This window comes from Nyctibius grandis, chromosome 9 (assembly GCF_013368605.1).
Source record: "Nyctibius grandis isolate bNycGra1 chromosome 9, bNycGra1.pri, whole genome shotgun sequence".
Classification (NCBI taxonomy): domain Eukaryota; kingdom Metazoa; phylum Chordata; class Aves; order Nyctibiiformes; family Nyctibiidae; genus Nyctibius; species Nyctibius grandis.
This window is the reverse complement of record NC_090666.1, coordinates 30,434,596-30,548,455: the sequence shown is the minus strand read 5'-3', so window position 1 is coordinate 30,548,455 and position 113,860 is coordinate 30,434,596. Positions and strand designations below refer to the sequence as shown.

Here is a 113,860-nt window from a genome sequence, read left to right as displayed (position 1 = left end):
ATTTCCTACACTTTATGAAGCCACTTGCACACTCATACCTGTTTCTTTTGCACAACAGGCTGTCCAGAGAAGCTGTGGATGCCCCCTCCCTGGCAGTGTTCAAGGCCAGGTTGGGTGGGGCTTTGAGCAACCTGGTCTAGTGGAAGGTGTCCCTGCCCATGGCAGGGGGGTTGGAACTAGATGATCTTTACGGTCCCTTCCAACCCAAACCATTCTGCGATTCTATGATTTATCTGCAGCACAGGTACATCTGAAACCAACCCAAGATGGGTTCCTGCAGATGTAGCAGGAGCAGCTGCAGGGAACCTGAGGGAATCCAATCACATGTGAATTTGAGCCGCTTGATACTTTTGGAAGCAGATGAGATTGGCACCAGCAACTCCTCCTTTCATCCACATATTGCACAAGAGAGGGGTGAGGTGAATCACCTGATCAAGCCTCTGTCTCAGAGCACAAAGCCATGTGTCCTTGCCCTGAAGCATAGATTTCACCATAGCCTTTTTGTGGCAGCCTTTGTTGCTTTCACTGCCCTTGGTGACCATCCTGCCTGGCCGTGTCATCACCTTGCTGTGTCCTGGCCTTTTCCAGGGCGCTCAGGGAGGTGCAGAACGGGTCAGACCCTCAGGGGCTCCACCAGTGCCCTACCCTGAGAGATGCAGTCCTGCTCCTGCTCTTTACTTCCTGATCTTTAGCCAGTTACTAATCCCAGGAGGTCTCTACCTCTTATCCCATGGCAGCTCCATTTCTTTAAGAGCTTTTGGGCATTCTTTAAGTGCTTAAGAGCATTGCCACATGCCGTTTTGGAAATCCACGTAAAGCCTGGTTAATTGGATCACCCTTATCTCCATACCTACCGTTTCCTTGCAAGGGAAAATCCTCCCCTGCAATGCTAACTCTTCCCCAACATGATAATTATCTGGGCGTCTGCTGATGCCGCTCTGAACTGTGGCTTGCTTCAGTGTGAGGCCTTAAACCTGGCTTTGTATTTTCATTTTGATGAGAAGTTTAATCTTGTTCAGCCATTTTCTCTGCCAAGCAGCGTTGCCCCCTGGGAGCTGCGGAGCTGCAATCCAGGGTGGAAGCAGCACTGAGGTGGGGTGGCACCTGGGGACCTGGCCTGGCACACCAGCAGCTCGGCCACAGGGCAGAGGTGGATCCCTGACCTGCAAATCCCAACTCCTCCGGTTTCTTGAAGCTGCTGGGATGTCTCCCCTGCCTCACGCGCAGCAGCGAAGGGAGGGCATGTGAACAGTGCTGGGCAAGCCACCAGTTCTGCCATGTATCAGTTGTCAGGGCTTCTCGGAGTGTGTGAAAAAGCATTGCCTCCATCCACGAAAAAAAATAAAAGAAGAAAACCCATGTTGAATACGTTACAGTTCCTAAGCACAAATTTATGTAACAAAGTTAGACTTGTGGTAAAAAACCTAAATATTTGAGGGCGATAAGATACACAGACGGGAGAAACATGCATTATACGCTAAAGGAAGTGTTTCCAAAAACATGCAAAAATAAACGGTTGCCTTCAGTGCCCTGAGGCCGGTCCCTTCCTGGCGCCTGAGCAGCCGGAGTTGCAGCGTACGGCTCTGTGGTTTCTCCCCGCCCGGTCCAGACGCCTCGCTGGGCGCAGGAGCTCCAGCAACCCAAACTGGGACCAGCGTCAAGAGCGACGTTGCTGACGGAGCTCTATCGGCTGCACAGCGGGGCGAGGATTTTTGTGGTGGCTTTTTTCCTTAACTAAGTCAATTGTTTCCTTATGAAGAAGCCGTTAAATAGCACAAACAAAACACAGAGCCTTGCCAGGGGCGTCGTTAAGGTTTAGACCTTTGCATCCGAATGCTCTGAGATTTTCCAGAACACTTGGTTTCAAGTAGGCTGCATAAAAACATAATCTAAGGGTTTCTCTCTGCTTTAACGATCGGTGTTTTGTGCCAGATGGGGTGTGTTGGTGACCCTGTTTGAACTCGCTGTGATTTGTACATGAATTGCTCCCATTACCATACAGGTCCGCCTGTATCTGCTCGGTGTGGCTCATCATCCCTGCGTGTGCCGGGAGCTGCGGTCGTCCCGATGGTACCGAAGGGGCTGCTGGGCTGCCCTGGGGCGATGAGGGTGGGATCTGAACCTTGTGCTCCATGTTCATAAAGTGAGGATTTCTGTGGTGTCTTCTAGAGCAGGTTCTCTTTGCAACCGAGTGAGCCGTGGCCCGGGAGGCAGGGAGCAAGGTGTTGGCATGGCTGGTGGGAACCACAGCCACGTGGTGGGGTTGAGGCTGCTGAAGTGGGTTTGCTGTGCGGCGTGGCGAGGCAGCAGGTCTGCTGAAGGAGCGCGTGGGATGCAGTTTGCCGTGGAGGATGTTGAAAGCACAGAACGTGGCGTGCAACACTTCATTCACTTGATGCTCCTGGGACAGTCGCCTTGGTTTCAGTGGCACAAGTAGGAGAGGAAGCCGAGACAAAGGAATATCCCAAACAGGAAGCTGCTGGGAAGGGAACAAATGTCAGGGCCCGGGTAGGTGAAGGCAGATGATGCCAGGATATCCTCCCAGGGGAAGGAGATGGAGGAAGAGAGAATCGCCTCGGCGCATGCACCCCTTTGTCCCACACTCAGCCAGCCCGGGAGGACGGACAGACAGACAGCAGAAGGGGCCGTGAGGACAGACTGTTCTCGTGCCTGAAAACTCGATCTGTATTTAAACGTGTGGTTGGTCTGGCTTTAGCAGGCACCTTTTGAGGTATTGAGGGATAGAGACCAACACGTGCAAGGGGGAAGGCAAGGAGAGCTGCTTCCTTGGGGGATGCTGCTGCTCCCAACCCTCCGTTCTCCGCAGGCTCTGCCGGCTCGGCAGGGAGGAGGGGGCTGCTCAGGCCCCCGCACCGGGACGGGGCCACGGAAGGGACCGATGTCGCCCACAGCTTGCGAGGGCTGCAAGCTCGACCACTGTTTGTTGGGCTTATGAGTGCATCCGCGGCGCCACGGCCCGGAGGGGTAGCCGGCGGCTGCTTGCTGGAAGCAGCATTGGTGCTCCAGGCCGAGGGGACGTGACTGTGTTTACAGCTATTTTGGATACGTTTAATCCAAGTGTGTTTACAGCCACCCTGGATACGTTTAATCACTGCTCACCAATGTGAAGTTTAATCTAAACACCTTCCACTTCACTCGGTCAAACAACCACCGCCTGTCTCATGAGCCCATTTGCTGGGGGTTTGGGAGCGGGGAGGTATTTCTATGGGAAGAACACTTAACTCTTACAAAGCTGTTGATGTTCCTCCACCTGCCTTTTGGTCCTCTGTGTAAAGGTGGAGCTTGTGCTCCTTTAGGGGGTCCCATGCCCGCAGTGCCTGGCGATGGCGGTGGGCTCCAGGTGAGCATTCGGGGTGCTCTGCGTTGCTTAGTGTGCCATGCATGCTGCTTCAGCCAGGCAGGGGATGCTGCAGGGACCTGGGGCGAGCCCTGGATGCTGTTGCCGATGGTGGCCAGCCTAAGGGAAGTGGCAAACCAGTTCAAGCAATGCTTTTTCATACACTTTTCCAACCTCCCACAGTCCATGTCTTGGGATTTTTGAGCCAGAGATGTAGTTCTTGTACCTAATAACCCTTGCTGGAGCTTCCTACGAATTTTTCCTCCTCCTAATTCCCGACATTAACTTTGCTTTCTTTATTTTTTTGACCTCTCCTTGGCACAGCTCCACAAAAGGTCAGCTCAGTCTGTCACAGTGCCAAGGCCTCGAGGCTGAGTGGTAACAGCCAGCCCAGGACTGCTGGACTGGGTTCTCCCAGGGCATAGCGCTGCGATTACCTACACTGCATTTCATATGCCTCTTTTCTTCGGGCCCCCTCAGTCAGCCTTGGAAAATCTTCCTGCGGTTCTTTGCGTTCAGCCTTGTCTTTGCTTCCTCGATGTGAGTATTGGTGACAAACGGTGCCACCTCGCTGCGCTCTCCTTCTCTAGATCGTTTATGACTATGTTGAAGAATGCAGTTGCCATCACAGATCCCTGTGGGGTTCCCCGACAAAAACTGCCTGTTGCTCGTACCCTCCATTCCCTATCTTTGTAACCAGAGATTTACCCCGGCAAAGACCTTCCTGCTTATCCCGCTGCACCTTGGCATCCTTAGACCTGCTGGTGGGTAACCCTGTTGAATGCCTGTAGATGTCCAAGCAGCCACCGTCAGTTGATCTCCCTTGCCTGCATGTACAGACATCCAGTAGCTTTGTCCCCTGTGTCCCCTGGCTTCCCGTGCGTCGTGTTATTCCTTGCATCCACTGTTTCTGCTCTTTAGGGTGGTTTGTGCAGATCTGCCTTGTGCAGGCCTTGGCCTTGGATCAGGACTTCCCTAGATCTTCATGATGTAAAAATTGGCCTTGTGTTGGTCACCTAGCAGGTTGGTTCATGACCTGCTTCACAGTTGGACGCTGCTGAGACAGCCCCCAAGGGAGTCCTGCACTTTGGCTTCTGGTCCTGTCTGCCCACCGTGACCCACAGGGGACACTTTGCCATGGGTGGCACCATGCAGCCCCGTACCCACAGCCACTCAGCCTGGGGGTGTGAGCCCATGCAGAGGGTGAGAGGGAGCCGGAGCCAGCCCTCTCCATACCGGTCCGGCATCACCATCCTGCCTGCAGACCCAGCGCAGGGCATCATGTAAGCACAGGTACGTGTCTCAGTGTCGTTCAAGAGTCTGCACAAGGAGGTTATTGCAAGTGGAGCTGCCAGACTGTGTTGAATCATGCGCTGGCCTCAGAAATTCATGTTACAGACCGTCTACAAAGCAGCTTTATTGTGTACTGGCATCTGCACACATGTCCAATCAATCATGTATAAACAAGGTGGAAGGAATACAGGTACACGCGTGTTATGAAGTAGGAGCCGGGTCTTGGCAACAAACACCAACTATACAACAAACAATTTGATATCTCAACTGCATGGAAACATCAGCAAGTGAGCCTGGGCAGTGAGGCGAGTGTGCTGAATAATTCAGGCAGTGATGATTTTTATGAAAGAGTTAAGTTACGTGCTCCATAGCGATTTCTGCTCAGAAATACACAGCTAATGCCTGTGAGCTTGCCTGGCGTGGGGTGAGGGTCAGCACCGTGGTGGGGAAGGGTCTGGGAGCGTGGGAGGCTCCGCACGGGCAGACGGACAGGCAAATAGGTGGGCGCTTTGCAAGGCGCCCAGGGCCCTGGGCAGGAGGGGTGGGACGTGGTGGGGGTCGAGGCTGCTGGGCAACGTGCCTGGAGCACTCCAGGGAGGAGCAGCAGAGCACAGTGTTTCCACCAGCCCTGTCTCCTTTCTAAGAAGGATTGCTGTTGGCAAGCAGCTAAATCTTGGAGGAGGCAACTGCTCTTCCCAGGTGTCCTCCAGCAGGCAGCCACCGCCCGGTGAGGATGCTGTTGTCCTTCCATAGGACAGCCAGCTTGCCACTCTCTGAAAGGTCAGGGTTAAACACCCCCCCTCCTTCTTTTTGCAGCATCGCTTTGGAAGCAGGTTCCCTGGGCTTGGCTGCTGCTCCACCAAGGATCATATGGCAACAGCAACAGGAAACTACCAAGCCTGGATCTGCTGCTAGGGCTTTCCAGGGATGCAGTTTCTGTTGGGTTGGTGGCATGGGATGCAGGAGGTGACGGGTCTGGCAGTACATCCACCATGTCCCTCAGGTGGGGACAAGACTCTAAAAGCAGGTCTGGGTGAACCAGCACACTGGGCACAAGGTGTAGCTCCAGCGCGGTGGATGTGGGATGGAAACTGCGCTGCAAGAGTGATGCGCCGGGATGGCAGGACCAGCACGCAGGACTGTATTCGGTGCCTGCCCCGAAGACCGTTGGAATGCTGAAACATGGGTCCTTCACCTTGGACTCCGCTCTCTAGGTCAGAGCTTGCGGGGAAGTCACCTGCAGAAGATTGCAGCGCAGTGACATGGAGGGCACACGCAGACAGAGCCATTAAAAAGCAGCAGGAGGTTTCAGCTGCTGGTCAGGCATGGCAGCGAGGCAAGATTTCAAGACAAAATTCCCTGAAATCACAGGCGACACTTCGGGGAAGAGTCGGTCATTTCTGAAATCTGTGGCTCTGGCAAGGCCACAGTCATCTCAGCTCTTGAAACCCCACATCCCACAGGGACCTCCAACGCTGCACAAGCCTCACTGGTGACACTGGCTGGCAAATTAGCCGTGGCTGGGGAAAGCTGGGGGAGCACCAGCACGTGCAGAAGCCTTGTGCCAGGCACAGCCCCACTTCCACCAGTGCTGAGTGTGCCCTGAGACGTGTCCTGGGGTGTGGGGACCCCAAGGAGCGAGGCCAGCTTGCAAATCAAGCTGCCCCGGGGTGGAAAACCATTTCAGAGCATAGAAATTGTAAAGCTTCTTTTGGCTCATGGGGTTTGAAACACGCTGTGCTCAGTTTTACAAACAACAGCCTAATATTTCCAGTCTCCCAGGACTTTGATGAAAAAACCATTGTTAAAAAGCCATTCATTTATTAAAGTTAGTTTATGGAAAACAAACCAAGCAAAAAAAAACCAAAACAAAACAAGATTTGGATGAAAATTAGGAAGAAAAAGAGCGAATGATTTGGCAAAATGTGTTTCACAAGCACCAGCAACTGTGCTATAGTGGCGCAGCTCGGCAAGGCCAGCGCTGTTCGGGGAGGGAGCCCTCTTTATCCTCACAGTGGCAGGGAACCAAGCTGATCCGCGGTGGACTTGGCACAGCCATCGAGCATGAGGAGGAGCCCAGGAGGACGCTGTGCCTCCCATCCTGCCTCTGCCCAATGTGAGCCCTCGTGGGGGCCCCAGCGGTGACTTTCCTCTCGCTGATGCAGGGCCAGAGCTGGCAGAGACCCCCTCCTTGTCCCTTGCACTCCGGAGAGCCCAAAGGGGATGTCCCTGGGTGCTTTTCTGGCTGTTCTGGGGGGCGGCATCCAGATGTCCTTGGGGAGAACAGCTGTCCCGGAGGCCAGCACCTCTGCAGCCTCTTCCAGCCCAGTGGCGGGAGCGCTCGCTCCGCTCAGTGCTGTGATCTTCATCATCGTCAGTAGCGCCAGTCACGGTAATTAATTGTTAGCCTCATCCCCCCACTGCTGCCCTGGTAGTGGTTTCCCCAGCATCCTGGTGGGACACAACCACTTTGGCCCATGACAAAGAGGTGGAATTGAGGAACGCGGTTTCGTTCTTGCCAGCTTCACTGCTGATCCCAAGGGGGAAAAAAGAGCAGTAGCTAGTGTTAAATTCCTTGAGCTGAAAATAAAATACGATAAGGAAAGGCAGACAGGCGTTCCCGGAGGTGAAGGCTTTGCCGGCCAAGAGCTACCCGCCTGCGGGTGCTGCTGCTCCCAAGCAGAGCAGAGGCGGAGGATTGTCTCTGCGAGGGAGGAAGTATAAAAATAGGCTGTTGTTTCCAGCACGAGCCTTCGTGCTGGTTCTTTTCACCCTTCCTGTGAACGTGCGTATGGATCCTTACCCCACCAGGAACAAACAGGGAGAGGGAAGAAGCCAGGCACAACCAGAGCAGCTGCTTGGTGCTGAACCTGGAGCCTGCGCTGGGCATTGAAGGTAGCGTGGTGCAACACGGTAATACAGGTGCCACCACCAAAGTGCTCTAGAGAAACGTGTGAGAAAGCACATGAAGCTCTTTTAGCATGAGGTTTGAATAATACCGAGGTGGCTGATGCAGCAGCACCTATCATTTTTGTCTGATAGATTTCTACACAAGGCTCCTGTGATGGCACACCTCACAATGGGACAGGGCCGGCTTCCCATGGGGGAAGCCAGATGGGAGATGCCAGAGGCTCTTCCCACCGGAGGATCTTCCCACCAGCATGTCCGTGGGTCAAAGCCTTAGAAAATCATATAGTTTCTTTTAAATATCCCCTTTAAATGTCTTATATTTAAATGTTCCTTCCTTTTGGATGCTCATTACTTTAAGGGGCAGTTTCTTTTTCTGGTGGCCAGCAAGCTGGGTGACACCCATGGGTCAGTGGGCAGCCGCAGGAGGATGGACGTCAGGAGTGGTCTTCCAGGAGGGGCCCTGCAGGCAAGGTCCCACCTCGCTTCATGGCACCTTGTTTTCAGTGTTGGTTGTTGCAGTTCTGGATATTCCTCTCCTCCGTGCAAAGGTTGGTGGTTCCTGGGTTCTGCTTGTGTCTTGGTGTCAGCAGCAGCTGGGGGCTTTGAGTTCCATCCATGGTCAGACTTTTTGGGTGAGGAAACCCAGCTCTGCTTCGGCAGGGAGGCAGGCTCGGGGGAGCGCTCCAGCTCCTCTCGGTTTCTCTGGTACTTTCTGTACCTTTGCTCTGCTTTGACCCATTGCAGAGAGTCCTGGGGCTGGTGCACCCCATGGCCACGTGTCCTATTGCTCCCCAGGAGGAGGCTTCTTCTGAAGATGTTTCCAGCACATATTCTGCATTTCACTGACTTTACGCTTAACACCTTGCTCTTCTCACCAGAAATACCCAAGTGCAGAACAGCCGTTACCTTTTTACCATGAAGAGGACAGCTTTGCTGCCTGGACGTCCTAGAAGTGCCCCAGGACATGAGTTGCAGGGCTGGATGCGTGCTCATGGTGGTGCAGCTGAATCTGCCAGCTTGCCCTTTGCTTCTGGGCGGCTTCTGGGCACGGAGCTGATGCTTTTGCAAATGGCTCCACCTCTGCCCTGAGCTCTCCCATCATGTGCAGCTGGGACTGGGGGTGTCCGCTGTGCCCCCTCTACGTGTGATGGATGATTGCTCCGTCACTTGTCTCTGGAAACTGTGCTCCAGGAAAAAAGGCTGCAGTATATAATGTTGAACATGGCTTCTTAGATGGAAAAATATTACCTGAGGGCAAATTAAATAAGCTGATGGCCATCAGCTTATTTAATAACTTTTTGTGTTCATTCAGTAACCTCAAAGGGACAGAAAGCTGGGGAAGTAAGATTTCTGCTTGACCAGTCAATGTCTGTGGTCAGCTGTGGCCAGGAATGAGATTTTGGGACATGATGAAGTGCTCTGAAGGACAGAGGAGAGTTGCGATACTGGGCTGCAAGTGTGAAAAGCCACGAAAGCGGGGAAGAGCGAGGCCAGCGCTGTCCTGCTGTGTCCCGCTGCATCCCACGGGCCAAGCTTGTTTTGAGACCTGCAGATGTCAAGAGCAAAATGCAAGTCCTTGCTCAGAAACCTGCTCCCCAAAGTGACCGCGTGCTTTTGCTCTAAGCCTGCTATCACAGGTGGACCGTGTGAGAGACAGGTTTTAAAGTAATTATTTAAACCTTTTCAGATCCCCTGTTCTGTGAGAGATTGAAGCCGTAATTTACATAACGAGCCATGAGATACACATGGTAGAAGCACTGATGAACTTTGCTGCTGGTGCTTAAGTAGAGATCACTCGCTGTTTGCCGGAAAACACTGGCCTTGTCATCTTGGCATGGTGGGATGCAGTTGGATACGGACATCCCATCTGAGATGATTTTGGAAATGCAGAGGCTCAGTCCTTGGGCCCTGCTGGCTCTCAGGCCAGTCACAAGTCGCTGGGGTTAAGCATGGAGGACATGAGGGCTTGTTCTATTTTTTTCCCCCTCTTTTGAACCAACGTTGGCATTTCTGAGCCTCTTGATGAAAAGTCACTTTGTTGAAAAATAAAATGAAGGTGTTTGGGTGTAAAAGGCCAATGAGGTCAAAGGGAGAGGAGCTACTCAGTGGCTTACATGCGCCTGGTGATGATGAACATGTCAGTGGGTCTCCGAACAGCATCTGGGTGTCCTCAGCCACAGGTGCTGTCACAGGCTGGGTGTCACGTGCGTGTCACAGAGGGTCCTTGTATGACTGTTCTAACACCACAAAGTCCTTCTCCACGTGCTAAAGGCACTTCAATGACTTGAACTGTATTTTGATTTCTGCTTTCCTTAAAGTATTTGTTGTAGGCCTCTCACCCGCAGCTGCTCCCGCACACTCGGTGCAAGTCTGCTTTATCCCTGTGGGCTGCCCTGCCCACCTGTGGAGTGCTGGGTGGCCCCAGCCTGTCCGAGGAGTCATCCCCAGCACCCCAGCACCCATCACGCTGCACGGGGTGATGCGGGTGCCCAGCCCAGCACACCCCGCGGAGCTGCCAGGGCCACCCTGCTGTCACCTGCCTGCTGAGGCCTGGCACGGGGCTTGGCCGGGAGCAGCGGCCCTGGCTTAGCCCAGCTGGCCAGGCCCATGGCTACTTGCCGGCTGGGGACCGGTGGGGTGTGGGCAGTGCTGGTGAAAGCAGCGATGTCCTGGGGGACAGTGGGCTGCAATGGGCACAGCCCTGCCCCTGCCCCTGCCCCTGCCCCTGCCCAGGCCCCGCCCCAGCCCGGCGCTGGCCCCACCCCTCGCTCCCGCCCCGCCCCTGCCCACTGTGCGCCGCAGCGCCCCCCCGCCCCTCGCGCCACCGCCGGCCCTGCCCCGCCGCGCTCGCCCAATCAGCGCCGTGTCCCCAAGCAGCCGGCCCCGCCTCGCTCCCCTTCCCGCCCCCGCCCCCTACTCTTTCCCCCGCCCCGCCCCGGGCCCGCCAATGGGAATGACGGCACCGCCCCCGGACCCGCCCCGCTCGCGGCCGCGGGGCTCGCGCCGCGGGCGGGCCGGGCGGGGCCTGCACGTCGGCGGGGGCGCGCGCGGCCGGTCTCCGCGGCCGCGCGCAGGCGCGCACGGCAGCCGGTGTCGGCGGCGGCGGCGGCGGCGGCACAGCGGGGGCCGCCGCTCGGCTCGGCCGGGGCTGCGGATGGCGGAGCGGCGACGGCGGCGGCGGGGCCCGGGCAGCGGCGCGGCGCCGGGGGAGGTGAGGTTCGGGCGCGGCGGCGGGAGCGGAGCGCCCCGCGGGACCTGTCCAGGTCCTGACGCGGCGGCAGGTGCCGGCAGCGGAGGGCCCGGCCGACCCGCACCTGTTGAGCGCGGCGCGGCGGGGCGGGTCGGGGCGGGGGACCGGCCGGCGGTGTGGCGGGGCGCAGTGGGGCGCGGGGCCCGGCCGTGCCCGGCGGCGGGGCGGGGGCGGGCTCCTGGGCGGCCTTACCCGGCCAGGGGCCGCGGCGGCGGCGGTGGCGAAGCCATTTTGAGGGGGTGGCGGCGCGGCGGGAAGTTTGGCCCCGGTCACTCGCCCCCCGGGGAGGCGGCAGCCGCTGGGACCGCGGTCCCTGCTCTGCCCGGCGCGCTGCCGCCCGGGATCCCGCTGCGGGCGGGGACGGGGAGCGCGGCTGTCGCGGTGGCCTGGCCGCCCTCCCCTCCCCTTCCCCCGGCTGCCGCCCGGCCCCCGGGGCCGGCGTGCTCCCTCCGGCGGAGTCGGGGCTGGCCGCCTCCCCCCGGCACCGCCGCCGCCCTCTGCAGCGGGGAAGGCGGGCGCGTCCTTGCGAGAGGAGCTCGGGCGTGAAATGCGGGTTCGCCTCGCAGCGTCTCCCTTTCCTGGCTGGTTAAAATACCCTAAAAGCCCTTTTTTTTTAGCGTGCTGTCTGGGCTTTGGCACCCGCTGGGTTTGAGTTTCGTGGTTCCTCCTGGATTCGGTCGGATTTAGGCTGTGCTGGACCCAAACTGTGGTTGCAGTATCTGTTATTGTGCAAAAACTGTGGTTTGCTTAAAAAATATTCACACACGGTTTTAGAAATGGAGGCGCGTTGGGTTCCCCCGAAGGCTGCCTGGCTGGACTGTGTCTGAGGGGCGGCTGCTGGCGCGGTCCAGCCCTGCTCTCTGCCTGCATCTTCGCCTCGATCTCTCCAAACTCAGGGTGAGGGAGCGCTGGCGGCGCTGGGCTGGAGGGGAGGCTGTGAAGCAGTCGGGACACTGGGCTTGGTCTGGTGAAACCACAGAATAATAGATCAGCGAGCGACGTAGCCGACAGCAGCCAGGCTGGTCCTTGGAAACGTGCTTAGCCTGGGCTTTTAGTTCTTCGGGCAGATACGTCAGCATGCAGGAGCCTCACCTCTCCTTTTTTCTCGTCTCCAGTAGGTTCTTCCAAGCAAACCACAATTGATGTTTCTACCTTGTGCCGTATCGTATTTGAGCCTTAGGGCTCTGGACGTGGTGCTGCTGCTCAAGGGCTTTCGCCACTGTTTGTAGCACGTTTGTTCCTCAGGGAATCTTTGTTGGTGGTAAATTAAAACTTCCTGTTTTTTTGTAGCATAAACAAGATTGTGGTCTCAGTTTTGGGTTTGTTTTTTTTTTTTTTTGGCGTGCAGAAGCGGTGACGAGCTCGCCCCGGCTGTTGGACTCGTACGGACACGCCGCTCGCACTGTGAGTTATCTGTCACGGCCATTCAAGCATCGTGTGAGCGAGGTCGTAGCATCGCTCTCTGAACTGTTGTGCTTGGGAGTGGCAGTGGGCCAACCTACGGAGCGCGGAAGATGTTTAGAATAATTAGTGATGGAATACCCTTTTAAAATAATTGTTTGGGTTTATCTAGCACTCAATTGTAGTGATATCTACCTCTAAAAATAGGCAGGCCTCCTGGGTAATGAGTCTCGTAGTGTAAACAGTCATGTCTTGAATGACTGTTGTTACTTTTAGGATGTCTAAGATAGATGCTTTTGGGGGTTTTGCCAAATCCTCTGTTTGACTTTTTTTTTCTGCAGTGAATAATGTGGTTCTTGGCCCTTACGGTGTGTAGTAGTGTGATGACCAGAGGAAAAGCTTAGTAACCCTCACGGTTCGGGGCTGGCCCAGCAGAGCGGAAAGCTTCCCACTGCTCCTCTGGCAGCCCAAGATCGAGCAGTCCTGTCTCTTCCATGATATTCCTGCTCTGTACACTGCCACGGTCGCAGAAATGTGGCCAGCAGTTAGCTTGGGCAGGTGACTGTGCATCCCTTTTGCTTTGAGGCGCTGTCCCCAGTTAATGAAGCGCAGAGCTCCCTCGGCTAGCATTTGTCCCGGCTGGTAAGTCCACGGTTTCCGTGCGAAAAGAAGAGAGCAGCTCAGGTGTGATTGTGCCAGTGTGCTCACCCGGTGCCGGGCTCTCGGTCGCAGCGCTCGGCTTCGCAAGGCTGCCCTCCCGGGATGCCCTCCCCCGTTGGCTGAGGCACAGCTGCATGAAAACTCAATTCTTGCTTTCAGGAATTAAGAAAAAGGGTCGCACGAGGCATTTTCTCATGTTTTGCCATATGGTTTATCAGAGCATAACAGATGAGCTGTGACCCCTCACGCACGCCTGCTTTTTAAAGTTTCTTTTCAGCAGCCAGTGTGCTGGCTGAGGCTTCTCCGGCGTGGCCTGTGTGCGAAAGCTCCGGCTCCTCAGCTCAAGGGAGAGCAGCCCAGCTTTTTCAGCAGGAGGGGAATTTGCTTTTTGGAGACTTGTTTTCTGAGAAGATACTGTAGAGGACATTGTGCTTAGTGTTTGAAGTGGGAGGTGTCTCGTAGCTTTGCTCACCTCAGGCCGTGTTTATATTTGTCCCTGGCTTCTTCAGATTTATCTGCTCTGAGGAAAGTTTAGTGCCCTTTCATGGGCTGTATGTGGCTCGGGAATGGAAATGCGGTGCCATAGGCCTTCAGTGGCAGCCCTTGTGCTTGCTGTGAGCACGTAGGCTTCTAGAGTACTTTTATCTTGTTTGTTATAAGCAAATGGGGCTTTTTTAAAAGCCAACTGTGTTTTGACTTGAGTGAGTAAAACCTTCTAAACGGCTGGGCTTATTAGCTCAGACGGGGCATCATTGCAGTTTGGGACTGCAACCAGGTCAGGCTCAGCTGCCCTCCAGCAAACTTACCTCTGCGCTTGCCGTACCCCGCACCGGTGCGTTGGGTTGTTCGCAGTCACCTGGTCAGAGATCCTGCATGGGAACGAAGGGTTCCTGCTGAGCAGGATGATGGCAAACACCTGTGTTGGAGTGCCGTGGGACAGAGCAGAAATACAGCATGCCCTCTAAGGAACTTGGCGTTGATGTTTTTGGGATGTCGTCTGTGACCCGAGGAACTTTTGGGGATGGCAGTGTGGATGTGTCCCTGGTGAGGAGCGTTTCACCGGCTGCAGGGGCTGAATGAGGACGTTAGTGTTTCTCTGTGCCAGGGCGATTTTAGGCGAGGCTGAAACAGTCTGGCTCCAGGTGCTGGCAGTGAGCATGGCTTGTCAGGTTGATGTCTCGTGCATTTGGAGTTCGTTCAGTGGGTGCGGGACCCTGACACATTAGATGAGGATCTTTGTTTGAACGTCTGCGGACGTGGTCTGATCAAGAGACGCGTAGCACTTGCTGTTTCTGCAAATTCTGAAACCAGTAAGTGCTTGGCACCTTTGAGACTCAGGCCATCCAGCTGCCGGGCTATGGATTTCAGTTTAAGTTTAAGTACCAAAGATTAAAACTGTGGTTTTGGCCTGTATTTATCAGGAGAAGCTGTTATTTACGTACTTTGGTTTTAAAGGAAATACCTTTAGAGTATAAATGTTGTGTGACCAAAAAAAAGAAATAAAGCTTGGTGAATTGATTATGTAAGCAAATGAAAAGACATTTTAAAGCAAGTTTCTTCCCTGTTTGCATACAGTGTGGCTGTTTTTTTGCTCTTTCCTACCATTTAACAACAGAGTGCATTTTTACAGTCCTTCTAGTGAATGTCTTTTGTATGGTAGGTATGAGAAATATTTGTTTTCGCAATGTGAATCCATGAAGAGGCCGTCAGTAGGCTCTGGGAGCTGGCAGGAGCCAGCTGTATCGGGGTCTGTAGCTGACCAAAACAGCAGCACATCTGTGCATTTAAAAAATAAAAAAATAAAATTAAAAAAAAAAAAAGAAGAAACCCACGTAAGTGATATGACTCTGGGAGCTGAGCTTGTCTCGGAGCGATGCCCCAGACAGCCGTCCTCTCAAGGATATCTGGTTGCAAAGGGAATTGGGATCATTTTTATGTTCTCAGCCACGGCGTTTGTCTGTGTCCCCGTGCAAAGGGAATTTGGCACCTCCACAGAAGCTTACCCGGGTTACCTTGAGCCTCCTTTGCTGGCGGGGAGCGCGGGGCTGAGTCAGTGCTGGCCGCCGAGGGCTGTGACTCAGTGCTGTCCCCTCGGCTCCACGGCCAGCCCGCTGCCAACAGAGCCGGGGAATAACCTGGTTGCAGAAGTGTCCTCTGTGGGTATCTGCTGGTTGGAGGGATCTGGGAACATCGGGCTGCTTTTGGTAGTGATGTGTGTTAGTTGGTTATTACTGAGCTTTTATATGTCATACCAAGCATCTGTGGAAGTGCCAGGAACCTCAGAGGCCAGAAGCTTCTTTCCTTTCGTACTTGAACGCACAGCGTTATGTTTTTATATCTTTGTGGATTATATTTGTTTTTAAATTTTATTTTAATTTATTTAATATTAATTTTTTTTCAATTTATGTGCTTGAAGAGGAATGGTGCTTTGTTTTCCCTGGGGAGAAATTTCTTCCCTGCTGCTGTAGGATTAGGTCTCTTTGTGTTTCTCTCTCTTGAAGTGAGGATGCTCTCCATCAGGAGATGCTTTTACATCAGGATTGCCTCATGAACGAATCTTTTTATCAGGAACTCCTGCCACCCCTGTACATTTCTGAGCTCCGTTTCCCATTGCATAAGCATCGCACAGTCAGTCAATTGTTCAACACATTGAAAAGTCCATCAAATTCGACAAGAGGGTAGAGATGTCAAAGGTTAAGTGCCGAGATGTTGTATGAGGACAAGAACCTGCGTGGAGGAAATACTCAGGTTAGTGCTCCGCTGGAAGAAAAGCTGTTGGCTGAGTGCAAATATATTGTTAGACATCAGAGGATCTTTGTGGTAGGGAGACAGACAGGAAATCGACTTTCGTAAGTAGTTCCGGTAGAAGCTGAGGATCCTTATTGTCCTTCATGACCACGGTGAGGAGTGCTCTGATGAGCGATCTTGCGTTGTCATAGGTGAGAGGAGAAAACAAAAGGTTTTGGGTACTGTCCTTCACCCTGCCCCTTGGGGCTGGCAGGGGAGGGAGATGAGTGAAGTTTTTAAATTTCACTGTAAAGGCTTTTGCAGTTCTCCAGGAAAATGTCCTTTTACAGGTGCCATGTAACCACTCGGGTCAGGATTTTTCTGTGCAGAGTGTTTTTGACAGAGATGCAAAAGGAAGGTTTGCTCGGGGGATTGAAGGATATCGCCTTTATCCTGTTTGCAGCAGTACGAATTTAAGGTATTTATACTGATGTTCTTTTCCATTTTGGTTTCTGAGGCTTTTCCTTTGCAAGGCATACTGGAACAGGAAAATTTTTTTTAATTTATTTTTTAATTTCAAGAGATTCTAAGAGAATGGAGCTCTTGGACCCGTATCTTCTGTCTTGCGGGTAAGATGCCGAGTATCCCGAGTGTTCTTATTCAGAGAAAACGTGGGAGGAATATACTGTATTGTGAATTTAAAGGAAAGTCGAAATCTTCCTCCTTCAGTGATGAGTTTGGCGTTGCGTGTCAGCGTGTACTCTCTGATAACTTGCTTTCTGTTGCTTTCGTTACTGTACTACTTTAAAATCGCATAAACAATTTTGTGACGGGCCTGTGGTAATATGAGGCCTGAGGACTATACCGACGCCAGTTCATCATTGTTCCAACTCTGCATGTGCTACCACTCTTCATTTCCCAATGGCTCTCCCTCCTCCTTTCTGCTATTAGTGTTGTCGTATCAGCTCTGGGAAGAGATGAACTGTTTAAAATGTGATCAAAAGAGAACAAGCGAGTACGGAAAACGTTAGTTTCTTTCATTTGTCAGATGTAGCATGTGAAAATGAAGTTTTTACATAGGGGTTGTGAGGCAGCCTCAACAAGAATTATTTTTTCCCAATTTAATCTGTTTAAGTTTTGAGTTTTGCAGAGATAGTTAGTACCTGCCTCTTCCATTCTGAAAGGCTTCTGGCAAAAGTGTTCAATGTGTCTAAAAGGAGGTTCATTTTTATTTAGCTCCTCAACTTTTTTAGCAAATGAGTCTTTGAGTTTAAACTTTCACTGCCTTTTTCCTTGCTTAATTATACTCTGGTATTTTGGCACAGTCTGCTGGGAAACTACTAGAGGGGAAGTATCTTTGACTTCTTTAGATGCAGATTTTATAAAACTTTTTTTACAAAGCCCATTCTGAATCAGAATGAGTTTTTGTTTTTCGTCTCAAATATTGAGCACAGGTACTGAGTACTTAATAATAATAAAAAAGACTTTATATGACTCCCAGTAAGGGCATAATAGGATCTTTAATTCAAAAGCATCATCAGCCCTATGTTTTCATTAATAAATTTTGCACATGCATGCAGATTAGCTGGAAAATAAATGTGGACAGCCCTAGCAGAAGACTCTATCGAGGGATAATATAAATACCAAGGTATGGACCATAGGTCGGGGAATTTGTGCAGCAGAAATTACTGGGGACTTGGGAGAGTATTGAAGGAAAATATCTCTACAGGTTTGCCCTGTTCTTGCAGCAGCTGCTGAGGGAAGAGTGAAGCCCTCAAGACGATGAAGCCTTGATGTGGTCCACCCTGGATGCTATTAGGAGGATAGTAGGGAAAAAATGTATACTGATCAAAACCAGACTAGGATAACACATTTCAAGGCTGCTTTTGTCCTTAGACTTGCCTTGCTTTTCACATATAAAGACAGAGGATCAGCACTGGTATATTTAAGTCTCTGAAAAAATGAGAAGAATGAACATAAGCCGATGGCTGAACTGTGCTTCGTTTGTGAGAAACTTGTAATAAAGCTGGCTCTATGGGGGAACCGGGTTTATACCCTTCCTCCCCTGCCCAGGTTTTACAGCTTGCTCTTGACACACACACATAGCTCACATGGGGAGACCAAAGGAGGAGGTGGTAACTTCTATTTTGTCAGGTGCTTACCCACTTTTTTTAGTTCTGATAGCCTTTGGTCAAGCTTAAACCCTGGAAAGAACTTTGTAGCACATGTGTTTTATGTGTTTCCCACACTACAGAAATTAAGGGGTTTTATGTAGGGAGAGATCTCCTTTGCGATAGCTGCTTAAGCTCTATGAGAAATAGCATTGTTTTCTCACTTAAATTTTGGTAGTTTTGGTAGCGGAAGCTTTAATCTGGTTGAACATCCCCTTTTGACACTGACTCTGTGTAGGTCTGCAGCTTCTTGAACCTGTTGCCTGTGGAGTCTGCAGAAAGCCTGGGTGCCATCTCGAGGGTGTGGAGCCACAGGCAACTGTGATTTATGGTCATATTCCACGTTAAACCAGAATCATCTGTTCCAGCTAGGCTAAAACAAGTTCCCATTTTTTTTGTCCTTAAGCTTTTCAGAGCAGCCCTGTGGCACCACACTTCCATTTTCTCAGCTGCCGTTGGCTTTGATGTCTTCTCTGGAGGTGCAGCCCCTCTCTTGGTTAGAAGCGCTCTTACAGCCAGCGAAGTCGTCATTCCCGTGCTGAGAGCAGATGTGCTTTCCTGGGATTTAATGGGTATTATACAGACATTCTTGTAGTCGTATTTTTACAGACGCTTTTTTATCTCCTGCTGCTTACCAGTGCCAAGTGGTATTCTGCAGGTTGATGTCGTATGATGGTGTGTTTTGATAACAAAGCGAAGCTGGAAATTAATGGTTAACTGGAACCAGTGATCCTGGCAGCCATGTGTCGGGTGTGTACGCTAGCGTTTTGGGAACGTGCTTTTTACAGTCTCCTGCTTGTCTCCACGTACTGTGCTTCAGCTCGCGTGGAGGAGCGAGGTGGGAGTGAGCCTGGGCTCCCTTTGGAGGACGGCAAGCACAGAGCTGAGCTCTGGGGGCACGTCCGCTGCCTGTGAGGTTGTGATTGGCTTGTGCCTCAGTTGCTAATGAGCATTCAGCCTTTGATTAATCAGAAGCTAAATTGGGACCCTTGGCTGAGTGAGCAGCTCTTAAGAATGTGAAACGGAAAAGTACAGCTGATGTGAGTGAAAGCGTGGAGGTCTGGTTGGACGCATGTGTGCCTATGCTTTTGACAAAGTACACGCGAGGGAGCAAAGTCTCCCAGACTCAAGAGCTTTCAAGAAAGTGCAGAAAATCCTGTCTTAACTCTGTAACCTACCTTACATGCTTGGACCGGTGGGAGCTTGAGGCCGGCAGCCTCCCCTCTATTTCATGACGACTGTCAGGTCCTTCCATCATAGGTTGGGGGTTGACCTGCTGGAAAGCAGCTCTGCAGAGAAGGACCTGGGAGTTCTGGTGGACAAGTTCCCCATGAGCCAACAGTGTGCCCTTGAGTCCAAGAAGGCCAATGGTGTCCTGGGGTGCATTAGGAAGAGTGTGGCCAGCAGGTAGAGGGAGGTTCTCCTCTCCCTCTACACTGTCCTAGTGAGGCCACACCTGGAGTAACTGTGTGCAGGTCTGGCCCCCCCAGTTCAAGAAAGACAAGGAACTACTGGACAGAGTCCAGTGGAGGGCTACAGAGATGATCAGAGGACTGGAGCATCTCTTCTACGAGAAGAGGCTGAGGGAGCTGGGTCTGTTCAGCCTGGAGAAGAGAAGAGAAGACTGAGGGGGGATCTTATCAATGCTTACAAATACCTTAAGGGTGGGTGTCAAGAGGATGGGGCCAGGCTCTTCTCAGTGGTGTCCAGTGACAGGACAAGGGGCAACTGGCACAAACTGAAACATGGGGAGTTCCATCTAAATATGGGGAAAAACTTCTTTCCTTTGAGGGTGCCAGAGCACTGGAACAGGCTGCCCAGGGAGGGTGTGGAGTGTCCTTCTCTGGAGATATTCAAAACCCGCCTGGACACGACCCTGTGCAACGTGCTCTGGGTGACCCTGCTTTGGCAGGGGGTTGGACTAGATGATCACCAGAGGTCCCTTCCAACCCCAACCAGTCTGTGATTCTGTAAAGTCTACAAAGTCTGATTTTCCCCATGTCTTTGAGCCTCTTTGCAAAAATCTGTGAAGTTATGTTAAACCCAGCTCTGCCGTTTTCCGTGATGATGATAACGAGTCTGTGCAAAGGGTGCATTAATCTGAAAGTCTTTGGGTAGTTTATCCCTGTTGATGCTTTTATATCGAAGTTGATTTCCGTAGACCTCAGCTCTGATGAATGCGGATAATGAGGGATAGCGAGTACTACTGAAGCTGTGTCTTTTTTTTTTTTCTGGTGCAGCCTAGTTTCTCTTCTCTTATCCCCTGAAATCTATTCTTAGTAAGTGGTTGGGTTATTTTTTCTGAATTAAGTGAGTGAATAATCAGTATTTCATTCACCATCCTTACATATGCTTAAATATAGTATTAACATAATCTTCTTATGCTTTTCCTCCTGCTGCTCCTGAGTTCATAAAGGAACCAGGTTCACTATTAATAAGATCTATGAATGAACTTGCTTGGAAGTAAAATAGTCCTTTCAGGCTTTGGCTCGTATTTATTGCCAAGATGATAATTTATTTATATTTTTGGAAGATAGCGTAATTCTTCACTCATATAACTTATTGTTTTCTTCGGTGATGTCAAGAGTAATTTTTCTGTGTCCAAATTCCCTAGATACAGTCTGTGAAACGTTTTTTTTCCTACTTTGAAAGTGGTGGTGAACTTTATAATATGTTAATAATATTTATAATTTTCCCTTTTTGGAGGGGTGATCGACTTGAGAAGACCGAGGCGGTGATTGACACCTGTCAGTCTCCTGCAGGAGCTTCGCACGCCTGCCCTCAGGGCTGAAGCCCCGCTGAGGGGGGGTCCGGGGGGGCGGTGGGAGGGTGGTCCCGCAGCTCCACGGGCCCAGCCGCTGCGGTGAGGGGCGCGGGCGGCTTTGGGTCCCCCCGCTGCCGGGAGGGACGGCGGGAGCTCTCCGTGGTGCCGAGCGGGGCCGGGGCCGCCCCGTCCCTCAGCCGAAGGGCGGGCGCGGGGGCGGCGGTGTCGCCGCACAGAGGGTTCCGCCCGCCCCGCTGGTTCCGGGGTGTCCCGGTGCTGGGCCTGTCGCACGGGAGCAGCTCTGGTGTCTCGGCTGGGGCCCGGGCTGCGCACCCGGGGCTGCCGGAGCCGCAGGGTTCGTGTGGCCGGCTCCGCGCCTCGCGCTGCTGGGGACCTCCGCTCGCTGGCGATGTAAACGCTGAACGCTGGGCCGTGGTCACGTTTCCTGGAGACCGAGCGCCTGCTCCCCTTAAATAAATACAGCTCGTGTTCCTGTAACTCCCTGTGTTTTTTCTGAGCAACCCCTTCTCCCGTCACTGCATTACAGGGCGTGATGGCTCGCTCTTTCGTAGCCCAGGTAGTACTCAGCACTACTAGACAGTATTCCCAGCTCTGCTCTTCCTTTGCCATTTCCTTTGGCCTCCTCATGCATTCTTTCTCAGGCAAACCCGCCTGCTTTTCATGTAGGGTTCAGTCGGGTTTAGCAGCCAGCAGGTGAGATCCCCATCGAAGGTGACCCCCAACACTTCTAAAGCCCATTTTGCCAGCCCTGTTATGAACGTCTGCGGCCTCTCTCAGCATCAGTGTCCTTGCTGGCTCTTTCAGCATAAGCCCACTTCAGGTTCAGAGTTGTCCTTTGTTCTGCTTTCAGTTTGCTTTTTCCTCAGCAACTTGTTCAAGACATTTTATTTGATAGAAAGGTGGCTTTCCAGTCTTAAGCAAGCCTCCCTGATAGCTGTGAGGACATTTTCTAAATAGCTGCTCTGGATTGCTTTAAGTGAAGGTGGCAGGGACTAGAAATACAACATTTGATTCTTGCAGTAAAAGCTCCGTGGAGGAATATGGCTATTGACTGTTATTTTCTTGCCAGAGTATCACCTGATGTATAGGACAGCTTGGATGAAACAGGCTGCTTTGAATCCTAAAGAAAAAAACAGACAATATTTTGAAGGTCATACCTTTTATAGTGCGGTGGTAGAAAGTAAGGAAAGGAATTGTACTCCTGGTAGCTTTCAGTGTAACGAAACACCTCAGCATTAGCTAAGGTTTTGGTTTTCGTATTTGTGCTGCTCCTTTGCTTGCATACCTTCCTTGCCTCCTTTTGGTGGTTTCTTGCCTAGGTTTGGTACATTGCTGTAGTCCAAATGGGACATAAAGTGTAAAACAAGCCTATTAATCAGGACAGGAGAGTCCCTTTGCCCAGGAAGAGGTAGGAAGCACTAACACTGTCCATTTAGCTGCAGGCTGGCTCTGGTTAGGAGACCCAGAAGAACAACTAGGCAGTGGACTGCCCTGACAAAATGTGAGGGAATTGTTTAAAATGGCGTACTGCACTGCCACTGTGAAGTATTTGCTGCTCTTGCTGTTGAGCCATAATCATCATCGTGTGTAAGTCTTAACTATACCCATAACCAGCTCTTCGCCTGCAGAGCATTGGGACAGGTTGATAGTTTTGAGATGCGTATAGGTCCCTCTGATATGGAGGTATGGCGGTTGTCCCATGAAACATGGAAACAGCACAGCCCTCTGAGCGGTCTGAAAACAGCAGCCCCCCACCAAAATGTGCAGAAGTCTGGGAAAGTGAGTATAAATGTGTATTTTTACATCCACTGGTACTTAAAATGCATACAAACTCCTCTTGCTGCAGCAGTTTGCTGGGCTTCAGGTGTACATTGGTCTGGCAGCATTGGTAGTGAATAATACTTTAATGTGTGTGCAGTGGGATAGTTTTGAATAAATGACTTTGGGATGTGTGTTAGGAGGCTGCTGACATTCTTATTAGAGGTTTTCACCTCACAGAGCTAAAGTCTTGGTTTCTTGTTTAGTGCATTTTCACATTGTTTAGGTTATCCTTTAGAGAACAACTAACTCCCTATATTTCTGAATGAATAGCTTCCTCTTTACTGCACAGAAAATGGCCAGAATAAAGATTTCAGTTTAAAAATAATTTAGATACAGTAAAAGGTCACTAAAGTAAGTGTATAATCTAAATTCCACTCAATACCATGGTTTCTTCACATATGAACTGATGTGCTTCTTGCTTTGGTGGCTGAGATCGCTTAGGTAGTCTTGATTGCATTAAATGACTCTTTCACTCTGTAGCTCTGTTGAAGTGAACCTGAAGCAAATTTTACGTCTTGAGTTACTTACTCCCTTGTGTCAGTGTGCCAGGGGAATGGAGAATTTCCACCCTGTTCCAAGAGCAGATGCAGCATAGTGTGTAGAGAAGCAGTGCTCGTCCCTCTGTTAATCTCTTGCTGGTTTTAAATTCTTGGGGACCTATGATGGGGTGATCTTTAGACCTTACGTGCCTGCTGGTGTATGTGTGGGAGGTGGCAGAGATGGAGGAGGGATGATGTGGTGGTACAGGTATGTACATGCCCTGTGGGGTGGGGAGGATGGCAGTAGCATCCCGTACCACAGCAGGCAGCTTGCATGGCACCGTGGTTTTAGCTGGACTGGAAATGCAACCAAGCAGGGGGAAAAAAGAGACACGGCTCTCTGGTTTCCAGCAAAATCATGGGCAGGTGCCCCTTCGTGCCCCAGGTGAAGGCTGGCTTCCCTCAGCTTTTCCATCCTTCCTTCCGTGGGGGCTCAGGGCTGGCTGGCAGCTGGGTGCTCCTCAGCTGCTGCACTCCCGCAGCACACGTGGGATGCTGGCAGCTCTCTCCTCCTCCTGGGGCCACCTGGAAATGCTTTCTGAAAGGCTGCAGAAAAATGAAGGCGCTCCTGGCTAATCCAGTGTAGTCCTTGCACTGCCATCATTTGCGGCGTGAATCAGTTCTGCATGAAAAGCACCAATTATTTCTTGCCTTCATACAAAAAGCCTTGTTTGGTTCTGTACAGCGCTCCCTTCCAGGGCAGGTAATTGCTTCCCTTTTTTCCTCTCCACGCTGTATTTGGCACAGTCATACTCTGATTTGTCCTGTTAGACTGAGCAGCTCTTGGGACACTTCACTCAAACACCCTATGCCACATATCACCCTATAGTCCTCCCCTATTTGCCTTCTGCTTTGAAATGATATCGATTTGCAAGAGATGGCAAAGATGGGCAGGGTCCTGGATGCAGTTTTGCAATGCCTCATGCAATGACAAATTTCTGATGTAAGTAATTCTCTTGTGTTGGTAAATTTTCCCCAATGAAATGTCCCCTCTGGCAGGACTCTGGCCTCTCTGTTTTTAAGCCCTCTCTTTCTGGAAGTCACCATCATCTCTGCAGCACTAGTTAATTATTATGATGTTCTATCAAATATGGTATTGATTTATTTTTATTGATACGAGTGGTATTAGCTCCAACTCTGTGACTTCCCCATCTGACTGATGATGGTGACTATTACGAAAGATGTGCAGGTTCTTGAGAGGGGGAGGCTGGCAAAAGCCATTTGAAAATCTAAGCGAGGTGAGTACACCTGCTTCTAACCCATGCTTCACTGATGCACTCGCGATCTCTAGTAAATGATAACGCACTGTTTGATTGCTGGGGTCCCATGGGGTGCATGGTCCTCTCTGAAGCTTCTCCTTCTGCTGTTGCTCAGCAAGGCTTTCTTTTGGCCAGTCTTACTCCACAGTTGGCTCAACTAATATGTAGAGGAATTAATTCCCATTCAAAGTGGCTTTTTTTTTCTTCTAAAAATAATTTTTGCATCTTCCACCATAAATATTTCTCCAGCTTTCCCAGTTATCACAGTTATAAGGCTGCATTGCTTATGAACCAGGAAAACGCTTTCATAGATTCAAAATGAAGTCCCATCCCAGCAAATGGCAGTAGCAGCGGTATAGATTTTACATGAAATGCAGATATTGACAGCAGCACAGATGAAGGCAAGCACAGAAGTACTGATGTTGAGGAACTGATGTGGGAACAACAAAAAATCCCCACCAAGATGTTGCAATTACTCTAAATTACTCTAAATTATATTAAAAATAATATCTGAAGCTCAACATGTGTAACTGAAATACCATTTCTCTCACCCATTGATTAACTCATGGAGGTAAAAAACCATGGGACTTATATTTTTGTCCCTTTTTTTTAAGACCAAAATTTCTTCACCCCTCTTTTCTGACATGTCTACTAGTAGTTGTTACTACCATAGTATAGTTTTGTGAGCAACCACCGTTTGAGTAACTCTAATCCCCTACTTTCAAGGAAAACTAATGAATTTGGAAAGGACTCTTGTCTATAAATGCACAAAAGGTGGAGAAACCACCGTCCCAAAAAATAAATGGAAGGGGGCAGCTTTTGGCATACGAACCAAGAGATTAACTAGCTAGGAACCGATTTACAGTGGAAAATGGCATTTGCTGTGAGCTGTGGTAGTTAAGTCAGAGAAGTGTTATTTTCTCTGTTCATCAAGGGGAGTCAACCCTAAAGTTCCCATGAGGTTATAAGAGACTTGTACTTTGGATAAGCAAATCACCCAGCTTTTTGTGGAGGAATACTTATGTTCATGCCCTGCCATTTCATCGTTTTGATTTTTGGGTTCATCTGGATCCTGTATTCGGGGTTTTTGCTGAACATTGTAGGCACAAAATCTGCTAGCCATGAATTGTAACTTCAGCTTCAGTTTGTGCTGAGCTCTGCGTTCAGTCTTAAACACTGTATTTTATGTTTCCCTCTGTTTTTATTGGAATGACCTGAATATTGGTAGTTTGAAATAAAAGCCAGCTTTCGCCCTTCCAGGAAGGGGGAAAAACAGCCTGATGGTTAAGGACTCTGCATCGCCACATCTGCCAGCTCAGTAAGTGTTCACTGAGTGCCTGTCCGGCTGTGGCTGCACCAAGAGCTGCAGCCGCTCAGGACGCAGGGTAGCTCCTGGTGTGTAGCTCTAGCAGGCGTCGCAGCTGGGTAAAGCTGAGCGGGTTGGGATGCTCCTGGAAAAAAGCACAAGCAGTATTGGAATCCCCATGCTCTGGGAAGCCACATGGCACCAGACATCAGCTCAACAGCCCACAAACACAGGGCAAGGTGGGTTTTTGGGTGTAAGTTCAGAGAAGCGTTTTGTATTTCATATGGACCAGTGAAGTGAATTATTTCAGCTCGCTGCATTTTGAACATCTGTGTTTCTATTCAAGATTACACTCCTGTAACCAAATTTTTTCGGCCCTAGTATTTAATTTTTTTTTTAATGGAACTTTTTAAACACACAAAAGTGAAGAAAAAATTTGCTCTGTATCTGGCACTTTCATCACTGACTGAGTAGTTCTTCTCTTAAATATATGTAGTTTCAGATTTGCTAGGAGATTCTTTGGGGCCACTTTGTATAATTTCTTTAGTAGATAAAGTAGGTATAAGTATTTCTGCTCTCATTAGCCTCATTTTCTTTGGCTATCAGGAACACCTTTTAATGCTCAGCAAGAGACATTATCTGAAAATGTATTTATCAAACTTTATCTGAACTCAAAAAGACTTCTGAAAATGAGCATATGAGTTACGTACTGACAACTTGGCCTATGGGGGTAATACCTCGAAATTGTCTTCTGTAGTCTCGGGTCTCCATCTTGATACACTCGCAAGTTTTGGTCCAGTTGCCCTCAGCTGTGTTTTCTGCTCCAGAATCACAACATACAAGATTTTTCAAATCTTTTCCTATATGCAAGTAATGTAAGCCAAGGGTCTGTTCTGGACATACCATCCTGACCTGTGCCTGGGTCATCATCCTCCCTCTCTCTCACTCTTCTCCTGCCCTATCCAAACTCTACCTGGCGTTTCCCTTGCTGATCTTGTCAAGCTTGAGGATGTATTACAATTTCTCGAGTAAGAAGGTGGTAAGTACCATTTCTGCACAACGTGGCTGTAAAATGTCTAATGTTCTGTGATGGCAAACACTCTGCCCACACACCAGAGTAGTGATGGAAGTCAGATTTTGCACCATAAGTGTGGTTGGTGGTGTTTTTTTTTTTAACATACAGATATTTAATATTGAATAACACAAGGAACTACTCTGGAAGGGACAGTTTGAGTCAGCCATGTGTTAGAGAGATCCCCGACAGCCAGCTCCAACTGCCGGGTCCTGAGGAAGGCTTCCAGAAACTCAGAAGACTGACTGGGAGTTGAGCCCTCTCAAAAGTTAGCTTGAAGTTCTTAAAATTTGCTCATATTTGTGGTGGGGGAAAAGCAGAAATGTGATTTTAGAAGTGAAAGGTAACACTTTCATGTTTTTAGAAGCCCAGCAACTGGTTCTTCCAGAAACATTGCAGTGATGAGACACACTCAAAAATCCTGGAAGCCACCACAGTGGAAATGCAGACTGTTGGTAAGACTTGAGTTACAGACACAGGGTGCTTTGATTTCAGCTTGCCAAGGCTGCTGCCGCACGCTCTCTCTGCGTGCTGTGATGGCCTGGGAGCGGGCCTCTGCGGGGAAGAAAACCCAATTTAAGGAACAGGTGCTGTTTTTTTTGGCTCCCCGCTGCATTGAGGCAGTTTGCGTGATCCCCCTTTCCTCTCCTTGTGTGGCAGGGCAAAGGCCACTGGGTGCCCACAAGTAGGTCAGAGTCCTTGCTCATGGTCCATCCCCAAGGCTGGGCTGTAAGAGCAGCTGCAGCCAGACTGGGACAGTGGGGGAGTGCAGTGTCCACCGGTTGTGAGCGATCCTGTGTGCAAGGGAAGGGCAAAAGTTGTGGCTCAGTGCAGCCTTTGGCAACTCTTCCCCTTCCAGTTCCCTTGGAGCTCAGCCCCTCTCCTGTCCCTGCATCGCTCTCCCGCAGTGCCCAGCTCTGCCCAGAGCACGAAATGGGTACATATGCATAAACAGGGAAGCGGCGAGAAAACAACTGACCTGGAAACATGATTTCCAGCTAATCACGCCCCAGTCCTTTGTTAGGGAAAACAGCGTGATTCAGGTTTCTTCTGCGGTCTTTTAACTTCCCTGTGTGTGGAGTTCCTGTAATATGCAAGTTAATGCCAAAGGATTAAAGAACTCTGAAATCCTCCCACGTTAAATGAATAACATTTAAAAAATAATAATAAAGCATGCACTGGCAGTGACCCCAACCTGTCTGCTCGAGTAGGGCGATTGCTGTGACGGCAGAGTACTCGCTGCTGCTCTTGGGTGCCCTGGCTTTTGGTACACACGTGCAATCCATGATTTTTGTTTCCCCAGTTTAGTTCGTGCTTCCTGGCTTTTTGTGCACAGCAGATGTGGTTCATGCTGTTTCTCCCGGTGCTGGAAGCTGTTGGTGAGCTGCAGGCTGAAGGAGAACGGTTAACATCGTGATTCATATCAAAGGCTAAGCCCAAAACGTGCATAAACAATCTGTGTTAAGCCCTGTTTCCAGCCTGTACATTTTATCTTGGTGTACTCTTTTTTTACTGAAGCTGCAGCACCCTTTTCCGCTCGTTTATCTTCATATAGGCGCTATGAACTGTGATCAAGTTGCCTTCTAATCTGCTCACTGATAAAATTAATGAAATCCTTTGGCTGGGCTGCAGATGTTTTTTCATGCAGTCGTGTGTGTGTGTAGGTGTGCCTGTGCCCCTTGGATCTCGTCGACCAGAGGGATTTTTAATCTCCTTCATGTCACTTGTCCTCTGTCAGGTGCGGATGGGTAACCCTAATCTCACTCAATGCTCTGCTTTTAAATCCAGCTATAAATGATGTTGGTTCTTCAGGCTGCAGAAGTGGTCTGGGAGCTCCTAGCAAGGTGTGTCTCATTACCAGGCGCTGCCTGTCCTGGGCATACTGCACCCCACCTTTGCTAATCGCTGCTCTGTCTCCCAGCTTCATTAGCAGACACTTGATAGACCGGGTGGCTGGAAGCAGCTGATGGCAGCGGTTTGCTTTTCTGCCTGGCAGCGGCTCGGTCATCCCGTCCCGTGTTTAAAAGTAGAAGTCTCTGAATAAGGTGCGTTGTTTCAGAGGTCCTGAAGCAGTAAACTTAATATTTAAGGGCTGTGGGGAGTGACTTCCCAAGGTAAAGGCTAGAGAAGATATTCATACGTCCTTAGTGCAGGACATCATAATCTCATGGTTTTGAACACTGCTAAACTGAGTGAGAAGTATTTTGCATCTTTTTACTAAACATTGATTTCTGAGGCATTTTTCTGAAGTCTAATGTTAAGGTACAAAATGTCCGTGTAGCTTATGTGCGTCTTATCTTTGCCCTAGGAAGGAAGGAAGAACAAAAATAATCAGCCTGCCTTGTTCTGAAGTCTTAAAAATATTGTCGTTGTTCAAATGAAGAAAGATTTACACTCCTCTGGTATATGCAGAACAAGCATGCAGGAGGTTTTACAGGGATTTTTTTCAAGGTGTATGAAGCAGAAACCCCCGGTCGCTCACCATAGCAGAGACAACAGCTTTCAGTGGCTTTCTTGGTCGGAGCAGGAACATCCGTCTCTTAGTGGAGCATCTTCCAGCATCAGAAAGGGTCGGTGCAGCTGGGGTGGGTGGGTTGTCCCATCCCCAGCGGTCCTCTAGCCTAAATTCTTGTCCACAGTCTGTCTGTAGTCTAGACTAATCTTTTTTTCTTGTAGCTGTTGTCTAAAAAGTACTAGTACGGAACAGAAATTACTTTCAACTGATTTCTTAAATTCCTCTGTGTTTCAAAAGTTGCTGCTTAGTTTCAAGATTGCACTGTCGTACTGTTTCAATTTGACTACTGTTTAAAACAGCTAAATGAGTAATGTGAATGTTTGAACATAAGCTATAGTGACATCATGAAAAAACAAGATTAAAGCTTAGATTCCCCTGAAGACATTTATGGTAATTTTGCTCATATGAATAATTCCTTTGGCTTCAGTCGCATTCTCTTCTAAGGTAACTGCTTTTATACGTGGGATGTTGTGATCCTGTAGAAAGGAGGAGTGGCATTAAAATCTTTGATTTTGAAATAACGTTGTTTCAGTATTGAAATTTTATATTGAGGCTTTAGGCTGTCATAAATAACCAGTACATCAACACATTGTTAATATAATTTTTCAAACGTAGGGATCACAAAACTAAAAATCAGAAATGAAAAGTTCCTTGCTGATATTATGTGAATATGTGAAATCAGTTTTTGGTGAGAGAATATTTGAAAAAATAACTTACATCTGTATTTTTTCCTGAATAGGTTTGAATCTGAGTGTTCCAGAATAAATGATAAATGTAATCTTATTTGATACCTGCAGCAAAATAGCTTGGATATTACTTCGTGGAGCAGCATACTTTTTTTTTCCCCGTGGATACTAACCTGGTTCCCGTTGCTTAATAGCTGATGAATTTTCATAGCTTTTGAAGTGTCAGTGAGCTTGGTTGCAGTGTCTTACAAACAGATACTTTCTATATGTAAGTTCAAAAAAAGAGTTTGTTTCATGCCAAGGGAAGGAGGCACATTTGACAACTTTGTATTGGGTATAAACTGCACTTACTGCTTTTCCCAATTGCAGCATGTATGTCTTTTTTTCCTAAACTATTTTTTTCATTATGATGATCGTTTGCTAGTCTTTCATAATTTATTTTAGAATTCTAAATGAGCAATTCAAAAGGGATATAGGGATCATGGTGTGGATTTGGGCTATTATTAATTCAATATGATAAATTAAGATAGGTAGGTACCATCATAGATGTCAAATTGTTTCTTCATATTTAGATGGAAAAACTTATTTCCAGAGGAAAACACAGTTCTGTAGCTGTGCTCTTGAACTGAGTTTCTAGTTTATGGCAGAGACTCGTCCCCTTTGTGTCTGAAAAGACGTGTCATGTCTTCTATTGCAGGCTAACGCTATAATTTTCTGGGGTCAGGAGCAAAATCTGCCATGAAGGAGTCTCTTCCCCATGTTCCCTGGGGGAACGGGAGAAGAGGAAGAGTGGGACCAAAGCCCTGGTAGCTGTTCACAGCTGGACTCAAACTGGAGGCACCCTTCCCATTGGAAACTGGTGGTGGCAGTTTGAAGTGGGAAAGATTCCTAGTTGAAGGGGGAGAAGATGGTATAGAAAAATACCTGGAGAGAAATATTCTAAAAATTAAATACAACCGACCAAAAAAATCACAATCTGCTGCATTTGCTTTGCAGCTGGAGCGTGTTGGCACTCGCCTGTGTCCCAGCACAGGACTGGGTGGATAGTTCAGGCTGGAGTAAGGGTTTCCTCCAGCTGCTCGCCTTAATCTGGGGTTGAGAGGCTGAAGCAAGTCTATTTTAATTAATAAAACCCTATCTCCTCTGGTGCCTAGGGAGGTCGTAAATCGGTTAGTAAAATCGGTGGCTGTGTCTGCATGAAAAATACACCGTCTTTTGAGTTTCTTATTTGACCTCACTGTGAAATGTCTTGCTACAGTCTGTGTCAGGATGTGAACTGAGCAAAAATGAGCTGAGCGATGCAGCTGACTTTCCACCTCTAAGCAGTGCTATTTCCTGAGCTAGCGTTAAAGTTGGATGGGCAGAAGATGCCGGATTTAACATACCTGTGGTTTTTGTCACATGGATGTGTGCAGTTGAGATGCCTCGACAGCTTACCTGTGTTTTTCAACACCGGAAAAGTAAAATAATAGGAAAGTAAATATGTAAAGATTGGAATTAGTGTTTTTGTCCTGTCCACATGGCTGGTGGTGAGTGCCTCCAGACAGTTACCTTGCATTTGGGTGGTTCTTGCAGGTTTCCGTCTTGAGGTGGGACCTCCTGTCCCTTGTGGGTGGGTGTTTTGGAGGTCTCTCTGGTTGGCCATACTTTTTTCCCCAAAATCTTACAGAACTGAATCGACGCATCTACCGTCTTGCAAATCTAAATTACGTTGAAAAATCACTGTCAGTTACCGGAGGGAAACATGGACGCATTTGTGCACATGCCCAACGTGAGGTTGCCTTCTCCCCATGCCTCCTTTGCTGGTGTCATGCCTGGGACCCGGGCTGTGGCTCCCTGTGGAGGAGCCTGCACGGGGCATCCCATCCTCTGAGCCCGTAACGTGGGTCTCCGCCTGGTGGTGTGACTCTGCGCCTCTCGGCTGGAGGAGATGGGCCTGCGATGGGGTGATGGATCCTGGGATAGGACAGGGGGTTGTTCGGACAAGGTGACAGTGGTAGCTGTAGAGTTGGAGTCACAGGACCCCAGCTACCTGCTCAGCCAAGGAGGCCTTCATTGCCTTCGAGGAAGGAGATCTTCATTGCTTAAGGAGAAACTGGAAATCTTTCTCCTTTCTCAAACATTTTAGGACTATTTGTTGACCAATGAAGACCTCAAAATTTTAGCTGGATGCACTTCTCAGTGCCTTTCTCCTAAGGAAGTTTTCAAAGAGCTGGCAGATTACCTCTGAGAAACTGGAGATGCTGTTTCATAGATGTGAGATGCAGTCTGTGTAATGAAGTTAGTTATCAGATGTCTAATTTGATTCTCATTGCCTTGAAATGTTTTCAGCTGAGCTTTAAAAAGTTAGTATTTTTAGAAAGTCCTAAATGTCCAGGATGACCTGTTCTTCAAATGGATTTCAAGTATCCTTCGCTGACCTGGGAGAAATCACATTGGGTGTGTTTCCAGACTTTTTTGGGTGAGTAAACTCACTAGTCATTTTTAGAAATGAAGCTGTTGGGAAGTCGCTCAATTTCCATCTCCATGTCCTTTTTTCAGTGACTGGAGCCGTTGGCATCCAGGATTGAAGTTGCTGAAGTCAACTGGGCAGAGGAGGTGGTGGGAAGGCAGGTTGGCCAAAGCTTTTCTCCCAGCTCTTTCTGTTGTGTGGCTCCTCTGAAAGCCCATTTCTCTGTGAGAAACTGGATGTGGCAGCACATATAACATGTATAGCATGTGTATACGTATATAGCATCTATATCTTGGGTGTAATAGAGTTGTGATAGCCAAATGGAGACCTGTGACGAGTGCTGCTGAGTGTTGTCTGTATTTGCTTTGCTTTTCAGTTGTTATTCTAGCCACGGTGAAAAAGAACAACTCTTGCGTTTGAACTCTCTTATTTTACTCCTGTCTGTGGCAGAAGGATAGACCTGTATTAAAATGACAATTGTAGTTCCACAAGGGAAGCAAATGCCAATGAGGCGACGTGCGCATCTGTCTTGGGGGCCTGTGTCCTGACGTTTGTAAAGGACTAAGAAATAGTTTACTGATTTGTTTTGAGGTTTTTTTACGTAATGATGTGGAGATGCTGTGGGGATGTGCTGAGCTCCTAGAGGAGCCCCTTACACCAGTCTCCGTGCAAAAGGTGGTGGGGAAGCACATTATGGCTTGAGTATCCATCCACCTGAAGTATCCATCTACCACCAGGCAGAGCCAGGTAGGAAATATTGGGAGATGAGAGGTTTGTTCCTGTTTTTTATAACATGCTGACATTGGTGCAGGAGCCACAAAACCTCAGGGCAGGGTGATCCTCTGCTGAGCAAACGCCCTCAGAGCCCCGAGCAGGTGTCTGCACACGTGGCTCTGCCCACTGCGAAAACCCCACGCGAATGGCATGGAGTGCCCAGTTTGATTAAGATTAAAATATAAGTGGGTTTTTTTTCAACAAAAAAAAATAAAATAAACATTTCTGCTGGTGTTGAGCAGATGAATGTAGTGTCTTGGGGGTGGGCAAAGGTGCTGTGGTGCTGCCACAGCCGTGCCCTGCAGGCCAGCCCTGTCTGGGCAAGCTAGCAGTGCCCGTCCTGCCTGCTGCTGTCACCTCCTTCAGTGTGGACTGGGACTGCTGCAGCTTCACAGCTAGAAAACTAAGAGTTAGAAAAGAAATGTCTGGATTTTCACTGCAGATATGTTTTTAAGTAGTCCTGTAAGACTGTTTCTTATGCATCGTGCCTGTGGGCTGGTTCTTACCCTGTAAAACTGTCTGCAGCTGTCAATGTATGAGGATTTTTTGTACTTAGTGATAAACTTAAGTCCCGAGTTTCATGAATTGTGTTTTTTTGGTTTGTTCGAAGCTCAGGGAATTACCAACTGGGATGACATGGCGTATAAGGAATACAATTTCTAAAACAACTCGAGTTTATACTAACGTGAAAACTTAGTTAAAAATTACTAGCAGTGTGTTGTCTCAGGTTTAATTATAACTTTATTTAAAGTGATGCTCATGTAGAATGAGAATTATCAAAAACTCATTTTAAGAAAAATCTGTGGTTTTTTGGTGGATCTTGCCACAAGTACTGGAATTTCATGTCACACATAGTTTATAGATTGTATTCCAAGGGTTTGGAAGAGTTTTGTTGTGGATATGGGGCTACTGGGTTGGGAAGATGATCTTAAAGGTCCTTTCCAACCAAAACGATTCTATGATTCTAAGATATTAAAGGAAATGGTAAACCATCGTGCTGTAAATACTGCATCCCCATTTGGTGGGTTTGAATATAGTCCATTGCAGCGTGGGAAGCTGACCTCAGTTGACGCTGTGTTGAGCTTTCTTGGCATTTCTACTACTTCATGCTAAGACCAATATATTATTGGCGTATTTTTCTGGATTATTGGAAAATGCCACCATGAAGTGTTGGGAAATTGAAATGCCTTTGAAAAAAAACAAGATTGAATTAATGCAGTCTTCTAGTACATGGACTTTAAATGTTGTGTCACCTCCCTTCTTGTCTAACTTGACCAAAACAGATACGATACATGCATCCGTCAGTTCGTATTGTCCAAAGCTGTGCTGTGCACGCTGTATAACTTAAATTTAATGAGAGTTTTTGTAGGGTGCCAGCACCCTCTTGTGGGCAGTGTCACAGCAGAGAATTTTTGCCTTTTCAAGGTGCAAATATCAACATCTTTACAGGTACAGACCGTGTCCCCACTCTGATCAGCTGCTGGACTGCATGTGTGTTTTTGCAGCCTCTTGACTGAAATACTCTGTTGCTCTGGAAATAGCTTCTGGGATTTGCTGAACCATTTTGGAATAGTGTGTCTTTACATTGATGAAGTCATGTAAATATTTTCTTATAACTAGGAGGCTATCTGTAAAAATAAAGCCATCTGTTCCTCCTTGAACAGACGTGCAGTTTATATGTATTTATGGAAATAAAAGGAAATTTCTTGTAGCATTAATCCCTCCCATTATCCTGTATCCCTCTTACCCTACATCTGCCATTTCTTTCCCACCCCGCTGGTGGTAGTTGAGGGATTTTCTGGTTTTGCAGACATCTCAGGAGAATGCAAGCTGATGTCAGTAGTATCAAGAAAGTGGTGTTTGAAAAGGGGGTTGTAGTGTGAGATGTTGTTCATACGGATTAAAATCAACCACTAAAAATTAAAATTTAAAATCTAAATTTTTAAAAAAAAAACTTTCAACAAGAAGACAACTTTAGATTAGCTTGCAGGATAAGTTGGCTGTGATAACGCAGAAGCTGATTCTAGTTTTAAGCCATTATTGGCCAAAGTTTTTGCTGACCCTTTCTGCTAGAAGGTGCAGAGATTGCAGGTTGGGTTCTGCTAAATAGCTGGTTGTGCTCCTGGAGTGTTTCTCCTGGCCCCAAGTACTAAGCAGCTTCAGTCTTGATTAATTTTTTAATATTTATTTTTTTTAATTTTTATTATTATTATTATTATTATTTTATTTTTACTGCCCAACCAGGAATGTCCAGAATGGTTTCTCCCCCTCCCTTTGCTGGGATTACAAGGGAGTTGGCTCTGTGACTGTGTATATGCAATATGTATTATTTATTCTTACAGAATCAGAAATTCGTCCCTTTGAAGACCAGGAGTTGCCATTTGTAATGCACTTACTATTTTTTTTCATTTACAAATCTAACTATGTTTCCTCTCTTTGCAGGTTGCAGAACCAGCATGTGTCTCTAATAGTTAAAAAGGTAAGCAAGCAGACCATATTTGCAAATATATAGCGAGATTCTTTGTTTTCTGATTGATGTATTCAGAACATAACTTGGAGTAGAGAATTCATCTTAAAGTATTTAAAGAGTTATTTAAAACTTTATTATTTTATATATAACTTTTATTTGTGGTTGTACACTAAACCCCTTCAGAGATATTGGATCAATACAGTTTGAAAATAGAGAAAATATTGTTAAGAAGTATCTAGCTGTATCCAGTCAATGTGTATGTTACAAAATGTTACTTACCCTTCTGACTGCAAGTTTGTATCCCTATTAATAAAATACATATGCAAAGCTGGCATGTAGGACTTGAGAGCTGGCTGAGTGTTTGAGCCAAGCTTGATAAGTGATTGTGGTGGGAAGGGAGGAGATATGTCCAATGTATAAGTCTCTCCTAACGCCAGACATCACCCTACCTGTATGACTTTTTTTTTTTTTTTTTAATAAAATAACTTCAAGATCCTTGAGACATTTTTAACCTCCTTTAACACTATTTTAGATTTTTCTTTCGATTAGCTATTATTTTCGTTAGGACCACTAGGTAACTGCATCTATTATCTTTTAAATGATGATGAAAATACTGATGTTACTTGCTGGGAGATCTAGGCTGCTCAGTTTTCATCTCGGAACGGTTATCACTTTTTCCTTGGAAGCACATCTTAAATATATCTCTGACAGTCATGGGTATTTGAGGAGTCTTTCAGAAATAATGTATGTTAAAAATTAGATGTTCAGTCCTCAAAGTAAGCCAGTAAGAAAGATAAGTGGTGGTACCTAAAACAAAACTTCATAATAAATACATGTTCCAAAATAGTTTACTGTACAATAAATCAGCAAGTGTCACAGAACCACAGAATGTTAGGGAGTGGAAGGGACCTCGAAAGATCATCTAGTCCAATCCCCCTACCAGAGCAGGATTACCTAGATCATGTCACACAGCAACGCGTCCAGACGGGTTTTGAATGTCTCCAGAGAAGGAGACTCCACAACCTCTCTGGGCAGCCTGTTCCAGTGTTCAGTCACCCTCACTGTAAAGAAGTTTTTCCTCATATTTCTGTGGAACCTCCTGTGTTCCAGCTTGCACCCATTGCCCCTTGTCCTGTCAAGGGATGTCACTGAGAAGAGCCTGGCTCCATCCTCATGACACTTGCCCTGTCCATATTTATAAACATTAATGAGGTCACCCCTCAGTCTCCTCTTCTCCAAGCTAAAGAGACCCAGCTCCCTCAGCCTCTCCTCATAAGGAAAATGTTCCACTCCCTTAATCATCTTCGTGGCTCTGCGCTGGACTCTCTCTAGCAGTTCCCTGTCCTTCTTGAACTGAGGGGCCCAGAACTGGACACTGTATTCCAGATGTGGCCTCACCAGGGCAGAGTAGAGGGGGAGAAGAACCTCTCTTGATCTACTAACCACACCCCTTCTAATACAGCCCAGGATGCCATTGGCCTTCTTGGCCACAAGGGCACATTGCTGGCTCATGGTCATCGTGCTGTCCACTAGGATCCCCAGGTCCCTTTCCCCTACGCCGCTCTCCAACAGGTCTGCCCCCAACTTGCACTCATACATGGGGTTGTTCTTGCCCAGATGCAGGACTCTACACTTGCCCTTGTTCTATTTCATTAAATTTCTCCCCGCCCAACTCTCCAGCCTGTCCAGGTCTCTCTGAATGGCAGCACAGCCTTCTGGTGTGTCAGCCACTCCTCCCAGTTTTGTGTCATCAGCGAACTTGCTGACAGTGCACTCTGTTCCCTCATCCAAGCCATTAATGAATATATTGAATAGTACTGGTCCCAGTACCGACCCCTGAGGGACTCCACTAGATACAGGCCTCCAACTAGACTCTGTCCCATTGACCACCACTCTCTGGCTTCTTTCCTTCAGCCAGTTCACACTCCACCTCACTACCCGATCATCCAGACCACACTTGCTCAGTTTAGCTGCGAGGATGCTGTGGGAGACTGTGTCAAAGGCTTTAGTGAAATCAAGATGCAGGAATGCAGGGCTGCAGGCTGCAAAGCACCTCCCCCTCGGTGGGGCAGGGGCGCAGGGCTGCAGGACTGGAAGGATGCAGAGCTGCAGGCTGCAAACCCCCTCGCCCTCCGCGGAGCAGGGGCTGAGGTGCGGCCAGGGTCCCTGTTTCGGGAGGCGATGGGATTTGCTCGGGGCTTTGGGAAAGGGTCAGCCCCGCACCCCCCCGCCCCGCCGCCGCTCGCACGCGTGCAGCTGGGCGCACTCTGCTGTGTCCCAGCGTGGCACCTGGGAGCCGGGCACCCCCACCGCCGCCCCAAAACCGCTCGCCACCTTCCCAGCAGCCCCTTTACAACAGGATGGTGGGCAAAGAAGCAGAGTCCCCCCCTCCCTCCACCGCAGCAACTGCTTGCAGAGGCTGGATCCCACTGAGCCCCCTCTTGCTCACCCCCAGTCCCCCATTCCCAACCAAGGATGCTGTGACAAGCCCCCACGAGTGTCCTGCTCCACGTGGGGTGCAGCACCCTGCCGTGGAGCGGGACCTTTCCCCCAGGGGAAGGAGGAGAAATGCATTTGTGCTCCCCGGCTTTTCCTCACAGGCTCTTTTCCAGCCGTGGCACCCAGCGAGGTGCTCTGCAGCATGGCTGGGCGAGTGAGTTTGGCTGCTGAGGCCTTTTCCGAGTGCTTTTTTCTCGTGTGGCTCCTTCCCTGAAGCCCCACCACCTCCCGACCCTCCGCGCACACCCCATCTCGCTCGAGCCCCTCCTCAGATGGAGCTGCGCATCCTCCTGAGCATCCCCAAGCCGCTTTATGTCCCTGCTTTGGCAAACCAGTTCCAGCAAAGCTGGCAGTGGGGAGCTGAGACATCACAGCGTCCAGCTGACTCCTCTCCCCCGCTGCCGGAGTGAGGAGAAGAAACTGGACTCCGCACAATCCAATGTGAATCAAAGTGAAGACGCTTTATTAAGCACAGGCTGTCCCTTTTATACATTTGTACTTTCCCTGGCTGCAAAGATGTGCATTGCTATTGGTTAATATTACTGTCCACGCTTTAAGCACACTCTTCTTTGATGTGTTGACTGGTTACTGCTCTGCCACTGGTCCTTTTTTGATTGGCTCCATCAGTTCCTGTTTCTTCTCCTCTGTGTTTGGCTCCCCTCGGTTGCTCCCTCAATTCTTGTTTCCTCAACTGCTGTTTTTCCTCATCTCTTCTCTCCAAGGTCAGCTTATTGACACTAACTACATGAGCCTTGTCACGGAGCTAGGCCCTCGCTCCATACTCTCATACATCCGGCTCATTACATGACCATTCTCCTCCAGAAACCCCTCTACAATTCCCCCTTTCTTTTCTTGAGCCAGAAAGGCCGTGTTTATCGTCCGCTGCAGGGCCCTTTGCAAGCAGGAGAATAAACACGGTAATACAAGCGTGATAATACAAATCATGAACAATCCCATTAATAGCATTTTAATCAATCCGACCAGCCACCCTCCAATTCCCAGATTACCCAACCAATCATCCAGAAACCTATGCTGTTCCTGTATTTTCTGTGTGGCATCCATGAGCTCTTTGATCTGCTTATGAATTGACTTGGAGTGATCGTTCAGATCCATGCAACATATCCCATTAAAATCCTGACATCCATGACCATGCGCTAATAATAAAAAGCCTATAGTAGCTCTATTTTGTAAGGTAGCATGTCAGATACTATCTACATCATTGGCTAATGTTTGTTAAATTCTAGAAGTTTGATCAGCTCTGTTTGCAACCCAGCAAGCTAAATTTCGCAGTTGTGTTAGCCCTTGGGCAGCAGCGACACCCGGGGCAAAAATAGAAGAACTACTTTGGTCCTGGACCATAGTTCTACCTCATCTTTGCATTCTTTCCCCAAGGTAGTGATACTTCTTTTGATCTTATGTAGGTTAGTGTGGTTTAATATGACCTTTTGTATAGGCATTAGTAAGCTTAATTTGCCTATGGTACACGGACCTCCCAGTTTCTTACTGGGCAACCCTGTCCAAGCCCTATCCCCACAAATTAGGAATAAACCTTTCGGTAATTTTCTAGGCATGGCCAAATCCGGTGCTGGCTCTATTCAACTGCGCCCTACGTTTGCACACCAGATCGATTCTTTTTGCCACAATGGATTAGTGGGTGTGACATTTTGTAATCCCTTTATGTTGTTCTGATAAATGTCTGATCCCTCTGTGTAATTAAAAAACACGCAGGATTCCGCCCCTAAAGTTCCTAGGATGTCAGGTTCCTGGGGCCCTAAGGGACTGACAGGCAAGCTATCGTCCCATAAATCCCAATGTTCGCCACATTTCATTGCATTCTTACAGAGGCTCTGTTTCAGCGCATTCAACCCTGCCACTATCTCTTTACTTTCAGATCTGTTTAAGGGGACCCCCACTAGACATGTATGAAAGGGTTGTTCAGGTTGAGCTAAGGAGGCACAAAACTGCGTCTGGTTCAAGCTCCGCATCAGAGTCACCCAAACGTTGTGACTCCCCTTCCACGGTGTCGGCGGAAGGACTATGGGTTGATGTCCTTTTGTCAGGTCCAGGATTCAAAGCAGGCTTAACACAGAAAAAACAACCCCTTGCTTCATCATGACTGCGCCTTTTGCTCCCTTTTCTATGCCTTCCATGCAAACCTTTTTTCATACTTCCCGCAGTCAGGGCACTGGATCTCTCGAGAGGTCAGTGTTCTGAGGTGGATCCGGAGTTGGCTCCCGTAGTTCGGGTTGTTTCTGTAACCACGGCTTCACCCACTTAGCTGGTACCCATTTGGCTCCTGTATCTGTAACGACACATGCATACCCTCGACCCAACGTTATTAATTTCATTGGACCTTCCCACACACCAGTCACCCCATTTTTTACCATCACTTTGCCTTGTTCTTGTTCTTTTTGAAAATTCTCCATACCTCCCTTTAACCCCGCACCATGTTTTACTGCTGGAGGTACAGAGTAGTCTTGCAGCAAGCATAAGAAGTTTAGTACATAAAGCGCTTTACACAACCTGGCAGGAGGAGACAGACCTGGCTCTCCCCCTTTTTGTTTTTGCAAAGGTGTTTCAGAGTTTGATTCATGCGCTCCACAATAGCTTGTCCCTTTGGTGAATGTGGGACACCCGTTACATGTGTTATACCCCACAGCTGGAAAAAGTCCTGTGTGGCACGTGCCACATAGCCTGGGCTGTTGTCCGTTTTAATCGTCTGTGGAGTGCCCAGGGCCGCAATGGCTGAATGCAGGTGTCGTTGAACGTGTTTACTGGATTCGCCTGTTTGTGCTGTAGCCCAGGTAGCAAGGGAGAAACAGTCAACACTCACGTGGACATATTTCAGCCATCCAAATTCGGGGATGTGTGTTACATCCATCTGCCATATCTCCAACGGTCCAGTACCGCGGGGGTTGACACCAGGTGCTAAGCCACCCCCAAGATGTTGACAGTCTGGACAGGACTGAACTATCCCACGTGCATCTGCACTGCGTAGCCCAAACTGACACCGCAATACCTTAGCGGGTTGATGGAAAAAGGCATTGGACCGTTGTGCTTGAGCGAAGCGATCAATTGAAGGCACAGCCTAGGCAGGTGTGACAAGTTTGTCTGCCCTAGCATTGCCTTCAGCTAAGCCTTACAGGAGTCCTCTGTGACTACGGATATGTGTGATGAAATATGGATGCCGTCGCTCTGCCAGCAAAAGCCATAATTCATAAAAAAGTTAGTATAGTTGTGCATTAGCTATCTCTTTGAGCAGACCACGCTCCATCCTCTGGACAATCCCTACGACATATAAAGAGTCACATACCACATTAACAGGCGCTGTTTTCCATCGCCGGAAGACCTCCACCACAGCTCACAATTCTAATTGTTGTGTAGACCCTTGAATGTCAGATAAAATTACATCATGCCACTTCCCATTGTCTAACCATGTTAGTGCTGCTTTTTGGGCTTTGCCTCCAGCATCTGTAAAAACGGTGACACCACTGACCGGACGTTCTGACCTTTTTGGTAATTCCTCCCATTGACCCAATTGCAGCAGAGAGAAGTATTTATGAGGGGGTAAATGTACCTTCAACTCACCCCTATAATCCAATAATGCAACTTGTAATGATATGGAATTTTGTAATGCCCATTGTAGATACTCCGCAGCCAGTGGAATAACGAAAAAAGCATGTTCGACGCCTGCTATCTCTACAGCCCTCTGCCTTCCTTTCATTACAAGTAGAGCTATGGCCTCTACTTTCCAAGTAATGGTACGTTTTGGTTGCATTGGCAAAAAGATCCATTCCAGCACACGTAGAGGATCCTTGTCAGTCACCCACTGCATAATTAACGACAAGCGGTAGCGATTGTGATTGATAACCAATAGTCCAAGACTGTAATCTGGGTCCCAGCGGTGAGTGTATGCCATAGCTATTTTGGTACTCAGGTGTTTCAATGCCTGCTCCACCTCCTGTGTCGATGTGCGGGGGGCATCTGCGCCGCCTCCTCCCTTTAGCAATTGCATCAAAGGTGCCAATTCAGCATTGGTGAGACCACACACGGTTTGTACCCAATTGAGGTCTCCCAACAGTTTTTGTACATCATTTAAATTAGTGATGTTCACTCGAATTTCTAATTTTTGGGGTCTAACAGTTGTTTTCGTAATTTCCCACCCAAGATACTTCCAATTTTCCTCCTGTTGTACCTTCTCAGGGGCTATTTGCAATCCACCTTTTGCTAGTTCAGTCTGCAGTGTATTAATCAGTTGTTTCTTAACCAATTGTTTCCCTGCTATTAGAATGTCATCCATATAATGGTATATGATCAAATTTTGAAAATTCCTTCGTACAGGAGCAAGTGCCCAGGCCACATACATTTGGCCCATTGCTGGTGAATTTTTTATACCCTGTGGTAACACAACCCAATGATATCTTTTCATAGGTGCAGCTTTGTTTACTGATGGCACTGAAAAAGCAAATTTCTGATAGTCATCAGGGTGCAAAGGGATGGTGAAGAAACAATCTTTTAAGTCAATGATTAAAATGTCCCCATCTTTAGGGATCATATTGGGGGATGGGAGCCCCGGTTGTAGGGTTCCCATATCGTTCATGACCTCATTGATTTTTCGAAGGTCATGTAACAAATGCCATTTGCCACTTTTTTTCGGAATAGTAAATATTGGGGTGTTCCATGGACTTGTTGTGTGTTCAATATTACCTTTTTCCAGTTGCTCCTGTACCAGGCTTTCAAGGTGGGCGATTTTTTCTGCAGACAGCGGCCACTGATCAACCCAAACTGGGTTTTCCGTTTTCCAGGTTAGTTTTAGGATTGGTCGCCCTTCATCAATGGCCGCCACTAAAAACCCTCGCTGTTAGTTACCAAACATGCCCCTAATTGACTTAATGCATCCCTCCCCAGTAAACAAATGGGGACAGGCATCACATATGGTCTTACTGCACAGGTACTCCCATCCTTCAATTTGCGACAAATCACATTTTTTACTGATTTTAGTGGTCTGTATTCCCCCGACCCCCATAATGGAATATTGGGGGTAATGGGCGTAAGGGGGATCTCCAATGGCCACGAATGAGGCCACACTTCTTGACTAACTATGGTGACGTCCGCTCCAGTATCAATTAACATAGTGACCACGCAAGTTTTCCCACCTGGTTCTTTTAGTGTTACCCGTTCCGTTGGTTTCGCCTTACTAATATCCATTGCCAGATAAATTTCAGCTTGGCCTGTTGATCCAAAACCCCCAACCCCTCTTATCCGATTCTCAGCTGTGGGCACAGCTGACTTAAAGGGGACCAGTTGTCCAATTTTTTCTCCTTTGGGTATATGAATTGGTGGCAGGGGCGTCCATACCATAATAGATACGACCCCCGTAAAATCGGCATCAATTACACCGGGTAAGACGAAAAGACCTTTTCGGGTCGTGGAGGATCGCCCGATAAGTAAGGCACTCAACCCGTGACCCAGTGGGCCTTTCATATCGGTGGGTATACATTGTACTCGCGGGTCTGTCAGAGTCACCTCTGCTGCTGTGGCAACGTCCACCCCAGCACTCCCTCTTGTGGCGGCGGCGACGCCATCAAGGCAGCCCGGGTTGAAGACCTGTTTTGTGTCATCGCGCTGAGTCTCCTCACGCTCGCCCCCCCGTTTCCCAACGGAGTTCCCTGCTTAGTGAACTTAGATCGGCATTCATCTGCACGGTGACCATATTTCTGGCAGCGATTGCAGGTCCCTGCAAACCCCTTACTTCTCCCCTCCGCCCCTTTGCTTTTTACTCGGCATTGAGCCTTAAGGTGTCCCCGTTTGCCGCAGTTGTAACATTTTGGTCCCTGATCGCCTCTCCCTGATTGTACTAGAGATTTCACTGCAGCAGCAAAGGCTGACGCTATATATCCTGCTGTTTCTTCTGCCGTTCCTACGCGCGCACACACATCCATCATTTCTACCAGGCTAGAATTTCTGGGTAAGGTCTGTAAGATGCGCTTACAAGTAGGATTAGCATTGTCGACTGCCAACGACATTAGCAACGCCTCTCGAGCTACATCGGTCAGCGATGCCCTTTCCAATGCTTCATGCAATCTTTCCAAAAATTTCATGTAAGGCTCAGATGGATCTTGCCTTATTTTTGTACAGGCAGGGATTACTTTCCCATCTTCTGGGAGGGTTTTAAAAGCCTCTCGGGCTAAGGCGGCAGTAAGTGACAAGGCCTCTGGTCTAAGTCGTGCTTGGCGTTGTGAATCGCTAAACTGACCTTCTCCCACCAGCTGGTCAAATGTTATCCCAAAAAGTGGATCATTATCTCCCCTCCCCAGGTTTTCCACCGCTGCAGCTTGTGCTGCGTCATGCCACCTCGTTCGCCACAAGAGTTCCTGCATCGGGGTTAAAATCATCGCCATCAATTGCTTACAATCAAAGGGTGTCAGGAGCATCGACATAAAGATATTATTTATAAACCATTGGGTATAAGGTGCATGCAACCCATTTTGTTGTACCGCTTTCCGTGCCTCCTTAACAATCTCCCACCTTAATCGCGGATCGTCTCCTCCCCCGTTCCCCATGACAGAGTGCATTCCAACATTCCCACCCATGTTTCTCATTCGGCTAGTTCCAGCTGCCTCGGCCCCCCCGCCTACACATTCCCTTTCTTCTTGTCTCCTCTGCTCCTCCCAATGTTGTTGTATCAACTTATCCACCTCCTCCTTATGTTGTTGCTCAGTTAAGGTCTTCTGTCTTTCCAGTTCTTGTAATTTTGCCAACAATTTTTCTGCCCAAACCACCGGATCCTTAACCTCCCCTGGACTGCCGGCAGGCGATGGGGGAGACGACAGGGGTAGAGGGGGATATTCGTATTCGGAGCAATTGGCAGCTTGCAGAGGCTTGAGCCGGGGGGGAGGCTCGGGCCAATGCTCATCAACCTCCATTTCCTCTGGTTTAGGGGGCTCCCTTGTTGGTTTAAGGGGTATTTCAACTTTCTCCTGCTCTTCTGGTAGTGTGGAGGGGGTTGAAAAAACCGGTATTGGTGGCTGACCAAAAACACGAAGACCTCTCGCCCCAGGGTTAACCTCTATTGGACGCAGAGCTGCAAAAGCCCCTGCTGCAACAGCCCTCTCTGCTTTCATTTCTTGAAGAGCGGTAAGAACAGCCCTCCATGCCGTTGCCAGTTCTATCGCCTCCTTTTCCCCACTGCTTATTGCGTCCCATAAAACCTTTCCAATAGCTTCCCAAGTGTCCACCTTAAAAGCGCTCTGGGGGTCCGGAGGGAACCCATGCTCTCGACACCAAATCAACAGTCTCCGGAGCAAATGCTCATCGTATTTCACCCCTCTCTTTGAGAGGATATGTAGGAGAAGCCTTACTATCGCACTTTCTTCTTTAGAGATATTTTGGCCCATCTCTGTTTCCCCGGCTGCTCACCTCACTGGGTGTCCCGTTGCAACGTACGTTTCTTTTTCTGTGGGTCGTCCTCCGCCCCGGTCTCAGTGCCACTGAGCCGTCCTCCAGATGGTGTATCTCCTTCTGGGCTGTTCCCCGAACTTGCCGTCGATTTACTACTAAATCAGTATCACGTCGGGGTCACCATCTGAGGAGAAGAAACTGGACTCCGCACAATCCAATGTGAATCAAAGTGAAGACGCTTTATTAAGCACAGGCTGTCCCTTTTATACATTTGTGCTTTCCCTGGCTGCAAGAATGTGCATTGCTATTGGTTAATATTACTGTCCACACTTCAAGCACACTCTTCTTTGATGTGTTGACTGGTTACTGCTCTGCCACTGGTCCTTTTTTGATTGGCTCCATCAGTTCCTGTTTCTTCTCCTCTGTGTTCGGCTCCCCTCGGCTACTCCCTCAATTCTTGTTTCCTCAGCTGCTGTTTTTCCTCGTCTCTTCTCTCCAAGGTCAGCTTATTGACACTAACTACATGACTCTTGTCACGCAGCTCGATACTCTCATACATCCGGCTCATTACATGACCATTCTCCTCCAGAAACCCCTCTACACTGGAGGGACCCCCAGGTCCCTTTCCCCTATGCTGCTCTCCAACAGGTCTGTCCCCAAGTTGTACTGGTACATGGGGTTGTTCTTGCCCAGATGCAGGACTCTACACTTGCCCTTGTTCTATTTCATTAAATTTCTCCCTGCCCAACTCTCCAGCCTGTCTAGGTCTCTCTGAATGGCAGCACAGCCTTCTGGTGTGTCAGCCACTCCTCCCAGTTTTGTGTCATAGCGAACTTGCTGACAGTGCACTCTGTTCCCTCATCCAAGCCATTAATGAATATATTGAATAGTACTGGTCCCAGTACCGACCCCTGAGGGACTCCACTAGATACAGGCCTCCAACTAGACCCTGTCCCATTGACCACCACTCTCTGGCTTCTTTCCTTCAGCCAGTTCACACTCCACCTCACTACCCGATCATCCAGACCACACTTGCTCAGTTTAGCTGCGAGGATGCTGTGGGAGACTGTGTCAAAGGCTTTAGTGAAATCAAGATGCAGGAATGCAGGGCTGCAGGCTGCAAACCCCCTCGCCCTCCGCGGAGCAGGGGCTGAGGTGCGGCCAGGGTCCCTGTTTCGGGAGGCGATGGGATTTGCTCGGGGCTTTGGGAAAGGGTCAGCCCCGCACCCCCCCGCCCCGCCGCCGCTCGCACGCGTGCAGCTGGGCACCCTCTGCTGTGTCCCAGCGTGGCACCTGGGAGCCGGGCACCCCCACCGCCGCCCCAAAACCACTCGCCACCTTCCCAGCAGCCCCTTTACAACAGGATGGTGGGCAAAGAAGCAGAGCCCCCCCCTCCCTCCACCGCAGCAACTGCTTGCAGAGGCTGGATCCCACTGAGCCCCCTCTTGCTCACCCCCAGTCCCCCATTCCCAACCAAGGATGCTGTGACAAGCCCCCACGAGTGTCCTGCTCCACGTGGGGTGCAGCACCCTGCCGTGGAGCGGGACCTTTCCCCCAGGGGAAGGAGGAGAAATGCATTTGTGCTCCCCGGCTTTTCCTCACAGGCTCTTTTCCAGCCGTGGCACCCAGCGAGGTGCTCTGCAGCATGGCTGGGCGAGTGAGTTTGGCTGCTGAGGACTTTCCCGAGTGCTTTTTGTCTCGTGTGGCTCCTTCCCTGAAGCCCCACCACCTCCCGACCCTCCGCGCACACCCCATCTCGCTCGGGCCCCTCCTCAGAGGGAGCCGCGCATCCTCCCGAGCGTCCCCAAGCCGCTTTATGCCCCTGCTTTGGCAAACCAGCTCCAGCAAAGCTGGCAGTGGGGAGCTGAGACATCCAGCGTCCAGCTGGCTCCTCTCCCCTGAACGTGGCTGTGGATTTGTACTCAGGCCCTAAGCTGCAAACTCGGGCTTGAAGAAACATCCCCTGCAGCTGCCTCCGCTTCCCCATGGGAACATCTGGCAGAGCCCGACACCAGCCACGGGCTGATTTATGCCGCCGCCTGAAATCGAGCGTTGCCCGTCCTGCTCTTCATGCTGGGCGAGCCGAGCCCATTCAAAAACCAGTTTCAGGACCAGTTCAGGTCCTCTAGCATCTGGCCAGTGGCAGCACAGGGACATCGGAGCTTTTGTATCTAACAGACTTCCCTGGATTTTTCTTCCATGACTTTGTCTGCTTGTTTACTGGCCACGTGCAAACCTCTGAGCACCCAGGGCCTCCTGCAGTGGGGAGGCCTGTGGGGAGCCCTTGTGTGACCTGTGTCGCCTGTTTCGCATCTCCACCTTCAGTCTCTATTTGCTTCCCCAGTCGCTCTTCTGTTGGAGGTGGCAGGAACAGTCACCCCTTCTCGCCCTCTCCTTGCCACTTGGGATATTTTAACCTTCTATCCTTTCCCCTCAGTGTTTCTTCATCCATGTGGGCATTGCAGCCATTCCCTGTACAGAACATCCTTGAAGCGCCGCTCTGAGCCTCACCCAACTCTAGGGAATCCTTAGGAAACAGGAGGACCAGAGCAGCAGGGGCAGGACCTGCCATGGGCAGGGATGCAGGCTGCAAACCACCTCACCCTCCACGGGGCAGGGACGCAGGGATCACAGAATCACAGAATGTTAGGGAGTGGAAGGGACCTCGAAAGATCATCTAGTCCAATCCCCCTACCAGAGCAGGATTACCTAGATCATGTCACACATCAACGTGTCCAGGCGGGTTTTGAATGTCTCCAGAGAAGGAGACTCCACAACCTCTCTGGGCAGCCTGCTCCAGTGTTCAGTTACCCTCACTGTAAAGAAGTTTTTCCTCATATTTATGTGGAACCTCCTGTGTTCCAGCTTGCACCCATTGCCCCTTGTCCTGTCAATGGATGTCACTGAGAAGAGCCTGGCTCCATCCTCATGACACTTGCCCTTTACATATTTGTAAACATTAATTAAATTATTTTTGATTTGGAGCTGGGCTCTAGACTTCCTTGGTCAAGGGAGCAATAGATGTAAAATCAATTATTTATGTCAAGTATCAGTAGATGGTGCTGTTGGAGTGGATTTAATCACCTGAGGAGTTGAACTGCAAGCTGAGGCATATGGTATCAGAGCTCTTGGGGTCCTGGTGTGCAGCCAGCAGCTTTGTGTTCTGAGATGTGCTGTGCCAAGCAAATGCCCAGGCTCTAATTAGCATATACAAATTCTAGCAGTTGCGCCTAATTTATATTCACAGAATCACAGAATCACAGAATGTTAGGGATTGGAAGGGACCTCAAAAGATCATCTAGTCCAATCCCCCTGCCGGGGCAGGATTGCCTAGACCATATCACACAGGAACGCGTCCAGGCGGGTTTTGAATGTCTCCAGAGAAGGAGACTCCACAACCTCTCTGGGCAGCCTGTTCCAGTGTTCGGTCACCCTCACCGTAAAGAAGTTTTTCCTCATATTTAAGTGGAACCTCCTGTGTTCCAGCTTGCACCCATTGCCCCTTGTCCTGTCAAGGGATGTCGCTGAGAAGAGCCTGGCTCCATCCTCTTGACACTTGCCCTTTACATATTTATAAACATTAATGAGGTCACCCCTCAGTCTCCTCTTCTCTAAGCTAAAGAGACCCAGCTCCCTCAGCCTCTCCTCATAAGGGAGATGTTCCACCCCCTTAATCATCTTCGTGGCTCTGCGCTGGACTCTCTCTAGCAGTTCCCTGTCCTTCTTGAACTGAGGGGCCCAGAACTGGACACTGTATTCCAGATGTGGCCTCACCAGGGCAGAGTAGAGGGGGAGGAGAACCACTCTTGACCTGCTAACCACACCCCTTCTAATACAGCCCAGGATGCCATTGGCCTTCTTGGCCACAAGGGCACACTGCTGGCTTATGGTCATCGTGCTGTCCACTAGGACCCCCAGGTCCCTTTCCCCTACGCTGCTCTCCAACAGGTCTGCCCCCAACTTGCACTCATACATGGGGTTGTTCTTGCCCAGATGCAGGACTCTACACTTCATTTGTGCTGCAGTACACAGAACTTGAAGGAAAACTTACTGTTGGCCTGTAATGCCATCCTCGTGCTTGAAAAGTACATGAATTGCATGTGGGGAAAAAATGCACTAAGAGCACTTACAAAATATAGTGTGCGACTATTTCTTCAAAGAGTGTATAAAGTAAGCTGACAATAGTGGCCAAATCTGTAAGTAAATGAGATTTGCAAGGATGTTTTTGGTGCATAGAGGTTTTCATGCAATATATTAAAAAAAAAAGTAGTAGTGTGTTTCTTTTGTTTTCTGTGATCAAACTCTTTTTGTCCTCTTTCTTCTTTCCCCATCAGCTTTCCAACTTACCTGATTTGAAGTGAGTCTGGTGGGTACCTAAAGATACAATAGATGATTCCTGTGAGTTTTGTGAAGAGTGCCAGGTGAAGGAGACACGTGCTGTTTGGCAAAAAGGGCTGCAGCATGGCCTTGAGCCTCCTGGTGCTAGAGAACCTAGATGGGAAATATAACAAGGGCAAGTGTAGAGTCCTGCATCTGGGCAAGAACAACCCCATGTACCAGTACAAGATCACAAAGATGATTAAGGGGGTGGAACATCTCCCTTATGAGGAGAGGCTGAGGGAGCTGGGTCTCTTTAGCTTGGAGAAGAGGAGACTGAGGGGTGACCTCATTAATGTTTATAAATATGGAAAGGGCAAGTGTCATGAGGATGGAGCCAGGCTCTTCTCAGTGACATCCCTTGACAGGACAAGGGGCAATGGGTACAAGCTGGAACACAGGAGGTTCCGCATAAATATGAGGAAAAACTTCTTTACTGTAAGGGTGACCGAACACTGGAACAGGCTGCCCAGAGAGGTTGTGGAGTCTCCTTCTCTGGAGACATTCAAAACCCGCCTGGACGCGTTCCTGTGTGATATGGTCTAGGCAATCCTGCCCCGGCAGGGGGATTGGACTAGATGATCTTTCGAGGTCCCTTCCAATCCCTAACATTCTGTGATTCTGTGATTCTGTGCTTTGTTCTAATCATGCAGACTTTGCAATATATTTTTGGACAGTGAATATTGAATCTCATGCATATTACAGATTGCATATTTTTCATTTCCTAAAACTGTCATTAATGTGCCAACTGCAAATGAATGCAGTGGGTCACTCAGTTTCTCTCCCAAGTGCATTATGTACGTTCCTTAGTAGTCAGATTTTGAAGACTTTATTTCTCTACTGAAAGGTGTCATTCTTCAAGCTAAAATTATCTCAGATCTTCTTCCCGATTCTCATACTCCTGAGGCACTTTTTGCTCTGGGGAGCAGTGGTCAGTAGAGTAGGAGCTGCTTTGAGAGGAGAGCTACTGGGGTGAGCCAGAGGAGTCTTTTTTCAGTCTTTACACCAAGTCCTGTGAATGAAATCTCTGACAGGTTAGGGCAGATAAATTAATTGTTGAAGGCAAAATCACTTTTTTTCAATACCTAGTGCAGCAACTCTTCCCTGAAAGGGAAGGAGAAATGCACATTGTTACGTACATCTTTCTTACCAGTGGTGAGAACAACGTGGTGAGAGTTTCAACAGCTGGAATAATTATGGTAAAAAGCTCAGTGGTTTCACAAGCTGCTTTTTTTGCTTTTTGCAAAGTACGCTGTTCACTCAGAGGAGAAAAATGAATTCCCCTAAGGAGTTTTTTTCCCCTTTTTCTCTCTGTGTATCAGTGGTGCTTTTCCTTCAAGGCCGTGTAGATGTAGATACCTCACCCTCCTTGTCCTTTCTCCATCATGCGCAGCTTAATATGGATTGAAATGTCAAACTTGGCCTGAAACCGTTAATTAGTGAGGTGCAGAACTGCTAACTTTAGTCTTAAATTAGGTCTGGTCAGATGGGAAAATGCTCCGCCAACGCGCAGCCAGTGCCTATGCTGACACTGGAGCTGTGGGCTTCACTGGAGTTTCCTTGATGTCCACTTTAATTTTGCCGTGACCGTGCAGACCTGTCGGGATGTAGCATTGCAGGGCCAGATGTCAGATTATCATCACTTTTAAATGAGGCTATTTCTGGCTTCCATGAAGGGAGAGATGTTGCTATGTTAATCCAGAGCGTGCCTTTGGTCTGTGAGCCCGAGTGGGCAGTATTTAGTGAAGGAAGGAGAGATGCTGGAAGCATAAGAAAACACCTGACCTTATGTCTGCTGCAAAGGAAGATCACACCTTATTGCCCCAGGGAAGACTGGTTTGCGGAGTTGGTCTTAGATGATGATGGAACTCATTTCCTCCTGGGCTTCGTGATGGTGGTGAACACGTGGTAGCATGACCATGGCATTGGTGGCTTGTTCCACCATGGCAAGTTCTTCTCTTTAAATTATGTAAACTGGATATGAATGGTCCTGTTGATATTTCTTCATCCTCAGTGTAGTGTCCATTAACATAGATGCTGAAGTAGAACTTCAGCTCCTCTGAAGTGGGGAAGTTTGCAGCCCTTAGCACTTAGCCTTCCTGCAGAAATAACCAGTCAACATGTTAACTCAATCTCAGAAGCTTTCCATCACAGACTGGAGATGAAAAAGCTGGTACCTGGGATCTGGAGAACAAGTGCCAGCAGACAGAGCAGGAGGTGGAGACGTAGGGCTCCTTGTGAGCAGGTCAGCCCAGTCCCAGTGGTGAGCTTGAGTGTGTTGGTTTTGGTTAGTGAAGCACTGCTAATTTAAGATGCCAGTGGCAATGTTTTTCGAAAAATGCCAGCCTGGCTAGTTGTCAAAGTATGATGGTCCATGTAAGTCATCTAGGAGAGTTTATCCAGATTTGATCAGGTGCTGTCTTCCAAAGAGCCAAGGCCTGGGGTACTGAGGAATGGAGGTCTGAGAGCAGGTGGAGGTGACTTGTCAGAGAAGTCTCCTCACTCTAGCAACAGACTGAAGAAACTGATAGAGCTTGCACCTGCAAACATCCTCTGCTCAAAGATGTTTTCTGTCCTCCGAGGTTTAATCTACAGGCAGGATTAAAGGGTAGCAGCAACCCCCAATCTGTGCTGCTGATCCACAGGATGAACATGTATTCGGTTAGTTGATCAAATTGGGGAAACAGGATAACATCACAGTATCCCATAATGTCACATGTTGCCTTTTTTTTTTTATAAAAAGGCTGGAAAATACTACAATTAATGTTGACATTGAGAAGGCTCTCGGTAAGACCCGGCATACAAACCCTCATATGGAAAATGTGCGACTAAAACATTGCTCTCTGAGATTTGCATGTTTGTCTATTCCTGCTATTCACAAATATATTTTATGCATTTCTAGGCAGTGTATGAAATACATAACTAGGATCATGAGAAGCAGTTACAAAGGATGCTGAAGGCATCTTGGTTTCAGGTGCTAGGGTGTATAAACGTGTCCTTGCTTATGTCTGTCCTTGTTTCTGAGATATGTATAAGGCTGAAGCCACAGCAAAGAGTTGCCCTCCTCTTTTAATAACAAAATAAAAATAAATTTACCTTTCCACACCCAGTACCGAGGATGTCTTTGATGTTGTCCTTTTAAGAAAACTGTCCTTCCTTGCCCCCCTCACTTACCGAAGGGTTAATTGTCACATGTGCCTCTTGCGGTGGGTAGGGATGAGCTGCAGCGTTTGTTCATCTTTGTTCATCCGACTGTGCATCGGCGCATCCTGCGGATCGAGGAACGGCCCTCGGCTGGGCAAAGGGAGCGCAAGGCTGCGCAGGGGTAACCCTCCTGTCAGGAATACGTCGTGGCCTCGTTAGGAGGGGACGGGGGGTGCAGCAGGCTGGCGAGCTGGGCTGGTGGTGGTGGACCGTAGGTGTGTGCATGGCATCTCTTCTAGCCGTGGGTCTCAGCATGGGGACCCTCTTCAGCGTGGTCCGGCGGCGCTGTAAACGGAGGCGGAGGAAGCGATCGGAGCGGAAAGGTAGTGTTTTAATTGCTGTATTGTCGAAACAAAGTACCGGGAGGGGTCGTAAATGTAGAATTTTTCAGGTGAGGTTTGAACCTCCGTTGTTAAGTGCAACTTAAGTGTTTTCTGTTTGGATTTATAGAGTGGAAGAAATATTTTGAACAGAATCCTTCAACATCTCCCAACATTATATTTCACTTAGCTTTCAAAGTTTGGAAGGAGATTCCTTTTTAACAAAGGTGAGACTTCCCTAAAGCTGCAGCTTTCTGACTTCTACTCCCATCTAATAACAGTTTTATTTCATCTGTCAGGTTATGGGTTTTTGCATATATGCCATTCTCAACATAAAACATTAGGTAGCTGCTAAATTTTCTTTTCAAGATATATCTAGTTCTTCCTCAATGATAAGGATAAACCAAGAGAGCTATTAGAGTCCTTCACAACTTTTTTTCTGTGCAGTGAATACACAGAATATTCAAACAAAAGAAACACAATTTACATCTGTTTGGACTCCTGTAGTGTGTGCTTGCTGTAGCCATCATTTAGTTAAAAATCTTTCAAGTAGTCTCTTGGGAAATAAAAGCAAGTACTGTTGTGTTGGCTAGTACATTTTGAAGTGCTTCTGGTGTTCTTCCTGTTTGGAAATACTCTGTGGGAAATAGAGACTGCAAAACCAGGAGAGAGTGAAAAGTGCAAATTTACTGTACTTTCTCATTACTCCACTTAAATTAGAATACCTTTAGATGTCATTTTCCTCTTTGACATAGCTGACATGTAACGCTTTTAGAAAAGGAAAGCTTTTTGCAGTCCTGCTTGTAGTCTGAATATTGCAGGGTGTGCTGCTATGCAGTCACTTGGCTTCGGTGAGCGTATTTAGCAAACAGCTGGATTTTGGTTTGTCGCTCCGTGTTAAAAGCAAAAATCCCCTTTACTACACCAGCATAGTACAGTTGAAACCTGATTTTATTTTAGCAGTATACCTGAGAGAAAACAGTTCATGCAGCCAAGGAGTAGGCTTTCTGCATGGTCCTGTTCAACGTATAACATGCTGCATATGCACTGACTCAAATCAGTTAACTAATATTTTTGTCAATTATTCTTTATTGTTATTTTGGAAAGCTCTGTAAATCTCTGAGCAACAATTAAGCTTTTCCCTTTATTCTTACTTTTTTTTTCCAAACTTAAATTTTTTTCCAATGTTCTCGAAGAGTTTTACTCCAGTTGTGTCACTTATCCCAGAGCAGGTTTTTAGGAATAAAACTTAAGAGTTTACTCACACCTGCTGTCGGAGGCAAATGCACGGCTTCACTGGAGTCCTTTTGGAAGCTGTCCTTGCTCAGACGCCACCGATGTTTACCCAACCTCGATGATGAAGCAGTGCGGAGACTTTGCGCCTGTAGGATCTGAGAGGTTTCTGGACATCAGTTGCTAAATGGATTATGTACAGGCAGCGAACGAGTTTATTATTGCAGTTTTGCTGCATTATGAAAGTTGCTTGAATAAAAGTTTGGGGCGTCAAAGTAGTAAAAAATGCTGCTCCTTCTTCAAAGTGAAATGATAACTGAATTCTTAATGATTTCAGAAGTAATCAAGCATGCCTTGGCAAGAGAGGAAGCTCTTTTCTGTAGCGAGCAGCCTGGGTTCAGAGTCCTTTTTCTGAAAAACCCTACCCCTAATTTCTGAAAGTCCTATTTTATATGGAAGGGCTTTTAAAAATTATTTTTTTTTTTTTAATTGCCTAATCCTGTACCTCTCGAAGCCAGGTGAAAAAAAAAATAATCCATGGACTACAGTGGGAGCAAGTTTGGAAGATTAGTCAGTCTCCTGATTAATATGTGTACAAAAAGCACTGAGAAGTTCATTCTTTCTGCCCCAGCTAAGTACTGTCTCCTACACGTTACACAAACTGTTGGAATGTTATTTATTACTAAAAGTAGATGTTATTTGGACTTCATTAATAAGTACAACTAATTCATTCTCTTCAAAGTATTTTTGACTTTAAGGGGGGAGGTTGTTAGAAGTTAGTTGTAATGGAAATCGGTGATGTGTTACTTCTATAAAATGCACACAGTCTTCTTGCTGTAGTGATGTGCTTGGGATAGGAGAGTCGTAGTGAAAAATACACAGCAACCCAGCATAGCTTCCCACCCATGGTGCTCTAAGAGAGACTTCAAGTGTACTTTACTCCTTGCTTTAGGTGTCCAAGTCAAATCCTAGCCTTGGTAGGACAGTTTTAGAGTAGGGTCAAGCAGGGTCCATCTAGATCAGTTGGGCAGTTGTTTGCTAAGCAAAGGGAGGAGTCTATGGATGCTTGTGGAGTCTGTGAACCAAGAACCTCTATCTGTTACTGTACTAAAATATTACATATATGTTATCATAGAATCGAGTCATAGAACAGTTTGGGTTGGAAAGGACCTTAAAGTTTGCCTAGTTCCAACCCCCCTGCCACAGGCAGGGACACCTTCCACTAGACCAGGTTGCTCAAAGCCCCATCCAGCCTGGCCTTGAACACTGCCAGGGAGGGGGCATCCACAGCTTCTCTGGCCAACCTGTGCCAGCGTCTCACCACCCTCACAGGAAACAATTTCTTCCTAATATCTAATCCAAATCTCCCCTCTTTCAGTTTAAAACCGTTCCCCCTCGGCCTGTCACTCCATGCCGTTGTGAAAAGTCCCTCTCCAGCTTTCCTGTAGCCCCTTCAGGTACTGGAAGGCTGCTAGAAGGTCTCCCTGGAGCCTTCTCTTCTCCAGACTGAACAGCCTCAACTCTCTCAGCCTGTCTTCCTAGGAGAGGTGCTCCAGCCCTCTGATCATCTTCGTGGCCTCCTCTGGACTCGCTCCCAACAGCTCCATGTCAAGTAGTTCTTTTTCTAGTTGTTCCCTGCCAGGGAAAATGGTGTGCGCATGGCTTTGTACGCAGTGGGAATGCGCGTTGTTGAGTTGGAATGTAGTGATGGGATCATGTAGGTGGCACAATCCAACTTGATATGCTCTCCTGAACCCTTTCCGCTTCATGCAGGGTGAGTTTCAGTGATGTCTAGGGAATGAAAGAATGGGAAATCTGGGGCAGAGATGCGGGCTTGGTAGGCAGTCAGCCAAGCTCGGCTGGGCTTATGAGCCTGGGATCTGTGCTAGGTGACTTCTGTGAAAGAGCAGGTCAGTGAGGAGAGCAACACAGGAGTAATCCGCTGTTGCAGTCCTGGGTGCTGGAGGGAAGTGCTGAGCACTGCTAATCTTTCTCGAGTGCATTTTTTTATAAGGAAAGGATTAGAAAAAAATATGGTCATTCATTATATGCCAAGAATATATTTAGCCTGACTCTTAAACACATATAGTTAAACCTTAAAAGGAGGCAAACGCTTCATTAGAAAATGTGGACAGAAAGCTTAGTGTCATTTGGCTGCATTATTTATTACTCTAGCATTGCATCTCTTAAATGCCTTACAGCTCTTCTGTCAACTGTCCTTCTTCCTGGCTGTTTATCTTAATTGATGCTTCCAAAATCTGTTTAGGCCACACATTTAAATAATAAACAAAAATAGATGAGTTTAAGTTCTGTTTCTTATAAACTTCAGTAACACCACCAACAGTCTAAGTTAATTTATACAAATATTTATGCAACTGGAGTTCCTGTTTACCTATGCTTATAGCAGACAGGAGCTTGCTTTTCCTCTGCTTTGGGCTGGAGGAACAGGATGTTCAGCTGTGGGGACGTGGTGCTGAGCCCAGACCGATAACCCAGATCCTCGGGAGGGTTTTTCCCTGGTACAGCAGCGCGACGCATCCATACAGTGTTTCTCACATCTGGTTTGGCTCAGGTACCTGGCTCATCACGTCTGTAGTAACTGAAATGTGAATTGTCTGAGTCTTTTGTCCTTGAGCACGATGTGGTGCTGCAGGAGTAACTGGAGCTGGTTTGATGTGCTAAATAAGGTGACAATTATTTCCAAGTTCGGTTGATTACAGTCAACTAATTTCCTCTTGTTACGCAGGAGTTGTGCTGATGCTGTATAATGCAAATGTGGCAGTACAGTAAAATGTTTCCTGAGCAGCTCTAGTACTTCAGTAAGAGCATTGGTTATTTGTTGGGGTTTTTTTCTGGGAAGGGAAAAAGTCTCTTTATACTGTGCTTCAAAACTAGTCACCAAAGCTAAAACTAATGGAAAAATTAAGCCAGGTCTGAGCCTACCTAGCAGAGTGCCGGGACTTGTGTTTAGAGTCAACAGCCCTATAAAAGGTTATCTTAATAAATACTTAAGTTTTAAGCAACATCTGAGTAACAGCACAGACGAAAGCAGCTGCTGTGCCAGCTGCCCAGCTTGGCTCGTTTTCCTGCCCTCTATCTGAGTTCAAGCAGCAGCAGCAAATGTGAGTTTTGAAAACTGGGTTTGTTAGGACAGTGGTGACACCCCGTCTGGACTGTGAGGGATGAACACCGCTGGGCACCACGCTTCTGAGGGCGATAAATCAAAAGGAGAGCTAAACTCTGCCTGTTTTTCTTCGAGTTCAGGCTTGGACTTGATACTTGCATCAGCTCTCACTCTCCCCAAATCCCTCTGGCCTGGCACAGTGATAATTGCACTTGACTCCGGTCACAGCTAAGAATTTCCCAGCCACCTCCTCACGCCTTTAACCTTTATTCAGTTATGTGTACGTGGTGGTGGTGTGGACTTTTTAAAATTGATGTGAAGCTGCCTGTGGTCTTTAGGAATACCTCAACTGCCTAAAGCCTTTAAAGCATTTTATTGTCTTGGAAGTATTTTATTTTACTGTTTCATATGCATTGAAATAAATAATTCTGAAAAGAATCTTTACGCAAAAGGAAAATTAATGTTTCAACAACCTTCCAGGTCCTTTCTCTAATAATTAACTGATCTATTTTCAAGGAAAATTTATCGTGAACTGATACTGAAAGGCTGGAAAGCATAACATCTTTTGGAATACAGTACTTTTAGAAGCATCTCACCTTTTTTCAAACGTATTTGAAATGCTTGCATTTTAAACAATAAATATGCTTTGGTTTCAATTAATACTTAAAAAAATTTATTATTTATCACTTTGGTTTTGTTGTCTTTGCTGATCAGTTCAAGGGAAAGTATATAAAGTCTTTACACTTGCTTCATTTGTACGTTTTAAAACCCCAAATGTGGTTAGTAAGTACATATAGTTTACACGATGTACTCTGTACAGATGTACTATATACGGTACTGGCAGGAGCAGTTTGAAAACAAGCGAGCATTCCTTTCCCGAATCCAGCACGGCGTACAACAGGCCAGTAACACTATGGAGATGTTGAAGTTTGTTTCTGATTCCAAAATGCCTCGTTGGTCCATGCTTGGTTGTCATGAAATATGCATCATCACAATGAAATAAAATACAGGTGCTTTCATAATAATGCATAAACATTGTTTTTTGTAGCCCACAAAAAAAATTCACCTTTTGTAGACATAATTTTTATACTTTTTCAGCATGGCTGGATTTTAGATATATGTTGACTGGGATATCTGAGCTGTGTATCTACACAGAGTGTTGCTGCTTCTGTTACTGTGGAGAAATGTTTCCTCTTAGCTGCTATACATAACTGTGTGTAATACTGTCTATAATATACATAATAGATAATCTGGTTGATGATGGTAATATTAGTATGCCAAGAGTTATAGCCTCATTGATAGTACAGAGTTAATTAGGATTGGAATCAGGCTTTCTCTATGGTAATAGGAAAGCAAATTTAAGCAGCTTTTATAGAGCAAATAAAAGTAGCCCGTTTAGCAAAAGTTCCGCTCAAATTTCTAATCTCTTTACAGGAAAAAGGCTTATGTGATTTGCATGATCCTCTCCCCTCCCTCTGCCCATCTGCTTTAGCGGGGTTGGTGACCAGGTACGAGCGATGCCCAAGCTGACACTGCCGCAGTGAAGCACGGCACGCTTTGTCATTAAAAACTGATGAGCCAGGTGTTTCCAGGTTTTATGGGGACCTGGATCAGACAGGGGTGTGATCCTGCCCATCTGACGGTAGCCTGCCTTGAGCTGTGGCGTTGCAGGGCGACGGACTGGTGGCAGAGGTCCTCTTGAACGTGTTGTGCTCATGTTCAGATTGGACTAGATGACCTTTAAGGTCCCTTCCAACCCAAACTGTTCTGTGATTCTAAGGTGAATGATGACAGGAGCATGGAAGAGAAATTGCCACTCTGAAACCCACAATCTACCTAAAGCTTTGACGCATGTAAGATGGAGTTGACATAGTCATTTTGGACATAGTCTTTGGATTAAAAAAAGTTGTGGAAATTTTGTGATTTGTTGTAGGTGCTCCTGGGAGTCTCGGGAGAAGTAGTATGTGCGAGGCAAGTATTTTAGCTCTGTGTCCCTTGAAATTCTGCACTGCTGGTGACAAAATTATCGTAGAGTTTTACTGCTTGTCTTACTTGTCATATTTTTTATGATCTGCTTGAATTTATGCTGCCTGGCTAGTGGGGAATCTGAACAGCTTCGTTGTGCTCACAAGTGTGTTTTTTTGCATCTTTTGTCACTGCCTCTCCTCCCCATTTGCGCAGAATCCTCTTCGTTACTTAGATCGGCATCTTCTCCAGACAGGGTTGGGGATCGAGAAGGAATCGTCTTGCCTGAGCAAAGGCACTCGTTCGGGTCACAGACTGAGATGATCATAAATGTTTTGTGATGGCGGTAGGAAATTCAGGATATCTGCAGGCATGTGGGCTTTGTTTTTGAAAACAGTATGTGAAATGATGACAAGCATAGAGATATATTTCTTTCTCATTCTACTATTAGAGGCATAGCGTTAATTAATTAACGTAATGATTGCTAAAGGCACATTTTACATTTTCAGTAAGGGCTGCTTAGCTCCTGCTGTGAAAAGTAAGCTGTGAAAATTGCAAATAGTAGTGTGCTGAGCATTTGTTTAATTGAGGATAAACAGACTTCATTGTTTTAAATTACTGAATAACAGTATTTAGAATGCATGTTAAAGCTGCAAATTTACACATCTATATGTATATTTTAACGTCATTCTTTGTTTCGCAGTATCTGATACTTATTTTTGGACTACAAGCTTCTTGATGTTTCTGATACACACGTTTAACATTTACATTTTAATCACCTATGTGCTGGAGGTTGCGGTTTTACAAAAACCTAGTTTTGAAGTGATGGCTTCACTGGGCAAGTCATGCAGTTCTCCTGTCCCTGAGTCATGTTCCGGCAAATCAGCGATGAAGTTTGAGCGTGGTGATCAGTAGGTGGATGGTTCACCCAGCTGGTTGGACTAACAGGGGTGATTAGTGCTGCTTCTGTGGCTGCAGTGCTGGATGAGGACTGCACGTGCATCATCCCCGTGGGTTATGCTACTGTTATTTGTTTCTGTATTCCTACATATCTTTTATTCTTGGATGGAAGTTTTTGTGGGATTTTTTTTTTCTTCTCATGTTAGCAAAGATGAAACCAAATTGACTTTAAAAAGAACAAAACAGAACACTGCGATTCATTATGTTTGGCGTTTAGACCTGGGCTCTGGATTTGCACCATGCTTTGCATGAAGTGTCTGCTAAAATAATAAGTAGGGGTGGGATGGCTAGTTTCTTTTTGCCAAACTTGGTAATTACAGATTACGCACTCGGATTACTATAGTATGCAACCTGTGCATTAAGAACAACATCAGTGCAAAGTTCTGCCTTCTGTTTACTAGCTAAAGCTGACTACGGTTTTAATGCAGAGAGGAATTAAAGCTAGATTTGCCCACAAGAGATGGGAAGAGAGATGGAACAAATTCATTGTTACAAAGCAGGCATTTGGCTATGTTAAAATGAATATTGATTTTATTGTGTCAACCTTATCAAGTGACCATACTAGTGCATATGTTTCCTCTTCTCGATAACTTTTGACTCTGTTGTCTGATTTCTACCAGTGCTGACACTTAAAGAAGTCTCAAAGCATTGATGTTCCTAAATATTTGATGTTGGCAGCTGGATGAGAGACACAGATGTGTGTCCTCACTGAGGGAAGGGCAAAACATAATATAACAGAGCAAATACTTTAGTGCTGTAAATTGTGCCAGCCCATACAGCAGCGTGAAACCAAGCAGCGTCTTTTATGCCACCTACCTTGCAGTGTTGCCATGCTCTTGAAGGCACAAACAACCTCTTCTTCCCGCCCCTGCTCATCCCTTCCAGCTGCAGCCTCAGCCCTTGGTTTCACAAGGCCTTACCATTCCTGGCAGTAACCTCTTAAGACATCACTTTGCCTCTCTTCTTCCCAGCCACAGCACCCAGGTAGTTTTACTGGTACCAGTAGGGATGTAGCGGTGGTGAGAATCAGTTCCCTCATCTGATCTGGCGTGTGTGACCACAGCCTTGGGCTGAATTGGGTACCACTTGTTTTACTGGGTCCTCAGTGTCCTGAACGCTTACCCGACAGTATCCGTGCATTTGTTAGCTTGTAAGAGATGTGCAGAGTAAGTAAAATGTCCATGGATAATTAGAATTGGTACTGTCTATGGTAAAAGTAAACTAAATAAAAGACTGAATCTCTGCTGGGAGATAATTGCATTATCGGCAATAACAGAAGGAGATTGAAGTTTTGCCCTGTGATCTCTGTGGACTATTTGTAATAGTTTCGGAGTAGGATCAAAGATGCACTTAAAAGTAGGACTTCAATCTTAATTTAATCTGATTGTCAGCAAAAGGAATCAACGTTTACAGATGTTGTGCAAGACTAGATTATCACAGAATGATTTTGCATTTGTCCTGGACTTGACTCTCTTCAGGTACTTTCCAAACATTTAATTGTGGTAAAGAATCAGCAGAAAATGAACGAATTATATAAAAAGAAAAAAATTGCAATGCAGAATGTAGAAAGTGCAGTGCTTAGGTGTTAATGCTTCAGAAGGGCTAAGAGGCAGAGATGCACGACAGATTGGCAAGTACAAGACAAATTTCCATGGTTTGATCCACTCTAGTTTAAGTATACAAAGCCCGTTAATGCTCCGCTAATTTTTCCTCACGAAAAATCCTAATGGATCTTTTGTTAAAAGTATAAGTCCCTGCGTGGTTTTGGGGTTCAGTGCTCTCTGTTGGAGCACTCGTGGCATTATGAGATTGGACCAATTAACTAGAAAGCAACAGATATTACATGCTTGATTAGTTTTCAGGAAAAAACAAACTGGAATAATGAAAAAAAACCAACCAAACCACAAAACCCATAACCCTTAAATTAGTGCTTTTTATTTGGGTAAAAGTGCTGCCTTCTTTCAAACCAAATGCTAGGTAGATTACGTATTTTGCGTGTCAGATGCTTATATTCACTTTTAGGTCGGTCTCACTTGAAATGGAAGTCCCCGTGGTTAATAAAATCTATTTCCCCACAGCCACATAACCTACATGTGATATCACCTGAACGTTTAAGTTAATAAGAAAATTCACATGTAGGACAGAGTTACATTACCCAGTCTGTCCTTCTCCTGATATGGGGCTGCATCTTTTGGTTGTTGATGATCATCTTGGTTTTAGCAGGTATCTTGGGTCAGGATTTAACCAAACCAAACATTCATCAGTTTGGTGGTGGGTAAAAAACTGCATCTTCAATGTTTGGACTGCTTGAATTGTCTGTGTGGTAACCTGCAGAGTGGATTCGACATTATTTTGGAGTTTAAAAAAAAATGGTGGTGAGGTAAAGTAGTTTGCATACTCTTTCAGATAAAAAATATTGTAGTTCGTCATACAAAAACCCAAATTCCTGCAAACCTTGTCGAATTTGCAGTTCCGCAGAGTGCACCTCAGCTACAGAAATAAGCATTTTAGGGAAATACTGTGTGAAAACTGAGCAAAAACCATGGACAGCCCAAAGCAAAGCCAGTGCCCAGGCTGCTGCTTTTAAAGGAGATTTAATGCTTTACCTTGTATGTTGCTACCTTAAAGCTTAAATATCCCACTCTCTGTTTTCCAGACAGAAGCAGTCTCCGCCAGCCAAGAAACCAGCAGAAGTATTTCATAATGGATGCAGATGATGAAGAAAACATGAGTAAGACGTGCTTATTTACACAGTAATAATCATTTCTGAAGGTGACTTTTTCTCACAAGCAGAGGGACGACTGCAAAGAAACTTGGAAACGCAAATTAAAATAATTTCTTTGTATGTTTTAAAATACGGTATAGAAGAGTGAACTGGAGCTTTTGCATTAAAAGTGTTTTAGATACACATGGCTATAGGCTAGTTTAGATATACCTTGCGTCTCATATTTTTCTTCCAACAGCTGAATAATCAAACAAAATATTTCCCTGTTTTGAACCAGCAATGAAGAAGAGAGGGAGAATACCGGTAGTGCTGATGGCTGAGGGTTAGGGACCAGTCAGAAGGGAGGGATGAGATGGAGGAGATGGAGTTGGAATGTATAAAATAAATGAGGGAAAGCAGAAATGGAGGAAGGAAAAGCAAAAGGAGGAGCTAGAAGACCTCCCTGCAGATCTTGTATGGACAATTATTCTCATTAGATGCTGATTGTTCCAACCCTGAGCTACTGCGTTTAAGCGCAAAAATATTCAAATATAGTGATTGTCTCGATGCATACACTGCAAAGTGCTGCGAGATTGCTAACACTGTGGTATAATTAAGATCCGATAACCTGTGGAGAAAAGTGTTCTCATTAAAACATTATAAAAATATTTTTACTGTTATTGACCTTCCATCTGTCTTTTTTTGTGAATGAGAGAAATGTTCTGGTGCTGCTATGCTGGTGTGCTGTGCCTGACAGTAAATAATTGTATATGATATAATAACAAATGTGCTTATTTTTCCCCTAAGTGACAATGGCTAAATGGTGCATCTCTGGCGAAGCTGACAAAGCCCAGCAGTGTAGGGGAGGTTTTGGAGCAGAAGAGTGGTAGTTCAGTCTGAAGGAGTTACAAACATTTTTAATGTGAGATAAAGAAGTAGATCCCTGTGTTTAAAAAAAAAGCAACAAACAAACCCCTAAAAATATTATCTGGACTAGTATACATCTTTTTTTGTTTGGCTGAAACAGTGAACTCAACTGGAATATGCTTGCTAACACTTTCTTTTCCTTGGTATAAAAGAAATTACTTCAGATGGATGCTTTAGCTATTTCTAAAAGTGGTCTCCCTAAGGAGGACTTCAAAAAAGTAAGAACTGTAATTGGGTAATTCACATAAGATAATTTTTTTTGATAAAACGTCCCCATATCTCAAGGAGGAGTATATCTGAACATGAACAGAAGGTGCCTTCCTGAGCTGTAGAAAATATCATCTATTTACAGGGGCATTCTGTAAGTGTCCTTCAGCAAAACACTTAATTGTTGTCTGCTTCTGGGTTGGTGTTTTTTATTTTTGTGTGTGTGTGTTAGTGCTTCTATATGGGAAACCATTCACTGAACTTTTTGTCTTGTCAGGAGGCTGGCTCCATGGGGTTGTTAGAAGTTTGGGGCATGCATTTGTATAACTGCAGTTGTCTCCCAGAAGTGTGTTTTGAGATGTCATCTGTACTGTGTTTTTGAAAGGAAGCTGCAGATAACAATGTCTACTTGGACAAGCCCGGGTAATAGGAGGTGCAAGAAGACCTTCCTGCATCTGTATGCCTGCACAGACATCATGAATTTGAAATGTTAAATCATCAGATTTGAGGGAGGGGAGAAATCGAAGTTAAAATTATTAAGTTCTTCACCTTGATTCTGCAAAGATTTTTTTTTTTTAATTTATCATCCTGTATTTTTATATCTAAGATTGTGAAGTGCAATATCAGAAGTTGCCTATTAAATTTTTTATTATTGTATGTAACACCTCTTTGGGGAAGTCTCTTACAGGAAAGTGGGCGTATGCAATATTTGTAGCTTGCAGTTGTGTAACTAGAACTGCTCTGCAGAAGCCAGAATTAAAATTGTCTTGGTTCAGCTGAAATGTAAGACAGTGAAGAGGTTACATGAATATCCCTGAGAAAATACAGTGTTTCAGGCTTCAGGTTTTAAGGTCTTCCTCCTTTATCCATTGAACATAGAGAAGATGTTACAAGAGATTTGGGGAAATATATATTTTTTTAGAATGTTTTTATTTGGTTTTCTCTTGCTTTGCATGGAAGGTATGTTTGCTCACACTGAACGTCCCAGGAATCTGTGCTAGAAGCCCATCTGCATATTGTCTCAGCGTCAAATCAGAGAGCCTGGCAGAAGTGTTAATACAATAGAAATAAATAATTTGCTAGGTGTAAATTCGCACTGTTGCCTATCCTTATCGATTACCTTACGGGCAAGGGAGAGGTGGGGCATTTTGCAGAACACTTGGGATACTAGCACGTGGCTGTCCTGACCTTTTTCTTTGATAATTTTTCCTCCTTTTTCTAAAAAGATTCTCAGAAGAGATCACATGGGGTTTTTTTCTGCCTGTTTTTTATGAAAAAAATGACTTATTTAGAATTTCCCCAGGCCAATAAATGAGAGCAGCAATATAAGGGGTAGCTAGAAACATCTTTCGGTTCAGCTAAGAGTCATCTAAATTTAATTAAGTGTGCTCCAGATCAGACAGAGCAGGGAGAGTGGTGTCTCTCAGCAAGCAGGTAATGGAAGCTCCCCAATGGATAAAGCATCTTAATTACAGACGCTTTCTTTACTGGCATGAAAATTCCCTGTGCCTCTTTCCTTCTTCGAGCTCTCTCGGGTTTGTAAGCCTCTCAGACGAGATGTCAGTGGCAGGACTTTTCTTCCACTGAAGTTGTTGGCGTGTGATACTGTCAACTTTGATTTTTACCAAGGCAGCTTCTACAGCCGTCAGTGAAATCTCTAGTCAAAGCTGCCAACTATTTTTAGTGACTAAAAAATAAGCTAATCTTATGAGAAATGTCTTATTCTTAAATCATAGGTAGTATTAATCTTTAAGAAAACAGGATCCCATTACCAAGTGTTGGTATCTGTGTTAATGCTGCTTTAAAGTGTTGAATACACAGCATCCATGATGGACCTCAAAGGGCTCTCTAAAGCGTTCATTCCTTGAAAACTTACTTAAAGACTGGAAAATGCATAGTCTTGAAAGTATATTTAAGATCTAGGATTAGGCTGTTTTTAAACCTCTTGATTTTTGGGTGTGTTAGGAGACCCACCAAGACAGTGTAACCTTTTTGAGGCAAGACATATGACATTAGCATATGGTCTCTTGTCAATCCCATTAAAAGTTTAATAAAAAAGAAAAAAGAATAATGAAGAGCATCCATTACTGAACGCAGATTTTTTTTTTTTATAATTCAGATGCTGATTTTTTCTCCTGCCAGCTCTCTCCTGTGCTTTGTATTTTCAAAGAGTGTTTTAACATTCACAGGTCTCATTTTCCTGCCTTATCTGAGCTGTGATGCTGGCAGCACAAAGCTTAATACTGGTCTCCAAATCAAACTGATGATAGATTTTGAAATCTAAAATGTTTTTTAGAAAGTGTGTGGAGTGGTGGTCCGCATCTGCCATGACCTCTGCTTTAGAGCAACAAAATTTTGCTCCTTTTGAGTACTAATGCTCCCAGCTTGGGCTGTGATGGGATCCTGAATCAGCCAGAGCTTTTGAGGGGGTGAAGATGCCCTCCCTCGTTCTCTTCTGAATAAGTGAGAGACTCCCCAGAGTCTTACGGTCTCTAAAACAGCATGTTACCGGAATGAAAAGACTAGAGCAAGAAGAGCAAATACACAGTGGGTCTGCTCTGCCTGTGTCAGAAAGCATGCCGGGGAGATAAGGAGCTGCTCTGAGAAGAAGAGGATGACCTCGGGACATGAGGTAGTTAGAGTACTGTGGTGTAGAGGAGGGATGACAAGGTTGAAATACTAGAGATCTCTGTAAAACCATGCACAGCACAGGGTGTTTAATATTAGAATCATTAAACTGAAAAAACAGCAAATAAAAAGCAATAAATGCATCAAGTGAGACTAGCAGATGGGGGTTCAAAGCAAGCAATGGGAGATGTTTTCATGCAATGTGTAATGAAGTTGTGAAACGCATTGCCCAGGACATTGTGGATACCAAGGGTTTATGGGGTCTTGAAAAGAAAATAGAAAAATTTCTGGGGGGAAGAAAGCCGTCAGTGGGTCCCTGCCAGGCTCTCTGGGACAGCCCAGAGCTGTGGCTCCCTGCAGGCTGAGAGGCTGCCCTTGCTCTGGTTTGATACCCTCTCTTGGGGTCTGCTGGTGGCCCTGTCACAGGTGGGGAGCTGGGCGAGGTGAGGATGAACTAGTAAGGCCATTCTTAACTTCTCTGACAAGGTGAGATGCCTGGAAAGGGAGAGCTGTTTCTGAACAGCGGGGAGAGGCTGGGCTGGAGGAGTTCCTCCATGTCTGAATATGGACAAGATTAAATGAGATGGCTTCTCTGACTTTTAACAGGTGGTGATAGCTAATCTGACCTTTTGACTAATCTGTCAGATCTTCCCCAGCCCTAAGGTAATTAGAGGACCTGACCTGCTGGGCAGGACAGGTTAAAGAAAAGGACCGAAAGTGCATCTTCACCCTCAGCCTGAGAAGCAGTTGCTCTTTCTGGCAGTCCAGTGGGTCTGTGGGTTGAAACAAACATGGGTCTTTCTGATTCGTACAGAAAGTCTTTTTCTTTCCATCACATGCAAGGCTTGGATTTGGATCACCTCCACAATGTAGATATTTACCTAGTTTGGTGGTCTCCAGGTTTGACTTGGGCTGCTAGCTCCCTGCTTGCTTTCTCTCCTAGTTTCTTCCACCCTGCAGGTTCTCCAAAGCTAACAAGCCTAGTAGCTCACAGGCAAGGAGTAGTTTTCTTCCCTTCTTTCTTTTTGAGACAAGGTAAGCATGCAAATTTCTTTCCTGCTTCCTACAAGTTTCCCCCTCTCTGTGAGGGCATCTTTTCCCCTACTTGTGTCATGAGATGGATTAAGGAGTTCCTCCAGCTGCCATACTTAGATGCAAAAGTTCTGGTTTTTACATTCAGCTGGAGTCTATTCAACTTGTGTTTTCTTTCTGTGGTTTCCACAGGCACTAGCAGTAGTCTTCATATAAAAAGAAAGATAAAAACAGAAGCCATTAATTAGCGGTAACTAAATTATTTCTGTTTAGCCTAAAAGTCATATTGGTTGATAGCAAATTCCTGGTGCCGCTAGTAAGAGCGATGTTCCAGAAATGGTGTTTTAGATGAGACGTAATTTTTGGAGATTACAGCTTCAGGTAATTAAAAATTCCTGAATAAATTAAAAATTCACTCTGTTGTCCTTAGATTCCTTCACCATGTGTGTATATATATATATATTTATATATATATAAAGAGTATATATTCATGAACACTGTGTATTGACAGTTGTGGCCCTACAGCACACATACTGCAGGCAATACAATTTGTGGCTGAACATTACAAGAGATACTTTATTAGATTTAGCAGATTTCTAGCAATGAAATGCTTCAGAATATTTAGTGTTTCATTCCTGACCGAATTTAATTGACTGGAATTTAATGTTCAGTACTGTACAATTCTTTGTTGTGATACTGTGATTTAACAAAATGTGTTCCTACTTTGGCTTTTTCTTTTGATCTTTTTTTTTCTTCTTTTTTTTTCTCTTCGAGCACCGAAAGGAGTAACCTATCGAGCTTTTGCTGGAGGATGTTATAAATGAAAATTTAGTAACCATTCCATCAGCTTTGTAACCTGGGCGAAGTGATGTGTGCATGGTAGGGGATTCTTAGGGAAGACTTAAACCGTGGCTGAAATTTGTCACTACGAAAGAGAGCTTCCACCTTGGTTTGCTCTCATTTCAATTAAAGTTTATCACCTAGTATCAGTGTAGATGTAATATAGATATTCTGAAGTTTTGGAACAGAAGAGTTAGAAATACTTGACCTACTAAATTTGCCTTTTCATTCACAAATGCCAATATAAAGCACAAATAATCAATTTCCTTAGTTTCTTTATCAGAGTGAAAATGAGGTCTTTGCAGTTATAGCACAAATAATTCTTTAAATATACTTCTGACATATCATTACCCCAAGTTTCTACTTTAGAAAATAAATCATTAAATTAATATTACAATTCTTTTTTTTCCCCATTAAAATACCATCATTGCAATTGTGCAGCTTTTGTCACTTTTGTAAGCTGCATAGTCTTAAGAGAGGATCTTTATCATTATTTTTGGGTTTGTAACTCTGTGACAGCAATTTTCTTACTTTGCAAGGAATTACAAAATAGCTTGTAAATGACAAATACAAGGTTTCTTAATAGAAGGCTGTGTGGAAATATATAAAGTCGTCTTGTTGTCATGCTGGCACAGCGGGCAGCTGCAGTTCCTGAGCAAATTGGGGTGAGGTGAAATGAACACCTAGGAAATGCATAAAAAAGAATTTAATTCGGAGAATATGGAATAGCTAAAGAGAAACAAAAGTATTCAAACACTTTTCAGTCTTGGTGCCTACCAAAGAGCTGCCTAATTTTTCGTGGCTCAAGTTTTATTTATGTCATTTCTCAATTTGAGCAACTAAAATCACTGAGGAAAAAAAGATGTAACATGACTAAAATAAGAATAAAGTAGAATTAAATATCTATCTCCTAGTACTGGTCTTAAGCATCCATTTTTATTTTACTGGTGGTAGTTCTTTGTTTTATAGGCGTATGCTACTATAACTTACATTTTCTGGTTTAAAGCTTTTTTCAGGCCAAACATAACTCATGAGTAAAAGTTTTGTCCCAGCGTGATTTAAATGCAAAAAAAACCCCAAAAGCTGCAGTGGTTTTTTGCTGTATCAAATGCGTATTTTGAAAATCATTCTTGAGTGTGTTATTTCTTGAATTATCGAGAGGTTGTATTGCATTATTATTATTATCTCTGATCATATTGCAAAACACTTAACCTGTGAGCACACATCACTTAACCAGTTACAAAGAGAGATAAAGGAATCTATAAATTTTGCATTTACAAGGTCCTGCAACGAAGGCATTGTAAGTTACTCTTTCTGGGCACCGCAGGTTCAAGCAGCACCGATGTTAAAGAAAACCGCAACGTGGACAACGTTCCCCCCAAGGACGGCGGTGGGCAAGGCGCCGGGGAGGGGACACAGCTCTCCAATGGCGGTGGCAGCAGCAGCAGGAAGCGTCCTTTGGAGGAGGGCAACAATGGCCACTCCAAATTTCGCCTGAAGAAGAGGAAGAAAACGCCCGGCCCCGTTCTGCCAAAGAATGCCCTGATGCAACTTAATGAGATTAAACCCGGTTTACAGTACAAACTCCTCTCGCAGACAGGGCCGGTCCATGCCCCCATGTTCGTGATGGCAGTCGAAGTCAATGGGCAGGTATTTGAGGGGTCTGGCCCGACGAAGAAGAAAGCTAAGCTTCACGCCGCCGAGAAGGCTCTGCGGTCTTTTGTCCAGTTTCCAAACGCCTCTGAAGCCCACCTGGCAATGGGGAGGACTCTGTCTGTCAACACGGACTTCACTTCCGACCAAGCGGACTTCCCCGACACACTTTTCAATGGGTTCGAGACACCGGTCCCTTCCGATGCTTCCTTTTACCTAGGGTCCAACGGGGACGGGTCCTTTAGCTCTAGCGGGGACTACAGTTTGCCGTCGTCGGCCGTAGCCAGCAGCCTTTCCCAGTCGCCTCTCCCCGCACCACCGCCCTACCCCACCGCCAGCGGGAAGAACCCCGTCATGATCCTCAATGAGCTACGGCCAGGCCTGAAGTACGAGTTTCTCTCGGAGAGCGGGGAGAGCCACGCCAAAAACTTTGTCATGGCCGTGGCGGTGGACGGTCAGACTTTTGAAGGCTCGGGAAGGAATAAAAAGCTGGCAAAAGCTCGGGCTGCTCAGTCGGCGCTGGCGTCCTTGTTTAACATGCAGCTGGACCAGACGCCGTCTCGACAGCCCATTCCCAGTGAGGGGCTCCAGTTACACTTGCCACAGGTGAGAAGCCCTTTGGGTTTTGTTGACGTCTTTGGGTAATGACCGAGAGTAGCCAAGTTGTGTGTATTGACTCAGCTTGAACAGCGTTTCTCCTGTTTATTCTGCTTCTGTAGGTGTATGTGTGTATATATATGTATGTATTAGGTGATTTATCCACTTATGGGTTCTGACAATTGCACGAACTCTGTGTATTCTGTTGGACAGAGAGGAGCCTTTGTTGCTGATGCTTTCAGCCTTGATCATGTCACGTAGGAGAGCACCAAGCCCAGCGCAGTGGCAGTGTGGATTATGGTTTGTGCTGAGGAAAGGTTGAATGGCGTCTTGCTCGTCTTGGGCAGCAAGACTTGGAGTTCAAGTCAGAATTACTGCTTTAAGTAGAATTATTATTTGATACAACAGTTTTTAGCAGAGAAGAAAATCCTTCTCTTCTGCAAACTGAAATTGTTGGCATTAACAGAGCTGAATAATGGAACTCAAGGACAGATTAAGTGAGGCTAATGCAGTTGCCACGTATTTCAGGGTCTAAATAAACGACACACTCGCAGGACATGTATCCAAGACACATGGTTAAATAGCTGTCATCTAAAGGATTGTGCACTAATCAAATTAGTTAATAAGTATATATAAGTTACTTAGATGAGTAAATCTGGATGAGAAATAGTTTAAAATCAAATAATTAATCAACTAGGGAAAGTATCAAACATACTAGATGTAGACCAGAAATTTGAAGTAGCTAGAATTATGATGAAAAATTCTCCCTTATTTGCTTGCTTTTGTTTCTCCCCAGTCAAACTACAGTAATGATTATTCGACTGCCCTCTTCCTACTGAGTCTCTTGGATCTTTTTAATGATATTATATGCCTGTCTAAATTCAAATACTTGCCTGTGGCTTTTTTGCAACTTTCTTTATTATGAGAATTTTAAGGCTTTGACCTTTTCTATCTCAAAAACGTTGGTTTAGATTTCATTAAAATTGTAAGATACTGATCTGATTTGATAATGTGGGGTTGAAGAGTATAAGTAGATGTTGTGACTATTTTAAGTGTGTTGTTTTCTCAAAATGCATGGACAATATGCATTGTTTAGAAATTCCTATATGCTTTCTTTTTTAAATGTTGTACAATTATTGCATTATTGATGAATGTTTCGTTTTCAAATTTAGGATCATGCTATTTCAGGTACTTATGATTTCTTCAGTAGATTCAGTCATTTCAGAATGCATTCTCTGCTGTGCTTTCAAAAGTAGATTTGGCCCCAGTCACCAAAAATATTTCACTGCCAGTAATTTATGTGTTATTAGTTCTTGAATCAGGAAAATGGTGAAAATTGGAACTGGAACAGGGAAGTGGGAAAGAGCACGAGGTGAGATGTGAAAGACGTGTCATTCTAAGAAGGGAAAGTTGTTTTTTAACCCAGCAGACCAACGTATAACAGCTTACGCAGCCTCTTTTCTTTAAGGGACTTCAATGGACTACTGGGCAGTGCAGGGTTTTTCTGAGCTCCTTGCCTTTGTCAGGTTTTGACTGAGTCCTGGGTACCTTAGGGGATGATCGGGGCATTTGAGCCTGGGGCTGTGATGTTAAATAACAAAAAAAAAAGCAACCCATGCAAACACTATTTTCAATTTTTTCAAGTGCTCCTACATTGACCTTGATACCCATGTTGTGTACAACAAAGCATGCCCCAGGATGTGTATTTTACCTGTCTTATAGGTGTGCGCTGAAAAAGGGGCTCCAGTGTGGAGGAGAACCCGGTGGGCTTCAGGCGTAATGCTGAATATGCCGGGTGGGAAGTGGGAGGTTGCTGGTACTGCCTCATGTAGACCTGATTCGAAGTGAGTTATTTATTCAGAGGCTTTTGATCAGCTTGTCGTCAGGACATTGTCGTCTTTTCTGCACTTCACTGTGTTGTATTACTCTGCTTTTAATTATAACTAGCTGTCAAGTTATTGGAATTATATCAAGGTCTGTTACATATTAGTGATTTTGGTCTGGTATATATTAATGATTAATAAGGGATTTAAGCATTTGTGATGTTTTCGGGTCCTGCTTTATTTATCTTTAACTCTGTGAGTTGTTTTATTTTTTTACAGAGTGTTTACTCAGGATGCATAAAAATGTTAAATTTGGAGATAATCCTAAAGTGGGTGAAGCTGCAAACATTGGAGAGTACAGGGATGATGTAAATGAGGATAGGATTTGTTATAGCCCATCGACCAAATAAAATGCTGATTGGGTTGGAAAAAAATGAAAGCTGGAAACATGCAAGGAGAGGAAAAACCCAAATACCAATGCTTAGTGGAAATAATAAAAGTACGGTGTGGTTGTGGTGATGAAGATGTTGAACTGACTGCCTGGGTGGCAGGTTCAAAACCTGCCTGTAGCTGGTGTGATAATTTGTGGCGCCTCGTGAGAAAAACGGATAGAGCAAAAAGAGTCGAGAGGAGAGATGGTCCCTGCTCCGGTGGTGGTCGTGAGTATCACTGAAATGTATATCTGTGATCCCATGCCTCAGGATAGCTACAGGTGCTCCAGGGGAAATTAAACGCAGAAATACACATCCAAGCTATCAAAAGGTACAGAAGGGCAGTTGACATCAGAAATCAGCTTATAAAATGGGTGTAGGTATAATCTTATGGTCTGTAGAGTGGGTTATCGAGGTGCTGATGTTTAATACATTTAAAACCAGTCTCCACAAAGCAAGCTTATCTGCTTGTGTACAGCTTGACCTTTTGTGAGGGACGAAGCAACGTTGCCTGCGGTGAGGGAAATCTCTTTGCTGGGAAAATGAGTTAAAGCCAGTAAGTCACTCTACACGTGCCTTAGAGTGGATGAAAATGCCCTGCTGAAAAAATCATCAGCCCTTGTGCATTTATTACTGTGGCAGCCAGTGTGTTAAAATGGAAGAGTTGTCAGTCTTGCATTATAGGGACTTGCCTCTCTAAAACAAAGAAAATATTTTTGTGGTTATCTACATTTTGTAAACTGATAGCCATCCTCACCTTACCTCCCACCCCTCAATGCATGACCTGTATTCTGCAATAAGCCACAGGACATACCAAGGGCTCTAAAATGTTTGTTCTTCAAGTTTTATCCTTTTCTGTGGAAGAAAACCTCATATTTCTGCATACTTAGATTAATATAATTTAAAAGTTTAAGTGCATGGCTTGTCTGCAGAGTTGGTAGGTGATGAGAACTGGAGAAGACAGTGAAATGTGAAGTCTTTTAAAATCACTTCTGAAAACAAAAGGGTCTCACATTTGTAGATGAAGCATGCAGGATGATGTGACCAGGCTTTTGAAAACTGTTAGTGCAAAGTCCAAATCTGATTTCATAGAATCATAGAATGGTTTGGGTTGGAAGGGACCTTAAAGATCATCTAGTTCCACCCCCTGTGCCATGGGCAGGGACACCTTCCACTAGACCAGGTTGCTCCAAGCCCCATCCAACCTGGCCTTGAACTGCCAGGGAGGGGGCATCCACAGCTTCTGTGGGCAACCTGGGCCAGTGTCTCACCACCCTCACAGGAAACAATTTCTTCCTAATATCTAATCCAAATCTCCCCTCTTTCAGTTTAAAACCATTACCCCTCGTCCTATCACTACACGCCCTTGTAAAAAGTCCCTCTCCTGCTTTCCTGTAGCCCCTTCAGGTACTGGAAGACTGCTAGAAGGTCTCCCCAGAGCCTTCTCTTCTCCAGGCTGAACAGCCCCAGCTCTCTCAGCCTGTCTTCCTAGGAGAGGTGCTCCAGCCCTCTCATCGTCTTTGTGGCCTCCTCTGGACCCGCTCCAACAGCTCCATGTCCTTCTTCTGTTGAGGGCCCCAGAGCTGGATGCTGTACTGCAGGGGGATCCTCACGAGAGCAGAGTAGAGGGGCAGAATCCCTCCCTCGAGCTGCTGGCCACGCTGCTTGTGATGCAGCCCAGGATACGGTTGGCCTTCTGGGCTGGAACTAGATGATCACAGAATTACAGAATCACAGAATCAACCAGGTTGGAAGAGACCTCTGGGATCATCGAGTCCAACCGTTGCCCTGACACCACCCTGTCAACTAGACCATGGCACTAAGTGCCATGTCCAGTCTTTTCTTAAACACATCCAGAGATGGTGACTCTACCACCTCCCTGGGCAGCCCATTCCAATGTCTAATAACCCTTTCTGAAAAGGAATTCTTCCTAATGTCCAACCTGAGCCTCCTCTGGCGAAGCTTAAGGCTGTGTCCTCTTGTCCTATCGCTAGTTGCCTGGGAGAAGAGGCCAACTCCCACTTCACTACAACCTCCCTTCAGGTAGTTGTAGACTGCAATAACGTCACCTTTGAGCCTCCTCTTCTCCAGGCTAAACAACCCCAACTCCCTCAGCCGTTCCTCGTAGGTCAGACCCTCCAGACCCTTCGCCAGCTTGGTCGCCCTCCTCTGGACTCGCTCCAGCACCTCAACATCTTTCTTGAAGTGCGGGGCCCAGAACTGGACACAGTACTCAAGATGCGGCCTCACCAGTGCCGAGTAGAGAGGGACGATCACTTGCCTAGACCGGCTGGCTACACTATTCCTAATGGAGGCCAGGATGCCATTTGCCTTCTTGGCCACCTGGGCACACTGCTGGCTCATGTTTAGCCGGCTGTCGATCAGCACCCCCAGGTCTCTTTCCACCGGGCCGCTTTCTAACCACTCTTCCCCCAGCCTGTAGAGCTGCATGGGGTTGTTGTGGCCGAAGTGTAAGACCCGGCACTTGTTCTTGTTGAACCTCATGCCGTTGGTCTCGGCCCATCTATCTAACCTGTCCAAATACCTCTGTAGGGCCTTCCTACCCTCCAGCAGATCGACACTGCCACCCAGCTTGGTGTCATCTGCAAATTTGCTGAGGATGCACTCAATCCCTACGTCTAGATCATCTATAAGGTATTGAACAGCACCGGCCCCAGAACTGAGCCCTGGGGAACACCGCTAGTAACCGGCCACCAGTTGGACTTTGCCCTATTCACCACCACTCTCTGGGCTCGGCCATCCAACCAGTTTTTAACCCATTTAAGAGTCCACCCATCCAAGCCCCGGGCAGCCAGTTTGTCTAGGAGGATGCTGTGGGAGACAGTGTCGAATGCCTTACTGAAGTTTAGATAGACTACATCCACAGCCCTGCCCTCATCTACTAAGCGGGTCACTTTTTCATAGAAGGAGACCAGGTTGGTCGAGCAGGACCTGCCTTTCATGAATCCATGTTGGCTGGCCCCGATGCCCCGATTGTCCTGCATGTGCCGTGTAATGGCACTCAGGATGATCTGTTCCATCACCTTGCCTGGCACCGAGGTGAGGCTGACAGGCCTATAGTTCCCTGGATCATCCTTCCGGCCCTTCTTGTAGATGGGCGTTACATTTGCTAACTTCCAGTCAGCTGGAACTTCTCCAGTTAACCAGGACTGCCGGTAGATAATAGAGAGTGGTTTGGCAAGTTCATTTGCCAGTTCCTTCATTACTCTGGGGTGAATCCCATCCGGATCTTTAAGGTCCATTCCAACCCAAACTGTTCTATGGTTTTATTCTATTCTATGAGTAAGGAGTGTAGCTGCAGATGAAAATTAATTTTTAAAAATCCACTACAGGGAGTACTTCTAGTCATTCATCTGATTGTGCTGCAAATTCAGTTTATGCTGTATATCATTGTGGACAGACATTGAACCAAAACATTAAGCAGAAGGAATGGAGTAAGAACCAGTACTGCAATGGCTTGAAGTGCTGTTAATCCTGGTTCAACCTAGGGTGGGGGAAACTATAAAAGAAGTATTCAAATATAGAAAAGATATACAAATTAATTATGAAAATGATTGGAGATCTGGGAAAGCTGCTTCTGCAGAGGTACTGAAGAGCTCTAGGCAGTTTATTGCAATAGACTGCTTAGTGTATTCAGGAGAATGAGAATGTAACAAATTCAAACTTAGCAAAAAGATAGCACTGAAGATATTTATGGGAATTAATGAATTATATGTTGGAATAATTGCAGTGGAATTGGAAGAAATGGAAAAGATACATTTGCATAAGCAGGGAGAGACTCTATTGCCAGCTAGCAGTTTCTTTAAATAAATACAGGAAACTTTGGAGCACTAGAAAGTAGTTACCCTGTTTTATTAGCATAGATATATTTGCACCTTCTCCAAATTGTGTGTGCTGCTCACTGTCAGAGGAGAGATAATGGACCTTGATTTTACCTACTGTGGGCACTGCCACTGCTCATCAGCTTGTGAAAGTTCACATAATCCCTAAAGTGTGAAGGTAGGAAGAAATAAAGCTAAGGGAGAACATTTGTGCTTGAGAAGGATCACTAGAGATCCAATGAGAACACAAAAGATTGGGAGGTCTTGGGTCAGTTCCCCAGTGAGAGCTGGGTGCAGTCAGCCCACGCAGTGCCCCTGCTCCCGCTGCCTTTTGTTCCACCACGCAGGTGATCACCAGCACTCATCTGGGGTGGCCTGCCAAGGTCTTCCTTTGGATCCAGACAGACCTGAACTTCATCAGCTTTAGAATATTTTAAAACATGGATGGTCAGGGGTGTTCTGCTCAACATATAAATTAACCAAAATCAGTCTGTATGTGTAGAAAAGAAGTGAATTCACCGTAACTTCATCAGAGAAAGGAACAACGCACCCAAAATAGCTTTGAGCTCACGTGCCTTAACGAGCAAACTGTCAGCTATTTTAGGTCTTTCCTTTTTTGAATTACCCAACTTTGAATAATGGTTCAGTGCAGGAGCGCAGGTAGAGAAACCGTGTGTCAGATGTTAGAGCACTCACTGGGAAGGTGAGACATGGGTTCAATTTCTGTTCCGATTAATATTTATTTATATGAAAGGGAGTAGAGTCAGAACGAGAACTGAAAGATCCTTACCCAGGCTGGTCAGTGGCCTGGGCTTGATGTGGAGACAGCTTCAAGTCCTTGGTTTTGAGATGGAGACAGCAAGGACATCATTTTAGGCCAGTAAGTCTTGTTCCCGGTGCTGCAGTGGTCCGTTCATAGCCTGTCTAGCTGCGAGGATTCCATGCTCTTAGTGACTTTTAACTATGTTAATGTAATAGACCGCCTGGGAGAAAAGGATGATTCTTCTCATTTATCAGGTGAGTATTCTTATAAAAGACCAAAACCTTAGTAACTAAATCTGTAGACATTTAATAGTGTTTATTCCTCACCACCCACCTGTTGTCGTGCAACTTGGGTATCAAACAGAATAAAACAATCTTTAATATATCTGCCTGTTTCCTGGCAGTGATATTTCCCTCCCCCCCTACAATTCCTCCTGTATTGTTCGCATCTCCAGCGGTCATTTTTGTCTCGCTTGAGTTCTGCTTAGTCCTTCTTATCAGCCCTCCCCAGTGTCTGGCTTCATGTTCGTTCAACCGTTTTTAGGTTTCCTTGCCAGCAGCTTAGTTCCACGCTGTTTGAGATGCATCCCCATGCCATCCTTCTGTGCCAGCTTACATCCTCCCAGAGGGACTCACTGGGTTGTCACTTGTATACCAACACCACAGTTCCTTCTGCTTTGCTTATTATGTGAAAATAGTAATCTTTTTTGAAAAAGCTAATGGGTCCACCTTGTGTGCGAGCATCCTACCCAACTGCTGTTCCAGTAGCCTTTTTGTCAGCAGTATTGGCAGGTAAGTTGGCCATAGGTTTCTTCCCAGAAACACGTGGCAGTTTTAGTTCCCATATCTTGCTGAGAACCTCCTCAAGCCAGCCCTGGTTCCCCGAGGGAATGGGTGATCATGTGCCTCTGTAGGTCAGTCTCTGTCTGGGGAGGTTGAGGATCTGTGTAGCAAGTTACCAGTGTTCGGTGATCCTGGAAGAAGCATTCCTTTCTGTTCACCCTCGGCAACCGGTTGGTTTTGGTTCAGCATTTTGGAATCACCATTTCTGGTATGTGTTGAACTTCGTGTTTTTGTGTAGCTCAGCACTGGAGAAGACTCCTCCAGTCACCAGTAGTCATGCTCATGTTTTTTCGGAGAAGGGGTGGCCCATATTGTTTATTACCTGGATGGCAAGCCTTTCTGGCAGTCTTTGAAGCCTCTCTTTGTGGATCAGGTCCGTCCCTATTTGGAAAAGTTTGTTTCACTAGTTCTGCAATAGGATATTCCATCATAATGTCATTCAGCACGATTTTACATTGCCTGGTAGCTTGTCGGCTGCCAGCTGTGTTCTCCTGTCCAGCGTGTCATGTTGTAACATGGAGCAGAAAAATATATATATTACAGAAGTTAGAGCATGAAACTTGGGGCTGGGAAGTGGTATCTATAATTATGCAGTGGGGTATGGCTAAAACACTAGAAAGGGGACTCTGTTTCTTGTCCCTGCAGTGATCTGAGCACATGGCTGCAGGGAAGTTAATCATTTAAGCCTTTTGTGTATTAATTTTCCATTTCTAAAACCAGGGTGATAATAAAACTGTTGCTCATTATTTTTCTTTTGTGTATATACCTTAAAGTTCAGCTTTCTGCATTAGGTAACTACTAGCACAATTAAATGCAGATTTCATGCTGACATGGTGCTGTCAGAGCACAGGCTGTAACACAATTTTGGATCCAGCAGCAAAAAGACCTTGTATGAAAATCAGTGCCTGGCCAGAAGTGTTTGGAGCCTCTGAGCAAAACTGCGTTCCTGAAAAATTTCTCAATGTGTTGATAAGTGTTTCTGAGTCACAGTCCATTCACATGCATCAAGAAAATTTGTATTTGCAATGTTGAGAGTCTTCTGACTCTACAAGTTGTGCAATTGCGAAACATTGACCGACATTTGGTGCAGATGTGACCTCAGTCACCACTGACTGCTGGTCGTTGTCTCCAGTCAGATTCTGGAAGAAGCTGTCGAGCTCTGAAACCATGTCCCTTGAGCTTTAATTATTACTTCCTTGGCTGCTAAAGCTTTTCCAGAAGGAAGTTAACCTTGAGAGCTCCTCCACGTTTTTCCTAGGCTGTCGGTTCTCCTGAGCGTTGTTAAGAAAATGGTGGTGAATCAGGCTGGCAGTCTTCAAACCCTCTCTTTCTTTTCTTTCTTTTCTTTGACCCTGGCAGTCTGTTTTTAGAACTGATTGTGTTCAAGGGTTTGTACCATTTCAAATAGGTGCCCCCAGGCTCTGTGTACTAATGCCCATCAGGACTGTTGATTTTCATTGGGCCCTCTGGAGGGGTGAGAGTGGTGATCATCTTCCATTACTGAGAGCCCAAAGACAGTTTATAAGCAGAAGACTCTGATCCTCAAGCCTCCTTTTGGGCTTGATGTAGTTACTTACATGTGTGTTTAGCACCACATTCAATGTTCTTGGGTGTCTTAAGACATCTGCTTGCTGCTGGCAGGTATGACAGAGGACCTGTGTCCTTCTGTTGTGTCAACCTGAGGGCTAGGTCGTTACCCCAGAACATCTCAGATACTGCTGGGTGCCAACACGTGGACAACCAGATCAAGCTCTGTACCCCTGGTGCACCAAGATACGGACCTGAGCTCCCTCCCCGGCTATCCTCTCTGGCTGTTGGTCCCAGAGCTGGTGGAATATGGGTGGGGATGGGCTGCCCCATGTCTCATGCCAGCCTGGGGACTGCTCATCATGCCGGCTACCATGCAACTTGCCTTTCTCAGCTGCTCCCTTGGGAACAACCAGCTGTGCTAGCAATGCTGTGGCATAGATTTCCCTGGTTTTCAGTTTCTTTTCAGGTGAAAATTCAAGAATTTGATTTTGACTCATCTCTTCTAGCTGTTAGGGTTCCAGCTGCCTTAAAAACAGCAGGTGATATTAGCTGCAGTGTTGAACCGAACCGTCGTTCAACAAAAGCGGAACTGGTATTTTGAAGTTTTCCTTAATATTAGAATTTAGGTCCCCTTACAGTCTGAACGGTTTGCTTGCTAACCCTGCTGGCAAGATACAACAAGGCTGTGACTGTTATTGTTCAAGTTCTCCTGAAGGTGAAAGAGATAAATCCTTCCTAATTTTGAGATAGGTTATTTTGGGTTATACATTGACATTTTCTGTTCCTAAATTTGTATATGTCATGTAAAAATAAGAAATAGGAAGCATTTAACTAGTGTTGAAAACAGATTCATTCTTATTTATATAATACTAGATAATGAATTTGATTGTTATCAAAAGTTTGCATGTTGGTTTGAGGAGCCTGGTTTTTGCACGTCAATCTTCTTGTCAGGTCCAATGTTGAGGATCCTGAAATGATGTGTTTTGAGGTTTGAGCACAAAAGCATAGACTTATCTGTCTATCCAGTTGTTCTCCTAAGCCTCAAATGTTCATAACGATCATGAGCATTAGGTTCTTTGATGCTTGGCTTAGGGCTGTCTGACCTTATTTTAACAGACGTGGAGCACACAGAGCTCTGCTTCCGCTTATGAAGAGCTGCGAGTGTTCAACATGCCTGAAAATTGGACCCAGCCACCTCCTTGACATGCTGCTGATTCCTCAACCTCCACTTGTTTAATTTATTGTGTCGAAACATTTAAAAGTGCAAATCTTTATAACCTAATGCTGCTGTAATTTTTAAATTATTTGTTTAATTTCCTAACGTACATTTCTGTGTGATCCTACAGGTTTTAGCTGATGCTGTTGCACGCTTGGTTGTAGATAAATTCAGTGATTTGACAGAAAATTTCACATCTCCACATGCACGTAGAAAAGTCCTTGCTGGAATTGTCATGACAACAGGTAAAGGAAAAAAAAAAGTACTATTTTAACTGCTTAAATACGAGAGCTCTGTTTGCATTCTAGGAAACTATCTTTTTTCAATCCACCAGTATTGAAATATGTTTTTACTGTTTAATCTTCAAGGTGCACTAATATAGCAATTAAATCTTGGTTAAAGATAATTACGGTAAAATTAGACCTGAAAATACTTCTGTTTCCACAGAGTCCCTGTCTTCTGCCTTATTGAGACATCTGAGATAACTCATGGTCTACAAATTCTATGTACCTTTTAAAAGGAATCGTGCAACTTTTTGAAAGTAAATCTAAAATCAGTTTCATCACATCGGTCACACAGATGGCATTCTTGGTTTCTGGCATATTATGTAAGAAATTATGCTGGCTTTCCAAGTTTTTAAGGTTTTGTTGAGTTATTCTTGCGATATTTTATTCTTAGTGCTTTGTGTCTCAGTCATTTTGATAAAAATAATGAAGAAAGCAGCTTATGTTTTGGCAGCTGACACTGGTGTGCATGTACAAGCAGCAATAATATCATGGTTCTCTGATTGCTGGCACGAGATCTGTGCTCTACCAGATCACCTAAAACAGTGAAGTTCTGCCATAAGCTGATCTGCGACCATGCTGCTGCTGAATTTTCCTCAGGCTAAAGTTTATCTTGGTCTTCAATCCATCTGAATCCTTGATGGGACATTCATTTTGGGCCTGTCATGAAATGTCCCCAGTTAGTTGTATGAGTCAGACAGATATCAATGATAAACGTACAGCCTTCCCTTGGTATTTGGGCAACGCCAGCCCTTTCCTCCTACAGGGAAGTTTGCAGGGGCCTCCTCCACAGAGCAGAGAGGTCTGAGGATGCTGGTTAGGGTAGATGATAACTGCATGCTCTAGGGACAGGGGAGTGTGACAAGGGGACAATGTGGCCCAAACTCTGTCACGAGACATCCGTGGTGGGCTGACGCTGGCCAGCAGCCAAACACCCACCCAGCCTCTTGCTCACTGCCCTTTCCTGGGGCATGGGGAGAAAATGGAAGGAGGGCGAGAAGACTCATGGGTAGACAAACGCCATAGCCTCAAATGTCCTCTCTTCCTTTCCCTGATCTCTTACTGCTGAGCACAATGCTTATGGTATGGGATATCCCTTGGTCACTGTCGCTCACCTGTCCCAGCTGTGTTCCCTCCCAGTCTCTTGCCCACCCCCAGCACATTGGCCTTTGGGAGGTTTGGAGAGAAAGCCTTGATGTTCCTCAAGCACTGCTCAGCGACAACATAAACATTGGTGTAGTACCAACACTGTTTTAGCCCCAAATGCAAAACGCTGTGAGGAACATGCTGGAGTTTTAGTTAATATATTCTGTGATATTTAACAAGTTTTTATTGTAATTACAATCCTATGTCCACAATTCCCAGAACAGCCACGTGACCAAAGGATTAAGACTTAATTAATGTGTGAGTACATTTTGATTAACTGAAAAAATAGCTTTACACAGAATTAGAAACCATCTTTGCATGGATATGTGTCTGGGGAACCCCTGGCATTAGATGACCCCATTGTACAGCCTTGTGTTGTAGAGTGCAGCAGCTCCCTGCAGCAGCTCCCTGCTTCTCCTCCATGGGCTTCTCCTCCAACCCCATGGTCAGGAGGGGGAAACTGGGCTCAAGTTGGGTTTTTTTAAGGCCATATATTTCATCAGGAGTGAGTGCTCAAACAGCCCATATCTCAATTACCTTTTTAATTACTCAATTACCCGTTCACTTGCTAATTACTAGCTACACCCCTTATATTAGCACTGCTGTCATGCAGCCAGGTGGCTGTGGAAGGATCCTCAACTCTAGGTGCTTGAGGTAGGTTGAAGGTGTTTTTTCTGCTCTTTCATACTACAGTAACTATTCTGCGGGAGGGAGACAGCAGAAGGCGTTTGGCAGGGCTTGGCCGCTTTCTGCCTCTGCTGCTGAGGCCTCGAGAGCTTCAGAGGAATTAGTATGGCTTGTTGGGGCTTTTTTTGCTGAGTGTTTTGCTAGAGGGATGTAACATTTTGACCTGTCTTTCTGAATTCTTCATGCAGCTGACCTTTTTTTTTTTGATGAGATAAAGACAGTTGTCTGTATAGAAAACACCAAAAATATTTTTTTAATTCTATTGTATGGAATGATTTAGTACCAAGAACTACACTTCTAGAATCATTATACTGCTGATAAGCTTTACATATACTCTTTAAAATACATTACGTAAGATACAAAGTCTTCAGTACTTTTCCACGAATTCTCAGTTCCTGAATTTTCTCGTTTGTCAAAAGTCCATCACAATCCCTCTTTCTGGCCTTGAAGTCTTCAGGCTTGTCCTGGTCACTTATCTCCTCATCCATCTTCTTCTGTACACACAGATGTTTTTACCTTACAATTCTAAGAAAACTTCAGGATATTCTATTAACTATATACCACAATGTAGACCTAAGTTGAGTGGTTTTCTACCTCTATAGTCTCATGCTCTTTTGATAAATGCTTATTTTCTAAGCAATTAAAAATCTTTTGTTATATCTAAACTTCTAAGAAACTACTGATTAACTTGACTGGATTTTAAGCCAGCCCTGGAGGGGGCTATACAAGGGCCCAATGAGCAGCATTGTGGTTGCATTGTGGTTCTCAGAATTTCTGAGCACCTGTGGCTATTGTTTCCTTAACTCTATTCACTATTCTTATAGTCCTTCTATTTATTCTATCTTTATTAATTTTGCTATCTAAGTCTAAACTCTTTGATCTAAACATAAAACAAAGCAAATAATTTATTTTCTTTTACACCTAGTCTTCCCTTTCATGTTGTTGGCTTAATACCCTTCCATAACATGTTGCTGTTTTAATAAATCAGCACCTTTCAGATTTCTAAAGTCGCTGTGGATATCTGCATAGGTGGCCAGGAGGTACATGCTGGAAGCTAGCTGGCTGCCTGGGCCTCAGGAAAAAAGCACAGTCTTCAGAGCTCAGGCTTTAATAACTCTTCCTGAAGCAGCAATTTTTCCCTGCAGGTTTTCCATTTCTAACTTGTCTGAACTCCAACATGAAGAACTCACAAGAACCACAGACCGTACTGGTACAGGGAGGGTATGGCTGAGTGAAGCTTTTGCTTTAAAGAAAGTATAAGAAGAAAAAAACACTTTTTTTTTTTTTTTTTAAAGAAGCAAACAAAGAAAAAGGAGCCTTGTTTGGGTTCTGCAAGAAGACAACTTGCTAGATCATTTGTGATTTTAATAGCATCTTCTTCCTGAAATTTTGTTTTGCAGGTACAGATGTGAAAGATGCCCTGGTAATAAGTGTTTCTACAGGAACAAAATGCATCAATGGTGAATACATGAGTGATCGTGGTCTTGCATTAAATGATTGCCATGCGGAGATTATATCTCGCCGGTGCCTGCTTAAATTTCTGTATACACAACTTGAGCTTTATCTAAGGTAAGCTGGAGGGAAAAGGAAGATGAGCTGATCACATGGAGCTGCAAACATGTCTCTGTAAAACATCTGTCTTAATTATTTCAATGTGAAACACTTGTCCTGTTGCATTAGGATGTTTAATTGAGAACTCAGGCCCTTTGCCCTAAAGTTTGACTTTAACAAAACATGTATTCACTTAGGTGTCAACCGTGAGAGGAGAGGACAGAAAAAAATAATTGGGAATCATTTTGTAAACTGTAAACATGTAAATCAAAATAATCTCAAGTGGGCTAAAGGGTGGTGATGTTTCATTCTGGTAATACGGATGTTTCATTCACTGGTACGTGCCTTAAAGCTCTTGACATCTGGGGATGTGAAAGGCTCTCTATTTCTTGTCTCGATGGTCTTTTAATTTTGTTATTTGTAATAACTCCTAGATTTATACTATACAATTTCCAGACATCCTGTGTTTGTTTTTAATGCCTATTAAGACTGCCCAGCTTATGGTTATTTACGTGTTAATGTCAGTTTTGACTCTAGCTTTATTCTCTGTTTCAGCAATAAAGAAGATCAGCAAAAATCCATTTTTATCAAATCGGAGCGAGGCGGGTTTAAGCTGAAGGAGAATGTGCAGTTTCATCTCTATATCAGCACGTCTCCTTGTGGCGACGCTAGGATTTTCTCACCCCATGAAGCAGCACAAGAGGGTATGACAGCAGCCCTGCTCGAGCAATGGAGTTTAAAAGTGTTGTTTGAGCATGTACAAGCGGCACAGTTAAAATCTAGGTGTCTTCTCTCCTTTTAGTGTAGGTGTGTGTTAGACAAAGATCTCTCCAAAAAAAAAAATCTGATCTGTTCTTCCTGTGTGGTAGAAGTTAAGTATAGACTGATCCACCATGTGGTCTTGAAGAGGCTGAATGCCAGCCGAGATAAGCCAGTGAGTCAGCAACTATTTGTACAGAACTAACCGAACCGTTTCACTGGTCCCATCTTTTAATGGTGGTTGTCTGCCTTGGCCCTTTCTTGATCTCCCCGTTAACTTCATTCGGCTGTAACACGCAGAACAGAATTGAAGAGCTACCTACTGCGTACTGCTCCTCGTGGAAAGCTTGGTTTAATTGCAAGTGTGTTTTAGAAGATGGTATTGGTGAGAGATGTCTGATGCTGTAGCTCATTTGCAAGGAGCAATAGAAATGGTTATGCAAGCCAGCAGTGACACAGGCAAATGCCTTTGATCGCCTCTTCTTATTGTAATGCTATCTGTAAAACACTTTGGGGCTGTTTCTCAGCTGATTGTAAGTGATTTTTGTCATTTAGATCAAGGGGACAGGCATCCAAACCGCAAAGCGAGAGGACAGCTACGGACAAAGATAGAATCTGGGGAAGGGACCATCCCTGTGCGCTCCACTACCACTCTCCAGACGTGGGATGGCGTATTGCAAGGAGAAAGGCTACTCACCATGTCCTGCAGTGACAAGATAGCGAGGTGAGATATCAAATGATTGGTTTCTCTGCTATTGCTTTTTATCACTGAACAAGAAAGGAGGGTTGCATGATACCCGCAATGAGCATGTAGGTTATTGATTGGCTTATTTAATTGCTTAGATGTAGCGTGGGGGGTGGCTGTAACTCCAGTGACAAAGCTCTGATTCTTCACCTGCAATTGATGTCAGACCTTCTGCTGGCTTCAGAGGCAAAGTGAAAGCATTGTCTATTATTCCAGCCACTTCAAGTCATGGCAGCTTTGTTTTGTATTTATATCACTGGGAAAAAACAGAAGAATGTTTTGTTTTTTGGCGTTTTTTTTCCCCATAAAGTAGTATGTAACATTAGCAAAACAGTGCAATAAATGTATTACTTCATTACTTATATTTGGATAACTTCCTCTGATGATATACATCCTTGCCTCATCTTTGGAAATGTTCAAAGTCAGGTTGGACAGAGCAACCTGATCTAGTGAAAGGTGCCCCTGCCCATGGCAGGGAGGTTGGACTAGATGGTCTTTAAAGTTCCCTTCCAACCCAAACCAGTCTGTGATCTATAATATCAAAGATACATACATGTTCCATGGGTAAGTTTAGATTTGTATTATTTTATACAGGGAAAAAGTGTTCCAGTAAAAAAAAATCATAATTGATGGGCACTTTTAATTTTTAACTTTAAAATTATTTTTGTTTTAGTTTAAATATTTTTACTGTAATTAGATGTTTTGTTTCCAATAGTAGTGCTTTTATTTATATTTTATCCAATTCCTTCTTTGTTGTCCTTTTTGACAAAGATTGAAGGACTTTTTTTTTCAAAATAGTAAATGGACAAATACTTACCCCCCCAAAAAATTTAGCAAAAGTATCAGAAGTATGGGAGAGTTGCAACTTAATTTTTTAAATGAGTCTGTGTGTTTTGCAGCCTCTGTGTTCTTGCAAAATAGGTGAGAAAAGCCAAGTTTTTCAGTTGGTGATATTTTAGATATTTTTTTAATTAAAATAGCTCTGCTGTTTTGTCAAGTCCTAGTAAGTCTGATTCAAAATCTATTGTGTTAAGTTGGAACTATTCTTGTGAACTGCGTATGGGAAATCAAAAATCCAGGAGGAAGGTTATGTAATCACTTTTTTCCTCTAGTCTTGTCTCAAGTAATCAGCATCTCTACGGAAGGAAGACATTTTCCTTTAGTTTAAATCCCCTTAACATAAACAGATAGGGCCTTTCAGAAGCTAGGACAGGGGGTTGTTGAAAGATAATTCTACAAAAATGACATTTCAGTTCCTTTTGTAATATTTTCAATAAAATTCACCAAATAAATTCCCCAGCTTCATGCCAGGGACTTCTCCCAACCACGCGACATTGTAATCATGCCACATTCGAGTTCTTTTATCACGTCGTCATTGCTGTTAGTGCAAAGTAAAAAAATGAAGACAGTTGTTGAGCTAGAACACATTTGACTATTTTGTTGATTTTGTGTGATGCAGAACAGAATCCATCTCTCGCTTGCGTAGCTAGCTGTCACCTCTCCTTGGGGCTAATGGGAATAATTTTGTTTGTGCCAGTGAAGGAAGCAAATAGAACCCCTTGACACAGAACAAAGACTGTATGACGGGTAAGGAGGCCCAAATTTTCATATTCTTTTTTTTTCTTTTCTTTTTTTTTTTTTTTTTTTTTTAAATTTCCCTGACACTTATGACCGTGTTTTGTCCATTTACATTTGAAAGAATGCATTGCTTTGTAGTGTCCAGCAGTCGGTCCTCCAGTATGCCTGAGCTCTGTGAATTTCCACTCAGCTTTCCCAAAGGTTCACAGTCTTAACCTGGAAAAGACGTGGATAAATTCAGGGCGCAGGATTGCACAGGCAGGAAAACCCCTTGTATCTGAACAGCCTCATCTGTGTGGATTATGTGTATAATCTGAGCTGTTATTTCCAGCCTCTGAGCCATTTGTTGCAGTGTGCTATATAGCACCCTCCTGAGCCTGGTAGGAACATCCAAGAAAAACTGTGAGGAATATTGAAAGGCCATGAGTGTAATCTCATTTGGGTCAGAAGCGTTAGAACAGGATTATCCTAGTGTGTTAGTGCCTAGTGGCACTGCAATATGGTGTTAGGGTGGTTTCTGTGACCAGAGTAACTGTTTTGGGACATTAATATACATGCATTTGTTTTAAATGTATTCTAACCTTGTTCCATGGTACTTTATGATGTCTATTTTTGTCATTCTCCTTTTGATGTGTTTTTCTGCCCACATTCATTTTAAGTTTTTTGGCTTCAAACAATTACTTAACTTCTCACGAAACATTCCAGTTGTAGCTCATGTCTTGCTGAGAAGAGCAAAATTTTTTTTCACCCCATTTCATTGGTAGGAAGGCTGTAGAAATTGAGAAGAGCTTTAACATTAGGTCGAGTAGTTAAAGGGGAAGTCAGTGGTGCTCTTCTACACTAAAGGAGGGAAAATATTATTTCTGATAACTTTTTGTGTGAAAGAACATCACGTGCCTGTGCACTGGCCTCGTTTTGTGCTTATTCAGAGTGGGAAACCCGAATGGACATTTGTAACTCAATCTTTCTCTTTATTTCCCCAATGGCTTTGTCTTCTTGACCCCACCACCTAGTTTTCCGGGATGGATGAAGTTTCATAAACACATCTTAAAATCCTACGCATGCTCACTGAAGGCTGCATGTTCTGCAGCTATGTCCATGCCCATCCATCTGTATTTGGGTTTGACAGTTATTTCTAAGTGGTATGATTTCTGAATAGAAAGAGCAGTTTTCCTCACCAGTTCTTAACCCGAGTGACAGTGACAGATGTGAATGTATTCACTTTGATATGTGGTGGCTGTGTGATACCTAGGTAAAAAACCTGGGGGAAAGTGGTAGGAAACCACTACCTGAGATTTAGCATCTAAATAACCAGATGTAGCATCATGTAACCTCTCAAACCAGTAACCTGGTGTGCAGCAAATCCAGGCAACACCAGAAAAGCTGGGACTAGTCAGAGCTGCGTGGTTGCCAGCCTAGGTACAGCTACAAGGGAAAACAGATTCTCTTGTCTGTAACTGCAAATCTGACCTCAGGATAAATAAAAAGACGTTTGTGAGAAGTGCTACTGTCAAAGACTCTGGACTTCTTGCACTTATTGATTTATAGTGTGGGCCACTGACCGAGCCACTTGATGTAGAAGAAGCTCTGACTCCGCTCCACATAAAGATGTTGCTGCCTGTTTATTCTGTGGCTTATGAAAGGCGTGGGCTGGTCATAGATACTCAGTTAATCTCTTAAGGAAACAAAGAGAAATCTGATTTAAAATCAGAAAAGAAACCAGATTGCAGTTACAGAGTGAAGTCAGCTCTGCCCATGCGTTCTGCCAGGTGATGAGTAAAGCCCAGCTAGATGGGTGTCCACAGCGGGCAGATCATGACCTGCCCAGTGTGGGTCTGAGTTCAAGTTGAGCAGCAGAAGTGTCCCTGCATATGAATGATAAACCACAGCAAACATGGTTGCAAAGACAGACAAATACTGAGCTACAGAGGTGAAGGCCACCACACAGCTCTGTGGGCATCCCTGGGGATGCTGCTGGCCTCAAACTTGGCAGCTGATCACAGCAGTCTTGGAAACCAGGAACATGCAGGAAAACCCACGGGCGCAGCTACTGCAAACACGAGTGCCTTCTGTTTAGAGCTAGTGGGAGCCCCCGGGTCTGCGGCTTCCAACACCTTCATGGTAAGAAGTAAGTTGCCCCACATCTTGGATGCACAGTGGTCACGGGGAGCTCTTGGTCCGCATTGCAGTTAAAAAGACCTTGAAATCTTGTTTGTGTCGTGGTAAGCCAAGCCTGCCTTTGGGATTGCTCCCTGAGGCAGCTGAGCTGTGCGCCTCTGTCATGGAGGAGGGCAGGAGATGCATGTGAGGAGGCAGAATGCTTTTTGGGGATAGTCCAACATCTTCTCACACGTTGATACCTTCCCTCCCTTGCCATCGGCTGCAAGTAAAAGCTTGTTGCAAACAAAATGCCTACTAAATAATTTTCCTTTGTTCATAGTCATTGCTGTTTATAAATTACATTGATAAGAGCAGCACTTTGAAATGTAAACACTTGCTTTTGTCAGGTTTTGCAGTCTATCATAAATGTAACTTCATTTTTTTCAACAGTAAACTCATTTTGGTAGTTGCAGGAGACTCTTCATTTTCATGCAATGAATTCTGACACACATTGTGCACACTATTGTAAATGCAACGCGTAGTGACTCACCTCCTCTGTACTGCTGTCTGCATAAAAATTGAGAGTGATACTAAGGTGTTCCATATTAACGTCAAGCTTTATTGCTTACTGCTGTTAGGTTCCCCTAATTTCTATGTTTTCTCTAAAATAGTGCAAATAACATAATTTCTATGCAGTTTGGTTTTGGAAAGTTCAGAGGAGAGTTTTTACCTGAAGCGTGTGTTTTCAACCTGTGGGTTTTTTGGTTGTTGTTTTTTTTTTTTTTTTTCAAGAGGTGCACTAGCACACTCTGTGGAAGTGTTGCTGCAGAGTTACACAAAAAGGCAAGTAAAATTTATCAAGAATTGTGAAACCAGCTGTATGTCATGAAGAAATCAATAGACCTTTGAGGAATCCACTGTAGGTATGTTGCCTCTGAGCACATGGTGGTCTCAAGCAGAAATGTGACAACATAGCAAGGAAGAGAGGATTCCTCTTGATTTGGTGTAGGTCTCTGGTTTCTCTGCCCTCTTTTTTTATTGTAGGGCGATTGAGGTTCTAAGCGGTGAATATAGAGTAAGGAAGCCAGAGAGTATGATAAATTTGTGAAATTCAGATTTCCCCAGTGCTGTGCTTGTCTATAAAACCTCAGGTGAACACACTACACAGAGAGTATCCTCTGTGTAAATAGTCAGGATTTGAACACAAGTCATGTGTGCAGATCTGCAAAGGCCATCGTTGGGGCAGAGAGTTGCAGCTTTTGTTTCCCTTCTCGTGCTTAAGTACTTTTCTAATTATTGCTAGAAGAGCTTTAGAAAATTTGTTGCCTCATCAAACATGACAGGGCTTAAACATCACCTCAATGAGCCCCTAGTAGAAGGTGAACCAAACCATTTGGTGACTCTGAATGATCTTCTGTCTCACAAAAGGCAACTCAGAAGCAAAAAGCCAGTTCAGGATGAGTAAATACGCCTTTGTTTGAACTTCCTGGCATCACATCAGGTTGCTTTTCCTTGTGCTGTGCATCACTTGTGGAACTGCAGAGTTGAAGCTGAAAGTGTTGCATGCTGCTGAGCGCGTGGCTGGCATTCAGCCGCAGGTATCCCCGTCTGCAGCAGGTGCCCCAGCTTCCCTGGCACCGGATGGCCGACTCTCTGATGGAGAGCTGCTCAGCCCAACAGCCGTGGTTGTTGAGTAAATAGCCATTAGCTGTAATGAGATCTAGACGCTCAGCTCAAATCAAGGCACCTATATGTAAGTGCTGGCAGTCTGGACCTAAATCCTGTGGCTCGTGCTTTATATCAATATAAAAGCTTGTATTTTCAACGTCAGTTTTATTTTGAAGTTTTATAAAGGTTGTAAAAGAAAATTCATGTAGTAACTTAAAACCAGAACACTCAGAATATGTAAAACACTGTCATAAGAGGCACTAGTTTTAAGCTCAGCTAAGAAGACAAGAGTCTCAGATTTTTCCAGTGAGAAGTTTTACGTTGGAGGGTGTCTCCCAGCCTGCTGAGGTGGTCTTCCCCTTGGGCAAATCTCGTCTCCGCGCCTTATTTTAGGCATTTGAGTATCGCCATTGATGTGATGCAGCATTCCTGTATTCTACTTACACTTGTGCTTTAGTGCTTTTCTCTGTTGCAAACGTGGTGCCACTTTCCTGCTTTAATGATGAGAAAAGATACTGCGTGGGTCCAGTCTGCTCTGTGATCTGCCCAGTAAGATGGGACCAGAGATCACGTCATTTTATGTGGGAGCTCTGCATTTTTGCCTGTGGCCGGTGCAGGATTGATTTAAACTGCTGAATTAGTGATGGGAGAGTTGTCTTCTGTTACTGCTTTCTTGAGCCATCAAATGCTCCTAAATGAGCACTGTGCCGCAGCCAGGGCCTATGTCTGCTCTACTGCAGCGTGGAAAGGTTCATTTCTGGGTTAGAAACTGCATCTGAGCCTTGGAAGGTTTAAGTTTGTAAGCTAGATTTAAGACACTTAACTCTTTTCTGATACTATTTTTAACGTGAAGTATAAAATCCTTTGCTTAATTGTTTCACTGGAAAGGCGACACTGACTTTATTAAAGTTTTCTGTAATAAATTTTGCTTTTTCTGCTCTGCACCTCACTGTTTGTAGTAAAATACAGAATTTGGCCCTTTAACTTCAAAAGAAGTTGTGGTTTCAGTAAACGTTATTACTAGATCGACAGCATTTGTTGGCGTGTGTTCTGACAATTCGTGCTTGTAAACTGGAAGGACGAGGCAGTTTTACCGTTTCAAGAGGCAATGCCTGTGGCCTTTCGAAAACTGATGTGTGGTATTGGTGTAGCTTCTTAGTTTATATCTAGAAAGGTGGTTTTCAATGTACATGCTAGTGGAAGTGAGAAATTACTGTTTGACAGAAAGTACAGTATAAAAAAGGAACAACAAGAAAGTCTCTGTGCAATCCTTCCTTTTGACTACATTACAATCTGCGGAACTTCATTTGGATTTCATGTTTATCTCTGCGTTACTGCCAGCTTCTGATACAAGTATATGTTTCTATAGATAAATATATGTTCTTTTATTATAACAATTGAAATTTAAAGCTAGTTCTATAAACCTAACCACCATCCAGCGCTGCCTAATCAATATTAAGAGCTCTAGGCTTTGGTTGTATGAATGGTTTCTGCAAACCTCATCCTTGCAGCAAGCCAGCCGCTCTGAATCAAGTGCTCGTGAGCATGTACCGCTGTGGTGAACGTGATACAGCACACCCCAGCAAAACAGCAAGTCACAGAGTAGCTTTTGTAATACCAGTTCATACAGTTCACCTTGCAGAAGCTTGTTCAGGTGTCCACACTCCTCCTTTTAATCAAAAGGAGTTTAGCAAGACAAACTTCAGCTTTCATTTTCTGTGCTGGAGAAGGTCACCAAGTGTGGGAGGGAGCAGCAAAACACAAGCTCTGGAAATAGTGAAGACTGAAGTAAGGAAAAGGGTCTGGCAAAGGTTTTATTTAGGGAGCTAGGGCTTGCCAGAGGAATGCTTTGGCCTTTTCTAAAATGTCCATCCATCACTCAGGTACTGTTCATGAAAAGTAAAATGTGATGTGCCTCGCTGGAGGAAGCTCGGTTTGTTTGTCTGGAAGTTTCAGATACAATTGTAAGACCTCAGTTTGCGATGTTTAGCCTTGAATTCTTTCTGAATGTTTCTTCCATAACATCATCTGTGCCTGTAGCAGTCCATATGCTTCCCTATGCTTGATGTAGGTAACACTGCAAATAACAAGAAAATCCTATTGTGGTTCATTTGGCACTTGAAATACCTCTGTGCTTACAAAGTTCTAGTCATGGTAAGGTCCTTAGAGAGGCATCTTGGCCCTGGGAAGCTATAATTTTCACTTGATATCTTTACTCTGACATTTGGTTGCTGATTGCATTTTCAGTGTCATACAAAATATGCATTTATTCGATGTAAAATATGCCTTATTTTTTATTAGCACAGTATTTTTACCCGTTCACTAGGGCCAGCTTTTTTAATGACAGGTGAGTAAGCCAATGCGCATTGCCTCCATTTTCATCCTCAGTAAAGATATGCAAAGAAATTGTTTCCTTGGATTGTGATTTTTGTTTTACCCTTCTTTTTTTGAATTTTTTGCCACTCTTGGAGCCAACACATGTAGTTCAGGTTTTGCAGTAGTGAAGCAGTTGTGCTATATAGTTTCTAGCCTGAACTGATGATGATGTGAGCCATGCCAGCCCAGCACAAGCTGCAAGAAACACTGTTAGCAGCATCCGAGTTCCCAGTTTTCCTAGGGGAACCTTGCAACCCAGTTTAGGGTGGGCCTTTTAATAAGGACAGCCATTCTATATGAGCACAAGAGCTTCCATTGTGCTCACCTGTTTTATTCAAGCACCAAAAGAAACTTTCCTGCTGCTTGTGTCCGGGTGTTGCAGTTGTACTGAAGTATGCTATTTTAATAGTGCCAAGCTGTTTTCAAGTATACCTCAGAGACAAGGGCAGTGAAGATACTCTGCAGGAGACTTTGAGGTTTTAAGAAGTACTTTGTACGACTGTTACATACAGATTGAGAGCCAAAATGGGATCAAATGAACACAGCTACAAAAAAACCTTCAGTATTTTGCTCCTCTGCATGTGATATACCTGCCACCAGACCTGATCCAGTGTAGGTCACGGTGATGCAGACAGGGATTTATGGTTGGAGTCTGTGAAGCAGCTAAAGTGAGCAAAGAGTATGTGCACTCTTTGCCTATTTTCAGTTTTCAGATTCAGTTTTCTCCCTGCCCATGATATTGCAAGCAACAACATATGTCCTTTCTGGCAGCAGGATGTGGACAGTTTGGCTAGGGTGTCAAGGGCAAGCTTTCCCTTATGGTGATGAGGTGCTGAGGTCTTGCAGACACAATCCTTCTTGCATTCTGGGAAGGATGGTTTACCCACTGCCAGGTGTCTTTTGGAGGCATCAGCTACTGTTTCTGACTGAGGATCTCACAGTTTGGCTTTCTCCAGTTGAATGATCCTGTCCATCTCTGGCATTAGGGTGCTGGAAAATGCATCACCAGACATGTTAGTGGGGAAGGAAAGTTATGGACTCTGCTCCTGAAGTGGATGCTGACAGTAGACCTGTTGCTATAGGTCATCTTACTCAGGATTTTGTTGAGCATCTTATAAGCTGATCTCTGAAATTCTGGCAGATGTCACAACTATGCTACCATAGTCATGTGCTGGTCAAGAGGAAGGGTTGAAAGTCTGGTCCATTGTGATTGACTGCTGTTATGTCTGGCAGATGTTACTTGTTCCATTAAAAAGAAAGTGTTTTTTTTGTTTTTTTGTTTTGTTTTTCCCTCCCTCTTAGGTGGAACGTATTGGGTATTCAAGGAGCCTTACTTAGCCTCTTTGTGGAGCCAATTTACTTCTCTAGCATCATCTTGGGGAGTTTATATCATGGGGATCATCTATCCAGAGCCGTATACCAGAGGATAGCAGAGATAGAAGATCTACCACCTCTTTATACACTCAACAGACCTTTACTTAGTGGCAAGTATCTAATGGAGAAGGCCGTGCCGGTAACTAAGTCTGTTCCAGTAGCAATGTGATTTTGCAGTTCTCAAAACCTTGCAAATCATGTACTGTGAGTAAACTGCTTTCTGGTTACAACAGAGAAGTTATGGTCTAAATGTAATATAGATACTCGGTCAGAAATACCATAGCAAGGACCCTTTGTGAGTTAAAAGGTGGAAAGAACTGGGATATGAACCTTTGGATGTGGTTTCACATAATTGCTGTCTGGAGCGTGCCCTAGCAATATGTGAGGCAAGTTGAAGGCCCCAACTCAATGGAACCTCTTCCCACCCATGAAATAGCGTGTTAGCTCTCACTGTTACTTCTCTTACCATTGCAGATATTTGGTGAATGGCCACATCATTAATCAGTGTGCTAAGATAGACACATTTGGTTCACAATTTCTAGATCGATAACCAACTAAAAGTGGATGGAGAGAACATCTCAGCTGCCATTGGTTGTATTTTCTTTTTATCATCAATCTCTGTTGGATGCAGTGTTAGCTTTAATTAGCATGGCACCCAACTTGTTTGCTTGACCCAATAATCGTAATATTTTAATTTCCACTTTGTAGGTTAATGCACAAATGCTGCATTCAGAGCCCAGTTGGCACATTCTTTGGGAATATTTTTAATAGAGTATTAAATATGTCTGACAGACAGCACTATGGCAAGCCCCAGATCGTGTAGTTAGCGGTTGTCTTTTGCAGCTGCTGTTGAACATTTAAGTACTGTTCTTTGGCTTTGCGCTGATCCTGGGCTCTAGTGGTGCTAAGAGGAATGGCAGTATTTGAATTTACAGGTTGTAACTTCTAATTGAGCCATGACTTTCGAAGGAAAGTTCTGAAATGTCTAAAACTGCTGGTTTCAGTAATGCTGTAAAGCTTTAAAACTGAAATCTCTTATCCTCCCTCTCGTGCGCATTGCTTTGTTCTGTAGAGCTTGGCTTTTGGCATGTGTCTGTTTATTTTCAAGGGAGAAAAAAGCTCAGTGTTTTAAAGCGTGTTTAAAGTTTGACATGAATTTTTAATTAGATTTACGGAGGGAGTGGGGGGAAAAGAGCATACTGAACAACCAGCCTTTCTTTAGGTAAGAAAGGTAATTAATAAGGATTCCCTGAACTAGGACATACTAAAATGTGAAGTAATGTATTTGTCCTTACATTAGCAAGTAGGTAACAGTTACAACACTCACAGTACCAAATATTAAATTGTTGTATGGGCTTAGTAGCTGATGTATGGACTGTTTCTGCCTGATTTGGGGGAATTTTTATCAGTTCTTCTGGACAGCAGGTCTGGGGTGGAGTGGGAGGAGTTTTTGTTACCCTTTTCACAACACATAATAGTACCTTGTCTTCTTAAAAATCATCTTTCTGCAATATTGGTATCATCTATTTGCCATGGAATAGCACCATCTGTTTAAACAGTTCAGCTGGGATTCACTGAGCTGTAGAGAGAGTTCAGAAATGTTCTCAGCTGTTGAGTTTTCATGCAAATACACATCTCAAAAATGTACGGGAGGCTGGTTTGGGAGGTTGGGTGGAGAATTGTGTTGATGGGTTTTCTTCTACTGGTTCAGTCTTGAAAGCTAGTCTTCTGACCCATGCTGCTGGGTTCAGCTGGGGCATTTATGTAGCTATCCATCAGCTCTTTGATTCACATGTTTTACAGTGTGTTCTTACCTGGAATAAACACTGTAGAAACACCTGTCCCCAATTCTAAGTTCCTCCTGGTACCACACACACAACTGTGTGATGGTGACTCGTTTCTACCAGAGGGATGTACTAAAAGAGCAATAACTGTCTTTTCCCTTGTCTCACCTGTTTAGTTGAGAAAGCACTGTAAAAAGTGGTTTAATGGCTGCAGGGACAATTGCATTAAGTTAAAGTCAGACTGAGTTATTGTTATCTACCGCTAAAAATCGTCTTTTCATCATCTTTCTTTCCTCATAGGAGGTTTTCTACTTGTACCTCCTTTTGCCAGCAAGTTAAATGTGAACATGCATATCAGAGTAGCTGGTTTTCAGCTAGGGGATGCAGGAAAAAAAAATATGTTGATATAAAACGCCCTCCCTGTGATGACTCTTGGAAGCCTTGGTTGCAGGACCCAGCCTTTCGGGATGCCTTTAGCACCACAGCACTGAGGGCACATGAGCTCTCACTGAGAACTGGCCAGCTCACTTGAAGAGAAGACAGGTTTGGATCTTGTGACTTTCTAGAATAATCTGAAAAGGGATCGATTTCTCAATCAAATAGAATGAGGATGATTGTATAAATTGGCCAATAACAAAGTACCAGTCTGCACAGTAATCTGCACAGACTCTTTTTGGAGCCATTGTGGGAGGTGGGCACAAAGGCCGTAACCTGGGGTGGAAGTAAGGTGACAGAGCTCAGCAAATATTCCATTCAGAGAATCAGGCCTTGAAGATCCTTGGGAGCAGAAGTTATTAGATATAAGAGAGCCCATTACGTATAAAAGACAAGCTCTTCTTCACTGGAGGCAACTAGTGTGAACCAAATTTCATCAGGCGTCTGTCCTTATGGTTCCTGTTGCTGGTAGGTGTGCTCAGATGCCCAAGGACCTGGGCTAATGGCATCTGCTGGGGCTATGACCACAAAGCAGACAGCAAACTTGGCACCAACGTGCTCTCCTGTCCACTATGGCTACTCAACTGAACCCTTCAGTAGTGTCTGCTTTTGTGGGCAATGCCTTTTTTCCTACCTGTGATTATAATATTAATACAGGCAAAGTTTTCCCTGTTTTTGATGTCTGCTCAGTTGATAGTTTCTTATGCTTTAGTTTCTCTAGAGCTTCCTGTCTTTGAGTGTTGTCAGAAGTTACATTGTTGGCTGTTTTGACCTGTTCCTCATGGTGCTGCTAACAGATATTTCCTATTTCAGTTCTTGGCTGAAACATCCTGGAGCAATGTCACATCTGCTGATTATCTTGTCACCGGCACAAGAACTGTCTTAGTTAAGACCAAGATCTTGAGGTACAATCCATCCAGCCCAGCACTCTTTTCCACAGGTAGTTAGGCAGTGAAAAGCAAAAGGAAATAGTAAGCCTCTGCACATACCTCCTGAGGATTGCAGCAGTAATCTGCAGATCAGGGACATCCCGAGTCAGGTATTGAGAATCTTTGTGTTTAGAAATCCTTAATGGATCTTTCATTCATGATCTCATGGTTTTGTTTTTTGAACTGGCTTAAACTTTTTACCATCCGCAGCCTCCTTTAGTAAGGAGGGCTGTAGGACGTGTAAAGATTTGTGCAATGGAGTTTCCTTTCTGCTAATTTAACCAGATGCTCCTCAGTGCTCTGTATGATACAGGCTACACGCAGTTGTCATGGCGGTCAGTCTTCTATACCTCTGCGATCCTCCTACATAAGTGCTATTTTTTGCAAGCTGGAAAGTCTGTCTGCTTTGTTTTTCCTTACATGGAGACCCTTCCACATAAGGATCATCCCTTCCATTTTACAATTGCGTTTTTGAGATAGTCAGACTGGAGCAGCCCCTGATACTCAAGATAAAGCAGTGGTACTGATTTATATGGTGGCATCATGATATTCTGTTCAGTTCTGTGGTCCTTCAGTAGTAATTCCTATCATTCGCTTTCCTTCCTTTGATTATTATTGATCATTGACCTGCCCTTTTGGTAGAACCGAGTATTAGAAACTAAAATCTCATTCCTGAATGCTAATATTCAGCTCCAAGTCCAGCACTCCTTATGCAAAATTGCTTTGTTTTTTCCTCATATGTATTGCCTGATATTTATCTGTGAGGAATTTCATCTGCCTTTTTATTGCCCAGTCACCCAATGTTGTGAGCTTTTTTTTGCTACTCTTTGCAGTTGCTTCTCTTATTTACCTTCTTAAATAATTTAGTATCAACACCAATCTTATTCACCTTGTTTTTTCCCCACACACACACTTCCCAGGTCTGCACAGAGCTTGAAGGTCTCCAGCTGTGTTGGCGCTTCCTGAGGAGACCGTCTTCATTCAGGTGTCCCTTAAGTCTGTCAGACATCGATCAGACAGAACTTCTTCTTCTTGGGCTCTCTAAGAAATAGTGTCACACTGGCCATCTCCAGTCTTCAGTTACTAAGGCAGTTTTTTGTTGAGTTGTTCCCAATATTGTTTCTGCAGCCTTCCTGGTGCAGATGTCATGCTTATTGACTGGTAGTTCCCTGGCACACCTCTAAACTCCTTAAAAATTGGAGTAGTATTGGCCACCTTTCATCCTGGAGAACTTGTGTGGTTTGTGATGAGAGGTTACGTACCATGAACCAGCTGTTCCTGCTGCCGTGTCTTTAGTTTCCTTGAACGCAGTTGAATATTGTCTGGGTGCTGTAACTGGTGTTTGCTTACTTCACACATATCCTAGAACTCTTTTTACTAGCACCTCGATTTGAGATGGCTCCTCTAGCACATTGTTCTGGCCTGGGAACCCACCCACCCTTTTTGCAAAACATTCATTTGGTTTTTGTCCACAAGAAGATTTCAACCACCACAGCAAGAGTGGTTATTATAAATGTTCCTGTCTCAGCGCTCCTCTGACTGTTGTCTGCATTTGCTTTTTTAATTTTTTTTTTAACAAAGATAAACCCTTCAGCAGAACCTTTGGTGATTTTTTTCGCTGTTACCTTGGTACCTTATCCTCCCATTCACATTGGTGTTTTCAGCCCTCTATCTCCTTTTTAATGAAGCTTTTTTGAGCTCTGTCCTCAAAGAACTGTCAAGTTTTATTATTTATATAGGCACTGGCACAAGGAGCTGTGACTCTTGCTTATTATACCCCATTATAATAATATCCGCCAACAAGTTCTGAGCGATGTTCCCTAAATAGCTTAGTTATACCAGTTTTCAAAGGAGAATACAATATTTACTTTCTATCCTAGCTTTCTCTCCCATTACTAGTTTCAGCTTACTGTGCTATGTTCATGTCTAGATTTTGAAGGGGAAGATAATGATCCACCCAAAGTGTTATCAGATGTTTTGCTTTTGAGATTACCTTTATTCCCTGTCCATGCTACCTGTGATCCACCTTCAGGGACTCCTTTGCCATCTCTTCAGGGTTCATGCAGATAATAACAACACTCTGTTCAGCTGCTTAATTTAAGTCTATTTGAAATTTGCAGTCTTTTTTTTTTTATTTATTGAATTAATCAAAATAACCTAAGGAATGCAATTGTATAATTGCCATGGAAATGTAGTGCATACTGAATGTTCAGCTTCCTCATCTTCATTTGATTTGCTTCTCTGGGTGCTTGTGATGCCACATGTGTTTGTTTGAGTAGCTGATAGGGCAGGAGCAGGCTCAGGGAGCAAATGGTGTTTTGCAGTACTCGATGCACTATATCTGATCCCTGTACTTGTTCAGTAGTGTACGGAATGAAAGCAAAGGTAATAGTATAGATATCATTAAATTAAAGAAAAAAATATGACTGACCTGCTTGTCATGTGGTGGCAATTTCTTAGCCCTCTTGCCTCAGTAGTTTTGGTAAAACCAATTTTTGATTAAGAGGTTTGTCAGCATGGGTCTGTTTCACATAAGCTTCACAAAAGCAGCCTGAATTTATATGCTTTTGAAGAGTCAGAGTTGAGATATGTTTGCTATGCACCCAAAATTTGCAATTTATTAGGTGTTCCGGTGCAAGCCTCGTGTTGTGTGACTCGTGGCGTGGCAGTGTTTGCACTTCAGTGGTGCAGGACAAGTTGCGTTGTGCATGATCAGCTCCAGTTTTCAGGAGGTGTGATACACATGTTCATTGCCAACCGCTCAGAAGAACCTCAGAAGTTGTGATGAGGACTTTTCAACTCTCGTCTTGTCATAAAGCCCTGTTCTTGCTGGGTCTTCCTCAAGTATAGCTTGTGTGATATTCTTGATGGTACCTGCTCAGCAGGGACTGCTGTCTGCCCTCCTGGGTTGGTCAGTGTGTGGATCCCACATGCCTGCTCACCAGTTTACAGATCGATGGGTGTAGATCCACAGCATCCTGCTGTATTTCAGCTCCTGGATCCATCTCTCCTAAAAGAAATCAGAAAAGAGCTCTTCAGGAAACTGGTTATCAATCATAGTGACCAGATTGACATAAACCAAGCATAAAAATACAACAGCTTCACTAAGTTCAATATGATTAATATTTCAAAACGATTGTTTATTTATTAAGTGAGGAATTGATGAGGTCTGAATGACACAGCGAAATTCAGTTTGCTTGCTATAATAGGTCTTGCACGCTCTCAGTGCTGGGCCCAGAGGTACTGTGAGACCCAGGCCAAGTGAGCCAGTCCTGTGCTCGGGTGCCTGAGGTTGGATTAACTTTGGTTATTAGACTGTGTTTCAAATATCAGCAAGAAATGCATCCTGCTGCAACGCGTGTGTTCAATTTATACAAATTCACTAGATTTTATAAAGTGTAGGACCTAGCGTAACCTCGGAGTAGATTTGAAATAGGTTCTCAGTGAAAGCTGTGTTAAAGTAAAAATTGGATCTTTACTTATTAGAAAGAAAAAAATCGCCGTGTTCCTTTTTTTGTCTCCTGATGAGACAACTGAGACATCTTAAAGGTAGAGTTTTGCCAGCCCTGTAATGCCTTCAGGATCAAAACTGATGTGCTCCTCAGCTTTTCCATAGCACGCACAACCCAAGCTCATGGCCCTGGCTGCCGCTTGTGAGCGCACGTGCAGGAGGGGAGTTGCACGTGGATGGCAGCGGCTGCCGTGGCCTTCAAGCACAGTACTTTGGTCATTGTACACAGTGCATCTCTGCAGCTTTGGGGTGCCTTGGGGGAATAAATCCTGCCATAGGCAGCCTGGGCAGGCTTCTGGTGGCTTTGCTTCTCCATCAGTAGAGATGAAGCTGCATTTGAGAGGTGTTGCACAGATTAACGTCTGAGCAAAATGATCCGAGTCCTCTCTTCAGTGCTATGGTTCGCCATTTCTGGGCTCTGTAAGTAGCAATGGGCGTGTAAAGTGGGGCAGCAGCTGAAGCACAGACAGATTTACGCTGACAACTCAAATGTCTTCCAGTTTTGGCTTTCTGCGGAGAATGCTGAGGATGGGGCTCACTTTGTCTAACTTGGATGCCCACAGCATCAGTGCCACTGCCCGTGCTAGTCACGCCATGCCCCGTCGTAGTCCGTAAGAACGAGGAAATAGATTGGTAGCTTTTAATGAAACATGCTCAACAGCTACTGAAATGTAGGCACGTTCATGCCTTGGTTTGCGAGGCATCATGTCATCTCGTACTGCTGCTCTGACCCAACTCCATTTTTGTGAGGGAAAGTGAAAAAGCACATTGTAGGCACTTCTAAATAAGCACGACCTCTCCGAATAAGACTGCAGTCCAAAGCTGTTAGCTGAATTGCAACTGTGTGTTGAAAAATGACCAGGGTTCATAGTTTCACACCTGTTTTGAAATGAGATAAGCAACATGCACCTAAACTTTTACAACAGCAGAGTGAAAGGGAATTGATTGGAGAGTTAGAACTGTCAAAACCTCGCACTATCTGCTCTTTCCTACACTCACCTAGTGCCGTTACTGAGTGGGCTCTGATAGCAGCGGTTTCTTGTGCAGGAGCAGAACAATTTTTTTTCTGCTTCATAATTATTTGCAGGTTAATAATTAGTTCATTGGTTTGCCCTATAAGCAGGACCAGATCCTCCTGAGATGGATGTGGCAAGGTGCTCATGTTCCTGTCCCCGTGGACCCTTGCCACAAGGCCTCTCTGCGATCTCCTCCACTGAGGAGGCTGCTTTCTCACGGCTCCAGCAATGCGCACTTGCCCTGCTAGGAAGGACAGGAGGAGAGAGCACTTTAGCCAGGATGAGAATGAGGTGTGCGTAGCGATATCTCGGTGAGTCGGTGAAAAATCTGCAGGACAATGTCCTTGGAATAAAAGATCCGCTTGTAAGACTGCTTAGCGATGTGATGTCAGTAGCTCTGCTGTATTGCTTCCTCCCCAGTAAAAACAAAAATCAAGAGTTAGCATTTACTGCTGTCATTAAACATCGCTTTTCTTTCAGGTATTAGCAATGCAGAAGCCCGTCAACCAGGGAAAGCACCAAACTTCAGCGTGAACTGGACAGTAGGAGACACTGGTCTGGAAGTTATTAATGCTACAACCGGCAAAGATGAAATGGGTCGTGCATCTCGCCTTTGTAAGCATGCTTTTTACAGCCGCTGGATGCGTATTCATGCAAAGGTATACCTTCCAGAGTGATAGATTTTCCACTTCTTCTTAAGTCTTAATGAAACACCTGCGCGTGCTGCTCTCTGTGTTCAGAAGCCACTTTCTGAGCCTGTTTTAAGCTGCACCTGATGTTAGCTGCTGCTCCATGTAGTAATGGAAAACAATGCATTTGTTTAGCTGATTCTTTAATTTGATGAAATCTGGTCCAAAACATGTGGAAGGATTTAATAATCCTTGGTTTATAGCTCAGTAAACAAAGGGTGCTATCTCCTTTGAGCTTGCCTTCTCATTTTAATTTGTTTGGAAGGATAATCCCAGTTTCACTGCAATTGAACCTACTGAGGTTTCCCTCTGTCCTCTCAGAAAGAAAAGCTACAAGGAAGTATCTGTCTAGATCTCAGTATCTAGTATCAGTGTCTAGATTTCTTCCACTGAAGGAAGTCGGTAATCCAGAGACAGCAAAAGGCAGGCTAGCTGGGGTGAGACTCGTCCCAAGAATGCCTGTGGCGTGGCGTGGTGCTGCAGAAGGGCTCGCTTTGCAAGAGGCAAGCGTTGCAGTCTGGTGTGGTGAAGCTGGGTACAGAGCTGTGACAGCTGGAAGGAGCGGCACCGTGTACTCATCTGCCTTTGCCTCAACGTTTCGTTTAGTAGTTCATTACCTTGTTTTAATAATGGTTCTTTTAATAACTCAGTTGCTCTCAAACTGTTTGGCTTAATAGTTTCTTGTCTCTCTTCTCATCTTTAATCCCCACAGCTTTCCTCCAGCTTGCGCTCAAAGATCCTCAAGCCTAACCTGTACCACGAAACCAAGCAAGGAGCCACTGAGTATCAAACTGCCAAAGAGTGTTTGTTTAAAGCATTCCTGAAGGCAGGACTTGGAGCCTGGGTGGAGAAGCCCATAGAACAGGATCAGTTTTCTCTCACGGTTTAATTCACAGACTGTACATCACCTTGGAAAGGGGGTTGTTCTGGAAATTCCTGGTGTCCAGCATTGCTTTCTGGCATCTCCACAGGTGTCAAAACATCTTTTTACTGTTTGGAGTTGTTTTTTTTCCTTTGTTTTGTTTTGGTTTTGGTTTTTTTTTTTTTGAAACTTCGTGGTAACTGTTTGTGTTTTGCCTAAGTATTGAAACTCAATGATGATCTGACGCATAATTGTATATTTTGTTATGGGAAAGTCATTTCTGGTGTATTTCTAGAAATACTTTTACTGTAGAAAACTTACAGTAAGGCTGTCCTTACAGTATACAATGACTCATTTTTTCTGGGTTAAAATAATGTCTTTTTTTAATTCAGTGTCATCAAGTGCATGAAGAAATGAAAGTTTCTCTAGGTTTTACATCACACTTTTAGGAAGTAGCTTAATTTTTTTAAAAGAAAATAGGTGACAAAGCTGATTCTACTCCTCTGTTAACTTCTTTTTGAACAGCAGATATTTCTAGCTTATAGACCACAGAGCCAGAATGAAGTCTGGACACCTAGTTTTTCCCCACTTCCTTGCTCTTTAAAACCAGCTGCTGAAAATTTAATGTCTATGATGTATGTATTTATTAGTCTGTGACCCAGTTTTTAACATGCAGCTTTTTATTCTGTTTTTAAAAATACATTTACCTCCCACTTACACACATTGTGAAGTCTTCATTTATTTTACGATTGTAAACTGGAAACAGCAAAATAATTATTTGTAAGTTAAGAAGTTTAGTCTATAATGTGCAGAAACCTGTTTAGAAGTAGGTGATTTGTATATCCCGGAAACTTATCAGAATACAATCGTAACTGTAACAGTAGTATGACAACTTAAAAAAAAAAAAAATTGCTCATTTTAAGGGCACTAAGCCTGAATTGCTAAAAACAGTCACTTGCTGGGTGTTAATTGTTCTCCTCTAGAAGAAATGAAAAGCTCTTATACGGACAAAAAGTTGTTAAAACTTCTTTCCTGTGAGTTATATCTGCTCTCACCCAAGTTGTTGTGTCTCTGAGATTTCATTGCCTTTTGGCTTTACATGTGTGATGGTCTTCATGAAGCTAATTAGGTAAGTTGCTCTCAAACGTGCTTTCATTTGCTTTGACAATTACTTAGAAAGGTGTTTTTCCTAAAGGTGTAGACACTTCTGCTTTATGTAAAAATGTAAGATAGAAGGGAAATATTGTGAGATCAGTATTGTTTGATTAACTAGTGTATAGAAGGCACTTTTAAAAACACTTTTTAGTACGTGACATTTAGGAGTGGATGAGGCAGTGTCCAGTATTGCTTCTCTGCTCACATGGCATGTGTCCAAACATCCCTTGGCTCATGCCCATCCAGGTATCACCTGTGCTTTCCAAAGAGCACCTCAGAGATCCTCAGTGTTCCCTTTGCGAACAATGAAGGTGATGTTTCATGACATGGGATTTCGCCCAACAAAACCAAATCGGTGCACCACCACTTCAGCTGTTGGTTCCTGTCGCTCTGCTCCACCGCCCCTTGCCTGTGCCACATGGGACATCAGATCAGCAGGCTGGTCCATGCTTTGAAGTCAAGTCAAGGGTTACTTTTAGACCCGGGTTGGGTCAGAGATCCAGTTTACAGTTGTGCCGGCGCATCTGCAGAGGCAGTGGAATGGAGTGTGGAAGTCCCTTCAGCCAGCTTCACAGCCAAAGCCTGTGTATCATGAAGCTGTAACTGGAGTTACCGTACCTCAGCCCCAGCATCTCCAGAGGGTTAGCAAATACTTGGGGTGTTGGAGACTTTGATGTAAAACCACTTCTGGCCAATCGTGAATGCCAAGGAGAAGTGCTGCTTTGTTATTGCTCAAGCAGGAACCTGTTTTCAACGTCAAAAAAAAGATCAAGCCTGAAAATCATTTGTGCATTAGTTGAAACCTCTGGGTTAGTGTCTTGGAAGTAATGCACTGAGGTGCAAACAATGCATTTTTGGCAGTATTATGGATAATAACGAGCACTGCTGTGGGAAGGCAAGCAATTCTGTGATCCCCCTCAGAAAAGACTGTGATGCTTCCAGAAGTTACTGCCTTGTCCAGATGCCAGAGGAACAAATGTTGCAAGCTGCAATAGACAGACTGTGTTAATTCAGCTTCGTTGGTGATTTAAGCCATCCTGTCTGCTTCTCATTAACACCAAGAGCACTCCCATAGCCTCTACCAGCCCGACAAGGCTTTTGCGGTCGTCATCGACTGAGGCTTAGACTGACCTGTTCTAAAACTCAAAGGAATTTAATTGTATGTGGTCAGATTTTGCAAGCAGTCGGGCATCTGCCTTTGAGATCAACCTTGTCTTGTTCACGTTGCAGGAATTCCGTTGTGGCTGTAGTTGAGTACGTGCGTACCTTTCTGCAGCCTCAAGGGAAAGCTGGTCACACTGTGTGCATGTTCTTGAGATCATTACTGCTGTTAGATGAAATACGCATTTTTAAGGGGCTCACTCTATTGATAAATGAAGTCTGTTGAGAATTTCCAGCAAATTATTTTTACCCATCTTTCTGAAGTGCTCATTCAAAAGTCAGTGTCTCTCTGGATTTTTTTGACGACGAGGAAAGTATTAGCTCAAACTATTTTTTTTTATGAAGTCACAAATATGAGCAATATATTTAAGTAGTATTATAGACATAGTTTTTTAAGCTGTTCAAATGAATGATTAAAATTAAACTGTAAAGGAAATATGTTCCATGCCAAAAGCTTTTGACAATGGAATGGTGTCAGGTTATTTATGAGGAATGAGTTTCCTTGTTTATAATTCCAGGATTTTAAAAAGTAAGAAGTTTTCCAGGGTTGTATGCAATCCATATCTGTCTTCTGGGAGTCAATAAAATACCGCTTGGCTTCCTTCACTTGCTTGTTCCTTTTTGTGCAGTTAATATGTGGAAAGAAGCTGGGAGGCAGAGTTGTGATGGCTGATGCTCCCGTGTTCCTCACAAATCATGTCACTGAGCAAGAATGGGTAGCAATGTATATAATTTCGAGCAACTGCAAAAGATAAGACAACTCAGCTTCCAGCAGTTGCCGAATGTTGTAGCTGACCTTTCTGTTGGGAGCTGTGAGTCTCCCCGGTGGGCTGGGAGGCTGAGCGGTCTTGTCTGAAGAGCCTGGGCTGGGTGGATGGGAGCTGGCCTGCACAGGGATTGAAATGCTGCTCTAGGAGCTGCTTCGGTTCTTTGAATTATTACTTTTTTTCTCTTTATTTTTGGTTGAATATGAGTGTTTGTCTCAGGATCTTCAAAGGACTTAAAGAGTAACAACTTTAATGCTGGTGAATACTTGAAATCTAATTTAAGGTGTTTTCCTCCAGATGACAGTCTAACTAGAATAAAGTTTGTAGGTTAGTAAAATAGATCATTTTAAATATAGATGTTTGAAATATATATATGTTCTGCAGGATTGTGTTAAGAAAATTTGGGCTTAAAAGTTAACACTTGAAATACCGGTTATGGCTGTACTCAGGACCCAGTAATAACTATAGATTGTTTCTTACCACTTGTGTGTGAAGCGAATTGTGTGTAGGAGCTTGTTAGCAACTGTTCTCCCCCAGCGTCATGGATGTCCACATAGCTCTCACCGTCCCCGCTCGCCCTCGTGTAGCTAGTGATGGTAATCATGACTCTGCGTACTTAGGAATGTACAGCAGCGGGATTTCTGTACAGTTGGCAGTTTTTTTATCTTCTCATCTTAGAGAAATCTTTTCATGACCGGTTACTGCATAGGAAACTCAGGAGTAGAAGATTTTTGTGTGCTGTTACTCTGTGCATCCTCTAAATCTAAAATAACTTGCAGCTGAAAGTCTAAGGATCTCAGAGCCCGTGTTGCATTTCATCAGTCCAGTTCTGTGCTGTCTCAGTGCCGTTGACCCAAGGGAAAAAAAAACAAATCTCAACCTGCTCTCTCAGTGAAAATGTGCATGAAATGAAGCTGTTGGCTCAGTGCTTGGTAGCACGAAGCAGAGCGTGCGTCTCATGGAAGAACAGTGCCACCTTTTGAAACTAAGCTGTCTGTTTAGAAAATAACCAACCAGGAGTTGAGAATCCATCCGAAGAATTGCTCGGTTGTGCTCACTACATAAATGAGATTTTTTTTTTTTTTAAATCAATGGTTTTCTAAATAGCAAAGATTATTATTATTATTACCATTCCTTAAATTAAGCTTTAATGCTTGTAAGGCTCATGCTTGCAGAGAAGCTGTGTTTTGAATTCCTGGTGTTTTTATCATCGTAAACTATCCACTGTGAAAATTATCCCAGCGTTTACTGAAAAGGGAGAAGAGCTGCACTTCAGGTACACAGTCAGAACAAAAATGTCTAATGTTACATAAAACTTAAGAACCCACAGAAATAAAATGTATAAAATACAATTATCCTCTCTCAGAATCGCCATGTGTTTTTTTTTTTTTTACTTTTGGTTTGTTTTTTTTTTTCCTCCAGTACCAAGTGATTTCAGTTGAGTTTAAAAGATTGCATCTTTGCTTAGCGCACTCCTGGTTGGAGAGGAGTTGACGTTTATCCCGGGGTTACCTAGAGCTAACAGAGGCACAGGTTTTGAAAGGGGACATGAAGTGGTTTTTGGAAGGGACAGCGGGCTCGGTGCCATGGGGCTGAGAGCGGACGGGTGCAGGGGCAGGTCCCTGGTGCGGTGGCCTGGGCTTGGTCCCCATCCTGCTGGTGGCTCAGTGGAGACCGCTCTCAGCTTTGTCACTGAGTCAGCATCTGACCGAAGCAGGAGGAGGAGGAGACAGAAATCACTGCTTTCTCTAGTTCCTAAAGCAGAAATGATGGTATGGGATGGGATTTCTGCTCCCTCCTGCTCTCCGCTGGAGAGGCCCTTGGGCAGGAGTTGGGGAGCATAGGCCAAATGAATTGTCCACTTGGCAGCAGGTGCTTCCCAGCCACTGCCTTTCCCAGAGATGTCCCAGCACAGGTGGGCCCCAGCTGTGTGCAAATCTGAGGCTTTTAGGGTGCATTGGGCTTGCTGCCGTTCTTTTACGGAAACAACTGGTCTGAAGTATTTGCAACACTTTTGGGTTGACCCTTGAGGAAGAAGTTTGCACGGGTCTCTGTGGTGGGCAGGTTGGGTATTTACAGCTGTAGGATGTGTGGTGTTTCATCATGAGGCAGGTTTTTGTCCCTAAAACACACTCAGGTGGATAAAACTGTGGCCCCTAAGTATCTCCACTGGCATCACATGCCTAAGCTGTTACGGTGCTTCTGATAAAACTTCTTTCGTTGTTTCTGGTGAGCTGGCTGTGGTAGGAACGATGCAAACCTACGGGCACTGCAAAAAGCGAGCTGTGGCTGAAACCCTGAACCTTCCAGAGCTGGTGGAGAGCAGATAGGACCTGAGTTTCTCCTTGGATCGTGTCAATGTGGGGTGTTTTTTGTAACCTTGCAGCCAAAGGCCTGTCCTGTTGCCTGTTAATAAATGGGCTGTTAATTGTGACAACAGCACTTGCATGTGCAGGAATGAGTTTTATGGGTAGCTATGTTTTCTTCAGTCATTCCAGAGAAGAGGAATGAAGAGCCGTGTTTGCTGTCAGTACCGAGAGCAGCTGGCCCCAGCAGGTGTAATGATTGAAAGAATTTCTGTTCTCTGGAGAGAAAGATCCACAGTCGAGGTCACTGCAGTGGGTTTTTGCATTTTTAATATCTTCATCATTATCATACCAGTATCTTTTTTGTTGTAGTTCGGCTGAGGTGTCTTTAACAAACTGAAGATCAAACGTGTGTGTGAATATATATTTATACATATATATATATATTGCTGTATATTATTTGCATTGAGCAGTTATTCTTCCCCAGTCTTCCTGTGTGATAGTGTGAATACATTAGCTTTACCTACCTGGTGTAAGGATGTTAAAGAACACTCTCAGACACTGTCCTCAACATTTACTTCCTCCATTTGTAATCCCAATTTCGAAGGCGAGACCTCGATTTTACCTCTGGTTTGTCGCTTTCCTTACAACACCCTTGTTCCTATCTCGCTGTCACTGCTGAAGCACAACCCATCGGTCGATTATACTAAGCAATGACTGTTTTGCATACTACCTTGCTTTGTTTAATGTTTGTACAGAGATTTGAAAATATAAAGAGTTATATCATTGCTAAGTTTCATCATTGTTTTTGTATATTGATATCGCTAGTGGCAGCAAAAAAAAAGAGTGAAACGTGTCCCAAAATACTGTGCATGTCCTTAAAGTGGTGGTTCTGGTTATGCTCTGAAGGGCTAGCGAGGAAGCAAGCTGAGGGTGTATTTCTGAAGCTGCCAACTTGGTCTCTGAAATCGCAGCTTTTGCGAAGAGAGAGGCGGGGAGGGAGGAATTGCGCGCTTGGGAACATGGCACGGCACGGCCTTGCAGAGGGAGCGCCCGGGGTGTGCGGGTGGACATGGGGAGCTCTGGAAGCGGGAGCTGCCCTCCCTGCCCGCGGGACGCCGACCGGCTGCCCGGGTGCGGGGCGGTGGGGGATGTGCGGTGTCGCTGCCGGCCAGAGCGCGGGAGAGGGAGGGCGAGAAGATACACGACAGGTCTGCAGCTCCAGCGCAGACGATACATGGCAGGTCTGCAGCCGGGTGCGGGGAGGGCTGCGCGGCTGCTGCTGCTTTTGGAAGATGGTGGTTTGCAGTTGTTTACTCAAATCCCAAGTGGACATCTCACTAACTTCTAGGGACTTGTAGGTGGTCGCCAGGGGTTTCATCCTAGCATGCATCCTCCGTTGGGTTTGGATCCTGTCCATGGTTGCAGCTTTGAGTGCCACTGCCGGGTGGGCTGGGTGAGCCCCATGGGGTGCCAGCACTGACACTGCCTGGGGTGGGAACCCAGCTCCCCAGTGCTGGGGACAGCAAAAGCCCAGCTGCCCTGGTGCTCACTCCTAATCAGTGGCTGTCCCAGCAAAGCGGGAGAGCCTGGTCCTAAATCTGCTACTCTTGCACCCTGCTCAAGGGACATCTCTGCGGCAACATCCAGAAACCACCGGCAGAGCCCTGGACATTCCCCAGCTGAAGTGCCCCAGTGGAGGAGTGAGGAGCTGGAAGCTCTTGGCGTCCGCTCAGTTGACCAGCCACAGAACTGTCCTCTCAGGTCAGGGGCTGCAGCGATGGCTGGCGCAGGGCAGGGACCCTCTGACCCCTCTGCATGCAGCCCAGCCTCCAGAAGCAGATGCAGAGCTCATGGGCCACTGAGAGAGTGCTCTCCCTGCACACCTTTCCATGCACCGACCAGCTTGGGTTTTGACAGTAAAGCCGACTGCCATCTGGGCACTGTTCATCTGACCCTGCATGGAGGAAATGCATCCTAAAAAGGGGACAGATCCATGTCAGTTCAGCTCCACAACCAGCTTGTTGCATGACTGATGTGGATAGTGGCCTTCAGGCTGGTATTTGTTCTCCTCATCACCTGGCTTATCAGCTCAATTCCTGGATGGGAGCAGGAGCAAGATGGGAGATCCCTGAATGGGTGATGCACCCTTTTTTGAAAGACCCCTTGTAAGCTCTGTGACCTTCCTTATGAACATCAGGGAAAGCAAGGACCAGGCATGTGCAAAAGAAAACTCCATCAGTGTGAAAGTGTTTTCTGAGATCATGGCCTGATGGGTAGTCACCAACCACATGCCGTGGCCCAGCACAACCACAAATTGCATGATGCTGGATAGTGGGAACTGCTCGGAGGGGGAAGCAAGGGGGTTGGCAGAGGCACAGCACAACCCACCCACTCCGCTCCCAGCAGTTTGCTCCAAGGCACAGCTTGTTTCTGTTTCATCAAGAAAAGCAATAGCTTTGTGGATGAAGGACACGAGTTTTGAGCAGCTTTGCCCGCTGCCATGAGCATGAGTGAGCTGGCTGGATCCAGCAAGTGAACAGCCGCATAACATCCACGCCACATCCCTCCAGTGGATGAGGCCAGTGAGCAGAGATCAATTCTTCCTCCTAGCATCTGCTTCTGTCCCCTCCACCCTCCCTGCTCAGCCGGTGGCACCACATCAAGAGGCACCAGACCCAAGAGCTAAGTGCCTCCTGGCTAAGATGGGTTTCCCTGCAGCCTGGTGACACCAGGCTTTGTCCAGCCTGGTGACTTTGTCACCTGCTGGGACCATCTTGGCTCAGGGACCTATTGCACCAGACCCAGCAGTAGGTACTTAGGGGAGGGCAGCAATCTCCTCTGGAGGCGTTTCCTTGGGCAATGAAAACAGGAAGGTGGTGGCTGGAGGCAGGAAGGGTGGGTGGAGAAGCTTCACCCCTGAAGGTGAAGTTGTGTTTACTTGGTTTGCTTGACTTGGAAATCGGTGCCTTGTGGCAAATTCCTTCATGAGACGTATGGGAAGGTTATGGGAGAGCTGAGTCAGCAGCTTTTGGTGTGCTGGCGTATTAGAGGAAGCCCCAGTCTGCAGATACAGTACTATGTTTTAATGGGTTTTCTTTTTTCTGTCTCCTTCCCTATCTCACCTCTATCACAGTCTCATCAAAAAGCTGAGCTCTGAATTTCATTTCCAGGCTTTGCAAATGGCCAGAATCACTGTGATTCACCCATGCCCCCCGCCACAGTGTGAACACAGAGGTGTGGCCCATTGGTGCTGCTGCTGACCCAGCTCTTCCTGAGGCGAGATCAGCCCAGACCTGGTGACCTTAGCTGCTAAAAATGTCACTTGTCTCCCTCCCACAGCCTGCACTGATGTGGGGCCTGTAAAAGCCCCAGGGCCATGGCAACCCTTGTCCCCTGCCCCAGCTCCT

The 113,860-nt window shown here is 45.4% G+C and overlaps 1 protein-coding gene across 2 annotated transcripts; it reads left to right on the top strand.

The window, feature by feature from the left end:
- The first annotated feature begins 10,696 nt into the window (after positions 1-10,696).
- Positions 10,697-111,196, top strand: ADARB1 (adenosine deaminase RNA specific B1). Of its 2 annotated transcripts, none has more exons than XM_068407733.1 (11): positions 10,697-10,772; positions 35,422-35,458; positions 63,189-63,263; positions 70,198-71,129; positions 81,698-81,812; positions 85,085-85,253; positions 85,791-85,939; positions 86,550-86,718; positions 95,764-95,945; positions 103,991-104,169; positions 104,912-111,196. In XM_068407733.1, the coding sequence occupies exons 3-11, from the start codon at positions 63,236-63,238 to the stop codon at positions 105,086-105,088; spliced, it is 2,100 nt and encodes a 699-aa protein (XP_068263834.1). In that variant the 5' UTR covers positions 10,697-10,772; positions 35,422-35,458; positions 63,189-63,235; the 3' UTR covers positions 105,089-111,196. The 2 variants fall into 2 exon arrangements, with proteins under 2 accessions (XP_068263834.1, XP_068263835.1); XM_068407734.1 differs by having other exon boundaries at positions 103,991-104,125; positions 104,912-105,039.
- The last annotated feature ends 2,664 nt before the right edge of the window (positions 111,197-113,860 follow it).

What these genes read in the sequence shown, in the direction of transcription:
- ADARB1 (XM_068407733.1), top strand. Translation starts at nt 63,236, where the DNA reads ATGGATGCAGATGATGAAGAAAACATGA. An exon ending in CAACAGACCTTTACTTAGTG is followed by an intron (nt 95,946 to 103,990) that starts GCAAGTATCTAA and finishes CTTTTCTTTCAG; the next exon opens with GTATTAGCAATGCAGAAGCC. An exon ending in GGATGCGTATTCATGCAAAG is followed by an intron (nt 104,170 to 104,911) that starts GTATACCTTCCA and finishes TAATCCCCACAG; the next exon opens with CTTTCCTCCAGCTTGCGCTC.